General features: G+C 44.0%; 1 protein-coding gene and 2 gene segments (V, D, J or C); all 3 read left to right on the top strand.

The window, feature by feature from the left end:
- Window positions 1-81921: 81921 nt before the first annotated feature.
- LOC117058905 lies at window positions 81922-103253 on the top strand. The segment is given in 7 exon segments: window positions 81922-82100; window positions 95184-95498; window positions 95996-96373; window positions 97029-97370; window positions 98133-98465; window positions 102181-102305; window positions 102809-103253. Coding segments are annotated over 7 exon segments (1659 nt in total).
- Window positions 103254-104168: 915 nt separating this feature from the next.
- On the top strand, window positions 104169-122515 carry LOC117058903. The gene is made up of 14 exons (XM_033170311.1): window positions 104169-104298; window positions 106497-106802; window positions 108088-108423; window positions 109434-109757; window positions 110674-110994; window positions 113437-113733; window positions 114066-114392; window positions 115072-115401; window positions 116647-116982; window positions 117528-117836; window positions 118548-118871; window positions 119307-119621; window positions 120094-120263; window positions 120805-122515. The coding sequence occupies exons 1-14, from the start codon at window positions 104169-104171 to the stop codon at window positions 120811-120813; spliced, it is 3834 nt and encodes a 1277-aa protein (XP_033026202.1). The 3' UTR covers window positions 120814-122515.
- Window positions 122516-132321: 9806 nt separating this feature from the next.
- On the top strand, window positions 132322-142076 carry LOC117058901. The segment is given in 5 exon segments: window positions 132322-132352; window positions 137973-138278; window positions 139018-139341; window positions 140059-140394; window positions 141492-142076. Coding segments are annotated over 5 exon segments (1392 nt in total).
- Window positions 142077-144179: the final 2103 nt, after the last annotated feature.

Below are 144179 nucleotides of genomic sequence, written 5' to 3'. Positions count from 1 at the left end.
AAAGTGTTTGTAACCTGAGGTACCAATGTAATTACAAATTCCTAGCAGCCCCAGCAGCCACCATATTCAATGGCCAGAGATTATGGGAGCTGTTGTCCAACAATATCTGGAGGGCCACAGGTTCCTCAATCCCTAACAAACCCTCTTCATACTCCTGCTATAGTTTTTTAGTTTATAGTTTATTTTATTTCGGCTTTAAGCCCATAGACATAACAAACAAGAACAGAGAAAACACGCACATTCTGATTTACAATTACTAGCAACAGAATAGGTTAAAAGATATACAAATTAAATAAATTATAATGGAAATTAAAAATTTCAAGTTGTGTATAACAATCCATTGCATCTCTTGAGTGTCACTACTGAGGTTAAAATTTTTGCCATTTGTAGAGTTACAATCATATCAGAATCTTGCACCAAAAGAGCAAGGTGAGACTCTTCCAAATACCCCGGCAGTTTTTGAATTAGTGGAAGCAATAAATTCTTTCGGGCAGCACAATATAGAGGGCAGATAAACACTATGTCATGTAGGGTTTCAATCGAGCGGTTGTCACAGGCACATAAATCCGAGACTTGGGCCTTAGAAAATCTATGAAAAAGGATGTTTGAGGGGAAGACATTAAAACGTGCTTTGATAAAAGCAAAGCGGTGGCTAGCAATAGAGAGAGATGTTAAATAAGCTGGCACTTGCAATGAGGGAACAATGCCCAGGTGTCCCATACTCCTGCTTCCCTTTGGAAGGCTCCAGATGAACATTTTCATGCAAGGTTTATTGGAGGCTAAAGTTTTTATTTATTTACTATTTAATCAAATAATTATTTTATTTATGGCATTTATATCCCACCTTCTTCCCCACGGGCATCAAAGTAGCATAAATGGTTCTCTCCCTCCTCATTTAATCCCCACAGCAACCATATGAGGTAGATTAGGATGAGAGGCAAGTATTAGCCCAAGGTCACCCAGTGAGTTTCATAGGTGAGTTGGAATTTCAATCCTGGTCTGACACTCTAACCACTACACCACATTGAGGAGAGAGCACGGCAGGAGATACTAGGTTTGGGCTATCAGTGGGTTATCACCACCCATCCATTGTTTTAAAGCTTCCATTGCTATCCAGAAGAGCTACGACTAACTCAAAGCTGAGATTAATAGGGTGGTAAATTCTTTGCCAGACTACCAGATTCCATCCACTGGGGATGTGGATATAGGAAGCATACAGAGGACCCCGTGGTGGGCTGAATTCCATTTGAACTCACAACAAGCACCGTGTCACATGCAGTGTTCAGTTTGACTGCTCCATCAAGAAATGAATGTATTAGATTGATTTGGTTCATTGCTAATTTCAGGTTCACAGCAAATGATGGCCAAATTTGCACTGATCATAAGACTGCTGGAACCTGTATGCCCACTGCTCTGATGAAATGCAATTAAGTTCAAGCAGGCAGCAGCAGCATCCATGACTGGAGAGAACCCAGGGTGTTCCCAAGGTTCTTTTGTTGGTTCTTTGTGTTGTTCTTTGGAATGTTGCTTTAAAACACTAACTGTCATTGTCTGGGGGATACATACCATCTCTTGGGTGCACAGACTGCGTTCAGGTCTGTTTCACAAAGATGGGACTGATTTCCCTTATCAATTGCTTTTTCCCTTTGGACTGCTACTTCAACTTGTACACTGCTCTAGTCCTGGCTCTGTTCATCGGCCTCTTCCAAGTGATCCTATGTGGCTCCTTTGTGCGGTGCAAGAGAGTTGTCCAAGCACAGAGAAGTGTCTTGTCCTTTTCAGTGGAACCTGAAATCACTGAGAATCCCCACTTTTTGGAGCAACAGCTGGGCAGTTGGTTCCTCTCTGAGACTGGCACACCGATGGTGAGTTTCAGTGACACCTTTGTTCATGTCTGAAGTTGACTCACATTGGGTTTTTTCAGTTTCCAACAGCAATATTTACTTCCTCATTTATTTAAGAGATCTCCTACCCATCCTTCAGCAGAAACCTTCCCAAAGCAGGTCACAGCCATATAGCATCAAGATCCAAAATAAAACAATTACGTGAGAATACACATCAAGTTGACTCCACCCCCACTCCCACATTTGGTTTTCTCAACTTACAACAGCAAAATGTACTTACAAATTTATTTAAGAGATTTCCTACTTTTCCTTCAGCACAAAGGTTCCCAGAGCAGGTCACATCCATATAATCAAATAATATCAAAATCCAAAATAAAACAATTATATGACAATACAGATGATCTCACAGAAATCGCACACGTCTTAACTGTCAAAAGGCAAGGCTGAGAGAATGACAGAAACTACTTAATGAGCATTCATGGGGATGGGGTTCCATGTTTTAGGGGCCTTCAATGGGCAGTGTGATGCCATGGCATTTTAACAGGCCATTTGAGTCTTGCATTGACACAAACTTCCATACTGAATGAAATTCTAAGTGAGATGGGAGGGGTCAAAAATGACCTGACAGTATTGCATGCTTTGGCCACCAGGAGACAGGAATGCAGGAATGCAGGAAGTAGCCTTATACAGATCCAAACTGTTGGTCCATCCAGCTTAGTACAGTCGAAGCAGACCAGTGGCAGCTCTCCGGGGGTTCAGAATGGGATTTTTCCTGGTCTTACTTAGGGATACCCTGATGAAACTTGGAATATGCCTCACTCTGCCTGATGGATCTGTTCCCTGTTTGGTAAGGTGGCATTTCCAATTGCTTGTTCTTCCCTTTGAATAACTCCACTGCCTCCTCTCTTCCTAGAAGGATCATGTGGAACACAGAAGCCATCCGCAAGCAGCTGTTGGCCAAGAGAAAGGTAAGCCCTTGAGGCAGGAACCATCTCATCCTGCTGATTTATTATTATTTTTAAGAGACAAACTCGATGCTGACATTTGATCATTCACATGGTCTTTCATAGCATCCATGAAAGTGTACACACACACACTTGTTTGTTGGTTGCGTTTATTTAATAAGTGCAAGGTAATAAAACCCAGCTTAAAAATCTTTTTAAAAAAACCAAAAGAAAATATATTCAAAACTTAAAATTATAGGAGAGAGAATACACACAGGAGAACTAGCAGAGGATCATCTAACAAAAATACTTAGAGCTGAATTGAGTTAGTTGATGAAATGCAATCTAGAAGTTGGCTTACAATGCCCATATAACCCCTGACCATTGGACATGCTTGCTAGGGCTGATGGGCACTGCAGTCCACCTACATGTGGAAGGCCACAGATTCGCTGCTGTTCTGAAATAAAATCAATGCCTCTTAGGTACACAAATTAAATATAAATATGTCATGAGTTCTGGCAGGGACGTTTCAGGCCCCCACAGGTCAAGAAGAGGCCAGATGCTTGAAATGCAACTGGCTTTTTATTCACTGGCTTTTTATTCATGAGAAGTTGCAGGAAACTTAGCTCCGGCCCCACCTTTCCCCTCTACACTCCCCAACAGATGGTGACTGCAATGTGGGAGTTAGGTCCTACTCTTCTGGTTCTGTATGTCTCATTGCTTGGCAGCAGGCAGGACTTCCAGCAACACCCAACACAACCCTTCCCCACTGTCCCGCCACCAGGACCCAGGCTCTAAGTCCTCGTCTTCCCTGTCTTCCCTGGTGGGCTCCTCATCCAGCCAGTTCCTGACAAAATATGAGAGTCAATGGGCTAAATACCAAACTGGAGGTGGAAAAAGCTCACTAGTGCCTTCATTTGGCTTACAGGTACCAACCACCAGGAGAGAGAACCACAAAGTGGAGGCAGTCACTATGTCTCCATCCGCAGATTGCTATGTGACAACGTGGCCTGTGCCATATGTGGCAGGGCAGCCATGGAGGCTGAGGAAGTGCTGCGTCTCCATGGATTAAACCATGGGTTTCAAAGAGATGACATCATTTCCCCATGGAGCAACAGTGGACCTGCCCCAAACTGTCACCATCCAGGATTGGGCCATGAAACAACCCCTTCATCCAGAAAGGAGCAACCCCTTCCCAAAGGCAAGAGGCAGAAGGAGAAGCCACTCCATTCTGCTCAGGAAGCTGTTTCCATTTTCAGGAAGTATGACATGAGTCCTAGCCATCTCGACAACCATTCCATGTTCACTATGAATGAATGTTATGACAGCTCTGATGACAGAAGTGGGGGAATGAGCTATCCCTTTTGCCCCTCTTCTAGCACATCTTCTGTGCTATCTTTCAATGGCTGGGCAGATCACAGCCTCGCTACTGAACTGCCTGAGTTATCCAATTTCACCAAGAAGAACCACATTCCTTTGAGGCATAGGAAAAATGAAGCATCCTCTTCGTGTGAAAAGGAGAACCAACAGGGCATGAGATTCCACCCTAAAGCAGCAAGACATTTCCCCAATTCCTTACCTGTGGTCTCACAAGCAAATATCAAGTCTCCTAGGGTTGAATTTGCTACCGCAGACACTCCGTTTATGGCTAAGGCTCCAAGGACCTTGGAGCAGCATTTGGTCATGAAAAGAGCTCAACACAAACTGGGTCTTCCATCAGTCGTCCTCAGGTCATTCAGGGCCTTTTTGCCTCTTGGTATGGATTCCACTTTCCTGTGCCCCACAAAGAGGGAAGTTACTGTGTTGATGAGGCCTCGGCTTCTTCCTTTCATCAGTGTGGGAAAGAGCAGGACGCCGGAGCAACACATGAAAAAGATGATTAGCATGCGGCGTTGCGGGCTGCCAAGGCAAGTCCAAGAGGCCCTCAAGCACACAAAGCTGGCCTCTCACCTCACCACAGATATAGCATCGTCTGCACACAGGAAAAAGGGCCGAGGCATCGTCGTCAAGGGTGGGAGGGAAGGGAAGGTTCACCGGCATGTTCTACACTGGGAATCCACAACCAGGGAAACAGCCCTCAAATCTCCCCCTCCTTCCAAAGCAAACTCCCAGACTACAACTGGTAAGAAGTCATTTAAGGCCAGATACAAGATGCCACTTCAGCTAATAGTGAATTCCCAAAGAATAATTGTCCCAGAGGAGAGGAAAGCCCCCTTGCCCAAGCCGAGCCTACTGCACAGCAGTTACCCTCAGCGACTTAGCAGGCCAAGGCCAAGTCTCCAGGGGAAGGCAGATTGTGTGGATATGAATAGTAAGTATAAAGGCATTCAATTCCTATGGGCCCCCCCTACACTGTACATTGAACCCCTGAGCAATATAGTACCCAGTGCTCCTGAGTTGCTAGCTCCCCCATCTTGGTCGCATCATGCCACTGAGTTTGTCCACGCAAGGACACCTTTTCTTCCTGCCAATGAGGAGCAGTGTTTGGAATCCCATGTCATCAGAAAGAGGGCTCAACACCCATGGGGTCAGCCCATGCTGACACAAGAGTCTTTGCGAAAGTTCCACCTGCCTACACCAACAACAGCACCCCATGCTTCCTCCAAATTGTACTCAGGAGGGGAAGTGAGGGCATCCCCTGGGAGCTCCTTGCCTTTTGCCACCTTGGAGACCAAGAGGGACCTGGAGGGCCACATCAAGGGTAAAGTCATAGAGCTGGGGTGGGGCATCCCGAAGCGAGTCAAGGAGTCCCTCCACCACTTCACTCCACTAACAAAGGAGCCCAAAGGCAGCCAGGAGATGTCTGCATCCCACAAGGGGAAGAAGATTCTGGGGAACCTTCCACCGGAGAAAGCACCAAGTTTCTCTGGGATGCCAAAGCCAAAGTGCAACCAGCATCAAGTGCTGAAAAGACCTATGGACCAAGAGACTCACGAAATCTCACTGGAGCTTGTTGACCCTAAGTTTCATTTGCCTCAGTCAGCTGGCCACCAAGTCAAGGGACATGACCTTCCTAAAGTTGTCCCACTTGGTTTGAAAGCCCAGCAGCCTCAATCCCATGAGGTTCCCTTCGCAGAGCAAGACATCACCGTTCATATCAAACTCAACATTGCAAGCAAAGGTTTGGCTCACAGGCAAGGATTGTCCACGCCCTACAGAAAACCTTTATCCTATCTTTACAAGGAGGACACCCCTCAGGGGCCCTTTCCCACCTTGCCCAGAAAGGGTACCATGTTTGACTTCACCTCTGCAGAGATCCCATTCATTGAGCAGAGGACTCAGGAGGATCTGGAATGGCATGTGAGAAAGAAGAGGTTGCAGCATGCTTGGGGGTTGCCAAGCCTTGTCCAGAGATCTCTCCATTCTGTTTTCCCAGTTGTCCCCCAATCGCAGCAGCACCGGACATTGCAGCATGTGGAGGTGAATGTTCCCCTGGCTGAGCAATCCTTCCTCAGTGATGCCATCATCCAAGAACTAGAGCAGAATCTGCTGAAAAGAATCATGCTTCACCGATGGCGCTTACCCCAAAGGGTCCTTGAGTCCCTCCGGCTGCTTTCCCCAGAGATTGTAGCTGTTGCAGGGAAACAGGGTGGAACTAGGACAGTGAGGAGAACAATGCCAAGTCAGCCTTTGGTGTACCCCACACTTCCGTCTGAAACTACAGAGCATAAGATACTCCACTTAGATGAAAGACGTCTGGACATTTCCCCAACCTTGGACAGACATGCTTGGCAATGCATGCCAACTTCATGGAGTCAGCTTCTCCCCAAGACCCTCCATAGTCATGGGCTTTTGGAGCCACACAACCACATCCAGCCATCTGAGTGGACAGAAGGCATAGACCAGGTTGAATCAGCCGTGCTACATGACCGTTTGTTGTCCCTCTGGGGCATGAAGGGTCTGGGTGGAACAAAGCACATGCCGCCACTGCAGCCTTCCATTCCCAGAACAGCAACCACCTTCATGTTTTCAGAAGCAAAGACACCATTCCTCTTGGAGCAAGAAAGGCAAGCCTTAGAACTCCACATTAGAAAAAAGAAGATACAGCATGAATGGGGCTTGCCTAGTCTTGTTCAGAAATCCTTGCATGGCTTCAAATCACAGGCTCCCCCACTGCCCAGTCTCCAAAGGGCTGAAGTCCCTGTCCACATTCTGCTACAGAAACCATTGTTCCTTCCCCAAAGCACCTACAGTCAGTTGGAATTCCACATTCAAAGGATGACGCTACAGAGGCAATGGAAGCTGCCTAAGAGGGTTTTGGAATCTATCAAGCTTTTCTGCCCTGTGTCTGGGACAGGTCCCTTGGAACTACAAAATGCAGAGTACCAAAATAAAAGCTGTGACTCTCTGGGCAGATTCTCCCCTGCCATCCCATCAGCCAGAGGAGAGTTGTCCTCTTGGGAAGAGGCAAGGCAGGCGACGTTTGTGGGTGAGAACATCTTCACACATGGACCCAAGGCTTACAGGGCACAACAAATGGTCAGCCCACACCAGGAAACGGAGGCGGGAGAAGTCCCTGAAGGAGCTTTTTCTGAATCATCAGCTGCTTCTACAGATCACCATAGCCTCAGGAGAAAGTCCACAGAAACTGATCTCAAACCCATGGGAAGCTTCAGGGTCACACCTGATGGCCCTTTCCAGAAGTTTGCCCCTCTTTACAGCCAGGTGAAGCCCAGAAGCACATTTCGGCCCTTTGTGGAGGGTGAAGCAGTGGATAAGGGGGAGCTGAACATCAGGCACCAGTATCCAGAGCAGTTACCTAGTCAACAGAGTGAAATCTTGAATAAGATATATGCAAGCTATGCAGCCTGGCCACATATGGATGAAAGTTTCACAGGGATGGACTCAACGCATGTTTCCCTGGATGGAAGTGAGGCTAAAGAGAAACCAGAAATGAATGTCTACAAGGAGCATTCAGTGGCAATGGCCTCAGTGGATGACAAAATGACTGATTGTGCAGCCTCTCAAGATGAGGCTCAGGACCAACTAGAATCCTACATCAAACATAAGAAGATCGGTCACCATTGGGAATTATCACGAACTGTGCAGAAATCCATGAAAACATTTTGCCCACCTCCTCCTAAGTCCCTTCCTCCTATTTGTCCACATGCCACCAAGGAAATCACTAGTGTGGGTCCAGACACTGAAAAAGGAGAAAGTGCCACTGGTGAGAGTCTCTTTGTGGAAGATGAAAGGATTCTCTGTTGGGAAGAGCAACAGGCCATGGAGCAAGTTGTCGTTAGTACCAAGACAACACAGAGAGACAAGAAAATGAGCATTGTTGATGGAATCCCACAGGAAATTGAGAATGGAGTTCCTACTGAGATAAGACTATACTCCTCAAAGGACAACACTGGTGAGAGACCACAAATGTCAGCAGAAGATTCTGTGATAAATGAGCTGCTAGAAGTCATGAAGGAAGTTAATAACAGGCCACAGGCCACAGATGCCCTGGACATTGGGGGACCAGAGGCAGATAATGTTTATTTGGAGATTCTGCAGAGCACAGAGGAAGCAAATTATATGGGGGAGACCCCACAAAGAGTTGAGGAACTGGTATATAATACAAAGAGCCCACACATAGTTAAAGAAAAGGAATCTACCAGTGAAAGCTCACAATCCACAGAAGAAGCAAGGTTCATGGGATTGGAAGCCACAAAAGATGCTGCTAGTGAGATACCACAGGCTGCAGACACTGAATCTGGTGAGAGGAGTCCACATAACACAGAGGAAGAGGACCTCACTTATGAGAACACACAAGTAGCCACTAGCCCAGAGAGCTCAAAAGAGGATGAAGAAGTGGCCACTGCTATTGGGAGTCTGGAAGCCACCGAAGATGCAGGAGTTGTGCAACAACAGGTTTCACATGTCACAGGGGAGGGTGTGACCATTGGTTGTAAAAGCCCACAGGATCTGGAGAGTGAGAGTGTGACTTCCAGGAGCTCACAAGCATCAGAGGAAATGGATGTCGCTCCTGAGATCCGAATTGATGTTGCAGAGGATGGAGAAGAAGCAGAAGACGAAATTATTTATGAGATTCCCTGGGTCACAACTATAGGAAGCTCCCAGGAAGATGATGAAATTAGCCTTATGGGTGAAAACCCACAGAATAGAGAGAAAACGAGCATTGTTCCTGGGAGCCCACCAAGACCAGAGGAGAAAGCAGTTGCTGGTGAAAGCCAAGAGGCCACAGATGAAAGGGAAGAGAGCTCAGAGATTGCAAAAAAGCAGAGCACTCTGTCTGAGTGCCCATCATCCAAAGAGGAAGGAACTGCAGAAAGGGAAAGTCCCCAAGCAAAAGAGGGTATGCCTGGTGAGCACCCACCAGTCACAGCTACAGAGAGTCCGCAGGGAGAAGAAGGCATTAGAGTTGCCAATGAGAGGTCTCGGGTGATAGCTCCTGAGGCTGAAGAGGCTGTGTGTAGTAGGAAGCCATTTCAAGACACTAAGCAACATGGGGAAGCCCACTCCAGAAGGCAGGCTGTGACCTTCAGGTGGGGCATTCTGAAACGAATCCAAGAATCCCCACAGGCATTCTTGCTTCATCTGCAGCCCAGATATCACAGGGGCTATAAACTGACAGGAGGACTTGGAGACCAATCCCAAGCCACAACGAAATCAGGCCTGCGGAAGAAGCCACCAGTCTTCCGGACTGAACTGCGGCTTCAGGTAGAGCGTGGTGGGAAAATCAGTATTTGTGGGGCCACAAAGAAGCCCCTTCCTTTATTTTCTCCAAAAGCCCATCCCTCTGTGGTGATCCCAGAGGGGGGAGGCAAAGGAGGCAGCCAGGAGATGAAACCTGGGAAGTGCCTGGGCAGACCTTCCTATCTTAAAGGAAGGGCATTGAGGCACAAGGCGGTACTGAAATCCACTCTGCAGGTACATCTGCAGAAGACGGCACCAGAACAGGACTCAGAGATTCTTCTTGAGCCAGAGAAGCATGAACAGAAAATTCTGTTCCCTTGTGCCACCCGGCTCAGTGATTACAATGCAAGCCCTAGATCCAACCAAGTTCCTGAATCCCGGGGGCTCAGGTCTCTAGACAAAAGCAGTGAGCCAATTCCAGGTACTTGCATTGAAAGATTTCTTGGGGATAAATGCAGTATTTTGTGGCAGCTCGAATCCAGCCTCCAGGGGATGGTACAGAACAACCAGCATCCAGTAGGACTAAGGAAACCTCGGCCTCTAGATATCTCACATGCTACTGCTTCGCCCTGTGTGTGCCATACTGCAGTTCTTCAAATAGACACCAAATTTCCATGTGTAGTGGATGCAGATCAAAAGTGGCAGCCGCAACATGGGGTCCCAGTGGGTGCAAATACCTTCCAATGTGGGAGTGCAGTAAATAATGGAACTCAGGGATATTTGGATTTGTCTTCTGTGGAAGGCAAAATGGATATTGATTGCCCCAAGCAGGAAGTCTCAGGGGACAATCTCCTTAAGCCTTCTGAAGTAGCAAAAGATCACTTGCTCAGGACCCACATTGCCCAGAGAGCCTTGGGGTCTTTCATACTTCCTTGTCTTGTCATCTCCTCACACACTGCCTACGAAGATACGGTGGCGGAACTGGTCAAGAAGGCATCCAAAGAACGTCAGGAGAGACTCAGCAGCAAGTTACACAGGAGGAGGGTCAGTTTGGGGGTGCCCAAAGAGGAAAGCCAAGGGCTGCCCTTACAGACCCAGGGACATAGAGCTAGTGCAAGGGGGCAGCAAAAGACACCTGCAGCGGCATATACTCAAGAACCAAGGAGCAGGTGGGCCAGCAAATAACCTCATGAGGTATGTTCAGTCATGACATCCATCTCTCAACACCAATAATAGCTCTGGGGTTCTGCAGGACCAGGAAGACATCCAGTCTGCTGAAGAAAGTAGAAGTGCTTCAAGTGAGAGCTCTGAAGTTTCAGGAGAATCCGAGGCTTCTGGAGACTTGTGTGCTTCTTCTTCGGATGCAAACAGTGAATTGCCAGACCCTCCTTCAGATTGGATTCACTTGGAAACCGAAGGTGAGGGTGTAGAAAGAGAGTCTGGGAGCATCTCCATCTTGGTCCCTAAGGATGCTTCTCAGACACGGCCAGAGACCCCCTGCAAGCAATGCTACCCGCAAATAGAAGGCCAGTCCCAGTTCAGCAACATATGTGAGTGGCAGAGAGTAGGAGACTGGGATGTCCAAGTGGCAGCAATGTCCAAGTTGAAGAAGACAGCAGGGATCAGAACATGGGACAGAGGCCTAAAGATAGATCTTGCCTGAAGTCTGGAACCATCCTGAGATCCCAGGGAAGCCGTGCCTCTTCCAGTTCCCACAAGGATTCTGACAAGAGGGTGTCTATTATTGGCTCGGTCCTGGAGAGGATATTACACCTAAAGTATGGGATGCACATTTGGTTGCAAAGCCGTGGCATAAACGAAGCTGCCCGGAGAGAAAAGAAGAGGCAAGCATTCACCACTGCCAATTGCCCCGAGAAAGAGGACATGTTAAAAGGGGCTGAAGAGTTCAGAGGTGCTGAGCCTGCTATGGAAGGAGGTGCTGTGCCCTAGACAGGTGGGTGTACACGTATTCTGTAGCTCAAACTGATGAAGAGGCATACAGACCAGAGCCCATCTTCCAGAAACATGGTTCATTTCTGGCAGAAAGACCGGGGGGGGGGGGTTGTCCCATTACAGCCCTAGTATTTCAAGAAGCATCTTCCAGATGATATTCTGAAGCCCTCCAGAGAGGACACCATAATGGAAAGAAGAGTATGAGGTCAGAAGAGAAGTTGCCCGGGGTTGGTAATATAGGTATGTGGAAACTCCGGCCTATGGGCCCAATTAGGTCAAGAATGTGCACATGCCATTTCCCCCAATCATTTTCTCCAACCCACATATATGTGACATCAGATGTGGGGCAGGTACCAACATGTCCCCACATCTGCTTCCATAACCCTCATTTGCAGTTGGGCTGTGCCATTCTGTGGCTTCTCCCCCCCCCCCAACCTCCCAACCTACAAGAAAAGGTCCTTTTCAATGTCAGGGGAATTCCAGGGCTCGCTAACCCCTAGTGAACAGTTTGGGTTTTGTTTTGATTTTTATTTAAGGGCTTCCACGAGGTTTAAAACATATAAGTTTTAATTACCAGCAGCTCCACCCCCTCCATGGTTTCCCAATTTATCCTTAAGTCTGCTGCATAGCATTCTTGATTTGTTTTGTTTTTAATGAGCTGTAGGGGAGTTTCTTCTGTAAGGAATAATGGTGGTTGGTTTTGTTGCTTTAATAAACCTCCATTTTGTTAACATGGGATGCCTTGGCTAGAATTCTTGGGAATGAATGCTCCTGTAGTAGTAGCTCAACCTTCTCCAACCAGATGCCCTTCAGTTATTTGGACTACATGTTTTTGCTGCCTGAAGATGATGACAAATATAGTCCAAGCCATATAGCAGACACGAGGCTGTCCTCTAAGGTAGCTGTTTTCCCAACCTATCCATTCTCCTGAATTCAGATGTACTTTTTATCTATGCCAATGTTTCCCAACCTTGGTTCTCTGGCTGGTTTTGGACCACAATTCCCACCCCCATCATTCAGCCCGGACACTGAGATCCAGCGCCGAGGGCCTTCTGGCGGTTCCCTCACTGCGAGAAGCAAAGCTACAGGGAACCAGGCAGAGGGCCTTCTCGGTAGTGGTGCCTGCCCTGTGGAACTCCCTCCCTTCAGATGTCAAAGAGATAGACAACTACCAGACATTTAGAGGACATCTGAAGGCAGCCCTGTTTAGGGAAGCTTTTAAAGTATGGTATTTTAATGTTTTTATCTCTGTTGGAAGCCGCCCAGAGTGGCTGGGGAAATCCAGCCAGATGGGCGGGGTATAAATAATAAATATTATTATTATTATTATTATTATTATTATTATTATTATTATTACCCCTGACCATTTGCCCTGTTAGCTAGGGATGGTGTGAGTTGTAGTACAAAAAACAGCTGGCGACCCAAGTTTGGGAAACCTTGATCTGTGCATAGAGATATAGATATAACTAGAAATATCCCCAGCGGTAGAAGCACATAGATACAGAAAGTAACATATTTTCAGCATTTTGTTTTCTTTACTGACTCCAAACAACAAATGGGAATGAAACAGCTCAATCCTTTAAAAAGTTAAGTCTGGCATGAGGAAGATCCCGGGTTCAAGCCCCAGCATGTCTAGGTAAGGACTCCTATCTGAAATTCTGGAGAGCCACCTGCTGGTGGTTAGGGTAGGCAATACTAAGCTAGATGCACCAATGGACCCACTCAGCTTCCTATGTACCTGCCTGTGTGCCTTGGACTTATTTAAGCTGAATAAAGACATCTCTGCTGTCACCCATCCCTTCCTCTTGCTCTCAGTCGCTCAGTAGATATCACTGGCAAAGATCTAGAGCAGGGAGGTTTTTGTAAGTGTCTGTATCACTGTGGGAACTACGCACAGTGATTTTCCTCCATACCAATACCACCGTCAACCACTGAAAGCCCCGCGTTTTGCTTTTGAGATCAAGGAGGTGTCTCACAATGACAGAACATTTTGAACACAATTTGAAAAAAAAGAGCTTCTACAAAACAAAGAAAAGACTTTTTATGTAAAACGTACAATCTGTTACCAAACTGGGAAACAAAAGACGAGCTTGTCAAAGCCTCTATGACACACTGGGCAATAGATATAGGACATAATGCAGATTTTAATCTCTGGAGAAAACTTTGGGAAAGCGATTTGAAGTTGACAGTGTGTTATTCCTTGAAGGAGAACTACTTGAAAATGATTTGCAGGTGGTATTTAACTCTGAGGAGGCTTGCTAAGATGTACAAGACAGAATAAGATAAGTGCTGGAGATGCAATGAAATTGAGGGAATGTTCTTTCGTATATGGTGGACCTGTAAAAGGGTAAAATAGTTTTGGGAAATAATCCATAATGAATTGGGGGGGAAATGTTTAAAAGTACCTTTAAAAAAAAACAACCCAGAGTCTTTTTTGCTGGGGATAATTCAGATGGAAATTCCCAGGTGTCCAAAAAGGTTATTTATGTAGGCCACTACTGCAACCCATGTTTTGTTAGCCCAAAAATGGAAAACAGACAAGGTCCCAACTGAAAAAGAACGACAACTTAAACTGATGGAATATGCGCAGCTTGCAGACTTAACATACAGAATAAGAGAACAAGAAGAATGTACGTTTAGAGAAATGTTTATTGAATGTGTGGGGGGAAATTGTATACACTTGAAAGCATTGGTAGCATTAAGATAAATTCAACAGTGTAGATAACTTTTGATGGATTTAATAATGGAATAATGAATGGTTTGGTTAATGTAAAATATGCAGGGTTTTATGATATGCAAAATGAACTATAGAAAGAGAAGAAGGGAAGTCATTGATATTTAAGGCTGTTTAAATGAGTATTTTAAACTGTAAAACAGAAATTTCCCAGAATTATTTGGGGGAAAGCTAGTGGTGCTGTGGGTTAAACCACAGAGCCTAGGGCTTGCCGATCAGAAGGTCGGCGGTTCGAATCCCTATGGCGGGGTGAGCTCCCGTTGTTTGGTCCCTGCTCCTGCCCACCTACCAGTTCAAAAGCACGTCAAAGTGCAAGGAGATAAATAGGTACCACTCTGGCGGGAAGGTAAACGGCATTTCCGTGCGCTGCTCTGGTTTCGCCAGAAGCGGCTTAGTCATGCTGGTCACATGACCCGGAAGCTGTACGCTGGCTCACTCGGCCAATAAAGCGAGATGAGCGCCACAACCCCAGAGTCGTCCGCGACTGGACCTAACGGTCAGGGTTCCTTTACCTTTACCTTTACAGCTGTTTAAAGTGGCATGATATAGCTTTAAATATATAGTGCAGATGGGGCCTAAGATATAAGGTATCACTGGCTCACCTTTAAAAGGGAAATGCAATGTTGGATGGATGAGAACAGACTAGGAAAATGTGATTGACAAAAAACAAAAACAAAACAAAGCCTTGATTGCTGGGGAAAGAGATGTGACAGGGATATGAGATTCATTTGAGAGAGAGAGAGAGAGTCAGAGTCTGCACAATTCAGTAAAAACCTGAAAGGGTTTTGAGTTCACTGTAGACAAGAGTTTGTGATTTCTCCTAGAGGCTTGATCCCATTATCCAGTGCAGTGAATGACTGGAATATAAGCCAAGCATTTTATTTCTATTGGGCCTGAACAAAGTCCTGCCTTTCTTGTTATGTGCCAGCAGGTGGCAGCATTTCATATACAAAAGCAGAGTTTGTGGAAAAACAAACACCAATCAATGAATTTTAGAAAGGGGCAATATTAGACGTGCGAGCAGTGGCAGAGCAAGCCGATCGGGTGCCTGGGGCGGCGTGCGTGCCCTGCGCCCAGAGGTGGGGCCATCCGCCTGTGGGGGCGGGGCCAGCCGGGGCAGGGTGCTCCGTGGGGCATAGCTGTCAAGTATCCCTTTTTTTGCGGGAAACTCCCTTATTCCAAGCCGTTTCCCGCAGCTATTCCTTATTGTTGATATCCCTTAAATTTCCCTTATTTCTGGGAAGGAGAGTTGGAGTCCGGGGACTCCTTGGGTCCCTGCCTTTCTCAGCCCTGCCTGCCTGCCTACCTCACAGGACTGTTGTGGGGATTAAATGAGGACTAGGACCAGGGAGCTCCTTGGAGAAAAAGGTGGAATATAAATACCTAATAACAAGCAGACAGACAGATATATAAAGAAGAAGATAAAATAGACGAATGTTTCTTGGCAACAGGTGCTCAGATTAAGCATTGCTGCCCCTAACTGGAGGCAGAGCAGAGCCAACCTGGCCAGAAGCCATCAGTGGTCCTCTCCTCCTGCAGGAAATTGCCTAATCCTTTTCTAAAGCCATCCAAGTTGGTGGCCATCGCTGCTCCCTGTGGCAGGGAGTTCCAGAGGTTAACTCTGTGCTGCGTGAATAAGTGCTTTCTTTTCTCTGCCCTGATTTCTCTTTCCTGGGAGCTCTTTCCTGGTGTAAATTAATTTGTAGCCTGGGGGGGGGGGAATTACCATGGGGTGGACTGTCCCTGAGAACTGTAGACTGTCCCCAGGACAGGTGAGGGTGCTGATCCCTTATTTTCAAATCCGAAACTTGACAGCTATGCCGTGGGGCCTCTGAGGAGTCTGCCTGCCTCCTCCCACTCGGCTGCCCTACAGCTGAGGGGGAGGCAGCAGGAGGACCGTTTGGGGCAGTGAAGAGCCTGCGGGCGCCCTAGCCACTGCGTCACTCCCAGGAGAGATGCGTGGCTCGGGCACGCTGTGGGCCCCATGGTGAGTGCTGCCCGGCATTTTGTCACACCCCTCAGTGGTGACACCCGGGGTGGACTGCTCCCACCGCACCCCCTTCCTCCGCCCCTGCATGCATGCACAAAACATTTTTTTTTAGACTCCTTGTGCTCCACTCTCCTCCCCCTTTCTTCCTGCCTAGGGCAGCCTTGTATCTGCCTGTCCTTCAGAGCTTCAGATAAAATACAAAACCGTGTATATCTCTGGATAGAACTGTATTAAATATAGAACTAAACTAACAATATCGTCATACAAAAAGCATACATAGATATTTCCTCAAAGGCAAAGCCTATATATGCTTTCAAACATCAAAGTGCTTATTCAAAGTGCAATATACAAAGTGCATTATAATGTTAAAGATGGTTATGCAAAAGTCTATAAGGCATATGGGTCTATCTTCCCAATGTTGGAGAAGGTTATACAAAGTCATTCAGACGTGTGGGTATGTCCTCCCGACGGGTGGCCAGCTTCAAATCTTCCCGTTTCACCATCAGTTTCATCAAGGTCTGGACTTTATCTTTGATAACAACAATACAAACCATCAACTTTACTAGAAATATGATTTCGAATATACAATAAAAAGCTTAATAAAGATTTATGTACTCACCATCAAATCAGAACTAGGATATTAAACATAGCTAAGCTATTCAAAGTGACTCAGACTCCCATCATTCCAACATAGCTAATGCGGACTCAAACACTCTCCAGGTTAAATACTTACAGGCAGGCTAACATTTAAAGGAACAGATTACTATTATTGTTACTATGCTTGATGTGGATATTTAAGGGTATAGCTCCATTAAAAACATCAGTACATGATGACTTTCAACAACTTTTTTTATTAAAAGGTTATTAGAAATCCTATAGAGATTCTTATATAGACTGAGCCTCATTATTGCTGTCAAGAACTATATAATAGATTTGTATAAACAACAACAAATTTGTATATAAAGGTTTTCCCCCAGCTTACAAATAAGGACTAAAATCAATGTTGAGATTGAAACCTGTGGGGGCCAAGGACCCAAATCTGTATATCCTATGGGATTCCTTCTGATGTAGTTTCTTTTTTAAAAACTTCTGTATTTATCTCAGGGATGAAATGCTTGTAAATCATAAGCCAATGAAAGTCAGTGGGCTTATGGTTCGCCTCTGCATGTACTGGCATGTTTTTAAGGTTTTTTGTTCTGCGGAAACCAATGTGTGGTATTAAAGAACAACCTGGTATTTCTTTTATTAGGTGCCAGTGCTTCTTAATTATTTTGCTGATAGAATATGAAAGTGGAGTGTGATCAATGGCACATGTTATGGGCGAAATTTCTTGTCTGCGACGTTTTTCGAATAGACTATATCTAGGTCTTTGAAGGGCTCTGGTTTGTGCCGTTTTAATCACTTCATGTGGGTAACCCCTTGAAAAGAATTCTTGTGCCATGACCTTACTATCATTCTTGTAATCCTTAGGAGAAGTGGAGTTCCGTTTAATCTGTAAAAATTGACCATAAGGTAAATTATGTATTAAATTGGTAGAGTGAAAAGATTTATAATGAAGGTATGATGTTTTGTCTGTGGGCTCTTTAAAGGTTCGAAACGCTAGTTTGTTAGCAGTATCGCGATATACTATAGTGTCTAAAAACGTTACTTCTTGGCTATGGTAATGGCACGTGTATGTTATGTTGGGATGAATGTTGTTGCACCAAGAGAAAAATTCAGTTATATTTTCAGCTGTTTCAAAAATCCAGAACAGATTGTCCACGAACCTCTTGTACAGTATTATTTTATCAAAAAAAGGGTTAACTTCTCAGTTCATAATGAAATCTCCCTCAATTTTTCCCATGAACAAATTAGCAATGCACATGCGCTACCCATAGCCACTCCCTTAGTCTGTAAAAAGAAATCCTTACCAAATTTTTAAAAAATTGTCCTCAAAAATTAAATCAACCAATTCCATAAGAAAAAGTGGGTGGTTGCTGTAACTCTCTGGCCAAAAATATGTTTTCCACTATGCAGCGAACCTCATCTAAAGGTATATTTGTATATAAGGAGGTCACGTCCATGGTCACCTGAATAGCCGATGTGGGTATATGCAAACCCTCAACTTTTGCAATGAAATCTCTAGTGTCATGTAGGTAAGAGGATAATTTAGTGACACAGGGATTTAAAAAGGAATCTACATACTTTGAAAGGGGCTCCAAAAGTGAGCCAGAACCTGATACTATGGGCCTACCGGGTGGTGGGAAACCTGGTTTGTGGATTTTTGGCAGAATACGAGGATTTTGAGGTACAGATTTATCTGAGGTACAGATACCGTGACTGTCTGTTGTTGTTTCCACTGTGTCCTTCAGAGCTGGCACATCATGTGGGGCTGGGCCTCAGAGGCAGCATTTTCTACTCCTCGCCTGCTCTCCAGAAACCACTACAAGCTGTCAAAGGGAGGAGGCCAGCAGCAGCGACCATGGAGAGGCAAAGGGATGGTCCTTTGCTGCCATCACCACTCTGGACAAACAGCACTGGCAGGAAAAATAGGGACATTCTGGGGTCAAATCAGAAGCCAGGACGGCTTTCATAATTCGAGGTGGGATTGTCCCTGGAAAAGGAGTACAATTGGAAGGCATGCCGTATCAACAGGAACAGAGTGCGCACCCCATGCTTGCACTCAGTATTTCCCACAAGTTCATTGGACGGTAGGTTTTTGTCAAGGCTTCAGTGACGGTGGATCAGGTGGGAGCCACAGTGCCTCGCACCCATACAAAAACCAAAATGGGAAATCTGCAGATTTGCACAGTGGGCTGGGCCAAAGTTTAGAGGTCTCAACTCAGAGTGAATTGGTTGATGAACTTCCAACTGTCTTTGTGTTGGTTTCTGATTGCCCCTTTTGGTGCAGCCACCTGTTTCCCTTCCCTCCCCCTGTAAATCTTAAATTAACTGTTGGCTTCAAGTCTGTGTTGCTTTTGTTCCCTCCCACTTAAATCAGGGAACCTGGTCAATGTCACCAAGGTTGTATGGTCAGACAGGAGGAGCTGGAGTGTAAGGACGTTCAGTGGTTGTTCATGAAGAATCAGCCAAACGCAGAACTTCTAAGCTAAGTTCTTTATTGTGCAAACTATTTACAGTGGAGCAAAAAGTTCAATGTCCATCTCCTAACTCCACAGAGTCCAGGAATGACCCCTTCCAGTTCTTTCGCCAGCAAAAAAGGCGCGGGATTCTGAACCCCCGCCTGCCCCTTCCACGTCCTTCCTGCCTGTCCCTTAGGAGCGTGGGAACCTGACCCCGTTCCCTGCTATCCCTGTGATGCTGAGGCTCTGCGATCCTGTCAGAACCCCTGCACCACCTTCCTGCCTCTGCCTCCCCCTCCCCACTGGAGAAATGGTAGCTTCTGGATGAGGGGGAGGGGGAGGGGGAAGACAAGGACAAGCTTGTGAAATGCACGGGAGGTTCCTTATACTGTAAGCCCTCCCGCAATCCCACCGAGAGCGGGGAGGGGGGTTTCCTGACATGGAGGAAATAATGCATGAAGTGATTGTTGGTGCAAAAGTGCAAAAGATACAGAGACCCTTTCCTCTCTATATATGAGAGCGCACACTCATTTACATTTTCCTGGTGTTTTGTCTGTCTGTCTGTCTGTCCATCTCTCTGAGACATCTAGACATTGTTAAAGTACATTGTAAAAGATGCAGTACTTTTCAGCCACCAGGAGTTGAGGTCCAACATCTGAATTAATACTGGCAGATGACACTGATGGTATGCATTTGACATATCTAGTTCAATAAAATCACCTGTCATTAGCTTCAGAACACTTTCTGGTTCAGGTACCATGGTTCCATAACACCCCCTCAATTTGAAATGTTGAGTGCACTGTTTATTCTTAGCTTTTTACCATGCTGAGTGTTAGGCGATTCCCCCCCCCCCATTCCCCTCACGGAGCTACAATTGCCAGCATTCCATGAGGAAAGGGATGGATGTCAAACCACTCTAGGAATTGTAGCTCTGTGAGGGAAGAGGTGTCTCCTGACTCCTCTCAGCATCTTTAATAAACTACAGTTCCCATGATTCTTTGGGGCAAACCGTGACTGTTTAAAATTGCAAGACCCAGCTTTGAATGTACAGTGCAGAAAATGCCCTAGGTACCTTCTAGGGGGATGGTGGACATGATTTTCACCACTCAACAGCTTCAAGAAAAATGCAGAGAGCAATATGAACCCCTGTATTTGAGAGCTTGAACACAGAGGGCACTTAGCGGCACCCATAGAGGAGGTGATGAGGATGGTGACTGAGGAAGTGGGAGAGATGGGTGGGGTTGGGTTGGGTTGGAGATTCACTCATTATCCAAGAGGCTGGGTAATATAGCCTCTCCCTGTAAGCTTTGAAATAAAATAGGACTGTAAGAAATTTTTCCTTGTCTTTATACTTTCCTGGGCAACCAGCCGGGAGCCGCTGACAGCATCTTGACACCACTGTGGAAGGACTTGTGGATCCAGAATTGGCCTCCACAGTTACTTACACACTCACAGTTAAGATCATGTTCATGGAAGAAGATCTTACTCCGTTACGAATGATCGCCAAAGAAGTATAGTGCAGACAATTTCTTAGAGACAAGGGTCCACTGGGTTACAGTTAGGAGGGAAATGTCATATGGGATGGAGGAGAACAAACTAGGATGATGTGGCAAACAAAATGCATTGTTGATCATTTGATTTTGAACTTTTCTGTTCTCCTCCCAGAATGCCTGACCCTGAAAGAGGACACCTTTGGCCCTTTCCCAGAGCCCAGGTGCCAAGGTGCAGACAATATTTAGAGAAAGAGAGAGGGTGGGGGAGGGGTTTCTGCCAATGCAAACAGAAAGATGGGGGGGGTTGTCACTGGTGGTCGGGTATCGACTGGACCATCCATATCACCAGGAACAGAGTGTCGGTTCCATACTCCCACAAGCTCATAGGATGGGATGTTTTTGTCAAGGGTTTAGTCACAGTGGATGGAGTAGCAACCACAGTGCTACTCACCCATACAGAAACCTATTTAGAAGCCAGGATAGGAAAGCCACAGATTTGAACTTTTGACTTGGGCAAAAGTCTTAGTTCAAACTGAACTGGGTGACGAATTGCCATCTGTCTTTCTGTTGCGTTTCTGATTCTCCCTTTGGGTGTTGGCAGCCCCAGTTGGCCACCTGTGTTTCTCCCTTTCTTTCTCTTCCACTGAATCCAAATATAACTCTCAGCAGGAAGCCTGTGTTTCATTCTGTTTCCTCTCACTAGAAACTCACCCACACTTTCACTTGACTTGAATTTTGATTGTGTTGTGTACCAACTAATCCCCCCGGGTTCAAGAGCATTTTTTGTTGCTCCGTGGCTGTGCCTTACGGAAATCTGATCATATCCACTGAATCGAGGCTTGGTTAAGAAAAATATATCTCTGCATTTTCTACGCATCTGATACGATCCAATTCAGCAGACTATTGTGATCACTGTACTGCATGATATAACAAAAATAGTTATTCCCAAAATAACTTTTCTTCTTCTTTTTTTCCTTTTGGGAATTATAGAACTACCTAAATTGTATAGAAATTTATTTATGTATGCAAGAATGCTACTCGCCCAAATGGAAAGAAGCAGAAGTCCCAGCAAAGGAAGAATGGATACAAAATCTTATGGAATCTTATGGAATATGCAGAAACGGTGAAACTCACTGGAAGAATAAAAAATCAAGATAAACTTTTTATATATATAAAAGAATGGAAATGGTTTATTGAATATTTACAGATAAATTGCAAACAGATAAAAACATTGGCATGATTATTGTAATAACCTTTATATTTATATTTAAAGTTTGTATTTAAAGTAGATAATTAAATGAGCAAATTAAATGAATTTGGATATGCAGAAGATATTTAAAAATAAATTTAAGGAACCACAGAAGCAGGTGGGAGGACATCAAGCTTTGAAATGTTAAAATGATTGTAAAATTAATGAAATGTATAAATTTAAAAAGTATTAACAAAAACTTTTTTAAAAAAAATAGTTATTAACAGTAAAGAAAGCATATGAAAGAGTATACAACCAGACTGAACAATTCCCACATTAAATCATAATAAGATTTAAAAATAAAGATACAATAAATTACTATAAATAACAGCAACAACGTCCACTCACACAACAACAGAAAAACCCCAAACCTAACCCAAGAGTCTGTTCAGCAGCCTCAGCTTTTGTAGCTGGAGTCAGTCCGGGCCCTGCCCACCCAGGCCAGGTGGAAATATGCATGCAAGACAGAGAGCAGGTCAAAACTCACGGTCAAAATTCACAACTATATATGAGATCTTTCTCCAGTCCAGATCTAAGGGCCCCAGACATGTTCTGAAACAGCTCATATTCCACACCTAATCGCCATCTTATGTACACATGTTGTGTTTGATGCAGTTCATATTGAAGAACCCAGCAAGTCATTAAAAAAAAACAACAACCCTGAGTTGCTCATAATAATGGACAGGTCTAGGGGAAATTAAACTTTACAAAGTGCATTGAACTGAGTCTTACGATGGGGTGTGTCCCACTCAAAAACTAAAAATAACACTTGGGTGCTTTTGAAAAATCTAATTGTTTTTATATGTGTCTAGATTCCACCCAAGACTTGAGTGTTTTCGTTGCATCTGAGCTTTTTCACAGAACCTTTTGCAAACATGTTCAGTGATTGGCATGCACATTCAAGTACTGTCTTTTTTGTGATGGCTGTCCATACCCTCCAACTTCTCACAGATGAAAGCAAAAATCAGTCCCATTGTGTATGTAGATATATGTTGTGTATACACATGTGAATTTTGTCCGTGAGTTACTTACATTGTGTATATAAAAAAAATCAGAGGAGTGAGTAAATCAAGAAAAAGAAAAACATGAGATCTTTTATAATTATCCTCATTGCCCTAAGTGTCTCACCTGGTGAGTATTTATGCCAGCTGTAAAAACAAGCATCTGTGAAGCCAGGTGAGTCCTTCAAACTGACCTGCTCTGTCTCTGGTGTCCAAGTGAGTGGTGATTACTGGAGCTGGATCCGAGAAACTCTAGGGAAAGGTCTGGAATGGATGGGTAACATTCGGCCCACAGCAGGTGGAGGAACCAGCTACTACAATTCAGCTTTCAGCAGCAGAATCACCATCTCCAGGGACACCAACAAAAATGAAGTGTATCTTCAGATGAATTCCCCAACAGCTGCAGACACAGCAATGTATTATTGTGCAAGAGACACAGTGATCCAAAGCAATGACGCATCCATGCAGAAAGCTAGAAATGCATCCAGGATTAGGTCAAGCAATCAGGGTGGGTAGAGGGAAGATATATTTCTCAGAGAATCCCATGGAAGCTGCTGAAAACTTGCTTATGTGCATTGCACAGCCCCAGATCTCATTGCCCCATTAATGGTGGATGAGGCCAAAATCTCATCTCACTCAGCATTCATCTAACTGAGCGTTATATTGAATCAGGCCAATAGTCCGTCTAGTTCAGTATAGTCCACCCTGGTTGGCAGCTGCTCTCCTTTCTGTCAGACAAAACAATTTTGGACAAAAGTGTCCTCCATCCCTCTTGGACTTTGAACAGGATGCCTTCTCCCCCTATATTTGATCTCGGCCAATCTGAAATGATGTGGCTGATGTGAAGCTTGGCCAAGCGTGAGCAACAATAAAAAGGTAAAAGACCCCCAGAAAGTTAAGTCCAGTCAAAGGTTTAGAAATGAATGGGGAAGGTTTATAGAATACTTGGACAAGGTGTGCAAGACGTAAATAATGACATATAACTAAGGGCGTGTAAGATATGAGAAGATAACACAAATAAGTTTAGAAGGTGGTAAATAATGGAATAAGAGAAGACTTACAATTTGGAAATGGGATTGTAAAACTAAGAGAATTGGGAAACAAACAAAAATAGTTAATGATTGAACAGGAAATTGATGTGCGAAATATAGATGAATGATATAAGGAAGACATAATATGAAAGAAGGGAAATGAATTTAACTGTAATAAGAAATATTTGCATGACACAAATTTTATTTTATTTTATTTTATTTTATTATTATGATCTTTGTTTGTAATTTTTTTGTGAAAACTCTTGTTAGTTGTTGTTGTTGTTCAGTCGTTCAGTCGTGTCCGACTCTTCGTGACCCCATGGACCAGAGCACGCCAGGCACGCCCATCCTTCACTGCCACCCGCAGTTTGGCCAAACTCATGTTAGTAGCTTCGAGAACACTGTCCAACCATCTCATCCTCTGTCGTCCCCTTCTCCTTGTGCCCTCCATCTTTCCCAACATCAGGGTCTTTTCCAGGGAGTCTTCTCTTCTCATGAGGTGGCCAAAGTACTGGAGCCTCAACTTCAGGATCTGTCCTTCTAGTGAGCACTCAGGGCTGATTTCTTTGAGAATGGATAGGTTTGATCTTCTTGCAGTCCATGGGACTCTCAAGAGTCTCCTCCAGCACCATAATTCAAAAGCATCAATTCTTCGGCGATCAGCCTTCTTTATGGTCCAGCTCTCACTTCCGTACATTACTACTGGGAAAACCATAGCTTTAACTATACGGACCTTTGTCGGCAAGGTAACGTCTTTGCTTTTTAAGATGCTGTCTAGGTTTGTCATTGCTTTTCTCCCAAGAAGCAGGCGTCTTCTAATTTTGTGACTGCTGTCACCATCTGCAGTGATCGTGGAACCCAAAAAAGTGAAATCTCTCACTGCCTCCATTTCTTCCCCTTCTATTTGCCAGGAGGTGATGGAACCAGTGGCCATGATCTTAGTTTTTTTGATGTTGAGCTTCAGGCCATATTTTGCGCTTTCCTCTTTCACCCTCATTAAAAGGTTCTTCAATTCCTCCTCACTTTCTGCCATCAAGGTAGTGTCATCAGCATATCTGAGGTTGTTGATATTTTTCCCGGCAATCTTAATTCCGGTTTGGGATTCATCCAGTCCAGCCTTTCGCATGATGAATTCTGCATATAAGTTAAATAAGCAGGGAGACAATATACAGCCTTGTCGTACTCCTTTCCCAATTTTGAACCAATCAGTTGTTCCATATCCAGTTCTAACTGTAGCTTCTTGTCCCACATAGAGATTTCTCAGGAGACAAATGAGGTGATCCGGCACTCCCATTTCTTTAAGAACTTGCCATAGTTTGTTGTGGTCGACACAGTCAAATGCTTTTGCGTAGTCAATGAAGCAGAAGTAGATGTTTTTCTGGAACTCTCTAGCTTTCTCCATAATCCAGCGCATGTTTGCAATTTGGTCTCTGGTTCCTCTGCCCCTTCGAAATCCAGCTTGCACTTCTGGGAGTTCTCGGTCCATATACTGCTTAAGCCTGCCTTGTAGAATTTTAAGCATAACCTTGCTAGCGTGTGAAATGAGTGCAATTGTGCGGTAGTTAGAGCATTCTTTGGCACTGCCCTTCTTTGGGATTGGGATGTAGACTGATCTTCTCCAATCCTCTGGCCATTGCTGAGTTTTCCAAACTTGCTGGCATATTGAGTGTAGCACCTTAACAGCATCATCTTTTAAAATTTTAAATAGTTCAGCTGGAATATCATCACTTCCACTGGCCTTGTTGTTAGCGAGGCTTTCTAAGGCCCATTTGACTTCACTCTCCAGGATGTCTGGCTCAAGGTCAGCAACCACATTACCTGGGGTGTATGAGACCTCCATATCTTTCTGGTATAATTCCTCTGTGTATTCTTGCCACCTCTTCTTGATGTCTTCTGCTTCTGTTAGGTCCTTTCCACTTTTGTCCTTAATTGTGGTAATCTTTGTACGAAATCTTCCTTTCATATCTCCAATTTTCTTGAACAAATCTCTGGTTTTTCCCATTCTGTTATTTTCCTCTATTTCTTTGCATTGCTCATTTAGAAAGGCCCTCTTGTCTCTCCTTGCTATTTTTTGGAAATCTGCATTCAATTTCCTGTATCTTCTTTGTCCATGGAGTTTTCTTGGCAGGGATACTGGAGTGGCTTGCCAGTTCCTTCTCCAGGTGGATCACGTTTGGTCCAAACTCTCCACTATGACCTGTCCATCTTGACCTGTCCATACTCTTGTTAGTACCCAGTCAAAATCAATAAAAAATACTTACAAAAAAAAGTCCAGTCAAAGGTGACTATGGGGTGTGGCACTCATCTTGCTTTCAGGCCGAGGCGTTTGTCCACAGACAGCTTTCCAGGACATGTGGCCAGCAGGACTGAACCGCTTCTGGTGCAACAGAACACCATGACAGAAAGCAGAGTGCATGGAAACACAATTTCCCTTACTGCCACAGCAGTACCTATTTATCTACTTGCACTGGCATGCTTTTGAACTGCTAGGTTGGCAGGAGCTGGGACAGAGCAACGGGAGATCACCCCATCATGGGGATTTGAACCGCCGACCTTCTGATCGGCAAGCCCAAGAGGCTTAGTGGTTTAAACCACAGTGCCACCTGCATCCAATAGAGATAAAAACAATAGAGGGAAAGCTTAAAGGTAAATAAGAGCTATAGCTCAGTGGCAGAGCATGTGGTTTGCATGCAAAAGGTCCCAGGTTCAATCCCTGGCATCTTCAGTCAGGCTGGGAAAGTTTCTTGCCTGACATGCAGTATAGAGAGTAGACATCTAGACAGATCAATGGTCAGACTTGGGATAGGGCAGCTTCAGGTTGAATTCTCGGTGCTTGATCTTCCAGTTTGGAAACCCTAGCAGGAGTGTTTCCATTTATTATATTCACTTGATAAATGCAGCACCAAATGGCCTTCATGCAAATCTCCAAATGAAGCTTCTCTGGTTTAAATAGCATTGTCTGATTTTTTTCACCCTCAGTCTCTTTTGTTTTGTACAGAACAGAGGAGGCAGATGAGCAAATGAGGAGGAGAGATGAAATCTCTTATGTTGGTTATTTTTGGTCTCTTGGCCGTTTCACCAGGTGAGGATTTATGCATCAGATCTTTTTAAAAAGCAATTTGAACTCATTAAAAAGTGAACACCATATTCAACTCTATAATTTCTGCTCCATTTCTGCAGGTTGCTTATCCAGTACACAGCTGGCTCAGTCTGGCCCAGTTGAGCTTAAGCCTGGAGAGTCCCTGCAACTGACCTGCTCTGTCTCTGGTGTCCAAGTCAGTGGTTATTACTGGAGTTGGAACTGGCAGCCTCCGGGGAAAAGGATGGAATGGTTGGGTCACATTCAGCACTCAATAAATGGAGGAAATGCCTATTACAACCCAACTTTCCACAGTCGAACCAGCATCTCCAGGGACACCTCCATAAATAAATTCTACCTCCAGCTGAGCTCCCTGACAGTTGCAGACACTGCAATGTACTTTTGTGCAAAAGCATCACAGCTTGGCAAAACAGTGATCCAAGCAAAAACCACACTCTGACTTGAATGTCTGCAGGGACACAGTCAGCTCTCTGTTTCGACCAGAACTCCAAAGAGCTAATCTGCATAGTCTGGATAGAAGATTATTGTTCACAAACACAAGCAAAATACCCACCAACATGGCAGGGAGCGAGAATGAGTTAACAGTACTTATTTTCAGGCCAGTGCAGGGCTTGTCTGGGGCCCGGGGCAGGTGTCTTGTTAGAAGAAAGTTATATACTCAAACCAAAAAGCAGCTGGTCCCTGGAGGCTTACCCCTCTGATGAAGGGATGTGGGTGGCACTGTGGTCTAAACCACCGAGCCTCTTGGTCTTGCTGATCAGAATGTTGGCGGTTCGAATCCCCATGACGGGGTGAGCTCTCATTGCTCTGTCCCAGCTCCTGCCAACCTAGCAGTTCGAAAGCATGCCAGTGCAAGTAGATAAACAGGTACCACTGTGATGGGAAGGTAAACGGTGTTTCCGTGTCCTCTGGCTTCCATCACGTTGTTCCATTGCATCAGAAGCAGTTTAGTCATGTTGGCCACATGACCTGGAAACACCAGCTCCCTCGGCATGAAAGGGAAATGAGTGATGCAACCCCATATTGGCCACATGACCTGGAAACACCAGCTCCCTCGGCATGAAGGGGAGATGAGCGCTGCAACACCATTTTCGCCTTTGGCTGGACTTAACGGTCCAGGGCTCCTTTACTTTTTACTTTTACCTTAACCCTCTGAGGTCCAGGACAAGTGTACTTGGCTGTACCTCTTTTCTGCAGGGGCCAACTTATTTTGTCTCATAACATTCTGTGTAAGCTGTTGAACATTTTCCTTAGCATGGCACCACCCTTTCATCAACAGAGCCCTACCCCAGGATCCATTCATTACTCATGCTCAATACGCATGAGTACATATGTTCATGCTCAATACGCACGAGTACATATGTTCATGCAGACATAGAGACACAAAAATTGGCATACCAGCCAACTGTCCCCCTTTGAGTGGGACATACCGGATCTACAGAAGTCAGCCCAGCTTCTGTTTTAATTCCCCGATGTCCCTCGTCCAATGCCACAGCGAGGCCTCCTCCTCCTCAGTTAAGCCCAACACCCTTACCCACTACTCTCTTTCATACACATGTACACCCCTAACTTTTATGCTGTTGCTGACTTCCAGAGAGCACTTCCCCCCCCCCAATCGTCTGGGGCAGACACAAGAACTTTTGACAGAAAACAAGAGGGAGATCCAGGCTTCTAGCACAACAGCCACTGGGCATCAATGTGCCCCCTCCCACATATGGAGCAAAAAGCAGAAACAAGGACAGGACATCCTGTCTTTGAGCATTCAATGTGAATATGGAAATTTGGTATTCTGACAATGAGATGCATTACTCTGTAATTTTCCTTTTTCTGTGTCTTCAGTATTTTATAATTCTCGAAACTCACTAGAAACTGCTTGGATTCCTTTTAAAAAACAAACAGACATATTTTCAAGTACATCACTGTATACTTCTTATGTAAGGAGTATCCTAAAATATGTAATGACGGCTACCTTATTTTTTGGGAAGACCGTTTGTCCATGTCAACAGAATATTGCCTTAGTAAACCTCTCTACTTCTTAAATACAGGACTGGACTAGATTGATTTCTCTTTATGCAAATCTGCCAAGCGGGATGCCTCTGTTTAAATACTCCTCTCCAATGGTGAGACCTGGGTCGGCTGAGTCACTAACATTTTGTATGAAAAACAGAGTGAAGAAAGAAAACGAAAAACATGAGATCTTTGCTCATTTTCCTTAATGTCCTAAGTGTCTCACCTGGTGAGTATTTATGCAAGCTGTAAAAACAAGCATCTGGAACACAACCCAGAAAGAATCCATATTAGAGCTGTAATATTGGCTGTCTTTTGCAAGTATCTGCTCAACTCCTCAGCTGACCCAATCTGGTCCTGGAATTGTGAAGCCAGGCGAGTCCTTCAAACTGACGTGCTCTGTCTCTGGTGCCCAAGTGAGTGATTATTACTGGGGCTGGATCCGAGAAACTCTAGGGAAAGGTCTGGAATGGATGGGTAACATTCGGCCCACAGCAGGTGGAGGAACCAGCTACTACAATTCAGCTTTCAGCAGCCGAACCACCATCTCCAGGGACAACAACAAAAATGAAGTGTATCTTCAGATGAATTCCCCGACAGCTGCAGACACAGCAGCATATTATTGTGCAGGAGACACAGAGAAGCAAGACAATGAATCATCCATGCAAAAAAAACCAGTAATACATCCAGCATTAGGGCAAGCAATGAGGGTGGGTGGTTGAAAGATCTATTGCGTAGAGAATCCCATGGAAGCTATTTGAAAACTGGATTGTGTGAATTGCACAGTCCAGATCTCATTGCCCCATTAATGGTGGTTGAGGCCAAAATCTCATCTCACTGAGCATTATATTGAATCAGGCCTATAGTCTGTCTAGTTCAGTATAGTTACAGGTTGGTAGCCGTGTTGGCCTGCCATAGTCAAAACAAAATTAAAAATTAAAAAATTTATTCCAGTAGCACCTTAGAGACCAACTAAGTTTGTTCTTGGTATGAGCTTTTGTTTGCATGCACACTTCTTCGTGTGCATGCACACTGGCTGGCAGCTGCGCTCCTATATGTCAGACAAAAGAATTTGGGACAGAAGTGTCCCCTGTCCCTCTTGGACTTTTATCAGGATGTCTTCTCCCCCTGTATTTGAACTCGGCCATTCCTAAATGGTGGCTGTGTTGGTGTTGATGATACGGAGCCCGTCCTGGCGTGAGCAACAATAGAGAGAAGGCTGAAGGGTCAATAAGAGCTACAGCTCAATAGTAAAGCATGTGATTTGCATGCAAAAGTTCCCAGGATCAATCCCTGGCATCTTCAATCAGTCTGGAAAAGTTTCCTGCCTGACACCCAGTATAGAAGTACTGTAGACTTCTAGACAGATCAATGGTCAGACTTGGGATAGGGCAGCTTCAGGTTGAATTCGCAGTGCTTGATCTTCCAGTTTGGAAACCCTAGCAGGAGTGCTTCCTTTTATCATATTCACTTGCTAAATGCAGCACCCAATGGCCTTCGTGCAAATCTCCAAAGGAAGCTTCTCTGGTTTAAATAGCATTGTCTGATTTTTCACCCTCAGTCTCTTGTTTTGTACAGAACAGAGGAGGCAGAGGAGCAAGTGAGGAGGAGATATGAAATCTCTTACGTTGGTTATTCTTGGTCTCTTGGCTGTTTCACCAGGTGGGGATTTATGCATCAGATCTTTTTAAAAAAATCAAATTGAACTAATCAAAAAATCAAATTGAACCAGAGCCCCGCTCAGAACATGAGCAGAGCGCAACCTGAAGTGCTGCGTCTGCGCATGTGCACGACGCGATTCAGTGCTTCTGCGCATGCGTGAAATGCCGAAACCGGAAGTAACCCGTTCCAGTACTTCTGGGTTCGTCTCATTTGTAACCCGTGCCAAATGCAACCCGCAGCTATCGTAACCAGAGGTATGACTGTATAGTGAAGAAGCCAGACATACCTATGTCAGAAGGGAATTTGGAAGGAGAAGATAGACATCATGGCTCGTGGCCACTTCTAGCTCTTCGTTAATTCCTCTACTCTCCTTTTATAGCCATACAAATTGTTAGCCATCACTACCTCTTGAGGGAGCGAATTCAGTGTTGCTATCAAACGAAGGAATGGTGACTGCCCAACTTGGGGGTCTCCAAGAGGAGCAGAGAGGAAACAGGAGAAGATATGCAATGAAGTCACACCCTCCAACATTTCTCAGATGAAAATAGGGACATCTTATTCTACATCAGGAAACACTTGGTGACCTTTTCATTCAAAATGGGCTTTGCGTGGCCGCTTCACCGTTTCCTTCATTTGGTCCAGGGATTTTATTTTCCATCTAAACAGGGCTCCCCCTACTGGTGGTTAACCCTTCTAAGACTCCTACAGACGGGCAGTAGTCAGATATAGTTTGTGGTTTCTAATGCCTAAGCCAATACCACTGACATTCTGTAACCAATAAAGTTGTGGCCTTTTTCGCCCATTAACCTAAAATACTGTTTCATGTGTCTTTATTCCACTTCCCGGGAGGGTTGGGGACTTTGCCATGCAACTGTTGATACCTTTTTACATCAATAAATGTTAACTGGTGGTGGTTAATGGAACTGTTTTAGAGGAAGGAGATATAAGATATAAGATTTGAGAGTTTCAGAATTTTGTTGAGCTGCAGTGTGCGATTTCCTAAATGCCTACATTGTTTTTATGTTGCTTTAATAATCTCAGAGTTTAATTACCGGTACTTTTTTTACCATTATCTTTTATAAATTTTTAGCTTTTTGTATTTATTTGTTTTGTGGAAGCTGCTTTGAGTCCCAGTCTGGGGGAAAAGGCAGGATAAAAATACTACTACTACTACTACTACTACTACCACCACTACTACTACTTTTGGCATATTCATCTGGCAACCTTGTCAAGTGTGTCTCCTTTTAGCTTCTGATCCTTAAATGCACAACAGAATTGGACGGACTTCCCTTTATGCAAATAAGCCAAGTACACCCTTCTTTTTTTAAAGAGTGTAATCCAGTGATGCTTGATGACCTGGCTGAGACTCATACGCTCTGTTTCTGATTAACAAAGTGCTGAGTAATAAGGGGGGGGAATGTGAGATCTTTGTCAATTTTGCTCATTCTCCTAAGCGTCTCACCTGGTGAGCATTTATGCTTAGTGTAAAAACAAAAATCTTGAATTCAACCCAAAGTGAAGTCGTATTAGAAGTCTAATATCTGCCCTTTCTGTTTTGCAGGCATCCTTTCCAGTCCACAGCTTATCGAGTCTGGCCCAGGAGTGGTGAAGCCAGTCGAGTCCTTCAAACTGACCTGCAAGGTCTCAGGTGCCCAAGTCAGTGATAATTACTGGGTCTGGAACCGGCAGCCTCCAGGGAAAGGCCTGGAGTTTATTGGTGGTATTCGGAGCACTGGAACCACCTTTTATAACCCAGCATTCAGTAGTTGGATTTCTGTCACCAGGGACACCTCCAGAAATGAAGTGTATCTTCAGCTGAATTCCCCGACAGCTGCAGACACTTCTGTGTATTATTGTGCACGATACACAGTGAAGTAAAGCAATGAAGCATCCATCCATAAACCTACACAATATATCCATCACTATGGCAGGCAAAGAGGGTTGATGGAGGACACATTCATTGTCCCATAGAGTTCCACAAAAGCCATTGAAAACTTGCTTATTCCCATAGCATAGCCTCAGGCTTCATTACTCAGGTATGGTCCAAATTTTCATACAGTTGTGGTGGAATAATGCCTGGTTCATCATGGGTTAACCTATCACTCCCATGTTAGGTAGGTGTTCCCTGGGAGGCGGAGCTAGTTGGCATTCTAAAAGGAGGGGGAACAGCCTTGAAAGGCAGTTGGGGGTTTGGCAGTTGGGGTTGGAGGGTTAGAGAGAGAAAATGAGAGGTTAGGCTTTGGGGAATGCTAGGAAAGGTCATTACCATTGCAGGAAATATTATAACTAAGCTGAATTACATGAGAAGAAGATTTGTACCAGTAATAACCCAAGACATCCATGTTTTCAAGTTACCTAATAAAGTTAAATGTGCTTAAACGTTCGCTGACTGTGGCAGTGTATCAGTACCTTAAGCGGTGTGACTAAGAGGAGAGAACAAAGCTTTCCTGTGGAAGAGGAAACTGTTTGCTTATTCTGCTGTCATACAGAGGGCTGGACAGTGAAGCCAAGTGTGCCACTTATTTGCCTAAAGGGGAGGCAAACTGCAGTAGTTGGGAACCCTGGGAGGGAGATCCCATAGGTGGCAAGAGGTTTTCAAATGTAGAGCCCTGAGGTACCCCAGAGACAACTCCCATATGAACACTGAAGGATTCATCCTAGTTGGCAGTGAAACCTAGGGAGAGTCACTGTTGGGGAAGTATTGAAGGGGAGGGAATAGGATCCCTCACAACAGTACAGGGAGAGAACAGGAACTGGCTATTATGAGAGAAGTGTTGCAGTCAGCATCATTCTCCAATCAGAAATTGTGAGTCCTTATACTGTCTGGGGTGGGAAGACAGTTCTCTGACCCACACACAGGCCTATACACTGCTTTGCATCACTGGTACCAATGAACGGCTGTGCAGAGTAAAGGGCTTCATAACTGGTCGCAAAGTGACCATAAGTGATAGAACATCTAATGTGTGCTACTCAGAGAGAGGGAATCCTTAAGGCAGAGTTGGGAGGGAAATGGAGCTCTCCCAACTGGGTACCAGCTCAATCCAGTACCTCTGAACTTCCCAGATCTGATGAGCCTTAGTTATTGGGACTGCTATGTTTGGGTTCCAACAAAGGATGCCATACTTCTTCCCAAATACAGAAACACATTTACCTTGGAATGCTTTGAAGTCTTGCCTTCTTGGTTTTTGGAGGCAATTATACCAGAGTCCCATTAAGGCAGGGACAGGGAACCTCAGACCCAGGAGCTAAATGTGGCCCTCCAAGCCTCTCTAGGTGGCCCTCAGGACTCACCCCAGCTACTCCCCTCACCAGTCTCTCTTCCGACCTTTCTTGATTAGAAAAAGGGAAATACAAAATTGAGCCTCGCAAGGCTCATCTAGAAACCTGATAGGCTTGTGCTTACTGTGAAAGTGGAAGGGGAAAAAATGTGATTACTCTGAACAATTGGATCCTTTTATTCATCTAAAAGTATTGTGCATCCAGTTATAGACCACTAAGTGGCAGCATTTCATATGAACAGAGGGCTCAGTATAGACAGCACAGAACTAGATGGATCCTGAAAGAACATTATTAAGGAAGTGAGGTGTTCCCAGAAACAGGAAATACAAACACTGCCACTTGGAGTCCTCTCTGCAAGAGCACCCCGTTTTTATCCTCTCTGCTTCTTAACTCAATACCTCATATGCAAATTTCTCAGCCAGGCCCCTTCTATTTACACAGCATCACCTGATGTTACTCCATGGCCTGGTTGTGTCCCTTTCATTCTGTACAAAGAGGAGAAACAGGCAGACAAGTCAGACAAAAATGGGGTCCATATTGGTTTTTCTCATTCTCCTAGGCATCTTCCCTGGTGAGGATTTATGTTTAGCAGGTAACTGATAATGTTGATCCCAACACAAAGGGATAATGACTCAATTTGTTCTCCTTTTTTGCAGGTATCTTCTCAAGTCTACAGATAATCGAGTCTGGTCCAGGACTGCTGAAGCCTGGAGGGTCCTTCAAGCTGACTTGCTCTGTCTCTGGTGTTCAAGTCAGTGATTATTACTGGGAATGGTGCCGGCAGGCTCCAGGAAAAGGGCTGGAGTGGATAGGCTTCATCCGGAACACAGCAAATAAAGGAACAACTCAGCTCAATCCAGCACTCAGCAGTCGAACCAGCATCTCCAGGGATACCTCCAGAAATGAAGTGTTTCTCCAGCTGAGCTCCCTGACAGCTGCAGACACTGCCATGTATTACTGTGCAAGAGACACAGTGAACCAAAGCAATGAAGCACCCGTGCAAAAATCACCCTGCAACTCTGCCATGTGCACTGGCACTGCCAGCTCTCTGTATTCAACAGACATCCATTGCCCTAATCTGGCTGGAAGATGTGCTGGAAATCTCTCCCTACACAGTTTAAAAGTTTAGCACCCAAATCAGTATCTCCAGAGATGGTTGCAAAGATAAAATCTAACTTCAGCAGAGATCTGTCACAGCTACACAAATCTGAACTAGATGGTCAATAGTCTTGCTAGATTTCTATGCCCAGATGGCAAAGCTGACTGGAAAACTCAGAAACCAAGAGGATAATTTTTTTAAATAAAAGAATGGGTGGTGGGAATTATTTAGGAGACCATTGTAAGCAGATGGAAACAAGAGCAGGATTTTGACTCACTTCTAGTGTAAAAATATGATGGACAAAAATTTGGAGTATGGATGAAAATGCAGTTGTAGATGTTTAAAATAAGACCCCATGGAGGGAATAGGGGGAAGTATCGAGATTCAGACAAACTCTTTATATGGATTTGTTTTTTACAGTTTGTGTCCATTTATATTTTGTATCTCTAAAACCAATAAAAATAATTTCATTTAAAAAAGAAAAGAAGGTAATTTCCTTTGTTCTTAAAATAACATCATCCATAGAATCATAAAATTGTAGAGTTGGAAGGGACCTCAAGGGTCATCTGGTCCAACTCCCTGCAATGCCAGAATCTCAACTAAACCACCCATGAAAGATGGCCCTCCACCTTCTGCTTATAAACCTCCAACGAAGGTGGGAGTCCATTCCACTGTTGAAGAACTCTCCCTGATATTTAGTCATAATCTCCTTTCTTGTACTTTGAATCCATTGGTTCAGGTACAACCCTCTGGAGCAGGAGAATACTCCTTCCTTCATGTGACAGCCCTTTAGATATATGAAGATGGCTATCATATCTCCTCTCACTCTCCTCTTTACCAGGCTAGACAGACCCAATTCCCTCAACCTCATCAGGCTTGCTTTCCAGACCCTTTATCTTCTTGGTCGCCCGCCTCGGGGAGGAAAGTACAATGAACCATGAATGAATGCTGGAAGAGCAACTGAAGTGGAAGGCAGTATTTGGGGAGAGTCCCTTCTCCACTACTTGCTCGGAGTCATACCTGCAAATGGATGTCCTCTAATTCTCTTTGCTTCCAAAAAGTCAGGACCAGAAGAGACTGGACACCCTGTATGGAAATCACCCCACTAGGCTCTTTCTGAATGATGTTCCTGGCTTTATTAGCTTTTAGGGAACACACTTAACAAAATGTGTCTGTGCGTGTGGTCTTTTTTTTTTCATTATGCAAATTCTCTCAAGTTCAAATAGTAGCCTCCTCCTTCTTTCCATGTCCCTGTAGCTCAAGAGAAAAGCTACCTCTACTTTTCTTATTCTGATTAATATTTTTCTCTTCCCAGGATTAAAAAATGGCACCCCCCTTTCTCCCCTTCTTCCTCGTGGCCCTGTTCCCAGGTAGGCTATCCCTTTTCACATACTTTGAAATGAAAAACCCTAGATTTTAGGCAGGTATCTTAAGAGTACAAAACAACCCTTTCCATGTGTTTTGGATTAACTGAGCAAACCAAACCCTAACTCTGCTTCTCCTATTCTTCTCCCTGCTCCTTCAAACCCTGCAGGTGTTTTCTCCCAGGTGACGCTAAAGCAAACTGGGCCAGAGACTGTGAGGCCAGGAGAAACACTTGAGCTGACCTGTACAGTCACCGGAAGCTCTGTGACAAGCAGCTACCGCTGGGACTGGGTACGGCTGAGACCTGGGAAAGGGATCGAATGCATGGGGTACTGGGTTGGGACCACAATGTATGCTCCGTCTTTACGCAACCGAATCACCATCTCTGTCGATACTTCCCAAACCAAGTACTTTCTGAGACTGAGCTCTGTGACCGCTGCAGACAACGCTGTGTATTACTGTGCGAGATACACAGCAGGAGGAACTGAAACAGAGGCTGGCACAAAAAGGGGGAAGTGGTTAGAAAATAAACCCACTTCAAGGCCTTGGATTGGTGTTTCTATATCTCTATCTATCAATGGAGTTTGGTCTTCAGAAGACCTGTCTAGAATTGCACTAACAAGCTGCTATTCAGAATTCAGGGTGGGGTGTTTCATTCTAGCATCTGGCCTGTCGGTCCATAACAACAACAACAACAACAACAACAACAACAACAGTGCAATCAGATGCTGGGACCACCAAAGGAGTTCGGTTCTTTGCAATCATCATCTGAGACTGGCCCTCAACCAAATCCCCCTTGTCCAAAAGGTGGCGGCAGAGGCACCCACCACCCTATGCTCCTTCCTACAGTAAAACCGCAGCCTCTTAAATCACCAGACTTGCATCCACCTGCAAAGTCCCACAAGAGAGTTTGTTTGAAGCAAAGAGCCCCAAAGCTAAGACAGCAGCTGGCTTTCAGATCTTGCATGTAACCTCTCCCACAGAAGAACCAAAGTTCTTTATTGGGGGTGGGGGTGGGGAGAAATAAATTGGTTTATCTGGCCTTTATTCTTTACATGGCTGACTCATCTTCTATGCATAACTACTCTCCACTGATTAGTCCGAGGATGAGTTATCCCTCTACCGGAGCCACATCTTTCTTTTTGCATGTGATATTGCCAATACACACATTTCCCTAGTTTAATACCTTTCACAGATAAATGTATTTTTATGCACACTTTGCCGTTTCCCCCTCACCATTCTAGGGATCTGTATTTTTGCCTCCTTCCAGAGGCTATTGAAAATCACAAGCAAAGAGCATCAGCAAAAAAGACCCATTGTTCGGATTTTAAGTGCCAGGATTGCCTGGTCTGTGCCTTCTCCTTTACACCCCGGAGGGTGAATCTATCATTTCTGTATTGTTCCATTCCACTCCTTGGAGTACTATATTCTATTTATATGGATTGTATCTTTGCATTTCTTCCCCCCAACACTCTTACAGCAACATGGGAAAGAACAGATGCTAAAACCGGCTGACTCCAAATGATGCTCCTGGTTTACGGCCTTTCAGAGAGCCTATTTACCAAAGTGTGCATTTCTCTGTGTGTTTTACATTATGCAAATTTGCTCACTACTCCCAAATTCAAATAGTTGCCTCCTGAGTCTTTCATCTTCACTGCGGCTCAGAAGAAGAGCTGACTTAGTTCCAGTGATTATTTTTTTTAAAAAAACAACAACAACCTATTATTATATTTTTCAATTCTTAGAATAAAAATGGCATTGCTCTTTGCCCCCCTTTTCCTCCTCACGCTGCCCCCAGGTAGGTATCTCCCCAAATGCTCACTGCTCCTTACACCCTGGATTATAGCCCTGAATCTTAATTGTATAATGTTAACATAATCTGTGTGCTTCGGATTAACGGAGCCATGGTGCGGCTGCTTACGAAGTAGCTTTTCAAGCCTGGAGGGGGGACCCTGCTTAACTCTGGTTTTCCTTGCTTCTCCCAATCCCTTCAGGTGTTTTCTCCCAGGTCACATTGAAGGAATCTGGACAAGGAGCAGTGAGACCAGGAGAGACCCTCGAGCTGACCTGTACGGTCACTGGGCGCTCTGTGACAAGCAGCTACTGGTGGCAGTGGGTGCGACAGAGACCTGGGAAAGGGCTTGAATGGATGGGATATTGGACTGGGAGCACAAACTATGCACCATCTCTCCGCGACCGAATCACCATCTCTGTGGATTCTTCCCAAACCAAGTATTTTCTGAGACTGAGCTCTGTGACAGCTGCAGACACAGCCATGTATTACTGTGCAACAGACACAGTGGGACAGACTGAAGCAGAGGCCTGTACAAAAAGGAGGAAGTGGTTAGAAAACAGAAACCGGTGTGCTATAGATGCTCGGTTCTGATTAAAAGAAAGCACATAATTTTGGAATCACCGAAACTGTGCTCCTTCCTCTCCACTCTCAACTTCTCAGGTTGACACAAACTGATGCAAGGAAGGAGAATTAGGAGAAACGAAATAAGGGGGGAGATTCCCATGCTGTAGAATTCCATGCGTTCAACCACAAAATCAGCTGCTATGAACATGGAGACACTAAGGTTCACGAGAGCCATTTATGGGTGCAGTGCTTTTTTCTGAGGGGACGCAGGGGTACACATACCCCTAAATATTTTGTGAATCTAAGTTTGGCCTCATTGATGGGCACTCTTTCAATATGGGATGGGTTCATGAGACAAAACTCAAGGCTTAGGGGGGAAATTGCCCTTATAGGCAGTGACAACAGCCTGGAGCACAAACGGCCAACCCTGTGAGAGTGGGGGAAAGAGTAATAAAGCAAGACCATTTTCATTCATTTCATTTAGTCCAGAAAACCCGGTGAGTGATGATTGTTTGATTCAGAAAGAACTAGTTGATGCAGCAAAGTCGCTGGAAGGGCTGTGGCTGACTAGTAGAGCTTAGTGCACAGAAAGTCCCAAGTTGAATCCCTGGGAGAGACTGCAGTTTGAAACCCCGTAGAGCTCCTGCCCGTCAGTGTAAACAACACTGAACTAGATGGAGAGTAGTCTTACTAGGTTTACTAGCGTTTCCTATGCTTCTAAAAGAAGTAGGAGGCTTTCAATATTCATACAAGAACCTGCTTAAGTGAGGAACGTATGCCATGAATGAAAGTTGGAAGAGCAATTCAGTAAAAGGCAATATTAAGGGAGATGCCATTCCTGCAACTGAGTCTCCTTTTGTCCTTTTTGCTTCTTAAATACAGGAAGAGACATGACAGAACGCCCTCTATACAAATCACCCCACCAACGTCCTTCTGTTTAAATTGGATTGTCCAGTGTGGCTTCATGGCCTGGCTGAGTCCCATTCATTCCTTACTAAAGTTAAAGGGGAGAAAATGAGGCGAGAGAGAGAGAAAGAGATGAGTTTCATGTTGCTTTTCCTCGTTGGAGGAAATGTTGGAGGATATATTATATTTATGTTGTATGCTCACAAAGACAACCACTCAATGTGCTCATCTCAACACAAGAAGTAATGTTGACACCTATTGGCTCTAAATGGTGCTCCGGCCTTTATTATGTGTGGTGTTTTTTTACATTATGCAAATTCTCTCACTGCCTCCCAAATTTAAATAACAGGCTCCTTGGTAATTTAGCTTCATTGCAGCTGAGGAGAAAGGCTGCCCACATTCCAGCATTATTGTTTTTCATTCCTATTATTACTTTTCTCCTCTCTGGATAAAATAAAATATAATAAAATAAAACGATGCTGCTCTTTGTCTCTCTCTTCATCTTGGCCCTGCTCCCAGGTACGTATCTCCTAAAACATTCTCCAACTCTTCCACATGTTATCAAATGAACTATCCTGAATATTAGATAGGATACTTAACGGTATAACAATTCGCATGACCCATGTGTTTTGGATTAAATAAGCAATGATATAACTGTGCAAGAAACAGCCTTAAAGTTCTAGCTGGGCCTACTGACTAACTCTGGTTTTCCTTGTATTTCCCTCCCCCCAAATCCCTTCAGGTGCTTTCTCCCACGTCACACTGGAGGAATCTGAACCAGGAGCAGTGAGACCAGGAGAGACCCTCGAGCTGACCTGTACAGTCACTGGGCGCTCTGTGACAAGCAGCTATTGGTGGCACTGGGTACGACAGACACCCGGGAAAGGGCTCGAATGGATGGGAGGATGGACTGCAAGCTCATACTACGCAGCATCATTCCAAAACCGAATCACCATCTCTGTGGATTCTTCCCAAACCAAGTACTTTCTGAGACTGAGCTCTGTGACAGCTGCAGACACAGCCATGTATTATTGTGCAACAGGCACAGTGGGACAGACTGAAGCAGAGGCCTGTACAAAAAAGAGGAAGTGTTTCCTTCTGGTACTTCTTGAGTAACACTTTTGCCTGAGAAAAACAGATCTTGCTTCCTCCCAGACAAAATACGAACATTCCTCCTTAACATGCCCTTGAACATTGCTGTCTGACATCTGGCCAGATGATGGCCTAGCCATGCAAACTGTTAACCATCACTACCTCTTGAGGGAATGAATTCAGTGTTGCTATCAAACGATAGTGGGTGGAGGGTGGGTGGAGGGTCCGCTCCTCAGTTTGAAATCTTGGAGAACTGCTGCCAGTCAGTGGAAGCAATACTAAGCTAGGTGGACTTAATAGGCAATTTTCCGATGCTCCTAAAAGAACTCGTAGGTGACTTCCTACATTCATAAAAGAACCTGCTTAAGTGAGGAAAGTTCTACCATGAATGAATGGTGGAAGAGCAATTCGGTAAAAGGCAAAATTTGGAGGAACCCCACCCACCCAATCCATTGCTTGGAGTCATTCCTGCAACTGAGTCTCATTTTCTCCTTCTCTGCTTCTTAAATGCAGGACCAGACACAATAGAACGCCCTCTAGGCAAATCACCCCACCAGCATCCTTCTGTTTAAATTGGATTGAGTCCCAGAGAGAGAGTGAAGGCGAGAGAGAGAGAGAGAGAGAGAGAGAGAGAGAGAGAGAGAGAGAGAGATGAGTATCATGTTGCTTTTCCTCATCTCCCCTGGTGAGGATTTATTCTTTGGAATAAAAACAAAAATGTTGAACCTAATGGAAAGAGATTCCCAATTATGACACAATTTCTGCATTCTTTTGTAGGCATCCGCTGCACTCCACAGATAACTGAGTCTGGTCCAGGACTGGTGAAACCTGGAGAGTCCTTCAAACTGACCTGCAGAGTTTCTGGGGTTCAGTTTGATAATTATTACTGGCACTGGATCCGACAGCCTACAGGGAAAGGTCTAGAATGGATAGCACTAATTCGCAACACTGCAAACAGAGGAACCACTGATATCAATTCAGCACTGAGAAGTCGAGCCAGCATCTCCAGGGACATCTCCAGAAATGAAGTGTATCTCCAGCTGAGATCCCCGACAGCTGCAGACACGGCAATGTATTACTGTGCAAGAGACACAGTGAACCAAAGCAAGGAAGGAACCGTGCAAGATCCACCCTCAGACTCAACTCCTTGAACAGGCACTGGGAGATCCCTGTCATCAACAGACATCCATTCAATGAATCCAGCGAAATGTGTGCTGAAAATCTGCACCTCCTTTCAGGGCAAAATGGTGAGGGGAATGTTTAGCCACTTTCTTTGGGCAGCAGAAATTCTGAGAAGTGTTGAGGGTACGCCGTGCTTGGATTGGCTTAGGTTTCTTTTTGTCTTTTATGGAGTCAGCTCCCACTTTAAATTTTATTAAAAGTGATTGCCTCTCACTGTGCAATAGTCACATACATTTGGACAGAGTGAAGCAGAGGAATGTACAAAAAAGATGAAGTGGTTAGAGAACAGTGCTATGAAAGTGATATACTATAAATGCCTGGTTCTGCTTAAAAGAAAAGCACCTCAGTTTAAACACACATATGCCATGTTCCATTCTCCCCACCCTCCCTCTCCCAGTTGTTTCCTCCCATCCTTGGTTAAATAGTTGGGAACAGAGAATGAGAACTGCCTAAGAAAAGCGGGGCGGTGGACATGAACGGTGATATTCACGTTCATAGAATTCAATGCCTGAAGTCACAGTAATGACAGCTCAAATCAATGAGACATTGAGTTAAGTCCCATTGATGGGACTTAAGTCCCCAGCTCTAAATCCCAGCTCACATCTGGAGGAGGCCCAGTATCAGTGGAGCATTGGAGAACAGAAAAATGAGAATAAAGGGTCTTCAGTTAAAATCTGTAAGCGGTAATGTTCATCCATAGAGGGTTGAACAAATGGCTTGTATCCTCAATGCTGGTGCTGGGGATTATATATTCTGCCGAAGTTAAAAATTAATTTCAAAACTTCTCGTTGGGTTGAATGTTGCATTAAACTGGCTCAGCACTGGAAATTGGTGAACATTATTTCTATTCTTAAACAGGTTGTGATTAAAGGGAGAGTATTGACTTTGAGTTACCCATTATCTTCCCTTTCACCCAACCAACTGATCGTACAAAGTGATTCTGAGATGCATTTTCATCCTTATTTATTTTCAACTACATTTTAATCTCGAAGCCACAGATACATCCCCAAAAGTTGCGCAGCTTCATAACCATGAACAAGACAAAGAACAGCAAAGCCACCTTTAAAATTTGGATCATGGCAAAGGTCCACCTAGTTCAGCCTCTGACAGTGACCAACCAGAAGCCCTAATGGGAAGCCTGAAAAAACAACCCGAGTGCAAGGTCACTCGCCTCTCCTTGAAATCATATGTGAGCCAAACAATTTGAGGAGAAGAAAATCCTTTGATGTTTTGTGGGGGGTTGAGCTTACTGTGACTGCAGTGGAAAGGGCTGGCGCAGTGCCGTTTTTATTGTAATTATCGGCAGGTTTTAAACAGATTTCATATACAGGCAATCTCCCATTTACACGGGGCTTACGTTCCAAGGCATCGCATGCATCAGTGAAATCGTGTATCCATCGTGTGTGCGGGGGGGCATGTTGCCTATATGGACATAGTTTAAATCAGGCACCCCCAAACTTGGCCCGCCAGCTGTTTTGGGACTACAATTCCTATCATCCCTGACCACTGGTCCTGTTAGCTAGGGATGATGGGTGTTGTAGTCCCAAAAAAGCTGGCAGACAGAGTTTGGGGGTGTCTGATTTAAATTCTCTCAATGTTCAATTATATTTTAAGGTATGATTTCTCGGTGTATTGGTTCATGTTTTTATATGCAAGCTGCCTTGAGTATATATCATAATAATGAAAATGATAATAATAACTGCTATAGAGCCCTGCAGTGGAAAGTACCTCACTATTCTTACCTTGTCGCAGCAGCCATCCTGTCTGCCCATCCCCAAATGTACTGGAATGATGCTGCCATAAGGACATGGGAGGGTGAATGGCATCAATAGGAGCTCTGTCAATCAAGCCAGCAATGAAATACTGGGATAGAAGGACATTGGTCTTACAAGGTATAAGGCTGCTTCCTATGCTCCTAAAAAGAACATCATTAGGGGTGCAAGGTACAATGTACTGTGAATGAAAGCTGCAATTAGGGTAGAAGGCAAAAACTGGGGTGTGTCTCCCCCAGCCCCACTACCTCTTGATTGGAGTCATTCCCGTAAGCAGGTCTCATCTCATCCGCTCTGCTTCTTAAGTGCAGGACCAGATGCGACTGAACACCCTTTATGCAAATCACCTGACCAGGCCCTTTGTGCTTAAATAGCACCATCCAGCATTGCTCCGTGACCTGACTGAGTCCCTTTTTGTTTTGTAGAAAGAAAGAAAGAAAGAAAGAAAGAAGAAAGAAAGAAAGAAAGAAAGAAAGAAAGAAGAAAGAAAGAAGAAAGAAGAAAGAAAGAATAGAAATGAGTTTCCCATTGCTTTTCTTCATTCTCCTAAGCTTCTCTCCTGGTAAGGATTTATCCTTTGTATAAAACCAAAATGCTGAACAGAACACAAAGGGGTTCCCAATTATGACACAACTTCTGCATTCTTTTGTAGGTATGTATTCCACTCCACAGATAACCCAGTCTGGTCCAGGACTGGTGAAACCTGAAGACTCCTTCAAACTGACCTGTGCAGTTTCCGGGGTTCAGGTTGGTGATTATTATTGGCATTGGATCCGGCAGCCTCCAGGGAAGGGTCTGAAATGGATGGGGCGTATTGAAGACACAGAAGATGGTGCTGGCACCATATACAGCACAACATTTGGAAGTCGAATCAGCATCACCAGGGACACCTCCAAAAATGAAGTATATCTTCAGTTGAGGTCCCTGGAAACTGCAGACACAGCAATATACTACTGTGCGCGGCACAGTGAGCCACAGCAATCAAGCATCTGTACAAAAACCACAACCAGTCTCAACCACCTGCTCAGGAACTGCTGGCTATCTGTCTCCAAGAGACATAGATGGGGCTACCTGTCAAGTTGATTAAAGCATTTGTCTTTATGTAAATACCAGCAAAATGCCTTCATGATGGCACACAATGAAGTCAAATTCCTTTGAAGTCATTGAAGTCACACCTCCAGTCTAGATGAAGAAATATGAAGTCATGTTCCATCAGATGATTTGATAGGTCCGCTCAGCTGATTTGGTGGGCAGAATTGCGGCTGGGTCCTGGGCACCAGGCCCTGCCGATGATCCCGATGCCTTCCCCACCACTGCTTGTCCACACTGTCAGTGCTGGGCAGGGCCCTGCTCAAGGGGTGCCCCTGGTGACCAATCAGCACTGATGGGGGTGGGGCCACAGGGAATTTTAACCATGGTTCAGCGGGGAGATTGTCCTCTCTCGCCCTTCACCAGATCTCCCATCCCTTGCCTCTTTTTCTGTTTTGCTGCGCTACGACCTTACTATGGGCTAATGTTGGTCATCATATTTTTGGGAATTTTTTCCACTTGGCAGATTGGCTCCAGCCATTCGGTTTTTGCCTACCTTGAAGCTACGGTCACAAGATTGTGAGGTTAAGCATTGGGTAACACTTTGTTTGGATGGAGGGGAGGTTGTAGCCTCCACCTGCCCTTCCTCATTAAGGGTATCCTGTTAAAGGGATCCGGTGGTGTGGATTCTGTCCGATGCATCCCTCCAGATGTTTCTGGATTCCAGTTCCCATCAGCACCAGCCAGCATGGCTAGGAAATGATGGGAACTGAAATCCACCAACATCTGCCTGGGATAAAGAGCGTGTCATGGCTATAGGAACTACCACAATGACCAGGCATCCCCAAACTCGGCCCTCCAGATGTTTTGGGAGTACAACTCCCATCACCCCTAGCTAACAGGACCAGTGGTCAGGGATGATGGGAATTGTAGTCCCAAAACATCTGGATGGCCAAGTTTGGGGGTGCCTGACAATGACAATACTCAAGCCTAAAACTCCATTATTCATCCAGTAGACCAAGGAGAACTACATTCATTGATTTATCAAACACACCAATGCTGGGTTGTTGTTTTGCAACAAGAAACACTTAAAATTTGAAAGTGGCCAGATGAAAAATACCAGAAGAGATCCCATTGCATCAGAAGAGACCTCATAGCCTTCCCTAGGTTGATGGCTGACGACAAAATATAGAGCTCTGAGGAACAATGCTGTGTACCAGAGAATAACAACGTGTACAGTCCCACATCCATAGACTGCATATCGAGATCACATACTTAAATAAATTCACATTGTATTAATATGTCTATATTCTTTTGTGAGTAGAAACATCCCATAACCTCTCCTAATTTCTGAAGAGTGCTCCATCAATATTTGGAGTGGAGGCTTACATGTTATCCCTCACGATTTCAATTTCACAGTCAATTATTTTTTGTAGAGGAATACATCACTGTGGGTCCTGGGATTGGATTATAACACGCACCCTAGTAAATCATCCATGTTCACAAAAAAGACACCAATGGAGAAGGAAGCGGTAACAGTTCACATGGGGTTGGACTAGATGACCCTTGGGGTCCCTTCCAACTCTACAGTTCTATGATTCTATGACATTATAACATGCTGATTGTACATCTACAAAGCAACTGCTTGTCTGAAATCAAAGTAGGCCAAGCAAATGTTTTTCACTCTCCCGCTTCTTAAATACACACATGAACATTTTTATTTAGCTTCATGATTTTCCACATCTGGAGGGTCATGTATTGTACCGAGAAGGGGGGGGGGTGAATATTGCTGTCCAACTCTTGGGTGTAATTTGAATAAGCATATTTACATCCCATATAGGTACTTATCCCTAACACATATTTTAGAAAATCAGTAGGGAGTTGAGGGAGCAATAGTTCAGCTCATACAGGAAAATCAGTGATGGTCAGGAAGGCAGCAGGACAGTAAGGACAACTCAGCTCACCTGCTGATGGATCTGAAGTTCTCCAGGGGCAAATTAGTGTGGTTCTCTCTCGATCCAAAACCTTTTCAATCCAGGTGATTCATCAAAAAACACCAAGGTGCAGATGCCAAATTGTCTATTAAAAACAAAACAAAACAAAGCAAAGCAAAACAAAACAAAACAAAACAAAACAAAACAAAACAAAACAAAACAAAACAAAACAAAACAGTGATCTTCAAAACCAGGAGGAATTCTTGTATATTCAGATGATCAGCAATCCAAGTACACTCCTATATAACTTTCTGTTCATCTACTTATCCATCTTGACATGAGTTCCTCTTGACTCTGCAGTATTCTCTTCACTCTCTGCATCCAAATTTATTCTCAGACAGGAAGCCCATGTGATTCTGGTTTCCGCCCATACTATTAAAGGAGGAAGCTGGTAAAGACCCATGAGGATGATAGGGCAGATGGGATAAGACCAAATAAATAATTACCAGGATAACTATTTAGTAGATGGAGCAACAGGGAGACACTTTCACCCCATGATTTCTTGAAAATCAGCTCAGTTGGGCCTTGCCAAATGAAAGGAGGCCGAATGACCAGGGAGAGCCGGAATTTATCCTGGCCCTGGGCAAAGAGCCAAGTACCACCATTGGGCAGTTGTTCTCACACCCAGGGACACACCCTCACAGCCCCACCACGATTGGACGTGGCAGGCACATGATCCAGCCTGCCATTTGCCGGTTTACAGGGCCCACCCACAATGCCACCCACCGAAGAAGGCAGACTTGCCAAATAGAAATATGGAAGGGGGATTTCAATTTGTTTCAGGTGGAAAAGGAACCATGAGGTGACTTTCCTCTTCATATGAATAGAACAACAGAATTTAGGAGGAGCATCTGAACTGTCTGGGAGAACTGGAATTCTGTCTATCTCTTTTCACCATCTGCCTTTGGGTCATTTTTCTTTGTTAGCTTAGCTACATATAAATCTTTGTTATAAAGAGAGGAGGATGCAGTTCACACCAAATGCAAATTTACCGGTTTTGCATAATACTACTTCTTTCCTCTGTGGTGCAAAGCTACTGTGGGCCCTCAGACTCTGTTCTGTTGGGATATACCATTCTTCCTTTGAAAGCCACCACCATAGTTTGGCTGGCAACTTGGTCTTTGTCATGATAATTTAAAAATGACACCCGAGTATTGCTAAATCCTTACTGCAAAATTCTAGACATGCCTTGAAGTGAAGATAACTCAAAGCCCAGCATAATCATAAGCCATACAAATGAATGCATGCCTATTCCCTCAGTATGCATAATGAACTTCCGTACTGCAGAATTTGCAAAATAATCCGTATTTCCGTATTGCAGAATTTACCATATTTCTGGAGAACAGGAAGGTGTACAACCTCATAAGTAAAATGTACAAGGGGGCTCACTTAAGTATAGTACATGCAAGACTCAATCCTATTGGTGTTTTGTGAGGGGTGTTTATTATTAATTACAAAAAAACCAACCCTTATTATACTGACAATGCTCCCCTTCTCCTCATCCTCCCTCCAGCACAGCCAAGCACAAAGCATATCTAGGGCATATCTAAGACACGTGACTTCCCTCAAAGAATCCTGGGAACTGTAGTTTGCTGGAAATTGTAGCTACTACAGTTCCCATGAACCTTTGGGGGAAGGGGTATGTTTTAAATTTGTATTGCATGTGCAGTGGATGTGGGTCAACCTTTTGTGAGATTGGGAGGAGCTGTCCAGCAGCTGAAGAACAGAAGACATGAAGGAAGCCATCCTAAGGCCCAGCAAACTGTAGAGTTGGGTTGGTTGAGTGACGGTAGACAACTAGGCCCAGGCCTTCCTTGGTCTTACCTGCAGAGGAGCCATCATCAGAAAGAAGAGCACAATGAACACCACAATGCCTACGGCCAAGTCTGTGTGTTGACTTTCCTATTCACACGCAAAACTCTTCTGCAACGGAAAGTATTTAATTTATGTAGTCACCTCTTTCTGAAAGAGCAACCAGGGAAGACCAGCTCTTTCCCACCTAGGGTCAGACAGGGAGACTTCTTTGCCTAACCCAGTTATCGCTCGTTGTGATGTTGCTAAGGTAAGGAAAAAGCAGCAGCTATTGGTAGTCACAGTTTTTTATTTTGCTTGTCCAGTAGATGGCAGCCATGCCCCACAAAAATCTGTTCCAACAGTGTGCCAAACCACATGACCACATTGCCACAAGACTGTGATGCACCTTATTATAGAAAGTTGATAAATCTTGAAATGCTCTTCTTCAAATGTGTGAGCGTTCACTCCTTTCCCTTTGACGAACAAAACATGTTCCTTTTGGGAACATGATATTGTCCTACTTCACATCTGGGCACAGACTTAGACTAATTCTACTCAGAGCAAGCCCTATTGAATCCAGTGGGTCTCGCTGACAGAACTGGTGGGCAAAACATTCACACCAACATTACAGATGCTTTTGTACAGGGAAATAGCAGGGTGTTATTATAGTTATGGGAGCTATGACAAGAACATGCAGCATGCTCAGACTCCATCCATCTCCCAGAAGACATGCATTCACGGGAGAACTTGAGTCTTGAAAACCCATTGGTGCTGGTTTTCTACAATGCCATTTGAACTTCCTTCAGATTTTGCCAAGCCATGTATCATGGTGCATATTATGGCAACTACCACAGTGATTGATGCTCTGTCAAAAACTGCTGTGCCACCACAAATCTTGACTAAATCCTACCTTCTGCATACATGAAACAATCATTTTTCTGCAGGACAGATTTAAGTGAGAAAGAGTTGTGGCAATTTTTTTTTAATGACTGTTTTTCTAGCAGGCCAATCATTTCCTCCAAGTAAAACATAATGTATGCAATGAACTGATCCTTCAGTGTGACAGCACCTACTGTACACTTTTCAACTCCCTGTCTACTGAAATTAGGCAGGTGCCTTCACTTACCAAATGTTTTTTGGTTAAGCCATGTAAACCATGTACAGTGGGCACACATTTGTTTTTAACCTTTGGCTCATTTGAGAGGAAGGGCAGGGCAGGGCAGGGCAGGGCAGGGAATGAATGAATGAATGAATGAATGAATGAATACTAGCATGCCATTTTCTATTAGAAGGTATATTTTTAAATCTGCTGATTTTATTTGACATCTGAGCACTTTTAATATATTATATATTATTATATATTATGTAAACTGCTCTGAGGTTTTGATGATTAACCGGTGTATACATTCTCTTAAATAAAATAAAATTCTCAAGCACTGTCCCCTGAAATCTGTATTCCCTCCCCCCCCCCTCCCCCAGCACACACCCTGATACACTATCCACTGCTTCAGGCCACTAGCAGTTCAGGGTTGAAGCTCATATGGATGCCAAAACCAGGGAAAGTAGCTATCCAAAACCGAGCAACACAAAGATGGCAGCTAACAGACCCAAATACATGACCAGTGGATTAACTTCAGCTGGTTGGTCACCAGTTGGTCAACAATGCTCTGGGCAGATCCTTCATGAGAGCACTGCATTAGAAACAGGTGGTCCTTTCAATATCCAGTCTTGCCATGGGATTTTGCACAGCTCTGCAGCATGGTGTAGGATACTGGACTGGCAGCTACCACTGTGAAAAGAACCCTGTCAAAAAGCTTGCAAGCACAGTTTTAACCAGCAGAAAGTGCCATGCCACTAAAACTGCAGCAATCTGAAATGTGGTAATTGTTCCCCACCCCCCACCCCCCAAAAAATCAGCTGCAAATGGTTCCAAGTTTCACATCAGATGTTCAGTTGCAAGAATAAAATCAACTTCTCAAGCACTCTCCTCTGAAAACTGTCTTTCCCCACCCCACCCCCCTTACACACTATCCATTGCCTCAAACAACCAGCAGTTCAGGAACAATCCCTGGAAGATGCCAAAAGCAGGGCAAGTAGTAGAAACGTCTCCACCCCCATCGTTCTGCCTGGACACTGAGGTCCAGCGCCGAGGGCCTTCTGGCAGTTCCCTCACTGCAAGAAGTGAGGTTAAAGGGAACCGGGCAGAGGGTCTTCTCGGTAGTGGTGCCCACCCTGTGGAACACCCTCCCATCAGATGTCAAGGAAATAAACAACTATCTGGCTTTTAGAAGACATCTGAAGGCAGCCCTTTTAAGGGAATTTTTTAATGTCTGATGTTCTATTGTGTTTTTAATATTCTATTGGGAGCCGCCCAGAGTGGCTGGGGAAACCCAGCCAGATGGACGGGGTATAAATAACACTATTATTATTATTATTATTATTATTATTATTATTATTATTAAAAATATTATTATTATTAAAAATATTAGTAGTAGTAAAAATCCAAAATTGGGCAACCAAGGATAGCAGCTAACAGGCCCTAGAACATGACCTGTGGACTATTTTAAGGGGTTGACCAGCAGATGGGCTGGAATTATCCACAAAAATCCTTCATGAGATCATTACATGAGAAACAAGTGGCGCCTCCACTAATCAGCCCTTCCATAGGATTTTGTACAGCTCTGTAACATCATGTACGGTGGCGTAGCGGCTCCCAGGGTGAAATTAAGTCTATCAAAAAGCTTGTAAGAGCAATATTAACCAGCAAAAAGTGTCACGTGGCTAAAACGGTAGCAATTCGAAATGTGGTAATTCCACCTCAGCCCCCCATTTCAATCACAAATCACTGCAAGTTTCACATCAAATGTTGACTCTGAATGATATTTCAGGTTTTATACACAATACCTTTAAATCTTCATATGCCAGATGCAATGCATATACACACTGATTTTTACAAATCCCCCTAAGGCAGAGACGCAAAGCCTGTGGCCTTCCAGGGACGTTTGACTACAACTCCTATCATCCCTGAATTTTGGCCATGCTGGCCGGGATGAATTGGAGCTGGAGCCCAGCAACCTTTGGAGGGTCAAAGATTCCCTATCCCTGTCCTAAAGCCAACCGCATCCACGGTAGTGAATGTTGGCGAAGGTGAGGACAAAAGCTTTGTGAAGAGATGTGAATTAAGAATTATGCAGTAGCGGCAGCAAGGATATTAACTGCAACATACTGGAAGAGACAAGAAGTACCAAGTATCCAAGAATGGCAAGAGAAATTATATAGTTATCTGGATTTGGCTAAGCTAACAGAATTAGTAAGAGGAGGAAGTAATCAAAAACTTTATCAAAGTTGGGAGAAATTTGGGGAATACATGAAAAAACAATGCCCTACCATAAAAACTTGGATCCATTTCTAACCCTCCATATCATTTGGGGGGGGGGGAGGATAAGAGGTTATTTAATTTGTAAGGTATGTGGTCTAGTGGTAAAAGGAAGCAGTAGTGAATGATTTAGTCAAATAACCCGAGAGGATGGCAAGTGGAAGTCTTAAGATTGAGTGTTGAATGCAAGTATTACGATTTATTTTGTTGGATTAATGAGTTTTGATTTATTTCTGTTAGAATGAATGAATATGTGAGATTTGTTTTGTTATATTTTATTTATGATTTATTTGGTGTATTTGGTTACATTGTTGTTGATTATTAGTTACTTTTTGTTGTTGTTTAGCTTGTTTTGTTTTGTTTTGGGTTTTTTATTGTATGGTATGATATAATTTTCAATAAAGATTATTTTAAAATAAAAATAAAATAAAATAAAGAGGATTTGCTTGGACATCTCCCACCACGCAAATAAGTTGGGCAGAGGCCACCTTAGATGCTTCTTGACAGATCAAAGAGAGCCCTGAAGTTTCTCCTCCTCTAGGCAATAAGATTTCCATTTGTTTTGAGCTCTCAGGTTATTTATATCTTGAAGGTTATCTAAACCTGCAAGGTTGCTGTTTTAAACATGTGGATTAGGCTGACACTAGCTAAAAGCCCTTCCTCATTACTTCTCAGACAGAAACAGTCGGCAAACCTGTTACAATGGTTTTGGTTTAGAGAAATATCATGGTGTTAACTATAGTTATGGGAGCTATGACAGTTACATAAACCATGTCCAAACGCCATCTATCCAACCAGTCAACCATCTCCTAGAAGACCTACATTCACGGAAGAACTGGAGTCATGAAAGCACTTCGATGCTGGTTTCCTACAATGGAAAACGAAGGATAAATTTGAAAGTGTTGTCGAATCTTACAGATTTTTGTCAAGCCGTGTATCATGGTGTACTATTATAGCGGGAGCTACCACAGTGATGGATGCTCTGTCAAAAAGCTGCTCTATCAATCAAGAACTGGATGAAATGTGATTGCGGCTGGATCCTTTTCTCCAATTGCAAACACGAAGCGATACTTTTTTCCCGTGTGGGACAGAATTAGTTAGAAAAGAGACTTGGCAAATTGTGGTGGTGGTTGTTTTAAGTGCTACACATTCCCTAATACATCAATCAAAAAATCTATGGTGACTATTTTTATGCACTGTGATAATTTTTTTTGTTTCTGGTGGCAGTTCACTGCCCGCTCTGGATATACGGAGCCATGAGCAAAAGCCTGAGTGGATGGACGATCTCAATGAGCATTATTGTGGGATCCTCTAGATTTTGCCAAGCCACGTAGCACTGTGTGGGTAACTGGCCCTACACAATGATGGGTCTCCTGTCAAAAACCTCCTCAGATTATGTACAGACAACTGTTTCAAATGGCTGCTCCTGCTAAATCATTTATTCTGTTTCACACATGGATTGCTACTTCTCTTTGGACCCTGTTTAGGGGTAAAGGACCCTTATAGTTCATTAAAACTATTTATTTTTTTAATCTAAAATGTCAAGAAACTATATATTATGGGTGCAATCCTATGCAAGCATACTAGGGATGAACTCAGTACTCTTGAGTAAGATAAGGTAAAGATAAAGGATCCCTGGACAGTTAAGACTATGGGGTGCAGCACTCATCTCGCTTCAGGCCGAGGGAGTTGGCATTTCTCCACAGATAGATTTCCGAGACATGTGGCCAGCATGACTAAACCACAAAGCTGGCTGTATTTACGTAGGTCCCATTGGGATTAATGTGAAAAGTTAGCAGTGATTTAACGCCCATTAATTCCAGTGGGAAATCCGAGTGCAACTAGCTTCCTAGTGATGAGCCAACACTACGAGCTTGCACCTCTTCCAAGAGAAATGTTGTTTTATTTTATGGATATTTACTATTATGGTAGGGACACGGGTGGCGCTGTGGGTTAAACCACAGAGCCCTAGGGCTTGCCGATCAGAAGGTCGGCAGTTCGAATCCCTGTGACGGGATGAGCTCCCATTGCCAACCTAGCAGTTTGAAAGCACCCCCAAAAGTGCAAGTAGATAAATAGGTACCGCTCCTGTGGGAAGGTAAACGGCATTTCCATGCGCTGCTCTGGTTTGCCAGAAGCGGCTTAGTCATGCTGGCCACATGACCCGGAAGCTGTATGCCGGCTCCCTCGGCCAGTAAAGTGAGATGAGCGTCGCAACCCCAGAGTCGTCCGCAACTGGACCTAATGGTCAGGGATCCCTTTACCTTTACTATTATGGTGATTATTATAAACACACACATAATGTAGGTTCATTTTTTGCAATAGACATAGTCACCCAGGTAAATATAATTTATGGGCAGCAAATATGCAAATAGAGATTTGGTTATTTAAAAAAATAGAAAGGAAGGGGTAATTGTTCACCTTTTTCTTTCCATGCTGAACCTTCCCAACTCAGGATGAGAGAGCTAATTGCTCAAGACACAGTTTCAGTCACATGCTGAAAAGTTGGATTTTGCATAGGAAGCTGCCTCATAAATACCAAGTCAGATCATTGTTCCATCTAGCTCATTGCTGTCTGCACTGACCGGCAGCAGTTCTCTGGGGATTCAGTCTCTCTCAGCTCCACCTGGAGATGCTGAGGATCAAACCTGAGACCTTCTGCATGCAAAGTGAAGACTCTGCCACTGAGCTACAGTCCTGCCCCAGAAAGAACTCCAATCTGAACAGGTTTTGTTTTGTTTTTTTCTGAGCTTACAGAGCACGGTGTAACAGACTGGGACAGCACATCAATAAATCACATTCCAGAAGTAGCAAGCGCTTTGTGAACTTTTGTGGGGGGACCTAGCATATCTTCTCAAACTTATTAAGAGTATGCCATCAATTTCTTCAACATTTCATCTCAGGTAATTGGAATTGCCGTTGACCTTTGTAAGTCACTGTCCCTTAAGAAACCTTTTATTAGAGGAATGTGTGATCTGCTGCCTATACTTTCCCACCACGCACTCCATTTTTCTGTAAGGGAGTGAATCACTGTGATAGATACGGGGGTAGCGGCACAGTGATTAAAGCCCTTACAAAATCTTCTGTGTTCAGAATGAAAGGATACCACTGAGATAAACAGTGCTAGATGCATTGTTTCCTAACACATCAATCATGCATGTTGAACCAAAATTACAAAGGCAAATGCCTCTCTCTCTTTCAACATAAACTTAACAATGAACTCATATGTGTGTGAGCTCTTATACACACTCTTCAACCTCTTCTATATATCTGATTTTTCCTCCACACACAGTACTCAAAGGATGAGATTAGATAGATATAGATAGATATAGATAGATGATAGATAGATAGATAGATAGATAGATAGATAGATAGATAGATAGATATAGATAGATAGAAAGATAGATAGATAGATATAGATGATAGATAGATGATAGAGATACAGATAGATAGATAGATAGATAGATAGATAGATAGATAGATAGATAGATAGATATAGATGATAGAGAGATAGAGAGATAGAGAGATAGATAGATAGATAGATAGATAGATAGATAGATAGATAGATCAGTGTTTTTCAACCACTGTTCCGCGGCACACTAGTGTGCCGCGAGATGTTGCCTGGTGTGCCGTGGGAAAAATTGAAAAATTCAAGAGAATTACTTTATATATAGTCAATATAGGCACAGAGTTAAATTTTTTAACATTTTCTAATGGTGGTGTGCCTCGTGATTTTTTTCATGAAACAAGTGTGCCTTTGCCCAAAAAAGGTTGAAAAACACTGAGATAGATGATAGATAGATAGATAGATAGATAGATAGATAGATAGATAGATAGATAGATAGATGATACATAGATAGATATAGATGATAGATCTGTCCAAATCTTGTCTATGATTTGCACTAATAGTTTTGCTTCTCATCTCAGGTTTCAAAGGAAGTTGAAAGATCTTCAGGGTACCTCAAATGGAGCATCAGAGAAGTTCAAAGAGTCAAAAGGAGGACAGTAAAGGCACCTCACCTTATTATATCCTGATGATGTTCAAGCAGATGTTGTTGGCTTCTTGTCTCACACAACAAAACAGCCTTATAATCTTTGGATATACTGTATTTATATATTGTAAATAATTATCAAGATGCAGAGCTACACCGAGCTTCCATTTTGAAAAAGTCAACTGTAAAAAAGTTGCAGCATATGCGTGAAATTAGCCTCTCTCCTCAGCAACACAAAAACACGATCGCTTCTGTGCTTCTGTGTAGCCATCTACTACTCAGTTTCAACATACAAGTATATTCATGCACAAATGTATGATTTTAAAAAGAAACTCCACATGGTTCCCTATATATCTTGGGATGAATCGCTCTCTTCCCATCTGTCTTGTGTCCAGTTGATAATTCTTCACCTCAAAATTTGTCACATTTACCACAACTGCTGTTTACATCTCTGCATATTCAAAGCCAACTTTGCCACTGAAGTCACTAGCAAACAAAACTGGCATGTCTCTAACAGTACCGCAAATTAATCTTGGACAGGAAGCCTGTTTCTGTTTCCTCGCACAGTTTGAGCAGGAAGTTGGCAAAGACCTTGAAGGTGGTTAAGCAGATTAATGGGCTGAACGAAATTAAGATCTCGAGTCAATTTATACACTAATTTTTGATGTAGAAAAGTCACTGCATGATGACCTTCCCCATGATTGTTGGATGACGAAGAAACAGTGTACTTGGTCTACATGGAACACAACTAGAAACACCAAAATTCTACTTCTTGAGGGAAGGCCATATGCTACCTTCATATACAATATATTTACATTCAACAGAACTGGATATATTTCCATGGTAGAGTTTGTGATTGGTGGTTGCAGAATTCCATACATTCTCCCTTCTGCATCCGTATGCAAAAGGATGGATTTCTGTCTTGAGTGCTGGTAAGCATTTTAGTACTGGCACAAACCATTGTGTGGGGGGGATATAGCTACCACAGTGTTACTTTTCAATACAAAAACTCCTTATGGAGATACACACAGGTATGGGCGATGCTATCTTTTGGTACAGGCAGGTCCTTTCTCAAATTAGCACAGGAACCTCTGGCCCCTTGACATCTACCACAGGTTCCCATAAAACCACTCCTAAGAAAGCAGCATGGATATCGCTTTCTGTTATGCTTCCACATCTTCCTCAGCCTCCCATTGGTCACATTGCTGATTGACAGGGGAACTTGGACCATAGCTCAATGTTAAAATTGCTGGGTCTCGCAAGTTCCCAATGCACTCCAGGGGTGAGTCGCTTCTGCACATCTGGCAGGGCCCAGCTAAGATAGAGCTGCTTTACTACCATACCATAACACAGCAGGAGAGGGACTCTTCGGGTGTGCTGCTCCTCAAGACTGGCCCCAGCACCAGTTTACCAGTTACTGGAAACCACAGAAGGGGAGAGTGCTGTTGTGCTCAAAGCCTGCTTGAAGACTCCCCAAAGGCATCTAGGGAGAACAGGATGCTGGAGCAGATGGACCATTGGGCTGATCCAGCAGGCTATTCTTATGTTCTTAGCACAGGTTGTTGGGCCTATAAAGTCGCTGGCATACAGATGTCCGTATGGACTCATTTTCACTGTGTTCTCTGGTTCAGGCAGCATCACACTGCAAACCAGTTCAAAGAAACTCATTTCCATTCGATCATACTGTGTTGATCACAGCTGAGGTTGGACTTGAATCCAAAATACCATACGAAAACCTACCCATCAAAAAACATTTACTGACAATACAGTGTGTGTGTGTGTGTGCGCGCGCGCACACACACACACACACACACACACACACATTGTATGCTCTGGGAAGATGTCAAAGCCTCCAGAGGACATTTTTCTCCCTTGAATATTTGTTTTAAAACAACAACAAAAACAGCACATACCCTATTCATTTCCTATCAGACAGACTTCTCAGATCATTAAGATACCCCGTCCAGATGCCAAATGAGGTTTTCAAAAATCATTTTGTTGCTTGCCGTTTGCCACCCTGGACTCCTCTGTGAGGAAGGGTGGGGATATAAATTTAAGAATAAATTAATATTCAGCTGGGAGAGGGACCATGATATTGTTGGCCAAAAACATGGTGTATTGGCCCTGGGCAATCCTGAAAAGAGAGCAGTCATCTTAAGCAGTAGCTGACGGGCTACATTCAAACTTTGCAAGGGAGACTGCAATGACACCGAACAGACTGGGGAAAGCTACTCCATGCACCATCAGAGCTGTGCATATCTGAAGGACTGGGACCCTCATCACTTATTTGCAGGAAGCAACTCCCATAAGCTGATAGCAAATGAAGTTTTTGTCAAGACTCCCCTCACCGTGGATTTGGGCTGGGGCACAGTGATACAATCCCATACAAATAGTCGTTGAAGACAATGAGAGGGAACCAACAGAGCACACCAGGCACTCCTGTCTTCCACTGCCTCCCTTAGTTTGGTCAGACTCATGTTAGTAGCTTCGAGAACACTGTCCTCTGTCGTCCCCTTCGCCTTGTGCCCTCAATTTTTCCCAACATCAGGGTCTTTTCCAGGGATTCTTCTCTTCTCATGAGGTGGCCAAAGTATTCTCCATGTAGTTGGGCTCAATGACCCTTGGGATCCCTTCCAACTCTACAATTCATAGATTTATCTACCCCAACTGAACTCAAAGAATATATGTGGATCAGTTAAACCTGGTCCGAATAGGGATGTATAAAGGCAGCCTGCACTCAGTCGACCATGAGACACATAAGCTCCCTTTGGCTGAACCAGATTAACACTGGATTCATGGTCCCACAGCCACCCTTTCCAATATCATCTGTGAACAAAGAAATTTGGTGCCTTGTGGCAAAAGTCAGAGTGGATGACATGTCTCAGCACTTGCAGCTGAGCAGTGTTTTTGAATTCTCCAGATTTTGTCAAGTCATGTATCACGGTGCATACTCTAGTAGCTGGAGCTCCCACAGTGATGAATGCTCTATCCAAAACCTGCTTTCCAGTCATTCATGCTTAGGTGCAATTAAAGAGAGTCTGCAGGGGGGGGGGGATAATGACATTTTTATGGTATGCTAGCCAAAATATGTGCTAGAATGTTCTTAGTTGTGTATGTGTGCTTCTGCACATGCACAGAGATATCTTGTTGTCACCATTGTCCCATCCTCCCCGTCCCGTTTCAGTAGCAGTTCCTTGCATGACACTAATGGCCATTCCTGAGCCTCCCCCAAGTTTGGGGACAGCTTTCCAGGTGACACAGAGAAGGGTCTAAATAAATATGGAACAGAAGGCCAACTGAACACATACAGAGAGATTCCCAGAATAACTTTGCAGTCTTAAAAGATGCATTAACAACAGGAAGGCACAATGAATGAAATGGGCTTGGAAAGGTGCTAGATATTCAGAAGCTACCACATATATCAGATTTCCCACCAAACCTTCATCATGTCTCTCCCCACCTCCACATCCCTAAAAGCAAATAGGCAGTGGAAAAGACACCACAGGAGTTTCATGAGTAAAGCTAAGATTTTGGATTTAAGTGGGATTACATTTAAGATGTACACACCCTGAAATCATGCAGGAGGCAACTCTCTGCCAAAATCAAAATCCAGGCAATATGACCAGGGACATCTATGGTAGCCTCAAAATGTCATCTATATTAATAAGATTTTGTCCCAATGGAAGTGTTGGTTTGAGCCTGTATCACTGTGCTCTCACTGTTATACTAGCATTGCATAATAACTATGAATCCATAATGCTTCTAACAGAAAGATCTCACACAGGATCTCACAAAATATGCCTAGCCAACAACAGTATGGAAATCCATGGTCTCTCACATTCTTCTTCCCATACCCAGCCTTTCCAGGTCAGAATGGAAGAGATACTAGATCAAAGACACAGTTTAAAACAGGCATCCCCAAACTTGCCCCCCCAGCGGTTTTGGGACTACAACTCCCATCATCCCTAGCTAACAGGACCAGTGGTCAGGGATGATGGGAATTGTAGTCCCAGAACAGCTGGAGGGCCGAGTTTGGGGGTGCCTGGTTTAAAACAAAGAGGTCAATGTTTGGATGTCCAATGAATTGGAGAAAAAGAAGCCACCAAATTATTTTGAGATCGAGGCAACACCCCCTTACAAAATATAACATGTTCAGAAAATGACCCCGATGAAGCAGAGGATGACAAATGACCACACAGTGTGTCCAGCTAACATCAGTTGTGACTGTATGAAACATTTTTTTTATTTGAAGGGAAAATGTGTGGGGCAAATGCTTCTCCTCTCCCATCTTGTACTGTGCAGATGTGCCCAATGACTCAAGGCACACAGCGGTGAAGAGTTTGAGACAGACATGCAAACACAGTGGTTATGGTCAAGTCTACAAAGAAAGGGCAATAGAATATTAATGGAAATGTGAAGTCTTATACATAAAAAGTTAAGTAGATCTTTACTGGATCAGACTGAAAGCCCTGCATCTTCTCTCAGTGGCTCACCAGATGCGTCTGGGAATCCCACAAACAGGACCTGAGTGCAGCTGTCTCCCCAAGTCCTTAATCCCCACCCCCTCTAAACTTCCTATCACAGAATTTTTGTACAGGAACCTATCACTGTGGCTACTGGGAAATCAAACACCCTTGCAAAAATTTCTCACATTCAAAAATAAAGAATGTAAATGATGAAGGATAACATCACACATGTGATATTACCACCAGTGTAATGAGACTAACTCATGAATATGTGGAGCAATTTTTTGTCTGGAACTAAAACGGTTTAAGCAAATGTTTCTAGGAACTTCTTAAACATCAACACAATCAAGTAGAGGACAGAGAGATAGAGTCAACCTAACTGTATCTTGTCCATAATTTAGAAGAATACATGCCTCACATTTACATATTCCCAGCATGAAACTCTTGAGAGTCCCATGGACTGCAAAAAGATCAAACATATCCATCCTTAAAGAAATCAGCCCTGAGTGCTCACTAGAAGGGCAGATCCTGAAGTTGAGGCTCCAGTACTTTGGCCACCTTATGAAAAGAGAAGACTCCCTAGAAAAGACCCTGATGTTGGGAAAGATGGAGGGCACAGGGAGAAGGAGACGACAGAGGATGAGATGGTTGGACAGTGTTCTTGAAGCGACTAGCATGAGTTTGGCCAAACTGCGGGAGGCAGTGGAGGATAGGGGTGCCTGGCGTGCTCTGGTCCATGGGGTCACGAAGAGTCGGACATGACTGAATGACTGAACAACAAAAGCATGAAACTTAGAAGGACATTAGGGGTGTGTTAGGACTAAAGAAGCAACAGCACAACTCACTCTGAAAACGCAGTGAGGGTGAGTCAATCAGGCAACAGCAGCAATTCACTCACACAGCCATGAAGGCATGTACAGTTTTTGTACACTATCTCTCAGACTAACCTACCTCGCAGGATTGTTGTGAAGATAAAATGGATGAACAGCCTTGTATACCACCCTGAGCTCCTTGGCAGAAGGACAGGATACAAATGAAATTGATTGATCAAATGCTATTCTTGGGCTCTACCAGAGCAAAAGAATTTTCTTTTTTTAATCCAACCATGTCACTATTTTAAAAAGCCACTAAGGTACAGATCCACCACACAGAGTTTCCATTTTGATAAATAGCTGATGCCACGGTAAAACAAGTTCAAGCTTAAAGTGCATTATTTCATCTTTCTCTGCCTCTCAAGTACACACATATGTGCCACTCCTGTACCTTATTCTGTCAGTCAATCCACAGCTCAATCTCCTGTTCAATATGACTCCTCACATAACACAGCACTGAGCCCTCTCTCCCTCACCCACCCTTTCGCCCTGATTATTCTTCATCTTTCAATGTGTCGGATCTGCCTTGACTGTCACACGCCTCTCTAGATATGTGTAGTAAGCTTGCCACCAAAGAAGCCTGCAGAGAAGGCAAAGGGGAACGAAACTACCATTTTTCCCGCCCTCAGCATCCAAAATTAATTTTGGACAGGAAGCCTGTTCGATTTCTCTTTCCTCCCAACCGTTGAAGCAGGAAGCTGGCAAACACCCTGAGGTCACTTCAGGGGATGAGATGAAGGGACTAAAGAATGAAAGAAATGTATGTAGAGCAGAGCAACAAGGAAAATGGGCACCCTCCTGTCTAGTTTCTCAAAGGTGAACTTAACTGATACCAGAGCTGGCAGGATGCAGCAGGGGAGTTTTTTTGAGGTAGGCAATTGTGAGGGTCATTTTGGTAGGGAAATGACCATAAGATGAGTTTTCCCGCATCTGAGTCAAGGAAGTTAGTCTTCTAGGCTCAGAATATGAGATGACTGGGAAATCTAGACTGCAATAACTATTGATTTTTCTATCTACATTTCAGATGCCACTATTAACAGCTTTTTAGATACTGTGCTCTGTACTCTCCATTCCATTATATATATAAAGGTAAAGGGACCCCTGACTAATTAGGTCCAGTCACGGACGACTCTGGGGTTGCAGCGCTCATTTCGCTTAACTGGCCAAGGGAGCCGGCGTACAGCTTCCGGGTCATGTGGCCAGCATGACTAAGCCACTTCTGGCGAATCAGAGCAGCGCACGGAAACACCGTTTACCTTCCCGCCGGAGCGGTACCTATTTATCTACTTGCACTTTTGGGGGTGCTTTCAAACTGCTAGGTTGGCAGGAGCAGGGACTGAGCAACGGGAGCTCACCCCATCACGGAGATTCGAACTGCCAACCTTCTGATCGACAAGGCTGTGGTTTAACCCGCATCGCGCCACCCACATCTCATTGTATATATATGCCACACAAAATGTAATTTGTGCAAATTTAACAATTTTGCATAATCTATTTGGTTTCTGCTACTCATGTGGAACAGCAGGAGGTATTCTGGATATTTAAATCTAATTCAAAGCTTTCTCCATGCACAATTGCAACTCCACCCACTACTGGGGATAGTCAACCTGCAAAACTCCAGCTCCCATCACTCCTAAGTACTGGCCATGATAGCTGGGGGTGATGGGAGTTGCCGTCCAACAATATCTGGAGGGCATCCCAATGGCTATCCCTAACCTACACAGTCATAAGGGCTAGAAACTTGCCCTTAAAAAAAATGAAGTCAGTGTCCAGGATTCTCAAAAATTGCAAATCAAAAATTGCAAATCCAAGCTCTGCAATGGAAACATGAATGAAAAACAGCTCTGCTTATTGTGTAAGCCAGAGGAAGGGCTTGTAAATGAATGGATGCACAGAAGATGTGTTATGAGGAACGGAAACGATGCCTTATGAGGAATGGCTTAGGGAGCTGGGTATGTTTAGCCTGGAAAAGAGAAGGTTAAGGGGTGATATGATAGCCATGTTCAAATATACAAAAGGATGTCATATAGAGGAGGGAGAAAGGTTGTTTTCTGCTGCTTCAGAGAAGCGGACACGGAGCAATGGATTCAAACTACAAGAAAGAAGATTCCACCTAAACATTATGAAGAACTTCCTGACAGTGAGAGCTGTTCGGCAGTGGAATTTGCTGCCAAGGAGTATGGTGGAGTCTCCTTGTTTGGAGGTCTTTAAGCGGAGGCTTGACAGCCACGTGTCAGGAATGCTTTGATGGTGTTTCCTGCTTGGCAGGGGGTTGGACTGGATGTCCCTTGTGGTCTCTTCCAACTCTATGATTCGAAAAAGAAGAAGAAGAAGAAGAAGAAGAAGATCCTTCAGCTGCTGAATTTGTTATTTGTGGTTGCAACGTTTCAGGCTCCCTCCTCCAACAACCACTGTGTCGCGTGTTGATAAAGGTTTTTGCAGCAGCGGAAGTCATTGTGGATACTATAACAGCCACAGTGTTACATTCCAATACAAAAACTATTTGCAGGGATGTGAGCAAAGAAGGTGTTTTCCCTTGGCACAACCAGCTTTCTCTTTTCTGGATTGGCATACAAAATCCAGCTCTTTGTCGCCATCGCTCTGCACAATTCCTTCAAATTAAGAACACTGGAAGTCGCTTCAGCCAAACCTATCATCCATTTCACTCTATTGTTGACACACCGGCAGCAGTTCTCCAGGGTTCAGTGCGGGAATCCCTCTCAGCCATACCTGTCTTCCATGAACACGGCCTTAACAGCTCTGTATGCACCACCATCCGTATCTCCTGGTTCTCCTGAAAGCAAGCACATCCCTGCACCTTTGATCCTGCCTTTCAAGAGATTGTTGTTGTTCAGTCGTGTCCGACTCTTCGTGACCCCATGGACCAGAGCACGCCAGGCACGCCTATCCTTCACTGCCTCCCGCAGTTTGGCCAAACTCATGTTAGTAGCTTCGAGAACACTGTCCAACCATCTCATCCTCTGTCGTCCCCTTCTCCTTGTGCCCTCCATCTTTCCCAACATCAGGGTTTTTTCTAGGGAGTCTTCTCTTCTCATGAGGTGGCCAAAGTACTGGAGCCTCAACTTCAGGATCTGTCCTTCTAGTGAGCACTCAGGGCTGATTTCTTTGAGAATGGATAGGTAAGAGATAGGAGCCCAAAATATGTGTTTTGAGAAACCTGGGAGGATGATAATCTGTGAAAACACAAAACACAAAAGAAACATCCACTCCAGCTGAAGGGGAAGCAGGTTGCAACATAAGTTAGGCTGGAGGATTTTGCACAGCGCTGCAGCACTGTGCCCACATGGGGTAGCGGCACAGTGAAATGAAGCCTATCAAAAACCTGGCATGGCTGGCAACACCAATCCCTTGCAGACAACCACAGTGCTTGGAGACAGTCAGGTCATGCACCCATAGCAGTGACCAGAGGAAGAATGACCCCTGGGAGGAGAGCAAACAGAATAAATGCTATGGTTTATCTGCAGCAGCACAACTAGATGGCTTCATCTGTCCCAGCTGCAACAAAACCTGTCTCTCCCATATAGGTCTCAGCCTCGCAAAAGTGTTTTGTACATAAAACATTTTATACATAAAATCAGTAAAACCTGAGAGCTGCAGGAGGTAATTTTCTGTCAAAATCAGAGCATTATTATCAGATACATCTGGGGTTGTTGTTGTTTTTTTAACAAGGAAGATATTTTCCCCCAGTGGTTTTGGTTTGGGCATGTATCACTGTGGTCTTCTAGCATTCTTTGACAGTGACAAACTCATTCACTCTCACTGGAGAGTCTCCTCTCTAAGTTCCAGGGCCAGCCGAAACAATGGAAAACTTTAATAGTTTTTCATTTCATTTTGTTCAGTTTATACACCTCTTTACCAAAATGGACTGTGCCTAGGGTAAATCACAAAAAATCACCTTATTATCGAATTTTATTTCTTTAATTAACATATCTCTATACCACTTTTCAAGAACAATATTCTTCTCAAATAAGATAGAAGGGGGCGAGGAATATGTTACAAAACACATTTTTAAAAAAAATCAAGACAGATGTAATCAGGAGGACAACCATAAATTTAAAGAAGAAGCAGAGAACCTGTGGCTTTCACGATGTTGCTGGACTACAACTCCCATCATCGCTGACCATCATCCCTGACCACATGCTGGCTGTGGCTGAAGAGAGTTGGAATCAAACAACATCTGACAGGTTATAGGTTGTCCGCTCCTGACCTAAATAGAGGTTCTGGTGGTTTCCCTCCTTATCTTGCTTTATTTAAGAAAACTGTCAACTCCCCTTCTGTCCTATCCCTCCCTGCACCAGAAAGAACCCAAGTCTGAGCGAGCTTTTAAGGTTTTGTGAGGGCATAGACCACTGCCGGACAATTGTATATATCTGCAAAAAAAATGCAGCAACTCTACAGCCACAATTGACATAGTGAAGCTGCAGTGATGGCTCTGTGTTCTGCTGTGAGCACTAGGAGGAAACGTAATATGCCATTTCAAAACTGACCTAAAGCGCACCATCAATTTCTTCAGATCTCTTATCTCCAGACAATAAAATATTCACGGAAATGTGAAACCACAGTTCCCTCCAAACCAGTGTTCTTCATGGACCATGGTCCTTGATGCTTTCCCACTCGTTTCCTATCACACAATTTTTGTATGGGAGCCCATCACAGTGGCAACTGGGACGGCACTGTGATAAACATCCTTACAAAAATCCCCCACGTTCAGAAAGGGAGGATGCCTGTGAAATATGGGTAGACCAACAGACCGCAGACTTTGACAGAGCTAAGGCATCAATCTTGAACGAATAAATCTTAGTCCATAACTATAATGGCCCAAGTACCTGCTACTCTCTCTGTCTTCTTGAACACAAACGTAAGCATGAGGTCCAATGTTTTTTACATAAATCTCCAGAACTTTCCACATAAAACAATCTGGGGCTCGTGTAATGGAGAAAGAGGCAGGAAATGCTCCCCAAGCCCTGTCCGTTATCTAAATACATCCTTAAACTTTCCCAGCACATTCAGAACATAGGCAAATAGCTCACACAGAATAGGATCAAACAGGGGAAAAAACAGAACACAGCTGAGGCACCTCACCTGCTGATAGATCTGATGTTCTTATCAGTCTCTCCTCTCATGAAGCAAAACAGCTTTTTAATTCAGTCATTGCATTATTATTTTAAGCCATCAAGCAGCTGGTCTGCACTGAGTTGACATTTGTAAGGGGGGAGCTGCATGTGTACATTATTATTCCCTATTTTCCACTCAAGCACACGTGCGCACTCTCTATCACACACAAGTACACAACACAAATACCAAGTCTACCTCTATTATCCACTCATAAATATCTAGTGCTCTGTTTGACTACCAACGTTACTCAGCATCAAACTTTCTCTTCCTTAATTTCCTCACTGCCTTATCATTTTTTTGTCTTAAAAAAGATGTCAGGTCTGCCTGGATTTTTGTATGCAGCTCTAAATGCATGAAGCATGCTCTGCCACAAAAAATAAAACTGCCACCTCTCTTTCCTGCCCCCACCTCAGCATCCAAAATTAATACTTAGTCAGGAAGCCTGTTTTCATTCTCTTTCCTCCCACCGTTGAAGCAGGAAGCTGATAAAGACCCAGAGGTGATTTGAGCAGAGAAGTTGAAGGAAGTAAAGAATGGAATTTGAGGGAAGGGGGCGGGCAAGAGACAGGGAGGTCTTTTGTTTGCTTAATGAAGATTTAAACCATTTTCTAAGATAACTCACCCTCCCAAGGACTGTTAAAGATTCTCAGCAAAGCAAAACAATTAGATGAGATGAAAATCGCTAAAACTATAAAATGGCAGTAGTGAATAAATAAATCAGATGCAAAAAAAGCAGATAAAAGCATTAGCAGCAGATTAAGCACAGCATCGTGAATTATATTAGATTTATTATCCACCCTTCTTCCCGAATGAGTCCAGGGAGGCAAAGACACAAACAATAAAAGAGATTAAGACATCTAAACACAATGCCAGCACAGATGCAGACTGGGAAGGTGTCTGTTTAAAAGGCTTATTTAAAGAAGGCTTCAGTAGGTATCTAAAAGCACAGGTGGACAAAGGTGGGGGCAGGGGGAGCAAACAGTTCCAGGTGCCATCCTGGGGGGGGTGACATTGTGGCCGCCCCCGCCCCTCAGGATGCTCGGCGCTCGGCACGCACCCCCAGGATGCTTGGTGCTCACCGCGCACCCCCGGGACACTCGGCATTCGCCATGCCCCCCCCCCAATGTGCACCACACCCCCACAGGTGGCGCACCATGCTCCCTGAGATGCACGCCAGCCATGCCCCCGGATGTACACCACTCCTGGTGCTGGAGCAGGTAGCTTCACCACTGCCTAAAAGACAACAGAGATGGTACCTGACTTAATAGGAGGAATCCCAACAGGTCCCATTCCAATCCTGATAAGATGCTATCTGCAGGAGGCCCTCACTCGTAGAGAGTGGTGATTGATCAAGTATATATGGGGTGAGACAATATGTTAAGTACAATTGTTTAATTGACACTGAAATGGAGAATGCCTATGTGTACAGTGATACCTCTGGTTACAAACTTAATTCGTTCTGGAGGTCCGTTATTAACCTGAAACCGTTCTTAACCTGAGGTACCACTTCAGCTAATGGGGCCTCCCATTGCTGCCACCGCACCACCACCGCATGATTTCTGTTCTCATCCTGAGACTCCCTGGGTCTGCACTGAGTTGACATTTGTAAGGGGGGAGCTGCATGTGTACATTATTATTCCCTATTTTCCACTCAAGCACACGTGCGCACTCTCTATCACACACAAGTACACAACACAAATACCAAGTCTACCTCTATTATCCACTCATAAATATCTAGTGCTCTGTTTGACTACCAACGTTACTCAGCATCAAACTTTCTCTTCCTTAATTTCCTCACTGCCTTATCATTTTTTTGTCTTAAAAAAGATGTCAGGTCTGCCTGGATTTTTGTATGCAGCTCTAAATGCATGAAGCATGCTCTGCCACAAAAAATAAAACTGCCACCTCTCTTTCCTGCCGCACCTCCCCCACCTCAGCATCCAAAATTAATACTTAGTCAGGAAGCCTGTTTTCATTCTCTTTCCTCCCACCGTTGAAGCAGGAAGCTGATAAAGACCCAGAGGTGATTTGAGCAGAGAAGTTGAAGGAAGTAAAGAATGGAATTTGAGGGAAGGGGGCGGGCAAGAGACAGGGAGGTCTTTTGTTTGCTTAATGAAGATTTAAACCATTTTCTAAGATAACTCACCCTCCCAAGGACTGTTAAAGATTCTCAGCAAAGCAAAACAATTAGATGAGATGAAAATCGCTAAAACTATAAAATGGCAGTAGTGAATAAATAAATCAGATGCAAAAAAAGCAGATAAAAGCATTAGCAGCAGATTAAGCACAGCATCGTGAATTATATTAGATTTATTATCCACCCTTCTTCCCGAATGAGTCCAGGGAGGCAAAGACACAAACAATAAAAGAGATTAAGACATCTAAACACAATGCCAGCACAGATGCAGACTGGGAAGGTGTCTGTTTAAAAGGCTTATTTAAAGAAGGCTTCAGTAGGTATCTAAAAGCACAGGTGGACAAAGGTGGGGGCAGGGGGAGCAAACAGTTCCAGGTGCCATCCTGGGGGGGGGTGACATTGTGGCCGCCCCCGCCCCTCAGGATGCTCGGCGCTCGGCACGCACCCCCAGGATGCTTGGTGCTCACCGCGCACCCCCGGGACACTCGGCATTCGCCATGCCCCCCCCCAATGTGCACCACACCCCCACAGGTGGCGCACCATGCTCCCTGAGATGCACGCCAGCCATGCCCCCGGATGTACACCACTCCTGGTGCTGGAGCAGGTAGCTTCACCACTGCCTAAAAGACAACAGAGATGGTACCTGACTTAATAGGAGGAATCCCAACAGGTCCCATTCCAATCCTGATAAGATGCTATCTGCAGGAGGCCCTCACTCGTAGAGAGTGGTGATTGATCAAGTATATGGGGTGAGACAATATGTTAAGTACAATTGTTTAATTGACACTGAAATGGAGAATGCCTATGTGTACAGTGATACCTCTGGTTACAAACTTAATTCGTTCTGGAGGTCCGTTATTAACCTGAAACCGTTCTTAACCTGAGGTACCACTTCAGCTAATGGGGCCTCCCATTGCTGCCACCGCACCACCACCGCATGATTTCTGTTCTCATCCTGAGGTAAAGTTCTTAACCCGAGGTACTACTTCCAGGTTAGCGGAGTCTGTAACACGAAGTGTTTGTAACCCACTGTATTGCTGGAAGGGTTTAACTGGAAGATTCCATTGAAGCTATGAAAAAACAATAAGAGCTTTCTGAGCTCTTAGATGGGTTGATAATTGCTGTTATTCTCTGCTAGTTAATACATGAGCGATTAACCTTAGATCACATGAGAGCTTGTTGTTGTTGTTCAGTCGTGTCCGACTCTTCGTGACCCCATGGACCAGAGCACACCAGGCACGCCTATCCTTCACTGCCTCTCGCAGTTTGGCCAAACTCATGTTAGTAGCTTCAAGAACACTGTCCAACCATCTCATCCTCTGTCGTCCCCTTCTCCTTGTGCCCTCCATCTTTCCCAACATCAGGGTCTTTTCCAGGGAGTCTTCCCTTCTCATGAGGTGGCCAAAGTACTGGAGCCTCAACTTCAGGATCTGTTGAGAGCTATTGAATTGCAAATTGCCATTTTGAAATGGAGTTGCCTTTGGGTCCTTTGTTCCCAGGCTCTGTGGGAGTTAAGATGTGTCAACGAGTCTCCTGAAGGGACAGAACGCAGCTCCAGGAGAAATGGAGGCTGTTGTTGATGTTGTTGTTGTTGTTGGTATGCCACCCATCTCACTGGTTTGCTCCAGGCACTCGGGAGGCTCCCAAGAGAGTTTCAAAAACATGATAAAACATCAAACATTAAAAACTTCCCTTCAGATGTTTTCTAAAAGTCAGGTAGTTGCTTATTTCCTTGACATCTGACGGGAGGGCGTTCCACAGGGCGGGTGCCAGCACCAAGAAGGTCCTTTGCCTGGTTCCCTCCCAGCAAGAAGTGAAGCTACAGGGAACCAGGCAGAAGGCAGTGTTGGTAGGGGCGGGGTATTATTATTATTATTATTATTATTATTATTATTATTATTATTATTATTATTTAGGACACTCAGCTCCCGCTACAAATTTTGTCCAAGATTGTCCTCAGATTTCTGAGCCTACTAAGTGTATGTACACTGTACTCTATGCATTTTTCTTTCCCACACCTTTTTCTGTTTTATCACTTTATTTCTTTATAAATGAAATTATTCTAGTCAAATATTAATATAAAAACGTTAAGAATGTAAGGGTTTTTTAAAAAATCTAATTAAAAAAGATTTTTGAGCCTACAACCATATTGATGAAAAGCTAGAAACTTGTCCTTTAAAAAGAAAATATAAAACTAATACACTCTGGATGCTAAGTTCTCTACTTCCAAATGCACTGCTTGCATGAAAATGTGGACAACAAACATACCCCTGCTAATATTCTAAAACAGAACAACACAAGGAAGAGAGATGAAGGTTTGCCCATTTCACTTTCAGACACAATTTATTTCCATTGCAGAATTTGCCGTATGTGGTTGCTGAAATCCTGACACCTTCCCCCAGCATCCACAATGATGTTTCTCCAACTCAAGTGCTGACAGAGGTTTTCGCACTTGAAGATGTCATTGTGGGATGCTTCAGAGCTGGTTAGACGATTTTTCACTTGAAGATGCCTTTGAGTGGGACGGCAGCTACCACAGTGAAACATCTCTGTACAAAAATTGCTTGGACTGCCAACTAGCAAAGCAGCTGCTCCTTCTTATACAGCAAGGTTGGCATGTTATATTCAGCTATTCATTGCCATAGTCCTTTGAAATCTATCAGATGAGAACGCATTCTACTGTGACTTAGAAAAGTAAGATGATTGCCTTTATAAGGAGTCGATTCAATGGTCCATCTAGCCAAGATCTGGTAGCAGTTCTCCAAGGAAACAAGAAAGGCTTTTCCTCCTCAGGTCTGCCACATGAGAGCATTGAATTAGTTGGGAACTGGGGGTTTAACCATGCAAAGTCCTGAACTATTTTCTTTCCTTTATTATGCATTCATCTGATACAGGGGTCAGCAACCTTTTTCAGCCATGGGCCAGTCCGCTGTCCCTCAGACTATGTGGTGGGCCAGACTATATTTTGGGGGGGGGAAATATGAACGAATTCCTATGTCCCACAAATAACCCGGAGATGCATTTTAAATAAAAACACACATTCTACTCATGTAAAAATACGCTGATTCCCGGCTGGATTGAGAAGGTGATTGGGCCGCATCCGGACCCTAGGCCTTAGGTTGCCTACCCCTGAACTGATATTTTGTAAAAGCAATCCAGCAAGTTCCAGATGGCTGGTGAAGCCAGATGGGAAGCTCAGCAGAGAGGAGAACCCTGTTACGGCTAGGCAAACCATGGGTTTAAGCCACCTGGGTCAGGTTGTCATCTCAGTCTGGGGGTGGGCAGAGGAGGTAGCAGGACATGATCCAGGGGAAGGGGCCAGTCATTTGTGGGGTTCTGTGGCACCCATGAGGTAGGAGCTGGGGTTGGTGAAAGAAGGGAGTCAAGAGGAAAAGTCCAGGCAACCAGAGATGGGAGAGAGGAGGTGGAAGAAGAGTTGCAGGAAGGCTCAGGGGAAGACGAGACCATCCCAAAAAGAGTTATGCTATTCGAGTCTCCATGGACAAGGAGGGGCTTAAAGCGGCAGGAGCAGCTGGAGCTGGTGTGCAGGAGAAGTTGGTAGTTTCCTGCTCACACCACATTAGGCAGCAGGTGTGTGTGTGTGTGTGTGTGTGTGTGTGTGTGTGTGTAATTTTCAAATTTTATAATCACAATATTTTATAAATTCAATACTTTTCCAAAAATACAATATAACCCCCCCTCCCCGATTTCTTACATCTTATTATATTTCTCCAGACTATTTGTTTCCCCTCTTATTTATCCTAATTTTCCATTATACTTTTTCATAAATGTTATATCAAGCCTGCTAACGTTTTAATATATTTACAGTGGTCTTTTAAATAGTCTGTAAATTTCTTCGATTCCTGGTCAAACTTTTTCTCATCTTGATCTCCGATCTTCACGGTCATCTTTGCCATTTCAGCATAGTCCCTTCTTTTTAGTAATCCATTCTTCTTTTGTTGGTACCTTCTCCTCCTTCCACTTCTGGGCAAACAATATTCTTGCAGCTGTTGTCATGTACATAAATAATATTTTTAAGTCCTTTGGAATTTCTTCCCATTAATCCAAGTAAAAAGGCTTCTGGTTTAAGTGAGCAGGGTTTAACTGAGCTAGAAGATGCATGGTCACACTGTGGCTCCAGCTATCTCGGTTGGAGCACAACTACAGTGATAGCTTTGGTTACGTACTTAATTCATTCCGGACGCCCGTTCTTAACCTGAAACTGTTCTTAACCTGAAGCACCACTTTAGCTAATGGGACCTCCTGCTGCTGCTGTGCCGCCAGAGCACAATTTCTGTTCTTATCCTGAAGCAAAGTTCTTAACCTGAAGCGTTATTTCTGGGTTAGCAGAGTTTGTAACCTGTAGCGTATGTAACCCGAGGTACCTCTTTACTGAAGAAGCAGTTGCCTAGTCTGCTAATTAGCATGAGTGGTGTGTATATCACTTGCACCTTAGGAGTTGGTGTAACTAAGTGCTTTGCCAACAAAGAACTAAATTTCCAATCCCTTGTCCTTATTGGGCTGGGTGTGCTTGAGGCACCTCACCATCTAGAGCGTAAGTGGGGTACCTGTAGCCCTCCAAAAATGCCATCATATCTCCAAACAGGGAACCTGTGGAAGCCAACAGGATGTCTCTTTGTGGAGGCTTGGAAGGAGTTGTCTTATCAACATGACAAAGACATACAAGCAAAATGGTTCTCTCTACATTACTAAATCCTGGTTTCCTGGTTGTCCATAGGGCATGATAATACAGTACAAGGTATGGCCTGCTAGGTTCGATCAAAGGCCCATCTAGCCAAGCATTCTTTGCATATCAGTGGCCTGCCAGATGTCTACTCAGACTCTGTGATCAACATCTGAAGCTCTTCTTCATGTGCTCCCTCTATGGGAGGTCCGATTGTGGCAACACAAGAACGGGACTTTTCAGTGGTGGCCCCCCCACTTCTGGAATGTTCTCCCCTGGGAGGCTCACCTGGCACCATCATTACATATCCTTAGGAACCAGGTAATAACATTTCTTTTTCTTCGGGCCTTTGGGTTTTAATTATACACTGTCTTTTTCCATGGGTAGGATGTTTTAAACTAGTTTTTTTTTTAAGTAGAATCGTCTTTTAGAATTTTTTGATGCTAGTTTTAATTGCTTAAAATATTGTGGGTTGCCGTGGCAAAAAAGGAACCAGTAAATCTAATTGGTAATAAACATGTCTCCAAGGAGTCCACCATATTTGGTCTATTGTACCATCTCAGCACTTGTACCATTTCATTTTTCCTTCCATAAAAGACTGAACAGCAGAAGCTCCTATGCAGAAATATCACACACCTATGTTTCTGGCATTGTCTTGGATCACTGTACACACTACAATATTGTACATGAAAAGCTTACAACCTGTAGGCTAGGCCTGTACACTGTGTGATGCAATCATTTGCTCCTATGGTCTCAATAAACCTTCAGTTTTTCCTAATGGATCACCTGGACATCATAGAAACCAAAATTAAACATGGGGGAATGGGAAACCACCTACAGTTTTATGAATTACATATTTCTATGTAGGTTACAGTAATGGATGCTACTGTTTATGAAAAACAGCAGGAGAAAAAAAAAGAAGATCAAACGAAAGGAGTCACCCAACGCTTAGCAACGCTCTCACAAAGAACATTTTGACATTTTTCTAAAAGCCATGATTGAGCATCTGGAAATCTATACATGGGAATAGACAGATCTTCTAAATCAACACGCACATTTGTCTGCCTGCGAGTTTATCCTGTTAAGAAAGCAAAAAAAAGGTAAAGGTTAAGGACACCTGGATGGTTAAGTCTAGTCAAAGGCGACTATGGAGTTGCGGCACTCATCTCGCTTTCAGGCTGAGGGAGCCAGCATTTGTCCACAGACAGCTTTCTGCTGTCCCATCACTTCAACTTAGGGTCTCCATGGATATTACAGGCTGTGGTCCAGAGCAGAAGGGGAGTTTTTAGTCAGGGTTTGTATCATTGTGAGCCCCGGGCAGCACAGTGATTTCTACTCATACAAATACCAAGAGGAAACCACAATATGTTATCTAGAAAATGCATAGTTGGATGCAGCGTGATCATGCATCTTCTAGCTCACTTAAACCCTGCCGCCTGATGTGGTGTGATTGTTAGTGCTAAAAGAATAAACTATGCTAAATGGCTACATTCACATCATTGCATTTAGTTCAGGGGTTTGTTTGTTTTTCCTGGTAAAAAGAAATAAACCAGTGTATAAAGCAGTTAAGAAGAATACTGTAGCTGAAATGAAGGTGGCAAAATTGAGAGGCTTGGTTAGTGTTTCTGCTTTCGCTAGTTACGATGTTTTGGTCACATGAAAGCTCAGGGGAACGTTACTTGGTAGTAGTTCTTCCACCTCAAAAATGGCTGGATGACTTGTCCCGGAGTCCCATTCTGAAAACTCCACTTTCTTTTTAGCTAATTTCAAGAAAGCAGAGCAGATGTTCTCCCTTTCTGTTGCCCCATCCCCCAACATTCATTACATCCCCCCCCCTTTTATCTCATCTCCAAAATCAACTTCAGGGTCTTTTCTGGCTTCCTGTTTCAAATGTGGGAGGAAGCCGAAACAGGCTTCCTGTTTAGGATTAATTTTAGACCCTGAGAAAGGGGATGGGGGAGAAAGAAATGGCTGTTTAATTCCCTAGTGCCTTCTCTGCGGGTTTCTTTGGTGGCAAAGTGAGCTTCATATATCCAGAGAAGCTATGACTATCAAGGTAGAATGTAGAGATAAATAATGATAAGACAGAGAAAGAAGGGAGCAAGGAAAAGACTGATGTTGCATTAGGTGGTAAGTTGTGTTATATACAGTAGATTTTAAAGGAAGGATATATAGGGAAGAGGTGGAGAGGTGGCTGAGTAGACATAAAGGATGTGTGTTTACATGTGATTTATGTTGTCACTGAGAGGAAAGAGAGGGCATACTTTTAAGGCTCTGTTGGAGAGCAGGTCATTTTTCAAAATGGCAGCACTGGCATTCTGTTATGGAGAGCCCTTAGTTAGTGAGGCTGAGTGACTTAATGGATAGAGCAATGGGGATTGTCTTGGGAAAGCTCAGGCCCCTGCTAACCTACCTCACAAAGTTGTTGTGAGGATAAAATGAGGGATCTTCTTCCATCTTCCTTGTTGGAAGTGGGATACCAACATGATCAGTAAATGCATTGTTGCATTTCAGAAGGCCCAGGGAGAGGGCAATCATCAGCCACTGATCAACATCCCCACTCTTAAAATCCCATTACAGCTAATTCTGATCTTTACCTATGCACTGTCCTTAATAAACTTTCAATTGCAAGGGTTAGAAACATTGTTGTTGTCGTTGGTTGGTTGGTTGTTTTATCTAAAGTTCGCAAGATGATAACAATTTGAGTCGACTGATAAAATCGCCACCCGTGTAGGATTGTGGATGATGAAGAGACTGACTTATTCTATAAGCCAGGTGAAGAGACCTGTGTAAAGAATAGAAACATTTCCCATCACATGCTGTGTTTATTTCCATGGCAGAATTCATCACTTAGGGCTGAAATATTACAAACACACCCAAAACGATGATACTCTGCCTCACTCACCGATAAAGGATTTAGTTCTAGTACGAACCATTGTGGGAGGATATAGCGGCCACAGTGCTACATCTCAGTACAAAAACTGCTTGCTGGGATGTGTGCAAGGGCAAAGAGGGTGTTCTCTCTAGAAGGTACCAAATGCTCCTCCCTCAAATGGGCAGGCTGAAGTCTGGATTTTCAGTGCCATCATCCTGAAATCCATCATAGAGCATCAAAAGACAATCCCCAAAAACGAATAATAATACACATAAATCATTATGATGCAAGTCTGTCACTGAATTGTGGCCTTCTCTTTCATTGCTCCTTTGGAAAGTGCAGTATGCTAACTGCCAAACTTTGTGGCAGCCTCCCTATTCAAACCAGCATTTTATTAAAATATTTGCTCCATTTAAAGGTAATGTGTAGGAAAGCCATAAGCTTTACAGGGCAGTTTTTATTTAAAAGGTTACTCAGCCTGAGTCCGTTTTGAACGTAAAGATCCATAAGCTGGGAGATCAGTTACCCATCTAAATTCAGCACCTGGACAGCAGACGGCACACATGTGAAAATTGCCAAAGGTCCCCCCACCACCACCACCAAACAGGTTTTTGCTCTGTTATGGATCACAGTGAGACACCAGCTGAAGGGCACCATGATGAGGGGATATAGGAAAACATTGCTTGTGAGCAACGAAAAATCTTCAGAGAGCAAACAGTTATTACGAGCCATTGCTGGTGAACTGCACTCACACTTTACAACGAAGACTGCAGTGAAATTGAGCATATTAGTTTGGAACGACTGAGCTGGTGCGTCCTGAGAGCTGGCTAAGTATTAGTGTCCACAAACATCACATTCAAGAATGCACTAGGAGAACAATGGTTTTTGTCAAGGCTTGACTCATTGTGGATGGGGCACAGTGGTGCATTCCCCTACAAAAACCTCTTTGGACATAAAGAGAGGAAGCCTCTAGATTCACCCCGTTAAGTGCATCTGTACTGCGACAAAGGACAAAGAACGGCGCCTATTGCTGTTTGTCTCCAGGGTAAATGCGGGTGATCAAAAGAGCTGGAGAACTGCTGGGTCAAGCAAAGGTCCAACCGTTCCTGCGTTCTGTTTGCATCATCAGCTGAGCAGATGAACTCTGGAAGCTCAGAGGCAGAGTGAGAGGAGGGGAGGGGCGCATTGGATAATAATAATAATAATAATAATAATAATAATAATAATAATAATAATAATAATAATAAATTTGGGACTCCAATGAGTGCTGCCTGTGAACAAGTTCCATTTAGCTACCTTTAACATGGGGCCTCTGGATGAATAGTGGCTTTTAATTAAAATGTCGATGAGCATAAGAAATGCCTCAACAAATCAGGGTACTCAGCTACCTTGTCTACCCAAGGCCACATTCACACCATACATTTCAAGTACTATGACACCACTTTAAACGGCCATGTCTTCTCCCAAAGAATCCTGGGAAGTTTAGTCTGTTAAAGGCGCTGAAAGTTGTTAGGTGTTCCCTATTCCCCTCCCAGAATTATAGTTCCCAGAGTGATTTAACAACCAATCCCTCTTCACATGGAACTCTTGGAATTATAGCTCTGTGGGGAAAATAGGGGTCTTCAGACAATTATCAGCATCCTTAACAAACTTCAGCTCCCAGAATTCCTTGGAGGAAGCCAGGGCTTTTTTTCAGTCGGAATTTACCGGAACTCTCCGGAACCCAGTTCCAGCACCTCTCAGGTGGGTGCCATTGCCATTATAAAAGAACAAAGGAGACATTCGTGGTGAGTTCCGGCACCTCTTTTTCTAGAAGAATAGCGCTATGACTTTTTAAAGTAGTTTTATATTGTTTTAAATGTATGTTGTGATTGTGACAGTAGTCTAGCATTTTGCTTTGAGTAGTGGCAAACCAGATGCCTTTGGGATTTCACAAGCAGCCCATAAAAGCAGGAAGCATTCAGTTTACTACCCGCTTGACAGAGTGTACTGCCGTCAAACATGGAGATTCTGTTTAGGCTTTTTTTTCCTTCAAGAATTTGTCTAATAAATTAAACTATTGCCAATCACTACTGCCAGTTGACCAAAGACCTCTGGTCCAATGCCTCTCTTCAATTGGGTGATGATAGTTGTCTGAGGAATTTCAGATTTCTCAAACATTGGGGTCAGAAATCTGAAACATGAAAAATATAAAAAAATGTAAAGGGGGGACATTATTATAGCAACACAAAAGCACCTTTTTTACCATATTGTTTGAAGGAACTAAAGATAATTCCAAAAGTTGTAGTAACACTTTCATTAGCGCAATTTATATGTGATGCAACCAGCCAATTATCAATGTAATTGTTGTACTTTTGAACCACCTCTCAGAATAATGCATATATTGGGATTCAGATGCAAATACGAATCTCCCAACTCAAAACAATACAAAACTATCAAAACTGGGCTGTTATCTAATGAAAAGGAGAATGACCGTTCCCCACATCAAACGGGGTGCGCATTTTGTGTGGTCGTGCGCAGCCGCCTGGATCTCAGAGCAGCTCCTGGTAGTTTGGGCTGGCTTCACCTTCCTGGGCTGGATACCTGTGGTCTCCGCCTACCCAGTCAGCCGCCCAATCCCGCCTGGGGGAGGTGTTGCCAGGGGGATTGGCCAGGTAGTGGAAGGGAACACAGAATAGAAGGTGTTACATACCTGGGAAGCACCAGCCGGGCTCCAGAGCTTCCAATGAAAAGGAGAAATCATTTCCTTCCTATTGGAAAGGAACAGAACAAATTATCTGTGGTGAGTGGAGGGCATATTGGAGCCCTCTTTTTAAAAAAAATACAAAGGAAGCATGATAGATTCTAGATAAAGTCTGTGGTCAGGCTCTTTTGAGCCTTACATCTATTTCAGACTATGCCCAGATGTTTCTTAGAGATGTTGGATTTAAAAAAAAAAAAAAAGTTTGTGGTTAATGGCAGGAAACCTTTTACTGTACCATGCAATGGTGTTCTCTTCTGCTTTCTAAAGTAACTCCACAATGATCATTTATTGATCAAAGGTGGTTTCATTGATCCTCTCATTACAAAGTCATGGCCTGTGCTACCACAATTATTGGCTCAGTGATGCCTGCAGCTCTCATCTCCCCCCCCCCCCGGATCCTTACCTATCTGCCAACATCTGACACACAATCATTTCCCCTTTCTCTCTGCCACACTTTCCAAGAATTTCTTAGAGATTATTACCTAGAATTTTTGCGAAATGCCATTTCAATGCAAGCAAGCCGTGTTTTTTTACAAACGGCTGTATTAAGGAAATGCTGTTTGTTACAGGATTCCTTTTTACAACTGGGGCCAAGGGTCATCAACTAACGTTACTGCAGGTAAATCAATCTACGTATAATTCTCTAACCACTGTTGCCAAGTACATGGTTAATTATATTTATCGACTCAAACCGGACTATCATGATATTGTGATTGAGGCAGCAAAGACTTCCAATATATTTTGACCAGCCAAGGAAGTCAGCTAACTAGGATTGGAGGGCTGAGGGAACTGGAGGCATGAAGGGAGTCAATCTGTGTTTTTCAAGAGATGGAATTTTTTTGTGTCCAAATGTGTCTGAAACAGGTGGTCAAAGTTTTCATTTTCAGAGCAAATGGCAGCTTGGGGAAGAGGGTATTTTCATCAGAAAAAGAGTAGGGCCACCAGAGAGAGGTGGGAAAACCATGGGAAGATCCGATCATGGATCTCCTGTTAGATTTAGCTGATGTGCAACTTACAGAAAATTGTAGTAACTGGTTGAATACTCTGGTCAGCAATCTGAAAGGCTGGGCATCCTTACAACAACAGACATCGGTTTGGCAAGATGCAATATGTAGAATGCAATCCTGTGCACTTCTATTCAGAAGTAAGTCAGCAAGGCTTATTCTTGGCATGGTGTATATAGGATTTCAGCCTTGTTTTGGAGCTTTAAAGTTCCATCAAGATAAGCACATTATCTTCTCAAAGTAACTCTGCCTTCAGGGCAAGCTTCACCCATGAATTCAAACTAAGAAAACAGTATTTGCAGACACCCAGTTAGGAGTGGTACAACTGTGCTACTATAATGCTTTTGCTTACTGGGGCCAAGGAACAGCAGTCACCGTTACTTCTGGTAAGACAAATATCTTCCTTTTACTCATTGCAACTTCATAGATTCACGTAGGCTGCTTTTTTGCACACACAAACACAAAATTAGTCACAACATTGCAGAATGTGATATACTGTAGCATATTCCTAGGTCCTAAATTAGTCCCTATTTGCTGCTTTCATTATTGTCATGTGTTTGTGCAATATGGATTAGATGCCACAGAACCCATATTTGGACAAGGGGCATTGATAAATAACTGTCGGAAAAGTTACCGCCTGTTCCTCATGTGTCGGGACACAGCTAGATCTGGCCAAGGTCTTGAACAAGAAGCAGCCACTTGCACCTGTCGGTGCATTTTTGCACATATTCCGGGGGGGGGGGAGATTTACTGTGTGGTGGGGTGCTTTTGACAGCTGGGGACAGGGCACCCTGCTAACCGTCACGTCAGGTAAGCCACTATCATCAATTCCACAGAATGTCTATTATTTTTTTGAGAAGGCTTTGTATGAGTTTTCAGTTGCATGAATTTCACTGCAATTATCGCTGACTGCCACTGGCTTTAAAACTGCATGCCTTTAAGTCACTAAACAAAGGTTGAAATGCCAGAAACTCTGCTAAAGGTTGTAATGTTATTTACTTGTGTAGTTCTTGAGGTCTACGTTGTTTTCCCAGGTTAGGGACGTTCATGTTGATCATCAGCTTAACTTTCTGTGTTTCATTACATTGTAATATAGAGAGAAGCTCAAACAGTCAAATGCAGCCCAGGTTAATATTAAAAATCTGGACGTCTTTAGATAGAAAAGGGAGCAACGATCCAAGCCATTTTGGAATAATTAACGCTGTGCCAATTATTAGGGAAAGCCTTCATAATGTTCCCCACTTCTGCCATATATAGACTGAGATCGTAGTTTATGAGTAATAAATTCTGCATTATAGTGAGAGGCACATTGCCCAATATATTGGTGATGCCAATATATAGACCATATTGTAATGGTCAAGAAAGGCTTTAAAATATCCCAGCCAGCTGGAAAATCTTTCAGTGAATTCATTCCTGAAATTTCTTACTTGGTGGCAGTCTTCCTGAAGTTTTTGGAAGCACTCTGCAGACAAGTTTCAGCCCAAATTACTTCCATCTATAGTGAAATAAAATATAAAAATAAAAGAGAGATTATTGCAAAGGTATGTCGGTACTAAGTGGTTTTTGTAGAGAGGAAGTACAAAACCACCCTTATGTGCAACCCGTTTGATAAATGGGGCCAAGGAACCATGGTGACCGTAACATCAGGTAAAAGGCTTTTCCTAATCTTATTCATTAATCTTGTAACCTTTTTTTTTTTCATTATCTCAGTATATCTGTGTCATATGAAATGCAATTGTTTTGAGACAGTGACGACTAAGGGCTTCTTCCAATGTTCCTTTGTGCAGAACTTCACCCCAGACCCATATCCCAAAATTTGTTCAAATATTCCTTAAAACGTATGTCTGTTTCACTGCTGAGACCTCTGTTTGGCTAACCATCTTTATGACATTTCTTTGAATACTTTTATCACCAGTGAATTGCACAAACATCTGATCATTTGTAAATGCCTAAGTCTCAGTTAATGCTCAGTTAATTCTGGGGGGGAAATAAGTGGCAGGGTCAGAGGACTTTTTATGTTGTCTAATCTTTTTGTAATTGTGAAAAACACTGTTGGTCTTCTATGTAGCTTAGTTTGAAATTAACCATGGGAAAGGTTGAAAACAGATCTAGAAAATTGCTTTGAAGCCAAAATGTGTGGCTGGGGCATTTCTTCATTAGACCAAAATAGTGTTGCCAAAAGGTCCAAGCAGAATGAAGTTTCTGTACCAAGTTGCTGGTTAGAACGATCTGTGTGCAACTGGTACTTCGATGCTTGGGGACCTGGAACTCAGCTGACTGTCACTTCAGGTAATATTTTTATTATCTCTCAAATGTTTGAGTCAGATCACTGCAGAAAATATGATGCTTTTTGTCCGTTCTCTTAAATTCTGGAGAAATAGATCACCGTCCACCCCAATTTACTGTCAAAGGTTCATAAGGAACAGGAGTCAATTGTTTCATTTGTTTTCTTTCGAGAGCTTACAATGCTAAATACAGTTCTTCTTTTTAAGGAATAGAATTCTTTGTGAGATTCCATAGATAAATTCTGCAGTTCACAACCTATTCAGTGCAAGCTAGAGTATCTGATTCTTGTCAGTAGGGCTGTGGCAGAATAGTTTGGAGTCTGGATTACAGTCTATCCTGGGCAAAATCTGAGAATTTCCATTTATTTATTAGGAGTGCCAATGAATTAAATTATTATAAGCATGTATAATTCATAGTTTTTTATTTATTTAAAAGATGGAAGCCTAAGCCTCACATCTAAACATTCATCCTTACGGGTAAATTCTCCAAAAGTCATTAGGACTTGTTCACAAATCAGTATATTGAGGGCCGCAACCGCTGAGTGTGGGAATAAATTTAATCTTGAAAGCCCCCTAATTCCCTGCATAAACCGGGTGGTTCAACTTCTTGTGGATCTTAAGGAAGAGATGTAACCAGTGTGATGACTTGAGAAACTGGGGGACAGGGACCCAAGTCACTGTAACTACAGGTAAGAACAAAAAGCCCTTGTTATTTCTGTCTTTAGAAAAGCTGCTTGGATTTTTTTTTATTCTTCCATTACCAGGGCTGGTTAATTCGTTTGTTGCTGTTTTCTGGGTTCTCTAAGCTCTAGGGAAAATATGTCTCATTCCCGTGGAAAGTCTCACTTCTCTAGTGCCACAGCTTAATTCTACCTACAGCGCAAGCAAAGTATTTGATCTTGATTTTTTTTTGTACTCAAGAAGAAATGAAATATAAGCATGACCCTTGTCTTAGCTTGATGAAAAAAATCCTATAGATTGTTAGTATGCGGATCAGACTGAACTTTGACCACTTAGTGGATAGATAATATTCAATGAAAATATTAGTTATTTTGACACTTGGGGCCCAGGAACCCTTGTCACAGTCTCAGCAGGTAAAGGAGGGTGGGAATATACTTCAGCAATTTCTATTTAGGATTTTGCACACCTCTCAGTAGAGAATTAAGTGCTGTGTTACTATGACTACTTCAGTCATTGGGGCCCAGGGACCCCAGTGACCGTCACTTCAGGTAAATCATACATATTCTTACTTATTTCCATCTGTTTGATTGCAATGTTCATTCTTTAAAAGTTTAGGTTGGTCCCCAAAGCCATAGATCCTCATACTGGATTATGCTTTGGATCAAACCTAACTATATTTGTTTAGCTGTAACTAAAAAATGCTCCATAGATTCCAGGAATACAAGATATTTTTTTAAGAAATAAATAAATCATAGTCCCATTATACTGAGCATTCAGTGGTGTATTTCAGTACAAACTTGACAAATATTTAAATGGGCCAATAAATCTAGATACAGAGATGTCGGAGAGAATGTCAAATACTATTCCAATTAAAGGAAAGTATTATTTAGTTTTTGTTCGCACAACACTGGCAGGTTAATCAATGTGATTACTATGGTGCTTTTGATTATTGGGGTCCAGGGACCATGGTGACAGTATCTCCAGGTAAGGGTTTTCTATTCCATGTTTCCCTTTGACTTAAGTAGCTATTATATTTTACAATAAGATCTTTACTAGGGTTTCTTTTTTTTAAAAAAAAAAAATGTCCTAAATGCAAGGGAGGGTTTAAGTGTTTTCTGTCTCTTTATGGCAAGAGAAAATCCAGTTTCAATTAAAACAGAAGGAAAATATAGTTGTGTAAATAAATATAATGTATAATGGGAGGACCACATAGGAGATGTGACCTCTGGCATCTTGAGCTTTGAGACCAGTAGGTTTTTAGTCACTCAAGGCAGGAATTAGTATCACTGTGACTACTATGCTTTTGACGTATGGGGACAAGGAACGCAGGTTACAGTGAGCAGTGGTAAGTTAAATTTAATGTTTTCCTTCTGTCTAGTTGTGTGTGATTTTTCTGCCTTTTTTCCCCAAGTGACTGTTGGGTAGAAAAAACTACCTGGTACCTCAAACTGACTGCCTTTCTCAACCTAGTTATGCCGGAATAATCTCTTTAAACTAAAACAGATATCTTAATTATGCATCAGTCAAGCCCATGATGCAAAATAAGTTAATAACAAAACAGGGGCTTCAGAGAAATGCCTTCTAAAACTTAGAAATGTATGTGTTTAAATTCCACAACCTTTTCTTTAAAACATCTTGTGTTATGATAGTTTCGCATTAAAAAAAAAAAACATCAGAGAGTCCTAGGCAGGCTTAGAAATGAAAATTTATGGTGGCAAAAGCCACAAAGTCTAAAAAAGGCTTTTGTGGCTACAAAGCTTTCCTCTCTTTACAATGCCAAAAAGCTCTTTGTTGTTTTTCTTAAAGTATTCAGTTGTCTCGAACAATCCAGATTTAATTACGTTCTGCATCTTAGGCCAATTAAAACCCCCCCATATTTATATTGTGTGTGTGTTAAAACTATCATTTAAGGGATAGTTTTGCGGGTTGCAAAGGACAGAAGCATTCCACATTAGGTTTTTGTGCATGGGATAGAAAGAGTTGGTGCATTGTGACTACTTTGACTATTGGGGACAAGGGACCATGGTCCACGTCACTTCAGGTATGGTTTTAATTCATTTTCTCACCAGTATACTTTAAATGCAGAGTTTATTTCTATTTTTTTAAGCGATGTCTTTGAAATGTTAGCCATTCCCGTTTTTTATGTTTTTGAAACTCAAGTGTTCCTGTTGGGGGGGGGGCATGTTCTGGGAACTGACGGAGGCTTACAGGTATTACTCCAGGGAAGTCCAATTCAGTTTAATGAGACTGTTCCAGAGAAATAAGAATGTCTGGTCAAGTTCTGGAACGGATGGACCCATAGTCCGGTCTGGAAAGATAATTCTTCTGTTCCTATAAACTGCTATCTCAAACTCGCTTACTTAGAAAATATACCTTCCATTTAAATGTGTGGACTTTACTTCCAATATGTGTATTTAGGATTGAGATTTAAAGTAGGTTTAGACTTTTTTTCCCCCCTACTCATGTTCTGAAAAAAATCTTAAACCGCAAAGTAAATCTAACAGGCTTGTCCTATGCATGTTTACTTGGATGTAAGTACCACAGAATTCTATGTGTCTTACTACCAAGTAAGTGTACATAGAGGTGCAGCCTTAAAAACCCATTTGGGGAGTAATTGAGTAGACAAGATTATTCAGCAATTCAAAAATAGTCTATCGATCAGTGAAAGTTTTTGCAGCATCTCCCCATAAACATATTCCAGTGTGATAACTGGTTTGACTACTGGGGACAAGGCACCTTCGTCACTGTTACAACAGGTAAAAAAAATTATTTCTCTCATGTACCTCTTTGCAGTGATCTTCCTAGTAAATACTGATTGTCTAAGGCAACTTTCTTTGGATTTACTGAGGTCTATTTCAGTGAGAATTTAATACTTCGTCTCCCATATAGCTTGTAAACCAGAGACCAAAATTACTCTGCCACCGTCTTTTCTCCATCCCTACAATTATATGTTTACCCTTTCCCTGAAAATGTTTTACTATGTTCTCTACAAAATTGCAATAGTCTAGAAAGGTTGCACTTGCAGAAAGACTGGGTAACATAGGGGAATATATGAGAAGAAATTTTGTTAGAATCAGAATCTGTTAGACTCCTTCTAAGAGATTACCGAAGAACTGAGCTTAGGGGACAGTTTGTTAAATACAGTATCTCCAGACAATTGTGTTAGTGTGTCTACTATGGATTGGACTACTGGGGACCGGGGACCTTGGTCACCGTTAGTTCAGGTAAATCAATATTTTTTTTCTAATTCAGAACTAATTTCCTTCATAACTGAAGATTTCTCTTTGGTTTGCTTGGTTTTGTCAATCTCCAGTGCATTTTGAAAGTCTTAAAGGAACTTAAAAGCTGCAATTATATGTGCCATATAGATTTAAGATGGGGGGAAAGAAATATTTGTGCTTTGGAAGCATCTAATTAGAAATAGAACTGCATTTTTAATATAACAAATGCATAATTTAGTAATCTGTCAATCCACTGTTTCTCTGTAGTTCTTTTCCCACATTTGTTTATTCTTTAATTTGTTCATTTTTTTCTGTCTACCCTTCATTCGGTCAGGATTCATCCCATCTTATTACTCTGTCTTTCAATCAAGCATAATACTAGGTGGCAATTAGAGTAGTGACAAAGTCCTGCGACACTTTAAAGAGTAAGTAAGTGTTGCGGAATGAATTTCAGAGGGAAAATCCTACTTTGCCAGATCAATAAAGTCCTTGTGTGCATCAGGTGAAGTAGTTTCTCTCCTAAAATTCACTTCACAACAAACTTAAGACATCTTTAATTTGCCACTGAGTTATTTCTTTATCTGCCTCCCTTTATACTCTCTAAATTAGACTTTCCAACCTATGGATTATGCTTAGGTTTCCGCAGTGTTGAAGGGAAGGTACTTTTAACATGCTTAGAGACTTACTAGTCTTTTTTGTTTGTTTGTTTAACTAATTCTGAGGTTGAATTCTGCAATTGAATGTATGTTTCTTTGGCTCCCGGATCAGATTAAGCCTTTGAGCAAACTGCATCTTACTCCTGATGCTCATGCACTGTGCAATTAATGGGAGTGCTAATTAATATGCATCAGAATCTAAAATAATTAGCACAATCAAGAAAAGATTTTGAAGGGTTGGATCTATTTCTTTCTTTTTTTGTGAAAAGAAAATGGCCGATTACTAAACAGGAACGATGGGAGGGAGGGGGAATTAAGACAACAGGTGGCCAAAGATTCGTTTCTCAGTTTTGATTTATTTTAAGACCTTGTGTTCCATTTCATGGAGTTTCTAGCGCCTACAGTGGTTTCGCATGGTTGAAAATAGCCCTGAATGTTTCGAAAACAACAGAATGACACCTGTCTTTGAAAGATCTCTGTTTTCCCCACAAAAAAATAACCCAGATTTAGCATTTTTTGGTTTAAAGAAGAAAAAAAACTAATGTCTGTTCCGTAAGCAATTGGTTCTGGACTCTAGAAGTTTGTGAATCTTTTTCGTGTAGAAATCATACATTTAAATGGTAAGGAAAAAATACTTTATTCCTCTTTTTCAACATTTTATTTGATTATTATTATTATTATTTTACTGCAATTTAGTATATGTCAATTATTATTTGTATCTACTTTGAAAAAAATTAACATTTATTAACAATTTACATGAAAATATATTGGGATATTTTAATAGTGTTCTCTTCTGTTGCTTATTTTAAGAGTGAATGAATTTGTGGCAGGGAATTATAATTTACTGTTGGTTTTTGTTTGGTTTTTCTGAGTAACTTTTATGGATTTTTCTGTTTTAACTGGATTTGTTTTGTCCTATGCGGTCAGGGTTTTAAGATAGTTTATCTCTGTAGAGTATATTTCTGCTTTTGATTGAAACTTCCACCTCTCTTTGTAGTAGTTTTAATTTGATTGATTGATTCAGATAAGTGATAGACTTAACTGGAATTTTGACCAAAAAATGGAATTATTTTTAATTATCAGAATTTATATCAAGTTAACTCAGGAAAGCTTAAAGTAACAAACCACTGCTAGACTATTAATTATTTAACAGCGAATAATCCTGTAGGGATTTCCCCACATCTTTAACTGGCATGATTTCTAAATTTGCAATATGAGGATTAATACAAGGCTTTACTGCGGTGTATTTAACAGTAGTTTCCCCAACGGATAGGGATGTTCGGCATCCCATGGTCAATGAGGTGATATCCAACCCTTTACCCAACTGACTACTAGTTCTGGAGTGCCTGGGTGGTCAAATAGACCCACCCAGCATTCCCAAAGCTTGTAAAGAAGCAAGCCTTATTCTTTAGCATTTTGAGAGCATAGCGTGGAGCATCCTTGATTACTGATGCTCAGCAGGGACTGGGAGCCATGTCTTCCATGCCTCTAGCAGGTTTAGATCTAGATCTACAGGCGCCATAGCCAGAGCAAGGAGAACAACAGGAACATCTCTGAAGGCCAATGCTCAACGGTGGTGGGGAGAGCCGATTGGCTTCCTGCTCAGTTGAGACTTTGAGAGTAATAGGGGGCAGCAGGTGGCCACCCCCAAGCTTTTCCGAAGCCTGCTGCTCAGTCAGCAGGCACCAAATCTTTCAGATCCATAGCGGCCCTGGCTGGGGCATGGCAGCAATGAGTATCTCTTTGAGGCTCAGTACTTAGCTAGGGAAGAGTTTCAGACTCGCAGCTTTGGGAGCGATGGAGGGGATGGCTCCGGAGATCCCTTAGTTTATCCAAGTTGGTATGCTGAGCTGGAATGCATGCAAGCCTTTCAGATCTCTAGCAGCTATAGCCGGAGGCTGAGGAGCAACCTGAACCTCGCTGAAGCCAAGAGCTCAGCGAGGCAAAGCTGGAGGGCTCTCTGCTGAGCTGTGGCTTTGGTAACAAGGCATGGGGGGTGTTATGGCACCCTCCTAGCTTCTCCAAAGCCCATCACTGAACTGGGAAGCGCACGAGCCTCGCAGAGCTCCAACAGTTTTGATCCCTATAGTAGCTACAGCTAGGGAAGGGAGGGCAACCTAAACCCGAGAACTTAGCTAGGGAAGAGCTGGGTAGCTCTGTGACCAGGGGCAGCTGGGAACACATCAGGCAGCCCCCTAGCTTCTTTGAAGCCCACCGCTCAGCTAGGAGCTATGAAATGTTTTCAGAGCTATAGCAGCTACAGCTGGGGCAGGGCAACAGCTTGATGGCTTGGTGCTCAGCTGTGTCTCTGAGAACACTGCAGAAAGCATCAGCAGCCCCCTAGCTTATCAGAAGCCCACCGAGTGAGTAGGAGCTAGGAAGCCTTTTCAGAGTTATAGCAGCTAAAGCTAGGGCTGGGACGGCAGCCTTGAGCCCAGCGCACAACCAGGGAAGAGCTGGGCAGTACCTCTGAGAGTGGTGGGAACATTCCAGCAAAACAGCTAGCTTCTCTGAAGCCCACCACTCGGCTAGGAGCTGGAAAATGTTTTCAGAGCTATGGCAGCTGCAGCTGAGGCTGGGAGGGCAACCTAAAGCCCACTGCTTATGTGGGGAAGAGCTGGATGGCTCAGTGTTCAGCTGTGTCTCTCGGAATAGTGAGGAAACCACCAGCAGCCCCCTAGCTTCTCTGAAGCCCATCGCTTGGTTGAAGCTAGGAAATCTTTTCAGAGCTACGGCAGCTGCAGTTGAGGCTGGGAGGGCAGGATAGCTCTGTGCTGAGCTGTAGATCTTGAGAATGATGGGAAAGGTTCCTGCAGCTCCCTAGCTTCTCTGAGGAGCTTGGAACCTTTCAGGGCTATAGCAGCTACTGCCGGGGCAGAGAGGGCAACCTAAAGCCCACTGCTTAGCCGGGGCAGGGCAGGATAGCTCTGTGCTGAGCTGTAGCTCTTGAGAATGATGGGAAGGGTTCCAGCAGCTCCCTGGCTTCTCTGAAGCCCATGGTTTAGCTAGGAGCTTGGAACCTTTCAGGGCTATAGCAGCTACTGCCGGAGCAGAGAGGGCAACCTAAAGCCCACTGCTTAGCCGGGGCAGGGCAGAATAGCTCTGTGCTGAGCTGTAGCTCTTGAGAATGATGGGAAGGGTTCCAGCAGCTCCCTCGGACATCCACAGCTCAGCTAGGAACTAGGGAACCTTTTCAGAGCTGTAGCAGCTAAAGCTAGGGCTGGGACAGGAGCCTTGAGTCCAGTGCATGGCCAGGGAAGAGCTGGACAGCTCGTGCTGAGCTGTGCCTCTGAGAATGGTGTGAATGTTCCAGTGAAGCCCCTAGCTTCTCTGAAGCCCACCACTTGGCTAGGAGCTAGAAAATGTTTTCAGAGCTATGGCAGCTACAGCTAGGGCAGGGAGGGCAACCTAAAGCCCACTGCTTAGCCGGGGCAGGGCAGGATAGCTCTGTGCAGAGCTGTAACTCTTTAGAATGATAGGGAAGGTTCCTGCAGCTCCCTCAGACATCCACAGCTCAGCTAGGAACTAGGGAACCTTTTCAGAGCTATAGTAGCTAAAACTAGGGCTGGGACCCAGTGCACAGCCAGGGAAGAGCTGGGTAGCTCGGAACATTCAAGCAACCCCCCTAGCTTATCTGAAGCACACTGCTCGGCTAGGAGCTGGTTGAGATCTTCAGAGCTATAGCAGCTCCGGCGGTGGCAGGGAGGGCAACCTGAAGCCCAGCACTCGGTTGAGGAACAGCTCAATGGCTCTGTGCTCAGCTACAGCTTCCAAAATGACAGGGAAAGCACCGGCAGTCCCACAGCTTATCTGAAGCTGACCGCTTGGCTAGGAGCTAGGAAATCTTTTTGGAGCTGTAGCTGAGGCTAAAAGGGCAAAATATAGCCCAGTACTCAGTTGCGGAAGAGCTGGATGGCTTGGTGTGCAACTGTGTCCCTGGGAATGGTAAGGAAAGCAGCAGCAGCAGTCCCCTAGTTTTTCTGAAGCCCACTGCCCAGCTAGGAGCTAGGAAATTTTAACAGAGCTACAGCAGTGACATCTGGGGCCACCACTTAGCCAGGACAGGGCTGGGTGGCTCAGGACTCTGCTGGGACTCTTGAGAATGATAGGGAAGGTTCCAGCAACTCCCTAGGTCATCCAAAGCTGTAGCTGGGTTGGGGATGTCTCTGTAGCCCAGTGCTTTGCTGGGTAATAGCTGGGCAGTTTTGCCCCTCAGCTCTGGCTTTGGAAATGATGGGGGAAGCTCCTGGTAGCCCACTAATGTCTCTGAAGCCTGAGATGAATGTAAGCCTCTCCTGCCTCTGGCAGCTGTAGCTAAGCTGGAGCAGCAACAGCCAGATTCTCTCTGTAGCCAAATGCTCAGCTAGGAGAAAGCTCCTTTGTTCCCCATAGATTTCTGACCTTGGGAACTATGTGGGAAACCCTCGAGACCCACTGGCTTGCATTGAAGCCCAGCACTGAGCTGGGATCCATGCAAACTGTGTCTCAAATCCATTTCAGTTTCAAACTGATTGCAGCTAAACCTAGGGCAGGGAGACCAGCCAGCAAAAGCCTGAAGCCCAGTGTTCTGCTGAGAAAGAGCTGGATGACTCCCATCTTGGCTGCAGCTTTCAAAATGATTGCGGCAAGGGATATGGCAACCGGCTAGCTCCCTTGGCTGCTCCTCTGGGGGACTTGCAAACTTTTCAGATCAATGGCAGCTAGGATCAAGGAGAAAACCAAGGTCTCTCTGAAGCCCAGCACTGAGCTGAGAGAGAGCTGTGCATTTTCCTGCTGACGTACAGCTTTGGAAATAGTGTCAAAAAGCCCCTAGCTTTTTCTTATGCAAGTTTTTCCAATCCATAGCAGCAATAGGAAGAGCAGAGGGGGAAATGAGAGTCTTTCTGAAGCCGAGGGCTCAACTGGGGAACAGCTTGGGGGGCTTGCTGCTCAACGCTGGCTCTGAGAATGATGGAGGAAGCTTTTGGAAGCCCCTTAGGTTGTTGGAAAGAGAACACTGTGCTAGGATATACATGCAAGCATGGAGATCTATAGCAGTTCTAGCTGAGTTGGAGGAGCACCCCAGAGTCTTTCTGAAGCTGAGTGCTCAGCTGAAGAAAAACTGGATGGCTGATGGGCTTTCTGAAGCTCACTGCTCAGCCCTGAGATAAGAAATATTTTCCGTCCTATAGAAGCTGGAGTTGGGACAGAGAGGCAACTGGGCTCTCTCTGAAGCCCAGGGCTTAGCTAGGCAAGAGCTGAGTGGGTTCGCCTTCATTTCTGGCTTTTGTGATGGGGGCAATTTTTGGCATCCCCTAATTTCATGGAAGCCCAGCGTTGAGCTGTGATGCAGGCAAGCTTCTCAGATTTCCAGCAGCTATAGCTATGGTGCAGGAAGCACCCAGGATCTCTCTGAAGCCAAGTGTTCAGCTACAGCGAGGGCTCTGTGTTCAAAATGATGGGGAAAGCACACCACCAGCTCCTTCACCCTGTCCTCCCTGAGTGCATATACTCAGCTGAAAGAATTGCATGGTTCCCTGTTGAGAGCTGTGTGGTGCAAGCTTTGAGAAGGCTGGAAAAAGCAACTGTGTTCCCCGCCTAGTCTCTCTGAAGCTTAACACTTAACCAGGAGGCAGAAAGCTTGCTAACTCGCAAGCAGATTTGAGACAAGTTGAGGGGAGCAATCCATTTCTCCCAGCTGTTTTAAGAGCCTAGTCCACAAGCTGTAGCTCAAGGGAGGGTGCAAATCCTGGAGAGCTGCTGCCAGGCAATGCGGGCAGTGCTGTGCTAGATGGACCCAATGGTCTGACTCGATATAATTCAGCCTCCTATGTTCCTATGTTCAATAGTGGCTGTGAACTTCAGTCCAGGTTTTAGAAAGGCTTTGAGCTAAGCAATTTGTCTCCACCTCACCCACCTCTGCCTGCCTCCCTAAAACCTGGCACTCCGTTTGAAGGTATTCGATCCACACAGCTCAGTAGTGTCTTTGAGAAACCTGGAAGGAGCCGCTCAGCTTCATCCCCAAGTGATTGCAAGCATCAGGAGCCGGGTGGGGAACATTTGAGAGGCCTATCTCAGCACTATTTGCGGGGAGGATAGTGGCTCAGCCAGCTTCCTCCTGGCTCTCCCATGCCCAGCTCTGGGTAGGCAGGCATGCAAGTCTCCCCTGTCTCTACTGCTTAGGATGACCCAGGGGGGAGGGAAAGGTGCTTCCTTTCCAGTGTCCGCAAATCTCCCAGCCCAGCATAGTTTCTGCTACTCCTTTGGCTTGCCAGTTACTAGCGCAAGACCAGCTGGAAAATTATATCCTTCATAATGCGCAGTCAAGATGGCTACTGAACAAGGCATGGACAACCCATGTTGCCTCCTGGGCAGCTTCGGACTTGAGATTGCATTAGATATAGCTGTTGTTTGGGGATGGGCTTCGGTTCTCTCTCATTCTCATGCACCCTTTAACAGCATTCTGATATGCTGGCATCCGCGCGCTGTGACAAAGGTCACCTGCTGATTTCTGCGCATCACGTTGCTCCTAAAGGCACAGGAGAAGAGCAGAGCAGTTTTCCTGGTCAGTTGGCAACCATAACTATGTATGTGTTTTAGTCTCGCAGATTCTAGCTGGCGAATGGAGAAGCAGGTCAGGGAGGGTGCCTATGGCTGCTGCTCTGCCCTTCGTTGGTGCAGAGCAAAAAGCTACAACAACAATAGTTCCGGGTTTAGCCAGGGAATACTCACTGTTTAATCGTTGCTTTGTGCTTTATGTGGGGGGTGGGGGGTGGAAGGATGCTCATTGGCGTCAGAAATATTAACTTGCAACACAGCAAAGATTCCATTTGATGGTTTAAAAGGGGTCAAGGATTTACTCCATTAGATATAGCTAAGGAGATTCATGGTGTCAATAAGTGTAGTACAATGAAAGATGTCAGATTTCTGCCTGTAAGTATTGTATTAGCTTTCTTTGAGGTGATTGTGTTCCCTTTTACAAAATCATGTTGATTCTTTTGCTGGTTATGCTGTTCTGGTATGGAAGGGTACTGTATAACATAGCAGTGTTGAACAGTAATTGGAATATGAAATGGCTCGTGATTTTGCAAGAAAGTGTGTGTGCTCCTCGAAATCTTCATTCCATTTTACCGCGCCTGACATTGCCCACTTTTTAAAAAATGTGACCATTTCAGAGGGTGCAGCTGACTCTCTAGAAGTGTTGTAATGAAGCAAATACTGTACAACAGAATAAGCCAGATGTGAACACCACAGAAAGCAAAACAAACAGCCTCACAATATTTCTACTCCCGTTGCTTTCTCCTCGCTGCCAGCTTATTTCTGCTTAGATTTTATATGCACTTATATGCCCCATTATATTCAGTGGGGCTTACCTTTGAGTAGACAGGGGTAGGGTTGTGCTTAAGGGTATGTCCTGGTATGTCCCGGGTAGGACCTTAAAGCCCTCAAATAATAACTTTTTGGAGGTTCCGAGCCACAAGGATGCTAGGTTGGCTTCAACTAGGCCCAGGGCCTTCTCAGTACTGGTCCCAACTTGGTGGAACAGTCTGTCCACAAGAGACCAGGGCATCTTTCCGCAGGGCCTGCAAGACGGAGCTGTTCCACCTGGCCGTTGGGTTGGTTTCAGTATAACCTTGAGGTTTTGTTCTTCTGGTGTGATAGTGGGCTGCTTAGAATTGAGGCTGCAGTCTAGATTAAATTTTAAATTGTATTTTAATCTGTATTTTAATGAATTGTTTTATGTTTTTGTTGTGATTTTATTGGTGTTAGCCGCCCTGAGCCTGGTTTGGCGGGGAAGGGTGGGGTATAAATAATTTTTATTATTATTATTATTATTATTATTATTATTATGGTTGATATAAAAATCGTTCCTAACATGGACCTCTGGATAACGGACATGATGAAACATCTTTTTTCTGGTGGTTCTTGCTCCTTCACTGAGAGTAAATAGCCTTTCTGAAGTTTATTATAAGGAAGCATGACCAACATTTCTTTCCAGAGCTTTGGCCAGTTGTTATTCATCAATGATGAAAGGGGAATATTAGGCAGTGTGTTTCTCCAGCTTATGCTATTCAGTAATAATGCTGTACATATTTCTACACTTCCCCCAGGTGCTGTATGTTCATTAACTGTGCAATTCTTACAACAATATCATTTCAGAAGTGGTCCAGAGCGATGAGGCTAAGGTCACGTGTGTCAGGACTGACTAGACTCCAAGTTCATAGCTCAGGTTCCTAAACACCCTACACTAGCTACAAGTTATGGCTGAGAACTAGGAGGAGGGGAATTCTACTTACAGAGGGAGAGAAGACGACTGCATCTCATGCAGAATGGGGTTAAACACAAATACATCCAAAATATCGATTTTGTGGTGAAAAACACCTCAACAATACAACAATCCATCTAATAACACATATATACTCATGTCTGATACCCTTGTCTCTCTTTCCCAACAATGCAATGGTTCGCTTCCTTTCAGTTAGTTAACCCCAGCTGAACTTTTAACACCTTCCAAAAACCCTCCATCCTTCTGCTTTTCTTCTCCCTCAGCTTCCCCAGCTGCCCCAACTCTTTTCCCTCTCATTGCTCCTCCTGGGAGCGAGGACAGTGCAACGTCCACCATCGGGTGCTTGGCCAAGAATTTCCTTCCTGACTCGATCACTTTCTCCTGGAACAATAAGAACAATGTCAGCGACAGTAAAATCACGACCAAGAACTTTCCTTCAGCACTCCTCACCGGTGGGACTTACATCGCAAGTTCCCAGGCGCTCGTCCCATCTGCTGACTGGATGAACTTTGATCCATTTTACTGCAAGGCTGACCACCCTTCTGGAAATGCAGTGGTACGAGTGGTCCGTAGCAGTGGTAAGTGAATGTATTTGTCTTGTCTTGTTCAACATCCCCAACATAACAACACAGGCCATCTTCAAAAGATTAGACACAAGTAGTCAGAGGCTGTCTATTGTGGCACATACTTTCAGGGGTGCTGATTTGTTTCCGAAAGAGGAAATCAAAGCTGCATCCTCTGTCCTAGCTGTGTAGGATATGCCTCCAATGCCCAGCAGTGCACACCCCTTCCATTTGCTCCATGGCTGAGCTGTGGCTCTGAAGGCTCAGCCCAGCTTAGGCTTCACTCAGATGAAGCCCTGCTTCCCATTGAGCCAAAAGAACGCAAACATGTTTCTCCAGTATGCATCACAATACAACTAGAAGACAACCATGCGAGTTGGGTGAACATGTTTTCCTAAATACACACACATGTGTAACTCCAGTCCTTACACATTTACATTTTTCTGTTAAGAGTGTTGTACCCACCTGGCATAATTCATTCTTTCTTTCAATTCCCCCTCTTTCTCAAAAAGAAACACCAGTCGAACGGCCTAAACCTGAGATGTCTGTACATGCACCGCCCATTCAAGCCTTTTTTGGCAGTTACCTGAATGCCACCATCACCTGCAGTGTAGTTAACCTTCCCTCCAGCAAGTACACACTTCAGTGGCTGAAGAAGGAACAGGTACTTGACTCTGGCTTCACCACCACCCAGCCAAACCGAGAGGGCAGTGGTTACAGCATAAAGAGTAAACTCATAGTCACCAAGAAAGACTGGCTCAGCGACATTTCCTTCTCTTGTGCGGTGAATGGCAAGGACTTCAATGACACACTGAAGATCAACAGGCACTCTTTTTGTCAAGGTGAGCTTCAATGTTCTTTTATGAGAAATCTGACCATTCAGAATGAGAGTAATCTATCTCCAGTCTCAGTTCAACTGCTCAATGCAACCCTATTTTTTTAAAATAAAAAACTGTATCCTTCAGCATATACCCAGAATGATTAGGGGGGAGAGAAAAACAATAATTTCAATGTTGGGTGAGATCTCAGTCCATCCATATTCTGATACCAATGTATGAAATATTCTCCTCTATACTAAAGACCCATGTTGATATTGTTCTACAAATGTAAAATCTCCTAGCTCAAATTTGCTACTTAAAAGGGTTGTGCCATAATTCTGAAAGCCCTACCATAGTAGCTTTCAAAAACTAGGCCAAACAGAAAATCTGTAGCTTTTCTCAAAAGATTCTCAGCTATGGTGGACCCCCAAAGTAATGGACTTCCATACTTGTGGAACACACAAGAGCTCATTTCTACAAGTTCTTTCCTGCAGAATATAGTACACAGGTAGTGAGAGGAAATTCTCAGTTGATCTTAGGGTCAAGCCGCACATTATATATAGCAACGGTTAAGAGAATTTGATTTGGGCATAAGGAAGGAGACTCTTAAGTAAATTGCGTGTTTAAAGCATTGATTGTCAACAGTGTATGGAACATTGGTGTGTTCTGTTGTTTTAATTACTGTGGAACCAAACCTTGTTCTCACTTATCTCGTGTCATTCTTCAGGTGACGTGCCTTGTGATGAGGGTGTCCGTGTGGAAACGATCCCACCATCCTACGCTGACATCTTCCAGACCAAGTCAGCCAAGCTGACCTGCAGAATTTCGAACGTACCTTATGAACAGGATCTTTCAGCACTGAATGTTACCTGGACAAAAGTATCTGACAAAACACTACTGAAGACCGTACTTGGAAAGCGAGAAGATCAGGCTAACGGGCTTACTTACATTGACGCTACAGCCACCGTGTGCGCCACAGAATGGGACAGCCATCAAACGTTCACGTGCAAAGTTAATTTCCCGGGCTTACTTCCTGAACCTGTCGACAAAACTTTGGAAAAGTTTCATGGTAGGTACCTTTTTTACATCATCCCATGGAAGGATTACGCATTAGCGTTGTTTGTTTTCACAGATCCCTAGATCTGTCAGGCTCCTCATCCGCCCTCAGAATAGTTGCCACCTGAAGTGAAAGCATTTGGTAGAAAATCAGCGGCCTTCAAAAAAAACTCCTTCAGCGTATTCAATGATGCCCTTACTTCAGTAGCTGCTGGAGCCTATGAGCTCCTATTAGGACATCCCTGTGAGCACTTTCCTTACTTATTATTTTGACAGCTGCTTTTGGAACTCTTACCATTATGAACCATTGAACTAGGCCAACCTGAGTGACTACGACTTGATGAAGGCCAAGTAGCGAACTTCAGTCCACACTCCTCTGCTGTTGGACAAGACCTGCTCTAGTGCAGGGAGTCCTACTCTAGTATCAGCAGTGTCAATCTTCTTAGCATCACCTCCTATACTTTAGGGAGAACCATCTGATCCAGTGGTTCAGTACAAACTAGGTCCCTTTCTGGTCCATAGACAGCTCTTGCATCAAAACTAGGACTTGATCCAATTTGCTGCCTCGCCAATCTGACTTGCCCAGTTCCCTTTTTGAAAGGCTTCACTCTGCTACTTAAAGTGCCGTGTCTCTCTCAAAACAGCCAAGCCTATATATCCGAGAGGTCAAAGGTTAAGTCAGGTCTCACAAAACAAAAGGAATCCTGGGTAAAAATTATAAGGAATGCACATTTGATTGCCTCTTCATTACTTTTCTTCTTTTTTCACCTTCCAGGTGGCACCCCATATAGCCCAGCCATCTACGTCCTTCCCCCTACCCCAGAAGAACTAGCTCTGCGAGAAACAGCCACCATCGCTTGCCTAGTGAAAAATTTCTACCCCGAAGATATCTTTGTGCAGTGGCTCCACAATGATCAGCCAGTGAATCCTGCAAATTCCTACACCAGTGAACCCAAAGAAGAGCCCAAGATGCAAGGAAGGTTCTTCGTCTATAGCATATTGTCCATCAGTGAAAGCGACTGGAGTCATGGAGACAAATACACTTGTGTCGTGGGACATGAGGCACTGCCCCTGAACAGCACTCAGAAGACCGTGGACAAGAACACGGGTAAACCAACTGTTGTCAACGTCTCCTTAGTGCTCTCCGATACGGCCACAACTTGCAACTAAACACCACGATAGTATCTCTCATGCATCCTCCATGCTCTCATTACCACCAGAATCTGTTTCCTCCTTGTGTCTCTTCCTGCTTCATTATTGATTCTTCAGCTGAAAATTGGGGTTTGATTCTAAGGAAAGATGTGTCTCAAATGTTAAAGCGTTAACTGACCACATCTTTTGGAAGAAATAAATAGTTTGCAATAAAGTATTGTTTGTTTGTTTCAAACAATGAAAGAAAACCTGGCTTCTTGTGAGAAATGTTGATATGACAGTTAATATTAACTTTCAGTTGCGCAAGCATGGAATGAGACACCCAACTCCCATTTGAATACAATGGGAAATAAAGCTTCCCTGGAAATTCCACCCACAGCAACCCCTTTAGCTATTATATGGATGATGTAAGCATGAGATTGTCAGAAGTTGAATGAAATGTGAGAGTTTGCACTGCAAGTACTGACTTATTGCAGTCGTACTTCCCCTCCCAAACCCCTGCCACTGCCTTGGTCTTTGATCTCCTAGCTCTTTATCCCACTTCTTAATCTCCCTATTAAAATACACATCCCAACAGTGTGGTGTAGTGGTTAAGAGCGGTAGACTCGTAATCTGGGGAACCGGGTTCGTGTCTCCACTCCTCCACATGCAGCTGCTGGGTGACCTTGGGCTAGTCACACTTCTCTGAAGTCTCTCAGCCCCACTCACCTCACAGAGTGTTTGTTGTGGGGGAGGAAGGGAAAGGAGAATGTTAGCCGCTTTGAGACTCCTTCGGGTAGTGAAAAGCGGGATATCAAATCCAAACTCTTCTTCTTCTTCAACAACTCCCTCTTCTTAATTGTTCTATCCCTACATCTGGGATGGAAAACAGCAGGTTAAAAAAGTGAGGTGCCACCTATTCTTATATCTAATGACATTGATTTTCCAGCTCCAACATTGTGTAGAGTCATTCTCAACTCAACCCCGCCCACCCCCCCACCCCGGCATCTTAAGAACAGAAGGAAAACACTCTGTACATGCAGGGATTGCCCTGTACAACTTAAAAAAAATAATGATATGAGCAAGGGGGTGTATCATTCATTAGGTGTTCACAAGCAACCACCTATATCCACACTTGATACATGGTGAAGAAGTCTCTTAATGACTTCTTGAGATTTCAGAGAGCATTTGAAACACACTAAAAATGGCGCACAAGGTATTTGATGAGATCAGTCATTTTAATATTGACATACTGGTGCAAAATATATAAATATCTGAGGCTACACATATAATGCACAACATGTTGTGGTCTTAAGTTCAGTCGGGTTGCGGAAGCTGATTCAGTTTAAGAGAGAATTTAAAAGAGAAGGCTGAAGGCAATGGCAAAACATGCGTACATATAAATAATCATGTGACAGGGTGGTAGCAAAGTTTATCAAGTAGCAAATGGCCAATACCTTACATCAATGATGATAATGATCACACCACCACCAAGGTAGTCTCCCACATGTCAATGGATGACATTGAGGGGTTCTCTTGAAGACACTCGGGTGCATATCTAGCTACAAAGTTCCACAGTTAATCTATAACTTTAGAAACAGAGCATTTAAAAAAAGTTCATAAATCACTTAATTCATCAGGACTCATGCTAATGAAATAATCTAATAATCTCAGGTGACATAAATAGTAATCTCGTCCATTACTACAAAGTAGTAACATTTTTGTAATTATTAGTTTTTGAGGGAGAAAGCTACATTGAAACTATTGACACAGATACGCATCTGTGGACTACAATCTCTTTGGCCAGTTCAAATCTTCCGCCACCAATATGGAGAGCAGCAATCACTTACAGGATGAAATAAATGATGGGAGGGACACAGAAGTGCTGCTTCTCTTGAACCTCTGCATCCCATTCTAAAAGCATCCCTCCCATACTGATGGCCATTGGGTTAGGGTTACGCCTCATTCAGATTAAGGACCCTGGAAGCATCCTCTGCCGTTGATTTTCAGCTAGGGGGAGAATGAGGACAGAAACAAGTTGCCCATTTGAAGGAATAAGTCATCCTTACACTATACAGTCTTCCTTCTCTCTCAACCCCACGGGGAGGAATGCTTGGCTATGACAAAGACAAGCACGTCTTCAGTTGCCTCGTTCATGTTCAATTAAATGGAGACCAACAGGCACCAGGATGCAGAAGTCATCCTTTATCGCCCATACTGTTTCCCATTCCTTCCTGGCAATGGCAAGCTGTGGAATAAGGTTGAGCCAAAATCCCGCTCTTGAGCCATTCCACAGCATGGTAGAGGGTTTTCCACATTTTGTATTGTTGAGTTGCAACTCAGTTACCACATTGGGAAGGCTCAATGAATGGGTTATGTTTATACTCAATTTCCTTTCGTATTTGGTATGCGTGGCCACCACTCTCTGATTAAACAAGATTTAAATGACATATAATCAACCACTGTTTGCATTACATCATATGTTTGTAACCAGGGGTGAATCCAAAGGAAATCCACAAAAGGAAATAATCTTGGTGCGCTCTCTTACTCCCTCTCTCTCTCTCTCTCTCTCGCACACACACACACACACACACACACACACACGTGGACATTCATGTGTGAATACACATAAAATATGATAAGCTGGTATGGTGGGATGATAGAGTGCTATACAGTACTTTGAGCCCAGAAAATCTAAGTTTAGTCCTCAGCCCCAATCTCATTGGGCATGTTTGGGCAAACCACTTTATCTCACATCCTGACTGACCCAGGGTTGTGATAATAAATGAGATACTAATTGTAAAGTCCTTTGTAGGCTTAGAACTACTACATAAAATGCTAAAATACTGCTGCTGGGGTGGGGCCTCGGGCTAAGCTGTGTGCCCAGAGTGTGAAAAATAAAATAAAATGCTAAAATAACTCACAATAATTGTAGAAAACAATCATCTAATGAGTGACACATAAAACTAATGAATGAGACATAAAAGAAACTCCCACACAGGGACATCCCCAAAATGAGACACCTTCTCTTCCCTTCATTGCAGAGTGGATTTTGCAAAATCAATTTCAAAAAGTATATCACATCATATTATGGCTCTATAATAAATAGCTGTGTTGTAACAGGCGGTTTTTGCAAGTTGGAATTTCAGTCCTTTCAAGGACTTCACACAAAAACATCAGAGCCAGGAGGAAAATTATTATCAAATTCATGAGGGCTTAACAGGGTTAGTTTACGACATCTATTCCCCATTCATTAAGTAGGTATTGCTATGCAGATCTCATTAAAAAAAAATCTATGGCTCCATGAAGCATGAATTCTACTCTTTGGGCATGAGCTCACTTTAGTTGCTTTGCCATTTTGCCCCTCATAGCAGCATGTAATCGCCTGCAACCTTCATTCCCGTGAATTTACATAGATAGATATGTAGGTAGATCTTTAATTTGCACCCCTCATTCATACCACAAGTGCAAAATTCTGGTGTGCCTGAGGCACCACTGAGCAATAATTTGTCACTTGCTTGAAAATCATTACTTAAAAACAGAACTCTGCTGCCTCCCAAATCATCTCCCATTTCCCCCCCATCTCCTCAGCTCTCACCTTGTTTGTGCAACATTCTTTTGCTCTCTGTGTCATTTAGCTGCATTAAGAAATCACCATCCAGAATGTGCTGACCTCCGTGTATTGTCCAAAGTTTACCTAGATGGGATCGTGGACACCGACGATGAGGAATTCCAAAACATCTCGTCCATCCTTTCCACTTTCATCATCCTTTTTCTCGTGAGCCTGTTCTACAGTGCCACTGTGACCGTCATAAAGGTAAAAAAAAAAAATGGAAGGCAGTGTACTAAAGTGAAATGGGCTATAGCCGTCCTCTTTTACTAAGTGGAACCGGGAGGTCAAGAGGGCCAGTGGGCTTGACAAGAGTAGGCCAGAACAAGCTCCAAGGACAGGCGCCATTTTGTGAAACCATTCTGGAATTCAGTAGCTGGTGCTCACTTGTTCTCTACTTTGTTGCCTGTCCACTTCCCTCTCTGTTCTCTTCTCCCATGGCTTCTCTCCTCTGCTGTGAGTCCCAACCTTCATTCCTCAGCTGCTCTTCTCCACTGCATCTCAGCTTCTTCCCCATCCATTCCTCTACCAACTCCTACTATTGCTCTTTCCTCTCACCCTTTATTTCATGAGCCCAGCATTCTCTGACATCGTTGGGGTTGGGGTTGGGGTTGGGGATAGTCCACACAGGATGAGAGGCTGCAAAAGGGTAGGTCTTTGCATGATGCGCTTCTTCAGTAGCGAAATGAGTTCTTCTTTCCCAATTCCAGGTGAAATAGCAGCGTGAAGGGTCTTCTGGCAACAGACAGTGACTTCTGTATTCACCAGCAACATAATAAAGGACTTCTTCGTCCACTTTTGGAGGAAAAAGAAGGATGCATTGGGGCAGGGTTGCCTTTCCATCTTGCTTTGAATCATGACCTCAGGATACACATTGGCTTTAACTAGATTTAGACCCACTGTTTACATTTTTGAGCTATGATGCAATTTTGCTTCACTTTTCTGAGTGCATATGTGTGTTTCCCCAGCATCTCTTTGGTAGTCATGTTTCATTTCAGCTATAGTTGTATACCTGGTCGAAAGCCTTAATGTGAATATTGCACTTTTAACTTTCAACAAACAGAGAATCATTGCACAATATGTACCGACTAGAATGTTTCTCATTTATATCATGATTGCTATATAATACTGCAATAAAGATATATTCTTCACTGACACCGCGTCTTGCTTGTGAATTATTACTGTTGCTCTAGTTGCTACCTATAATTATGTAATCATGACTGAATGCCAAGACACTATTTCAACCAGAGGAAGTAAGGGATAGTTTATTGTTGAAATTACTTTGAAAGAGCTAACTAAATTTCAAGGCGGCAGGCGTGCTTCCCACATTAGATATTGGAAGGTTGTTAGTACTTTACTTGAGAGGGAGTCTCCTTAGTCACTACAAAACTATGTTTAGGGTGGAAAGCAATAGAATGTGGAGATGCTGTTGAAAGGCAAAGGAAATGAGAAATGGTAGACCTTGCAGGGTGGGAATCCAAAGGACCTTTTTGTCCTCTTAGCCACTCTTGGGGGTGGCTTTCTTTTTTGATTTGGTGAGGGTTCCATTTTGAATAGAGGAGCCATGAAAGTGAAGGTGTGGGTCTGTGCGGTGAGCCTGTCAGTCATGGGCTGACAAGTTATGTTGACCCAGTCTCCATCTTGCAGTGTGCAAGCAGCCGACTCCTAGAGGTGGTTACTATAGCTCATCATTCTAAATCAGCCTTCCTGCTTAGAAGTGCCACGGGAAGAAAACGATCAAAGCTTTCTCAACTCATGAAGCCAAGGTGGCAAGGATGCCCATTTACAAAGACCTAGATACATGGAATTATTGGTTGGCATTTATATACAGCAAAGGCCTCTGGGCAGTTCACAAAAAGTTGGATGATTTGAATTCATCACAGGATGTAACTGTAAACAAAATGCTGGCTGTTCACAGAGGTGTAGCGTGGGAGGGCCTCCATGGTGCCTGCCCTGGTTGCATATTTTTGAGGGGGTGGATCCTGGCACCCCTCATGACAGGCTCCCTCACCAAGGCAATGTGGCTGAACTCCAGGCTCCTGACTTCTGGAGCCGGGGAAAAGGTGAGCGATGCCCGGGCCTGGCCTTCAGGACTGTGGCAGCACCACCTTCTCCTCATGGCTGGCAAAGGGACACCTCCTGTGCGACACCTGCAACAATTCCTCCACGCCTGCGCCAGCAAGATGTCCCAAGAAGAAGAGTTAGATTCATCTCGCCCACTCTCTTTCCTCTTCTCTTCTCTTCTCTTCTCTTCTCTTCTCTTCTCTTCTCTTCTCTTCCCTTCCCTTCCCTTCCTTTCCTCTGTCTCTCCCTTCCTACCTCTGGCTCCAACATTATCTCTTTCTTGTTTCCCTTTGATCACTGCCTTCCTGACCGCAATCGCCTCTCAACCAAGCAAAGCGAGCCTCTGCCTCCCTCTTTCTCCCTCCACCCTTCTCACAAGACCCAGGTAAAGCAAAGAGTGGGGCAGGGAGAGAGAAGGAACTTTGAAAAACCAGACATTCCTAGGAATGTAAGAGAAATCTTTTAATAGGCCACTGACGCTGTGAGAATTCTAATAGCGACTAATTGTAAAAGTGATAAAACCCCTTCCAGGTCAGAATGGGTACAGAAATAAGTTGAATATGCAGAGCTAGCTAAATTAGCCGAAAATATGAAAGACAATTCAAAACAAGTATTTATTGCAAAATGGGAAGTTTTCAAAGTTTATCTTAAGAACAATTGTGGTAGTATGAACTCGGTCGCTGCCTTTGAATAACGTCTGTAGCTGTATTAAGAAACAAGGACACAGGAGAAATAATACTTTATTATGAAATGATCGGACAGGTTTGTGCAACAAGTTAGTAAATACGAAATTAAGTATGGAGGGGACAGGAAGTTAGATGTACTTTAGGAAGATTTATTGTCAAAATATATGAGTTTATTTTCTTTTTGTTAATTTTGTATCTTTGTAACAAATGACGTAAATGTATAGCTTTTTGTGTTCTGTTGGTGCCAAAGCATGATGATGATGATGATGATGATGATGATAACAATACAACCCTAGGTCCTGTATTGGAAATGTCTTGTAGTCTTCAATGCACTAGAGTTCTGTAGCATTAGGGCATGGCTTTCTGGTGAACTGATGTAGATATAACTTCTGGAGGATCATAGAGCTCACCTGATTAATCCCATTTCTGTCATGAACTGAGTGGGAAGAGGAGCAATGAAACTTACTGATGAAGTTTTTGATGTGCTGCGTGCCACATGAATTGTTGTTCCACCAGGTAATATTCTGTGTGACCTCTGTAACACTTAGCTGAAATTCAGGTTAAATCAAGCCATGTGCTGGACAAAAGAAAATATAGTGATACAGTAATACCTCAGGTTACGGCTGCTTCAGGTTGCGCGATTTCGGGTTGTGCACTGCACCGGACCCGGAAGTACTGGAACGGGTTACTTCCGGGTTTCAGCACTCACGCATGTGCAGAAGCGCTAAATTGCGCTTTGTGCATGTGCAGAAGTGCTGAATTGCGACCCGTGCGTGCACTGATGCGGTGCTGCGGGTTGCGAAGGCTGCAGGTTGCGAACGTGCCTCCCACACGGATCACGTTCGCAACCTGAGTGTCCACTGTATAGATGAGGATCGAGGAGCATTACAAGGATGGAACCGGCATCACATGATGACTGAGAAACATTGTCTAAATGGGGCAAAATGATATTTGTTGCTAGTGTCAGGAATGCTGTCAGCAGCTCCTGGCTGGCTGCCCAAGAAAGAATAAAGACAAGGGAAAGTTTCTTACCGTCCTTTTCTATTTCAATCATTATAGAGAGAGGCTATAGAACCCAGCCTCTTGGAATAATGGCGTTGTCCCAAGTGAATCTGCACCCCAACCCCCATCTCTCCCACTTCCTCATTCGTCACTTCAACAGGTGCTACTATGTGCCCTCTGTCTTCAAGCTCTTTGCTCTCCTACTTTTAAGGCTTGCTGGGTTCCGGGAGATGGAGTGTCTGGGATGCTTTCTAATGACAACGTGTCAGCCAGGTGTTGCTATGCCTCTGACTGCTCATTCTCTCCCATTATTTCCCAACTTTTCCCCTCATCTGCCTCTGAGCTGTGACTTCCTGCAAACCCCTGTTGTAAATTTATACTGTCTTCCTCTTCCTCCTCCCTGGAAGGGTCAGGATGGGGAGGCGGTCCCCACCATTCCTCCTCTGCTCAGTCCCTGACAGCTGGACTGCTTTGAAAACTAAGAATGTGAAAACTTTCTCTATGACTACTAGCAACAGCAACATTGGGGGGGGGGACCTATAGGAGACTGTGGGATTTGTAAAAGCTACTGTAGTGTAAACATAGATTTATTTCTGTCTTTTCGAATTCCCCATTACCTGCCCTCTCTTTTTGCTTTCCTATACAGCAGATCAAAAAGAAATTCCTTCGGTGTTCCCGCTGATGTCTTGCTGTGATGAAAACAAGGCAGATGTAACCTTCGCCTGCCTCCTTGCTGCAAATATTGTAAACGTTGCAACTATTGAGTGGCAACCCAGCAACAGTCATGCAAAAACGTTCCCAGCAACAGAGCGAGCAATAGGCACCAAATACTACAGTGCCAGTCAGCTGACAGTCCGTTCTGAAGAATTTAAAACAACACCTTATAAGTGCCTTGTGAACAAGAAGACAGGAGGAGGTGGGGAACAACCATCAGCAACCATCCAGTACAATGGTAAGATGCTTAGAGTGGGGTGGCAGCGGGGGGTGGGGGGCAAAAGCAGTCAGTCAGTTATTCTTTTGAGCCAATTGTCCCCATGTTTTTAATTCACTTCAGCATTAAAAAAAAACAAAACTGACCACCACAATAAAAGAGCCAAAAATTTAAAATCTGAATCTAATACAGATTATAAAACAAAGTTGGAAATGTGCAGTCAACAAAAACTGAAAGCTGCAGAAATAGAATGCACTAATTAGGGAAGGCATGGGAGAAACAGCTTCAAAATATATTGAAAGCATAACAGCGGAAGAGCACTCCAGGGAACTGGTGCCACAAGGCTAAAAGCACATCCTTGAGTCACAACATGCTTTATCACATTCTGCCCTGTTGGCAACCATGATATGACAGAGAGCAGCCACCATTAAGGTGACATTCCACCCTCCCCAATACATTTCCAGTCAACTTTATAAAATGCTCATGTGAAGTATACAATTGCCATTATTAGCATGGGCATTTGAAAGATGAACCTGTCCCCTGTGAGAGCCGGAGGATGTTTGACATTAAATACAGGGATTTGTGCATCCTTTTAAAAAACGATATTAAAAATCAGCTACTTCCTCCTGCACTGTGATCCAGATGAAAATTGTGCCGCCCTCCCTTCTTCAGCTGCTATTTGGCATGAATTGGAAGCTACCACTGACGTCAGTCTTATGTTCTCTCCCATACGCAGTAGCAGCTTCAGGATGGGGTGATTTTGTCAGGATCACATTCTGGAGGGAAATGATTAATCTCCTCTCTGTGTACACACCACATGCAAATCTTATTAGCCCACTTTCCCGTGCTCCAGCAGCTGCTATTTAATATTTTTTAAAAGATGAACACAATATGAAAGAATGCACTTAATGTCGCACATAGTTTCTCCCCAGATTTCCTCTTTTTCTCATGCAGTTTTTGAAGGGAAGGACACTTTTAGAATAGAAACCTAAACCCCAACTCTTGAGGTATGGAGGGCATTGTGTGTTCTGATGTTGTTTTAAAGCACAGGTGGGAACCAGTGTTCCTCCAGAGGTTGCTGAATCTTACCCCCATCATCCTGACCACTGGGCCAGACTGACTGGTGCAGAGTGGAGTCCAACAGCATCTGAAGAACCACTGGTTTTCCACCCCTGTGTTAATACTTTAGGTTATGTTTCACTTGTTAGCGTTTTTCTATCTTGCCTAATCTGATATAGGTTTTCTGTAGGCTTTCTTATATCAATTAATCCAGCAAACATAACAAAAATCTGTTCTTTGCTCTCAGATTGCATTCCGCAAGCTCCAAAGCCAATCCAAGTTAACATCTTAACCCCCAGCTGTGGTGAGCAGGACGCAGAGACCAGACTGGAGCTGGTATGCTTCCTCCGGAGCGTTGGCCCTGGGAAAGTCTATGTGGAATGGCTGAGGAATGGAGGAGTGGATCAGGGCCGTGTGCAGGTGTCACTGGCAGCGGACCAAGGGAAAAGCAGTAGCTACTCCAGATTTGTCCAAAGGAATATCACCAAAGAGAGCTGGGACAGAGGGGACATCTACACATGCAAAGTGACTCGATCAGTTGGCAGCCCAGACATCATAATGTACAACACCAGCAAGTGCCAGGGTAAGAACTACCAGCTCTTAAGGATAAGGAAATGGTGGGTGGGTGGGAGGAGGTTATGTATTATTATCAGGGGCTTGCCAGGATGTATGCAACAGCTTAAGACCAGGTCACCTAAAAGGGAGATATATTTATTATTTATTTATTTACTTACTTACTTACTTACTTACTTACTTACTTACTTATTTGTTTATTTATTTATACCCCACCCATCTGGCTGGGTTTCCCCAGCCACTCAGAATGGCTCCCAACAGAATATTAAAAACACAATAAAACATCAAACATTTAAAAAAATCCCTTTAAAGGGCTGCCTTCAGTTGTCTTCTAAAAATCAGATAGTTGTTTATTTCCTTGACATCTGATGGGAGGACATTACACAGGGCGGGTGCCACCACCGAGAAGTCCCTCTGCCTGATTCCCTGAGGCTTCACTTCTCACAGTGAGGGAACTGCCAGAAGGCCCTCAGCGCTGGACCTCAGTGTCCGGGCTGAATGATGGGGGTGGAGATGCTCCTTCAGGTATACAGGGCCAAGGCCATTTAGGGCTCTAAAGTTCAGCACCAACACTTTGAACTGTGCTCAGAAATGTACTGGGAGTTAATGTAGGTCTTTCAGGACTGGTGTTATATGGTCTCAGCGGCCATATTGGGGGGGGAGGTGATGGATTGAATTGACAAAGTAGACAGAGAGAATACAGATAAGTTTCTCTCTACAGTCAAATCATTCCCAATAAAATTATGCCTAGATTTTACAAATGAAAAAAGTAAAACTGGGAAAACTTTATTTTATCCACATTTTCTTACCTCAGAAAAGGGACATACATCCAATATTTGTATATGCAACAGCCCTTTCATATCTATTGATAAGCAAGACCCTCTGCATTTAATGGAGTTCATTTCCAAGTAATTATGGGCAGGTAGTGTTCGTCCGCATCTTGGGTGTATGTGTTTTTTGCACATTCAAGGATTTTAAAGGATCTTTCTCTGTATCTCTGTATCTTACCCTCCTCTCCAGCCTGCTACCCTTCACTGCTAAAACCTACTGTCTCCATCATCAAGCCATCCTACAGAGACCTACTTGAAGGGGCAGCCAATGTAACTTGTGCTGTGGTTGGTTTTGGCCTTGAAAACATTGAAGTTACTTGGGATGTGGATGGCAAGCCCAGTACTATGGGTCAGAAGACAACGGGGGGAAAGGACGGCAGTGGAGTTCAGGAGATTAAAAACACCCACACGGTATATTTGGAACAATGGAGAAAGGGCACCAGATTCACCTGCAAAGTGGCTGGAGGTTGCTATGAAGAAGTCATCAAACAATTAACAATCAAGGGAGACACACGTAAGTATGGATGTCTAGGTCTGGCTGCTCGGAGTAAACTGAGCTAGCAAGTTCTCCTTCTGCTCTGATTACAAACTTCCTACATTATTACCTTTAAGGGCCAATAATTGGCTGGGATTCTCATTGGTGTTTGTGGCCTAACCAGATAGTTCTGGTGCCTGAGGTGAGAAATCAGTGAAGCACCCAGCTGATGATGATGAGGAGGAGGATAATAATAATAATAATAATAATAATAATAATAATAATAATAATAATAATTCTTATACCAACAAACAAACAAACAATGCCACAAACATTAAAAGCTTCCTGAAACGGACTTCAGGTGCCTACGAAAAGTCATATAGTTATTTAACTCCTTGACATCTGATGGGAGGACGTTCCACATTACCTGCCTGGTTCCCTGTAATTATAGTTCTAGCAATGAGGGAACCACCAGAAGGCCCTCAAAGCTGGACCTCAGTGTCCGGGCTGAATGATGGGGTGGAGAGAATTGCAGTTCAAAAGCATACCAGTCAAGTAGATAAATAGGTACCGCTGGGGTGGGAAGGTAAACGGCATTTCCTTGCGCTCTGGTTTTCGTCACGGTGTTCCGTTGCCCCAGAAGCAGTTTAGTCATGCTGGCCACATAACCCGTAAAGCTATCTGTGGGCCTGAAACGTGAGGTGAACGTCTTACCCCATAGTCAAATTCAACTGGACTTAACCATCCAGGGGGTCCTTTGCCTTTACTCCTTCAGGTATACAGGGCCAAATCCATTTACGAGCCAATGCAGATATTTTAGAACCAGTGTTATATGGTCCCAGTGGCCACTCCCAGTCACGAGAGAGAGAGAGAGAGAGAAATTGTCCTGAGCAAGTCTCCTAGCACAAATCTAGGCACTTCATTAATAATGACAGTCTCCCTCTTTTGAATTCAGAAACCATGGAGCCCTCCATCACCATTTCGAAAGCCAACCTTGACGTCTCGCTCCAGAGTACCGTGGCCCTGATTCTTGTCTGCAATGTGAATGGGTTTTCCCCAGAGGAAATCAGCATCTCGTGGAAGAAGGACCGCAATATCCTGAATGAAACATTGTATGACAACGGACCAGTGACCCCAGCTGGGAAGGGGTACACCACTTACAGCATCCTTAAAATTGGCAGAGACGAAGAAGGGGGGAAGGGTGGCAGCTACAGCTGTGTGGTCCACCATTCCTCGTCCAACCAGCCACTCACTAAGAGTGAAAAGGTACCCATTGGTAAGTGAATCTCCCAAGGTGGGGGCTGAGGTTGTAAAGATCAGTCAGGTTCTTTGTATGAATGATAATCTTCTAACACTTTCCTCTCTAGAGAAGGTTGCGTTTTTTAGTAGGTCACATCATTCTTGGTGGGTGGGGGACACATGGTCATTGCTAGGAGATAGATGCACCAAAGCTAAGAAAGGCCTGTTCACAGGAAAAGGTCTTGCTCCTTTCCATTATCTCTAAATATTGTAAGTTTCTATATTCATTTAAAAAGCCCTAACAAGTGACCTGCTGGGAGCCAGAAGGGCCCTGCCCTGCTTCTCCCTACCTGGCTTGGATCGGGGCCCGACAGCCTCAATAAGGGAGTGATGCTGCTGATGCTGCTCCTGCTGGGCAGAGAGGGTGCCGTTTTTGTTTGGTTGGTTTTTTAAAAAAAAATGCTTTTATTTTTTTATCTATGTCATTTTAAATTGTGATTGATATGAATGCTGCATAATTAGTTTTAGATTTTATGATTCATGTGGAAATTGCTTTCCATTTGGTTGTGTACTTTATGATGTGTTTTATTTATTATTTATGACTTTTGTTATGTTGGTAATTGTGTCAATCTTGTCGTGTTGTACGCCGCCTTGGGCATTGTTTTAACTATGGAAAGGCGGGGTACATAAACAATGATGAATGAAGGAATGAAAAAGTAGGGTATGGTAAAAAAAAGTTTGGGTTTCGGTACAAAGGTTCTTCTGCCCATGCAGTGTTCCACACTGTACACTAGTGCAACCAGTGCTATATCAGTGTTACACCAGCGCAACACTACAGTTGGGATGTGGTCACCTATTCAGCAATATAGGAAGAGGCAACTGTGCCTTGATTCAGAGAAGAGTAGACGGAGAACACTGAAGACATTGGATAGAGGAGAATCAACCCTGAGCCACTGTGTTCCCTTCAACAGGACCAAGACAGCTTGCATGCCCCTAATTTGCAGTGGTTGCAACTACAAATAATAGAATCATAGATTAGAGTTGGAAGGGACCCTGAGGATCATTTAATCCAACCCCCTGTATGCAGGAACATGCAGCTGTCTCTTACGGGATCAAACCTGTGACCTTAGTGTTATTAGCACCACGTTCTAACCAACTGAGCTATCTGAATAATCAATATTTCTGTGAGGAGGGGGCAGTGGCGGAGGAAGCCTCTCCAACACCCAGGGAGGGACAGGGCGGGGCATGTGGCACCCATTCCCACTCCCCTCCATTTTTGCTCGCCTGCCTGCTTCCCATCCTCTCCCTGCCTGCCTGCCTGCCTCCTCCAGGCAGGAGCATGGGGTAACAGCGCGCCATCCCCCATGACTCCTGACCCAGGGTGCCAGGTGATCATGCCCGGATGGAAGGTGCAATCCGGCCCAGAGGCCAGGTCAGGGGGTGCACTCCGCCACGGCGGCCAGGCCATGGGGCGCTATTCGGCGCAGTTGTCCGGCCAGGGGGCGTGATCCGGCCCAGCCGGGATTTTGTCACCCCCCTCAGGGATGGCAACCAGGGTGCACTGCCCCCACCTTGGGAGGTGGTGCATGAGTAACAAGGACTAGACTAACAGTGGGATGGTAATCCACTTGGACCAGGGCAAAGGATCGCATACCAAGAGTACACACTCACAGGATGCAACCTAATATACAACGAACTTGAAGTCAGGGTGCAACTTAGCCTCAGTAAGATATCTCCTGAAATCTCATTCATGTGTGAAGCTTAACCCTAAAGCCCATGCAAGCAGATGTGGTGTGCAGCACTCTCAGCAAAACCTCACAGCATGTTTCCATGCATATTCATTGTACAAATGTTTCTGGTGATGACTTACATGTGCAATATGGCTATTAAAAAACACCACAGGCAGAGCATTCTTACCACCTCGCCTCACTTCTCTGCTTTTCAATGAGGAGAAGTCCACACATTCACGTGAGAAACACTGGGCGCATCTGTGGATCAGAGTTCAGGCTTTGGTGAGTCTATCCAAACTGTTGGTACCAGAGAGAATTGTCTTGTCCTCTGAACTCAGCACATGGACAGGACAACCTTTAGGTGTAAGCAGTTGTGAAGACAATATATCCTCATTCAACACAACTCTTAACTTCATTGACCTAAGGACCTCTGCTCTGCACCTAGCAGTTCACCCAATTGATTCTTGACCCCCCTGAGACACTTTCTGCGCATGCTCAAAATTCAATTCTGTCAACTTCTCCCACCTATCGCACAGCAACACTTCTACTGCTGTGCCAGGAAGACACACAAGGTCCTGTTTCCTGTTCCACTTTGCTTCACTCATGAAGAATTTCTTCATTTCTTTTGCTTACGCTCCCGAGGAATTCCTTTTTCTTAATACAGGTAATTTGATGTCTTCCTAACCCACCCTGCAATGCTACTCTTTCCCATTTTACGATGGCTACTTATAACAGAAGTTTCTTCACAGACCAGCTTCAAGCACCTACTGTTGAACTCCTGCAGTCAGTAGACCAAGAAAAGAAAACCATCACGCTGAAGTGCATCGCATCTAGCTACAGACCCCCAAATGTGAGCATTGAGTGGAAGGCTGGTCCACAAAACAAGAAGGTAACATTTGTGGAACGAAAGATGGCAGACGGGACATACAGTTCCAGCAACCAGTTGGAAATGCCCATCTCTCAATGGCAAGAAGTGGAGATCAACACATGTGAGGTGGTGCATAAGGCAACCAATACAAAGGTGGTCAGGAACATCTCGAGAAAAGGTAATGTTGAACAATAAACCACACAACAAATGGCCAAACAAATTCTGGGCTGAATCTCTCAGTTAGACAATGAAAATTGAGCAAGCCACTTAAGTCAGGCCTAGTTAGTCACCCGTCATCAGAGAAGCCAATGAGTTTTGTGGAGTTGGATAGAAATTAAGAGAGAAAGTTGTTTGGTTTGGGACAGCTGGTCTGATGGCTGAACCATAGACAGAAGCAATAGTGGGAAAAATTGATGGTTTTATTCCAACGTCACTAGTGTTATTTTGAAGAATCCAACGCTCACCACAGTCTTACAAAATAGATTTGCCTTTCCCTCTCTTTCTCTTCAGACTGGATTGTGCCGACAGCTCTCTTATTGACTCTCAGCACTGACCCACTCTGTCCCAGCACAGGACTGGGGAACAGTGGTAACATCACTTTAGTCTGCTCCATCTATGGCAACTCCCTAGAGAACATCCAAGTCACCTGGGAGGCCAGTGGGAAGGCTCAAGTGGCCCCCAAGCCTGCAAACCTTCTGAAGAATGCTGGCCAGTTTTATACCAGGAGCAACTTGGTTGTGCCCCTGAAGGAATGGAACACACTACAGAAGTATACCTGCAAGGCAACACAACCTGATACAAGTAACACCCAGACAAGCAGCATCAGCAAGTGCACAGGTGATCTTCCAAGCCCACTGCAGAATCTCTCTCTCTCTCTCTCTCTCTCTCTCTCTCTCTCTCTCTCTCTCTTTCTCCCTCTCTTGCACTCCTTAGTCCATTTCACTCCCCAGAGAGATAATTCATGCTTTTGCTCTACTGTCCTAGCTCTCCTACATTTTTCCTGGTTCCTGTCAGATCTAAGGCAAACAGACTGCCAGGGAATCGGGTGTCATCCGTAGACAATCCCAGCCTGCACTACAATAGTGTATTGGGCACAGAATGTGCAAATCACATTTCTGAGGACTTGACTAATATAGGCCATCTGAAGGGGAATTGATTGGCTTCGCCACATAGGGCTGCCATATTTCAAAAAGTGAAAATCCGGATACAAAAATTGTTGAGGTTTATTTTTACTTTTGCCCAAAGTTGTTGAGCATTTTTGCCAAAAACGACACTATCAACATGGGGCACTGTTTCCAACTGCAGTATTCCAGCTGTGTCCGGGAAATTGCAGGCGTATGGCAACCCTGCACCATGGGGAATTTGGTGCAGTTTCCAACTGTGTTGTTGAAAAAGTTGGGACCTCCATCCCTCAGGTCCTCTTCTCTTCATAGTGCCCCATTCCTCTATATCTTCCTGCCAAGTGCTTCACTCTGACCACCATAAAAATCCATCTTTGTCTTTTGTTCCCCTCTAGCATGCAAAGGGAGCATCCCACCTCCTAGTCTCTACCTCCTGAAGCCACCTCTTGAGAAACTACTAATCCAAAGTAAAGCTCTCTTGATTTGCCATGTTGTGGGATACGAACTGGATCATGCCAGGCTCACCTGGATGGTGAATGGCATAAACTACACCAAGAATGCCAAAAAAGCAAACATCACAAGCCACACAAACCTCACCCAGAGCTTACAAAGCCAGTTGACCATCACCAGAGAAGCCTGGGATTCTGGAAATGCAATCCAGTGCCTGATTTCTCATCCCTGCTCATTCTTCCCAGACGTGAAGCAGAGCATCCAAAAAAACAAAGGTGAGGGAAGAAATGTGTGATAAGTGAACAACTACTGGTTATGAAAATAGCATCTGATAACTCCAAAGGAAATAGTATTCTGCATGCCAACAAATGGATAGAGAAAAATGTATGTGGTGCCTGTCCCTCATCACTCAACCATCAGAGACTAGGCCTCGAATTTATGAAAAAGTAATGGGGCTTCAGATGGACATAGATCTCAAAGTTTAGCACGAAAAGTAAATACAGTCTTCAGTATATCAATACAGTGGTACCTTGGTTCTCAAACTTAATCCGTTCCGGAAGTCCGTTCCAAAACCAAAACGTTCCAAAACCAAGGCGTGCTTTCCCATAGAAAGTAATGCAAAGCGGATTAATCCATTCCAGGCTTTTAAAAACAACCCCTAAAACAGCAATCTAACATGAATTTTACTATGTAATGAGACCACTGATCCATAAAATGAAAGCAATAATCAATGTACTGTACTATAAAATAAATAAAAATGTAGATGATAAAAATTGTAATTATTATTTTCTTACATACCTGCACTGATGATAGTCATTGTCTGGTTGGGGGATGGGGGTGGGTTTTTATCCATTTCTGCAGTCACACAATCAATCGTGTAGCTGAGCTGGGTTTCACATAGTCACAAAAACAAATTAACCGAAAAAGCCTCAAAAACAAAAATGCAAAATAAATAGCAAAAACAAAATCGCCAAATATAAGCTCCAAATATCACCTCAGAACACTGCAATTACAATGGGGGGACACAAATTATCAGCGCAACAGGAAAACGGAAAGGGAAGACTTTAGGACTCAAAACAGAGCGCATTCAGCTTCCGAAGCAAAGTTCACAAACCGGAACACCTATTTATGGGTTTGCAGCATTCGATTTCCAAGTTGTTTGTTGTTGCAATTACAACGGGGGAACACAAATTAGCAGCGCAACAGGAAAACGGAAAGGGAAGACTTGAATTACCCGGGGGTGTGCAAATTAGCAACACAACAGTAAAAATGGAAGCTCGGGACTCAAAACGGAGCACGTTCGGCTTCCAAAGCAAAGATCGCAAACCAGAACACCTATTTCCGGGTTTTCAGCATTCAATTTCCAAGTTGTTCATGAACTAAGCTGTTCGAAAACCGAGGTACCACTGTAGTGTGATTGACTATTCCCCACCACGACCAACATAGTGCTCTCTCTTCGTGTTTCTTCTAATTTAATATCAACCTTGTCAGCATTTCTATTTTCATCCCCTTCCATATAGATTCCAACCATGTTAAAGATCCGTCTTTCAACTTGGTCATTCTATCACCAAGACAATTCATACAACCTACATCCCAAGCTGTAGCTTGGTTGGCTTGTGAGGTCTTTGGATTCTCCCCAGCTGAAATATTCATCAGGTGGAAGAAGAATGACACAGACATTGATGGCTCTGAATATATCACAGGGCCTCCAACAGCCAAAGCTGGAAGCCCCACTTTTACCGTCCAAAGCATTCTGAAAGTCCCAGCATCTGAGTGGAGAAGCAGAACCCTCTATTCCTGCATTGTGGGGCATGAGTCCTTAACTCTTATGAAGAATGCCAGTGTGCATTTGTATGGTAAGTCTGGGTGCTGGAAAATGCTCCACTAGCCAATGAAAGAAGAAGGCTCAATCTTGCACAAAAGAAATTGTTGTGTGGGTCACCGCCACTAAAAAAAAAGAGAGTTGAAGAATTGCTCAGCAGCAATTCTAACCACAATGAAGGTTAGTTCATACATGCATGAACTCAATGGTCACAACTCAACATTCAGATGAACACAAAACTTCCTCCATCAAAAAGCAGCACTTCTGTGCTGACTTCAGAGGTAAGATAGCTCTGCCTGTGGTGTTATGGCAGGAATGTGGTGTTTGCAGCAGTCATCAGGTGCTGAACATGTATGTGTATGTTCATCACTTGGAAACAAGCCTCCATAAGTTGCTTCCACTGAAATCATTGGGAAGAGGAGCTTTACTTCTAAGGAAATGTGCGTACTTCTTGGTGTTCAAACTTTGGATTATTTGCCAGCTCTGTTCATTAACTAGGCACTTGAACTGACAGGGAACTCTGCTCTCTATCCATGCATGTTCTGTTTTGCAACCAAAAGGTCGACCCTTTCATTTCAGATTTTCTGCAACCAGCTCCCCCGCAGGTGACAGCATTCCACACCTCGGAAGATGGGGGACTTCAGAAACTTGTTTGCTTTGCTACTGACTTCTACCCCAAAAATATAAACATTGAATGGGCCACCAAAGGACACAGGCTCAGCTGCAGTATGAACTCCTCAGCTCTGGTCCCACTTGGTAATGGGAAGTTCCAGAAGACCTGCAGTTGGGTACTCAGCGGAGAAGAATGGAGAGAGCCAGAAATCTTTACATGCACTGTGAATCACAGCTCAACCAACACCATGATTAAGAAGGACTTGCATTATTCTGGTAAGTCATAATATTTAGGTAAACTACATTGAAAACAGAAGGAACCCAATCCTAATGGGAAACAGAGTGGCTCTGCAGAGTGCTTAGTCCTTACCACTAAGTAGCCACAGTTATCATTATTCATACAAGCTCCTAAGATGTCATAGGGAATCGGAGGGCAGAAGGCAAGTTTAAGATACCCCTTTTTTATTCTGTGCCTATAACAACGGCATACTAGCTAGAGATAAATGGAGAGAGCAGCAGATTGCTAATAGTTGTGGCAATTGATTTGATGATCTGTGCACAGAATAGGGGGTAGTGATTGGTTGATTGGGGGATGAAGTAGATGTTTTAGGAATGTGGTAACCACATGCTCTGAGCACTTGACTATATTTCTGAATGTCAAGTCCCTGTCTTCCATGCAAAGGTGGGAGAATCAGTTGGACATAATGCTAGGCCACATCTTTTCCTCTTTCTCTTTTGAGCTGGTTTCACAAACACACACTTTGTCTTTCCCATCTCAAACTGGAAGATTCTTCCATTTTCTATAGAACTGGTTACAGCATCCAAATCATAAACTTCTTTTGCTTAAGACTCATGGACTAGTCCAACACAGGGTTTTCTTGTGGTTGGATTAGTCATTACAATACGACACCTTAAACCAACGGGTAAGGTAATTTCTGGAGAGCACACCTCAAACCCATTCAATCTGATGATGATTTGTTTTTGAAGGAATTGGCCCACTTCTTAACAAGACAGCTATCAAAATGCAGCCACCGTCCTTCGAAGATCTCTTTATAAACAAAAGTGCCATTCTGACATGCATGATGCCCCTTGCAAATGCAACCATCAACTCAACAGTCAGTTGGACAATGGATGGAGAACCTGCTGACACAAAAGCTGTGGCTACCAAATTCTTGAACGAAACCAACAGCACTTCTTGGATCTACGGACAACTGCGCGTGAATCTGACCGAATGGAAAACCACTGTGAAGTTCACCTGTAGCATCCAAAATGGCCTAGGCGAAACCAAGCGACACTTTGAGCGAAGGAATGGTGAGGACTTATAAAAAGGGTGGGCGGGAGCATATGAGACACTGAGAGCAAAACAGAGCGATTCAGGAACACACCAAAGTTACTGGGGATTGAGTCAAAGTACTAACCCATTTTACTCAATATGCTAATTCAGACTGCAGCCAACACAAAATAATATAGAGCAAACACAGCCGTCCATCACCTACATTTAAAGCCACCTGAGCACAGGATTGAAGCTACTAATCTTAATGATTTGTGTACGCAATGAACTTTTACCTGTTTTATGCCAGTTTCAGTTTCATGATTTCCACAAAGAATTATGGGTGTTGTACCTTTCAGGATGCTGAAAATACTATGATAGAGCCACCCCAGTTCTAACAACAACAGGGTAAATTTCAAATATGTCCTTAGTAGTTTCCTCCAACATTTTTTGTTTCCCCCCCTTTTTTAACACAGGCACAATGAAGCCCCCCAAAGTCTACCTCCAGCAGCAGTCCTCCAATGATGACTTAAATGTAACCTTATTCTGCGTGGTCAGAGACTTCTACCCAGGAGAGATCTTTGTGAAGTGGGAGGAGGAGAAGAAAGGAATGCCACTGAAGGGTTATGATGCTCATGGTCTGAAATGTGACCATGAAAAACAAAGATGTTCCTTAGTGAGCATACTTGAAGTTCCCACAAGCAAATGGCTGGCAGGAATCTCTTATGCATGCCTTGTAGCACACGTCTCCTCTGAAAACATCACAATCAGAAGAACCAATTCCCTTTCTGGTAAAATACATCTTTGCTGCACCGTTTGTGCTTACCACCAGATAAATTCACTTCATTACGAAGACAATGCAATTTCCTTGACATCTTGATTTGGCCTGCCTGCTGTCTTCACATTCCACTAGATGGGATGTCCATTCTGTTATATCACACAATGTTAATGTATCCTGCAGTTCTATATTAAAGTAATAATCAATGAGGTGTTTCTTTCTTTCTTCTTCAGTTGTATCTTGTGCCCTGATCCAATAACCAGGTATAGCTTTTGCACAAAATCCACACTGTATGCTGATCCTCTAAAAATGCCCTAGGAACACTGTTGGTCTTTGTGGGGTCTATATTTAACAAAGAGAAACCAACATGCCTTCAACGCACCCTTGTCTCTTATTTGTTTCATCGTATATTTGCTGTTGTACTTTGTATTTCTCCTCCATCTGTTCTCCATGGAGTAACCATATCATCTCACCTCATCCTGCAGATTCCTGGGACTGTGCCATTATGGGTACTGCTCTGTGCGATATCCGCAATGAAAACGAAGAGGAGTACAGTGAACTCGAGGAGGCCAACAGCGTCTGGAACAAAGTTTCCACTTTCATGGTCCTCTTCACTGTTGCAATCTTCTATGGGGGACTTGTCACTTTCATCAAGGTAAAAAGGGAAGGGGCTAGAGCATGGTTTCCCAAACTTGAGTGCCCAGCTGTTGTTGGACTACAACTCCCACCATCCCTAGCTAGCAGGACCAGTGGTCAGGAATGATGGGAATTGTAGTCCAAAATCAGCTGGATACTCAAGTTTGGGAAACCCTGGGCTACAGCCAAACCTTGGAAGCACCACACAAATGTAGAAGGCACTGGATTCCTTGCTTCTCACCCAACAATTCATTGTGGACACCATCTCTCACGGTCCTAAATTGCTTTGTGTGTGTACATTTGACAAATGTTAATAAGTGTGAGCAAGTGAGGACAAACTTGCATTTGCAGTCCTATGTTAATATGGATATGCACACCTACCTACTTTTTTGACTACCTAGGACTGATAGAATGTCATCTGCCTGTCACAAAATGGGCATGAGATCAATTGGCTTCTAACTCGCTGTTCTCATCCTAGGTGTCCTGTTCCCATCCCCAAATAATTCAGATAAACATGCATGGATAGTTTAATCTTCTCCCCACCTCTTCTGTTTCCACAGGTGAAGTAACCTTCCTCCTTATCTCACGGTGAAGAATATGCAGAATAAGACCCTGCTTCTTCTCTCCATTATATAGTTCTCTCAGTCTTTTTTCATTATAATTTTTGTCTGCTACGATACAACAAAGTATTAATGTCAGAAAGCATCATATTCAGTGTTACTTGGTTTGCTTTGGCATCTTTTGCAATAATTGACACAGCCAACTTTGCTTCAAAAAGACGGTTAACAGGTCACTGAAGAAAGCAACCTCAACTTTACATGAACATTATCACAAATAGTAAACAACTTTCTGTATCGATATTGAAAGTGCATGGAAACTGAGCAACAAACAGCAATATTGCCAGTGCCGACAATATGGAGCGCAACAATCGTGAAAGAAATCAACAACAAAGAATAGCACATCAACCATCCACGAGTAAACAAAATGAACAATTTATCTTTTCCTTCCAACTCTAGCAACTGACGGGTTGCAGAAAACTGGATCTGAGCAGGAGCCATCCAAATTGATGAAAAGCTCCAAAGTGATTTCATTGCTCTATGCTTTGTACAAATTTCCTCCAAATGCTGAACCGTTATTTCCACAGCGGCAGTTCCTAGAAGAGCATTGCCATATTGATATGTTGCCAATTTGCAGCCCAAAGAGCAAGCGTTTAGTCTTAAGTGTACTTATAAAGTAGATGATGAGTAGCTGTTTTTGCTTTCCAAATTTAAGTCCTTTTGTCCACACTTCCCCCTTACTTGCAATAAAGGACTCCATTATTTGCCCTCCTATGGACAAACAGAAAAATGTGTACAAAATGACTGTGATCAAAAGGGGTCAGAGCCGGTACAGCCAATAAAGGCCCCTTCCTTTATTGCCATGTTTAAAGAGAGGCCCCTGATAAGCAAAGAGTTTTTCATAGATGGCAGCAAGCACACGCCCTTTCCAAGGCTATTGATTTCTACTGGAGAGAGTTTTGGGCGTGTTGAAATCTCCAGCAGTCAAATCAATGAAGATTAAAAGTTCTCAGCTTTTTGTCATTCCCACTTGGCTTGCATAGTGCAAAATATAGGCCAAAGTTTCCCTGTGCTGTGTTGAATTACTTTTCATGCGTGCATTCGTTTTATGTTTGAGAAGTGTTGGAACTTTATCCTATCACCTTTGCATTACATTGTCCTCTGCTCCTGGACCACAGAGCAGCAACAATTATAACTTGAGTTTCCCTAGGATCACAGTCCAGCTAAAAAAGAGATTTGCCGCTGCTGTTGATCAGCCGTTTGGTGCTAATCAGCTGCTTAGCGTGGTCATAGCTAACTGTATGAACCACTTTGCATTAGCAAACTGATGGGGGCAGAGAATTAATAATAATAATAATCTGGCTCGAGTTTTCAGTGCTATTCAGCTGTTAAAGCTCATAGCACTAAATGGTTGCTTTCTTGAATTATGATTGTTCAATGGGTAGATGCTGTCTCTTATTAACCAAGGTGTATATCTGGTGTATATTTTATCAGAGTTGTAGTACACAGCCATGTTTGACTGTGGTTTACTAAACTGCTAGCACTGTGCAGCCATCACTTTATCAGACTGCCACCCTCCCCCATCGTTTGCCATAATGTGTTACTATAATCTGTATAAAAGCAATGCATTGTATTATATTCCATTGCACTGTACCAATTTGCATTGATTTATAGAATGAACCTAAGCATGCACAGTATAAACATTATAATATAACATCTTTGTGTTTGGTGCTGAGTTTGTCTATATTAATTTCTGTCCTCATATTGCTTCTGATTGTAAAAAAAATTGCCTTGTATGCTATTGCCCTCCATTGTATAAGTCTTCGTTCAAATTAGACATATCAAACCTCAGCTGCCACATAAACTTCTATTAACCATGCATTTTTGTCAATCTCAATCTTCTTCGAAGCACTGGATGGGAGGGCACCCATTGGGACACAAATGCCTCTTTTCAGGGATTCTCCTAAAACAGGGATGGGGAATCTTTTTCACGCTGAGGGCCACATTCCATTCCGGGCAACCTTTCAAGGGCCACATGTTAGTGGCGGGCAGGGCCAGAGGCAAAAGAGCAACAAATGAAAATGTCACCTTTGTACAGTGGACTGGCTTCTATGCATACTCACACGCCTGCCTTGATTCTCCATCTGAGCAACCAAGAGATCAAGGCACAATCAAGGTGGGCAAAAACAGCCCAGGACAGTGCAAAGCAGTGAGGGGTGTGGCCTGGGGAGGGGGTGGTGCTTGGGAGGGAGTGTGGTGTAGGGAGAGTTCAGAGGGCCAGCCTAAAATGTGTCTACTGTATGTAACTCACCATGGACTAGTGGTTAAATTTTAACATACCAGAGCTGCATGCCACTCCAATCTTTGAGCGGTGCAAGATTTCAGGGGTTCATCTTTCCTTTCAGGAATGAGGAAGAGTGGAGACTGTGGTGTTTTTACAATATATGGTTTACTACCACTACTAATAATTAATTAATTAATTAATTGTACCCTGGCCATCTGATTGGGTTTCTCCAGCCACTCTGGGCAGCTTCCAGCATATATATATATATATATATATATATATATATATATATATATATATATATATATATACAATAAAACATTAAACCTTTAAAAAGCATCGCTATACAGAGCTGCCTTCATATGTTTCCAAAATGTTATATAATTACTCCCTTATATAAATGTTATATAATAATCTCCTTAACATCTGATGGGAGGGCATTCCACAGGGTGGGTGCCGCTGCCAAGAAGGCCCTTACACACATATACAACCTGAGCCTACAATGGAAGAGTACACAGCATTGGCACTTCAAGGGGGTCTTGCTTCTCCCATAACCACAATTGTAGATTCCAAAAAGAAGCCAACCATCGCATTCTAAGCCTCTCTCCAACTTGCCGCTTTTACCAGACTGCAACCATTTTTCTCTATTTCCCCAGCCAAACTCTAAATACTCTACCTCAGGGCAACAAAAAAATCAATATAAAAACCACAAAAGCCATAATAAAAATAAGAACAAAAACTAACACAATTAAATGGGCATCACATGTCAATCAGCCAAAGGCCTGGGTGAAGAGGAACATTTTTGCCTGGTACCAAAATGTGTATAATGAAGGCACCTCATGTTGCCACCCTCCAAGCCTCTTGTGAAGGAAGTACACAAAACAAGGCCTCAGAGGATGACCTCAGGGTCTGGTTAGGTTCATATGGAGAGAGGCAGTCCTTGAGGTATTGCAGTCCTGAGCCCTAGGCTTGTGCCTAGGGACCAACTGAATCTACCTCATTTATCCTTCAGAGTACCACGTACAGCCCTTTCCAAGGCTTATCCAGTTTCAGGCTCCTGTCCCTTTTTCCTTTTGGGTTGTAAAACTTTACAAGGTTTCACAAAGTTTAACTCAAAGCAGCACAAGGTCAGGGTCATTGTGAGAAATGAAACGTATGGTGAGATTCAGCAACCTAATGCTGCTTAGAGTGCTGGTCTAGAATACATACATAAACATATGTATATGTATATGTATATGTATATGTATATGTATATGTATATATAAGGTAAAGGGACATCTGACCATTAGGTCCAGTCGCGTATGACTCTGGGGTTGCGGCACTCATGTATATGTTCGTATATGTATATGTGAGGAGTGAGCTGGGGTCAGTAGAGGTGCCAGATGAAAAGTAGGAAGGACTCCTGCATGCACAACAAGAGGAAAGGATTTCAACAGGTACAACCTGCATGAAATTTCCACAACTATCCTCTCTCCTACACAACCTTTAGTGGTTCAGGTTCCCTGCACTTTTTCTTGCCTGGCCACCCTATTCATGAGACATCCTTACAGGACCTTGCAGCTGCCTCAGGATACCAGATACCAGATAACTGACACCAAGAGAAATCTGCATGGTGTCTTCCAAATGTTGTTGGGCTACAATTCCCACCATCTCCTGGTCAGGGCCGGCGCGTCCATTTAGGCGAACTAGGCAATTGCCTAGGGCGTCAAAATGGAGGGGGCGCTGGCCAGGCTTGGGCGGGACGGGCGAGCAGCAGCTTCTCCGCTACAGCGGAGAAACTGCTGCTTGCCTCTCCACCCCCCCACCTCCCGCTAAAGCAGGCTTTGGCGGGGGGGCGCCAGAAGGTGGTTCGCCTACGGCGCAAGAAGCCCTAGCACCGGTCATGCTCCTGTTCATTGATTGATGCTGTGTGGGGCTGATGGGAGTCAATGACAGAGCTACCCTTGCTGTAGATGTGGCTAACACTGGAGCGGCCTAAGAACTTGCCTCCAACCCTGGTTTACACTCTCATTACTGAAGATTGGGGGGTGGGGGGCAGTGGCTGGCTCTGTCAGTCTACACACTGTAGGCAAAGGCATGACATTCTGCCCCATCCCAGTTTGAGCTGTGTCTCGGTTTCCTCTGGTAGATGTGCTCACTTCATAGAGCGTGTGACTCATACAAAATCAGCAAAACATGGCTGTTGCTTTCTCAGGCACTGAGAAACCCACCATTTGGTATCTGAAGTTGACTCAGAACACATCAATGTGAGTTTGAATAGACATCATATCTGTCCATCCCCTTCTGACCGCCAGAACTCGCCTTTGACTCAAAGTGGAAACAACCAGATCATAGCTGTTGGTGAAAACAGGGTGCATCTGTTTTCAGGATGACTCATCAAAATGTCAGTGGGGGCCTTTCAGTCTTACCTACATTGCGATCAGCAACAAACCACCGGGGGCACATTCATGCCATGGTTTTCAGCCTCACTGCACTTCATCCACTCAGTCGTACACTGAAAAACAATGTGCAATAGATTAAAGCTGGAAGGAATCTATTGAACATAACATTAATCAAATGTGGGAGGGATATTTAAGTGCTTTCCAGAAAGAAAAATAGTAACCTCTCATCAGCACAATGACCATATGGTTAAGGTGCCATCCCCAGGCCCCATAAATTGTACGTGTGTCTTGTTTTCCCCAAGCAGTACTCCTGCAACTCACATGGCAGCCCAAGGCAGGAAAGTTCAGCAAATGAAGCTCCTTCCACCATTTTTTATCCATGCGAGGTCAAGCTTCACCTGCTAAATTTCTGCATATCATGCAGCTATGAAAGAAGTCCCAATACAGCTGAAATCTTGGAATTAGGCCTGGTCTCACCTCCACCAGGATCATATATTATTTCTCTCACCGTGAATATGGCTATAGCAGCCTGCCTAGCACCACAATCTAGGAGGCAGGGCCATATGCACACCTAGCAAACACACCTGCCAAAAGCCACCAAAAGTCTTAAGAGAGCTGAAGAAGGCCTAATGTCCATACATACCAACTGTCCTTAGTTGCCAAGGGCTAACCCCAATTTCTGGTCACTCTCCCTGGAAAGTTGCTATACCTATTTGGTATGTTGAAGAGGCCATTTTGAAATGCGGCACACTACAGAGCAGAGACATCACCTTGCCGACAAAGGTCCATATAGTTAAAGGTATGGTTTTCCCAGTAGTGATGTGCGGAAGTAAGAGCTGGACCATAAAGAAGGCTGATCGCCGAAGAATTGATGCTTTTGAATTATGGTGCTGGAGGAGACTCTTGAGAGTCCCATGGACTGCAAGTAGATCTAACCTATCCATTCTTAAGGAAATCAGCCCTGAGTGCTCACTGGAAGGACAGACCCTGAAGCTGAGGCTCCATTACTTTGGCCACCTCATGAGAAGAGAAGACTCCCCAGAAAAGACCCTGATGTTGGGAAAGATTGAGGGCACAAGGAGAAGGGGACGACAGAGGATGAGATGGTTGGACAGTGTTCTTGAAGCTACTAACTTGAGTTTGACCAAACTGCAGGAGGCAGTGGAAAATAGGAGTGCCTGGCGTGCTCTGGTCCATGGGGTCACGAAGAGTTGGACACGACTAAACAACTAAACAACAACAACAACAACAACAACAACAACAACAACAACAACAACAGTGTTTGTCAGGTCTGTAGCAGTTCAGTGCTAAGAGCCAAACTTTGTGTAGTAGGGGCAGCTATGCTGCGGCCACACGATATCGGTTGAAACCGTCATGGTTTCTGTAACGGACCAACCCTGTGCCTGGGTGTGAGCAGGTGCCCAGCACTCGAAGAGTTAACACCCACTCTAGATGACTGGCAGCTCAATCGCAGAGGCGGGTCTTTTCTACCTTTTAAAAGGGAGAGAATGGCAGTTGGGCGGTTGTTGTGGGTCAGGGATTGAGGGTGAGAGGGTGAGCGGGTTGGAGGTTAGGCTTAGGTTAGGAAAGGAAAGCTTTTATCCTGTTTAATGTTGTAACCAAGCTTACGTACCTAATTGAAGAACATTGTAACCGCATTCTACCTTTACATCCATGATATATAAGTTACCTCAATAAACATATTTTGTTTTTCATCGTTCGTGGACTCTGGCAGTGCGTCAGTACCTCTAGAGGTGTGGTTGAGGGGAAAAGCACTAAAGGTTTCCTGAGGAAGAGGGGACGGGTGGCTTATTTTCCTAACACACAGAGGACTGGGCAGTGAAGCCAAAGGTGCCACGCAGTTGCCAGAAGGAAAGGCAAGCTGCAGTAGTTTGGGAACCCAGGGCGGGAGATCCCAGGGTGGCAGGAGTTTCATTTTAAGAACGTGGAGCACTGAGGTACCCCAAGGACATCTCTCATAACATCATTTTGGGATTCATTTCAGTCGTCGGTGAACCCTAGGGAGAGACACAGTCAGGGGAAACGTTTTACAGTGTGAGGGCTCTTGGTGGGAAACGAAGGAACTCTCACAGTTTCCCACTAAGATTCCTGTGGATTGTTGTTTATTAAGGGTGTTGAAAGTTGTTAGGAGACACCCCCCCCCCCGTTGCAATTTGCAGAGTGGTTTAGCAATCAAACCCTCTTCCTGAGGAACTCTGGAATCTTTTTGCCATACCTCCCAAACGACAATGAGAGATGCACAGCTAGGACAAAACTCGGCCAATTGTTTCATACATGCTCAGTGAAAGTGCAACCGTTGTCCTTCTCACTCAGAACCATTTCCCGCTCCTTGGAAATGGTAAATTCTAGAGGGCAGAGAAGTAACGGATCAGCACCTCAGCCCACATCAGAATGTAGAGGCTATGAAGGCCACGTTGATTATTTCAATATTGTTTGGCATTGAGTTGCAACCAAATACAGTGGTGCCTCGGGTTAAGAACTTAATTCGTTCTGGAGGTCCGTTCTTAACCTAGAACTTTTCTTTTTTAAAACAAAAAAAAATTATTTGTTGAATATAAGAACAACATATAATCAAATACAAGCAATAAAATACAGTGTTCCCCTAACACCACCAGCAGCCCCAAAAAACAGCCCCAACTACATCCAGGTAATTACTTTAGTACTATAATCAACAACAAAAAAATTATTTCTACAGTTGCTGGTTTAAAAAATATCATTCCACATGTTCCTATGTGTTATAGGTGGTTTAAACTGTTCTTAACCAAAGGTACCACTTTAGTTAATGGGGACTCCCACTGCCGCCGCACCACCATCATGAGATTTCTGTTCTCATCCTGAAGCAAAGTTCTTAACCCGTGTGGCGTTCACCCAAACTTCGGATTGGCATAGAAGGTGTTAAAAGGGAATAACCAGTAAGAACCTTGAGGGGGCGGAGTTATGTGGGCTATATAAACCCCTCCCGGGGAAGGAAGGGGGTTCTTTGTTCTTTGGTCTGGGGATCGTTGGTTCTTTAGGTCTTGGGTTCTTTGTTCTTTGGTCTGGGGTTCGTTGGTTCTTTAGTCTTGAGTCTTTTGGGGGCTTGTTGTGGATATTGAGAGGTGGGAAGAAGGGTGGCAAGGGAAGGAGTAGGAACAGGGTTGGGAGAAATTGTTGGGCACTGTTGTTAACAAGAACACAACCAAGAAAGTACTGTTTATTCAGAAACCACATGCTTATGTACCAAACTTCGAATAAAACAGTTTTGTTCCAATATTCTCCCTGACTGAACTGAGTGAAGTAAATACCAGACAGACTGGATGGTGGCAGCGGTTAATTAATAAAGTGGTGAGTGCAGGTATCAACGGACCGTTAAACGTCTGGGGGACCTGTGCAGGTTGAGCGAACCGCCACAACCCGAGGTACTATTTCTGGGTTAGCAGAGTCTGTAACCTGAAGCATCTGTAACTCAAGGTACCACTGTACATTTTATTTTACGGAGACTGAGTGGTCAGGTTCTAGTGAGTCTCAGCTTCCTTTCATATCTGGAGTCAGGTTCAATTGGATAGCACTCCTGGAGTGGGAGCTGCCTTCTCTTTAGTATGTGGTTTGAGTCACTTATCCTAGCTACTGACACCTTACTGCACATACTCAGGATCAGGAGTGAGACCCTATCAACATATACTGTAGTGTTTCTGCTCAGAGATCTTCACTACTTCCCCATCTGCTGCCAGATCCAGGTTCACGGTGTTAGTAGTCATATATAAAGCCCTTAACAGCTTGGGACTAGTTTGTCTACAGGATCACTTTGCCCCATATATGCCCAATAACCACCTGAATCTGCAGAAATGGCACTGTAGTTGGTGCCACATAACACTTGTTCCACAGCTGTAATAAATCTTTTAGTGTGGCAGCACCTACAGAAACCAGGACAGCTTCTCTAAATCAGGGACGTCCCTGGAAAATAGGTACACTTGGAGGGTCTGACATTACACACACACTTCCAACTCTAAACTCTGGCTTTTGTCCTCACTATGGCCCCACCCATTTGCTGTCTCACACAGAGCCCCTTCTCCTTTGCTTTCTTAATGGCCCATCACCCGGGTGATTGCCTCAACACAGTTAGATAGCCTGGCTTATATTTTAACACACGGGTGTCAAACACAAGGGCTGCGGGCCTAATCCGGCCTGCCAGACCTCGTCATGTGGCCCGTGTAGCCGCCACCGGCCGCCAGCCTTCAACTTTTATTCTCGCTTTTTTTTTTTAACAGCTTCAGCCGGTAGCGATTTTTAGGCCGTTCTAGGACTCCCCTTCTCTATAGACCGTCCCTTCCTCTTTCCCCCAAGTGCCGACCCCCTTTCTTCCTCGTCTCTATGATCCGCGCGACCTTTCGGAGGCGATTGGCTGAGGGCGGCTTGGCGGAGCTCTCGCGAGAGGCGCGGCCTTCGAGAGGCCGGCAGCGGGGGTGTGGGGGGAGCGAGAGCGGCGCTGGGAGGAGGGGGGCAGAGCAGGTGACGGGGCCTGGCGTTGAAGGCCTGGCGTAGGAGGAGGCGGCGAGCTCGGTCGGTGAGTAAAATGGCGGCGCCGGTGGGGGAGAGAGGGTCACCTGTGGGTGGAGAGAAAGGCGGCGGCAATCCGTGAGGGGCATGGGGGCCTTCTCCGTGGCGGGATGCGGCGGCGGCTGAGGGGGAAGCAGCCATTTTGGGGCGACGTGAGGTCTGCCTGGTGGCGCCGAGGGGTCCACCCCAGCCTGGGCCTGCTCTCGGCGGGCGAGAGGAAGGAAGCCCCGAGACGCGGCCGGGAGGAGTGGTGGGCAGGCAGCTCATGTCGCGGGAGACTCTGCCGACGCGGCCGCTTCTTCCTCTTCTTCCTGGGTTTTTTTCCCTTCTTCTCTCCCCCTCCCCCCCCCCAATTGACACGACGCAGCCTCATCTTCGCGCCTGTTTCGGAGGCCAAGCTTTCGGGGTTTCGTTTCTTTTATTGTTGTTATTTATACACTGCTCCCCCGACACGCTCGTTTTTATTTCAAAGAAATGCAAGCTTTCGTGGAGCACTTCTTTTTTTAAAAAAAGGGGGGGAGGAAAGGGAGAAACTGGATCCGATTCCTCCCTTGCGCGAAACGGATTGTGGCGCCTCTTCTTCGCAAGCTTTTTTTCAATAAAATCATTTTTCAATAAATTGTACAATAATTGTACATTTGAATATCTACTTGCCATTATTCTGACTATGTTTCTGCTTTCAGTGCTAGTTATTACTTACATTATTACAAAAAACAGTAATAATTGAATGCAGTGACAATAATTTATGATAATAAAGAGTGGACACATAGTCCTACAGATACAACCGGCCCTTTGAGGGTGACCAAACTGCTGATGTGGCCCCCGATGAATTTGAGTTTGACACCCCTGTTTTAACACATACTAAGATTAAAGGTGCCTGGCACCTGAAAACTCAAAATGATTTAAATTGGCCCTCTGCAAGGCGGTGAAGCACTTCCAAGAGTTTGCTAAAAGTGAAGCTACTGTTTGTGTGAGCAACTTGGCCCCAAAGCAACCTTGGAGGAAATTGCCCCCTCCCAGTTCTATGAATGCCAGTGGCGCTGTGGTCTAAACCACAGAGCCCAGGGCTTGCCAATCAGAAGGTTGGTGGTTTGAATCCCCGTGATGGGGTGAGCTCCCGTTGTTCGGTCCCAGCTCCTGCCCACCTAGCAGTTCGAAAGCACGTCAAAGTGCAAGTAAATAAATAGGTACCACTCCGGTGGGAAGGTAAACGACGTTTCCGTGTGCTGCTCTGGTTTCGCCAGAAGCGGCTTAGTCAGGCTGGCCACATGACCCAGAAGCTGTCTGCAGACAAACGCCGGCTCCCTCGACATATAGAGCAAGATGAACATCGCAACCCCAGAGTCGTCCATGACTGGACTTAACTGTAAGGGGTCCCTTTACCTTTACCTAGTTCTATGAAACAAAAATTGGGTGCTATTAGGTGGCACTGAGAGTGATATGGAAATGGTCAATAACCAATAAATTCCAGACTTTTCTCAGGGTGAGGCCTAATCCCACATTCAGCCCAGAATTATCTGCTGTGGAATACAGACCCTCCAAGTGTCTCTATTTTCCAGGGATGTCCCTGGTTTAGAGAAGCCATCTCAGTTTCTGATTTGATCCCAGAATGTCCCACTTTTCCTTAGGGTGTCCCTATTTTCATTGAAAGCTAGGGAGTTATCTAACCCTGAGCCGTCTGAAGGCAATCCTGCATAGGGTTTTTTTTTTAAAATTGTTTTATTATGTTTTTTATATATGTTGGAAGCTGCCCAGAGTGGCTGGGGCAACCCAGTAAGATGTGTGGGGTATAGATAGTAAAATTATCATTATGGAATGGGATGCCCCTATTTTCATCGGAGAAATGTTGGCGGGTTTGGGAATAGTTGGTTTATCATTTACTGTATATTTTTCTTATAAGGCCGTTGGCCGAAAGGGATAAATTATTATTTCTTTCTGAAATAAATAAATATTAGGGGGCAATATCTCTCTCTCTTTGTGTGGAGGGGGGGCTGTTTTGCCAGATTAACCCTAACTCTTAAAATTTGGTTAGTGAGAAACCCCAAAGTTTGAAAACAAGAAAACAAGGCAAGACAAATAAACTAGAAAAAGGGGAAGTTCTGCCTCGGCAACAGTTTCACGTGGCCACTTTTGGTTGCAAATTATAGCCCCCACCCCAGACATCACTCCACCACAATATGTTGTTTGTCTGTTTTCAGACCTTCATGTCAGCACCAAGGACATTACCATCACTTTCCTTTTTTGGAGACGGTTTCCAAGAACATTAGGAGAAAACACTGAAAACTTCATACAACTAAGATGACTTTCCAGGAGAAATGGACCATTCAAGGTCAGCCTTTGATATGGTGAGTGAAAGGGGCTTTGGGAAGATAGAAACATAAAAAAGACTCTTTCTAGGATCAGTCAACTATCATGGAAAGGATGTAGGTTGTAATAGGCTTGGGCATAAGTATTAGTATTTCCAACTAATGCAGGTTTTAACACTTGGTTACTGCCACTTCCCTGCTGAGCATAAGAGAAACTGAAACATAACAAAAACTCCCCAATAGCCACCTTAGGACTATGTTCAGCTTGGAGCTGCTGCATGTGATCTTTGCAGCACACTGGAAGGTAGCCTACCTACAGCCCATCAACCCAACACTTAGGCCAACTTTTCAGCTGACAGCTTAAGGGGGGAAGAGTAAGGAGCAACTGGGCTGCCTGCAAGGTGCTCAGATGAGCAGCTTGCTTCTCTGGGATATTTAATGTGAAATGTCGATTGATTTTAATTCTCACAATTTGGTATATATCCCTGGTATCAGTAACCTTTCTCCTCACCCCCTCTGCTTTGACGTGCACAGCAATGGGGATGCCCCCGGGGAGCCAGCATTCTATGGGGAGATGTGCATTTAGGCCCCAACTGAATTATAGGTCTTGTGGCTGGAATATTGCATGTCCTCCACCATCCCTAAATTGAAGGAAGTCTCCCTAGTCAGCAGCACCCCTACACTGCAGAAGCTCAGGTGGAAGACATGCAAGTCTTCTACATCCATTGCCTATTGAGGTATCTATGGCCTCTAGGCAGGGCAAGAAAAGCTATTGGAACCTCTCTTGACGTCCAGTGCTCAGTTGGGGGTGGAGTATGCAAGAGCTGGGTGGCACCCGGATCCTTTGCAGCTTTGGAAATGTTAGGGAAAGCACCCAGCAATCCCCTAGCTCAAGCATAGGCAAACTCGGCCCTCTAGATGTTTTGAGACCACAATTCGCATCATCCCTGACCACTGGTCCTGTTCACTAGGGATGCTGGGAGTTGTAGTCCCAAAACATCTGGAGGGCTGAGTTTGCCTATGCCTGCCCTAGCTTCTCCGAAACTCACCAATCAGCTAGAAAAGCATCAAGCCTTTCAGATAAGCAGCAATAATCAGGAGTGCTCAGCTAGGGAAAAGAGGAGTTCTGCTCCTTCAGCTACAGCTTTGGAAATAACAGGAGGGGGGCCTCCTAGAACCCACCTAGCTTCTCTGAAGCACACCACCTACTCATGAGATGCTAACTCTTTCAGATCCATAGCAGCTAAAGCTAGGCCAGGGAAGCAACAGGGCTGGATGGCTCTTCTCTGAGCTGATGGAAGATGTTACTGGCATCCTCATAGCTTTTCCGTAGCTAACCTCTGAGCTGGGATAAATGCAAGCTACTTAGACTAGTGCAGAGGTTGAGGGAGCAGCCAGTGCCTTTCTGAAGCTCAGTGCTGAGCTCAGGAAGAGTGGGATGGCTTCTGCTCAGCTATGCCATGGGGAACAATCATGGGGTAAGCTCCTAGGATCTCAGAAGCTCAGTGCTCAGCTGAGAAGCACGCAAGCCATTCAGATCTACAGCAGCTATACCTGAAGCAGGGGAGCAACTCTCTCCAATGGCCAGTGTTCAGCCGGGGGGGGGGGGAGTTTGGCATCCTGTTGGGCTGCAGATTTGCAAAGGCTAGGAGTAACTTCTGGGAGCCTTCCGCTCTCCTCCCTCTTTTTCTCCAAAGCTGGGATAAGGAAGCTTTCAAGTGTTGTGCTCCAACCAACACACCACTAGGAAGATAGGAGGAATGTTGGGGATCAAAACCTTCCTTAAAATCAAGCACTCAGCTTGGAGAGCTGTGTTGCTCCGGGCATCAGTAAAGACAGAGATTGCAGAGAGAGCACCTGGACCTCCCTACAGCCTGCCACTTTACTGGCAGGTGTGCAAGATCTGAGCTCAGTGGTAGCTTTCAGTAAACTTCTAAGGTAGCAACCAGTTTCTGCTCCTCCCCACCATTAGTGTAAGCAGGAATATGTGCCGTCCTTTCCATTCAGCCCAGTGAAGAGCACTAGGCTCTCTTGTTTCTCTGAAGCAGTGTGCTTCACCCCTAGACTCCAGACAGTGGTTCTCTGGGGTTTCAGCCCAGGAGTATATTCCAACCCTACCTTGAGGTTCTCTGGGCTGAACATGGGATTTCCTGTGTGCAGAGCAAATGTCCCATCACTGACCTGTGCTCTACCACTGAGCTACCCCTGTCCCACAACTGTTGCTGGGTTTCTTAGGAGCTTTTCTGCTGAGAAACTTGTAAGCCCCCTGGCTAATTGGGAGTCCTGGGGGCGGGGGGGGAATATAGGAAGATGCTTCATCACTGAGCTATGGGCCTTCCTGAAAGGGCTGGGAGAGCAATGTGATTCTCTGGAAAGCCAGTGCTCCCCTTGAAGACTGGTGTAATAGTCACCCAAATACAGATCAGGTTCAGGAATGGTAGGGGCTTCAAATTAACTCTGCCAGCTAAGGAGAAGCTTTAGGAAAACCTAGGGGCAAGCCACTGCCTTCCTTTACCCTTGTGGAAGCCCAGCATACTGCAAGTAGAATTGTAGAGTTTGAAGGGTCATCGAGTCATTTATACGCTTGCCTTATGCCCAGTTTTCAAGAGGTCTTAGCTTAGCTTCCCCAAACACTCCATTCAGCTGAGAAGTATGAAAATTCTGGGGAGCAACCAACACTCATTTAAAGGGTTTTTAGGTTCTAACTACCCTTGCTTTCTGCAAACCTCTGGGTAGTTGGGTTTCCACAACAGCACCCGAGCCTTCCTCATGTGAGTGTTATCTTTTGGAAGACTGGTGGGAGCCACAGGTCTCAGCCGACTCCTTTCTGGTGTTGTAGACTTACTGTAGGTGTAAGTGATGCAGTTCTCAGAAAGCTACCGAGATCTCTCTAGTGTTTCTAAAAGCAGCTGCTCAACACAATGAGGGCTCGATGGTGGGGGGAGATTTGCAGGAGCAGGTTCAAATCAGCAGGGTTCACTAATAATAATAATAATAATAATAATAATAATAATAATAATACAGTTTGGGCCTCTGAAATACTGTGTCCTAAGCTGCTTAGGGCTTTGCATGCTAGTAAGGCAACTTTAAGGGGAAAGATGGAGGGCACAAGGAGAAGGGGACGACAGAGGATGAGATGGTTGGACAGTGTTCTCGAAGCTACTAACATGAGTTTGGCCAAACTGCGAGAGGCAGTGAAGGATAGGTGTGCCTGGTGTGCTCTGGTCCATGGGGTCATGAAGAGTCGGACACGACTGAACGACTGAACAACAACAACAACAACAACAAGGCAACTTTATGGGTGCCTCAATCAGTATCGACCATTTGTGGTCTATGATCAGCAGGGGAGGCCTGTTAGTGGCACCACTGTAGGTGCTGCCAAGTTGGTAATGGCAGGGCCTTCTCGATGGTGGTTCCCTATTTGTAGAATGCCCTCCCTGAGGAAGTGCATCTGTCTCCCTCATTCAGGAGGGATTTAGAAACACTGTTGTTCATCCAGACATTTGATGGCTGAAAGACATTGTCTTTGGCAACCCTGAAATTATTAGCTCTGAGGATTATGCATATCTACTGTACATCATACAGTTAAAGCATATGACTTCCCTTCCCTTCACCTGCAAAACCCTGAGAACTGCAGTTTACCACTCACAGGACTACAGCTCTCAGCTGGAATTGTAGTTCTGCATGTGGTAAACAAAGGTTTCCAACGTTATTTGAGGGAAGCCCTGTGCTTTAAATATATGGTGTTGCAGTGACTCATGTTCAAATGTTTTTATATGTTCTTAGTGTTTTAACTAATTTATATCTTTTTGCTACTGTTGTTCCATTGGGATGAAAGGGGTGAGGTAGAAATTTAACATATAAGTAAATGAATACTCACTAAGCAGTTCTCCAACTGACAACCCACCACAGAGAAATCTAATGGGGAGCAGGGCATTTTCTGGTACCTGACACCCATCTGTGAGGGAGATTAATAGCTTCAGGAAGGCCTCCCTGAAGCTTGGCATACTCAGCCAAGAGACACAGAAGCCTTCAGCACCAATTCTGGAAAAGCTGTGAGGCATCTGAGCTTTCCTCACTCAGTACCCTTGCGGAATCAGCACTTAGCTAGGAGGTGAACCAGTCTCAAGTCCCCTCTTTGTGAAGGCTCCCGCAGAAGTGCTGTAAATCTCTTTGTGTATATATGTGTTTTGAATGGGAAAATATCATGCAACTTCTGTGACTGCCAGAGTTCAAGGCCTTGTATTGTTATTAGTATGGCCACATTCACAGCATACAGTTGAAGCGTTCCAATACCACTCTAAACAGTCATGGCTTCCCCCAAATAATTTTGGGGGGCTGTAGTTTGTTGTTAAGGGTGCTGAGAGTCAAAAGGAGGCCCCCATTCACCTCAAAGTGTTATCGCTGACAAAGTTCCCTTTCGAGAGGGACTGTTTGTTAAACCACTCCATAAATTATACTCCTGAGAGGGGGCTAGGGGTCTCCCAACATCTCTCCGCACCATTGACAAACTACACCTCCCAGGATTCTTTAGGGGAAACCATGACTGGCATGGTGTAAGAATACGGTACATATTTCAAATAGCAATAGACGCTTGGTGATTGGTTGTGGGGTGTGTGAGAGGGAGTTTCTTTGATAATTTGTTAGGTGGGACCTGGGTTAGGTAAATTTATTCTGATTGGGCTGTGTGATAGCAGATGCTGATTGGCTGGAGGTTATAGAGTGGTGAGTTAATTGTCAGGAAAGATCAGGCATAGGCAAACTCGGCCCTCCAGATGTTTTTGGCCTACATCTCCCATGATCCCTAGCTGACAAGACCAGTGGTCAGGGATGATGGGAATTGTAGTCCCAAAACATCTGGATGGCTGAGTTTGCCTATGCCTGGGAAAGATGTTGGGATGTGACAGCTGAGATGGGGGAAACGTGAGGAAGAGACGAAAGTACAGCTGAGGCTTGAATATTAACAACCACTGTTTTATTAACTCTCGTCTGGTGAAGATCAGTAGAATGGATCCAATGGTTGAGGTGGGGTTTGTCCTGTGTCTAGAAATAATAAGCTCTACTTCTCCCATCCTTGCTGAGAATGGTTCCTAGCGTTTATCCCCACCACTTCTCCCAAGAAAACTCGCTGTTCGCCACTGAATCAGAACAACCCACAGAAAAAACGATTGATGTTTGTTCTAATTCAGTGATAAACAACTGTCCCCCCCCCCCCCCGGAGATAGTGACAGGACAAGTGGAAGTGTCGGCGAAGAAGCCATCCTGTGTAAAAAGTCTTACCAAAATAAGGTTGAAGAAGTGGGTGTTTTTTTTTTTAAGTTGGCTAAACTGTCCAACCTGTCAGAAATGCAACCACAGAATCTCGGACAGTCAGAGGTAGAGTGCACCCAAGGACCTGGCCTGGATTTATGTGTTTTATTTTATTTTATTTAACAATAAATAAATAAATTGTAGGAAAACCTCAAAGCAGCTTACCATAAATATTAAAGTTATAAATAAAAGCATTTAAAAACAATTTTAAACATTGAGAGATAATTAAAATAGCTCAGATAAGCAATCCCAGCTAAAAATGAAGCACCTTCCAAAAAAAACCCAAAACCCTTCTTTTTTATTATTACTTTTTATTTATTTTTGTTTCCTCAGCTTGCCAGTCTGCCCCACATGTCTTTCCTCTCATTCCATCTACTGGGACTATCTCCAACAATGGAAACATCACTATTGGCTGCTTGGCCCAGGATTTCCTGCCTGGCTCAGTCGCTTTCTCTTGGGATAATGATGAAAACGAGGCAATTGAGTTTACGGAATTTCCTTCTTTGTTCAACTCCAATGGGACTTTCACTGCAAGCTCCCTGGCAGTTGTCCCTGCTGCAGCTTGGAAGCATTTTAACCCATTCTACTGCAAGGCTGCTCACTCTCTTGGGAGCAGAACAGAAGAAATTGTCCGTTCGAGTAAGTGAATTTATATGACTTGTTGTCTACAAAAAAAAAATGATTTCCCAGCAGCCAACGGCAGCTCAAACCAAGAGATTAGCAGAAAGGAGTCAGAAAGTGCTAGGGAACTCTTAAAAGACCAAATGCTTGATTTCTGCATGGTCTTTTATGGGAAGGACCAGCTACCCATATCTTCCATCCAATAACTAGCTAAGGTTGCCATATGTCTGGATTTTCCAGTTGCATCACACATGTGTGTGTATGTGCTCTTTTTTGCCCTTCCAAATATGGCAACCCTATAACTAGCTAGTTCCCAAAGGACCACATAACTGTCTGTATTCCTAACACAATGAATAATTACCTAAGTTCAGAACTAATGTTTTTTTCTGCATAGGGTGAAGATTAATTTATGTAAAAGAGGGAAAGCGTTTCAAATCCATTTGAAACTTGGCCCCTAATCCGAGATATAGGTGAATAGGATACGATTGCCTTGTAGCACGGGAAATGAGCTAGTCATGTGCTCAACAATGCTCTTACACTGTCATTCATTCTGAGAGTGAGCTTTCACTCTGTGGGATGAACGCAGTTGAAATGGATGGGAAAATGCTTGTCTAGACACACAACCTTCTAGAAGACAATCTCATGAGTCTTGTGAATGAGGGTTCCTTGATAGACCTGGATCTGCAGTTCTCCTTGAGTTCCTGGATTCATCTGCAATACATTTGTTTACTTTCTGCCATTTTTCTTCCTTCTGCAGTAGTGCGCCCAGACTCTCCGCCTAACATTGTCATCAGTGCACCACTCCTAAAGGATTTTGCGGGATCCCCCTTGAATGCCACCATCACCTGCACTGCTGTAAATCTGCACACTCAGAAGACCACCATCCAGTGGCTGAGGGATGGGAAAGTTATTGAATCTGATGACCCCACCACCATACGAATCTCAAAGTGCAGCTACAGTGTGAGGAGTGAGATACGAATCACCAAGAACGACTGGGACAATGGCAAGAAGTTCTCCTGCAAAGTGTCCAACGAGAGATTCAGTGGGATAAAGAACGTCAGCAGACCCCTCATTTGTGGTGGTAAGTTATTATATTCCATCAGAGCACCGGAAAGCCAGTTGGAACATTCAAGACAACAGGGGCATCTTTCATTTCTGTCATAAGGAAGAAGCACTCAGTATATATGGTTGCATTCTGAACACGGGAGAAATATTAGCTTTGGGCTAAAACTGAGGTAAGATTTCATGAAAATCTACATATGCCAAAATGCTCAAGGTCTAAAGGCACTTAAGCACCATAGTCCAGCAATGTTATCCTTCAGCAAATGCTAGGATACTGCTGAGATACGTAGATCCAATCTTGGCTTCAGTGTTATGTGAGACATCAGTCTTTGTTATGGTACTCATAGTCCCCATACTTTCTGCTGATCCAATTCTGGCATTATTTTTAGTCAGGGAGGAATCAAATTTCATTGTGATTCTTAATATTCTTACAAAGGAATGCCTTGTGAATTTGGGGTTCTACCAAGAGCACAGTGTAGAATCACTGACTCTGGCAAATCAGTGGATCACCAAGGAAAGGAACTTGTGCAGCAACTAGCAAGGTCTCCCATCTACAAGCCCTCACACACAAACCCCTTGAATATGGCAATATCGTGGGAAAGGGAAATTCTCTATTCTGAATTGGACATAAGCAATGGAACTCTTTGAGGACATTGGATGTTTGAATCAGATATACAGTATGTTGGAGTTGTTGTAAGTGTTGTCCTACTATGGATCTCAATGTTGTTCTTCTTAGGTCTTTCCATCCCTGTCACGGTTGAGACCATCCAGCCTTCCTATGCTGATATTTACCAGACCAAGTCAGCCAAGCTGACCTGCAGAATTTACAACATACCAGATGAGCAAGACCTTAAGGAGCTGAACGTCACCTGGACAAGAGCATCCGATGACAAACCCCTGGACACTGCACTGGAAACGTACAACGATGAAGAAAACAGCGATCTGATATACGCAGATGCAGTAGCTACTGTGTGTGTGGATGAGTGGGAAAAAGGAGAAACTTTCAACTGCAAAATTATTCACCCAGATTTATTTCCTTCGATGGAAGTCAGGTCCCTGCGCAAGCCTCAAGGTAGATGCCTATTTTACATCAGCTGAAAGAAAGAAAAAGATAAAATGACCCTTGGTGTCATTGATTTCAGCAGTTTCGTTCTGTCTTCACAATCATTTAACACAAACTATCCTAACAAGGTGGTCTCCCCAGATGTTCTGGACTATAACTTCCAAAATCACTGATTATGGGGCATAGTGGCTAGGGCTGATGAGCTTTGTGATCCAAAACATCTGGAGTGCACCAGTTTGCGGAAGGGGGATTTAACACCCATCTGAATCTAAGCAATCGTTGTTGGAATTAATAAGCTATTCTTCCAATGCCTTCCCAATGGGCATGTACAGTATGGGCTTCCATGTGCCTAAGGGTCTCAGATAGGCAACAAAAAGAAAACATCAACTTAGCCCCTAGCATGCTGTCAAAAATCCTTAGTATTGTCCATATGACTTAATGGGTCATGAGTTATATGTGGCTGCTCTTAGAGTGGATGAAGCCCCTATTCCAGGGGTCGGCAAGGTTTACCTTGCCTGGGCCAGTTCACTCCCACAGAGATCACTCTGTGGGCCGGATTGCGTCTGTGCAGATGGGTTTTTTGGCGCGGCGCGGAAACAAGTCCCTGCTCCACGCTGCACCAGTTTAGCACAGTGCACGAGGGCTCACCGAGTGGGAGGCTTAGTATGGGGGCAGCTCGTGGGCCATGGGCTGCAGGTTGCCAACCCCTGCCCTATTCTCAGCCCACCTTAGCAATGAAGAGATGAGTTTGTCCCCACTTGCTTCATGGGACCGTCTCTATAAGCCATAGTCTCTCTGTCTCTCTTATGCGCTTCCACTCTTTTTACAAACAGAGAGCAGTAGACCATTTCATCACAGTCTTTAATAAAAATCCAGATTTATAAAGCCATTGCATCAAAACTCTGATCTGGTCATTTTTGGTCATTGTCCATTTCACCTCCTAGAAGGCTTCTACCATTCTTCTCACAAGTTTTTCTGACTCTCTCAAACCATACAAATGAGGTCATGGTTAAGAAAAGGAAAGGGGGGGAATGGTTAGCAATGTAGTTAAAAAACAAAACCATGCATTTGATATTCTCTTAATCCCCCCTCCTTTAACCTTCCAGATGGCAACCCCTCTGCTCCACATATCTACATTCTTCCTCCTCCTCCGGATCAGCTGGCTCTGCAGGAAACAGCCACCGTCACTTGTTTGCTGAAAGATTTCTCCCCTAGTGACTTCTTTGTCAAATGGCTGCGGAATGATGAGCCCGTGGATGCTTCCGAATACTTCACCAGCACAGCCACCCAGGAGTCCAAGGCACCCAACCGGTATCACGCTTATAGCATGCTGAACATCAACGCAGATGAGTGGAATTCTGGAACTGCTTACACTTGCATGGTGGGGCATGAGAGGTTGCCCCTCCAGACGTCTCAGAAGACCATAGACAAGAATACGGGTAAACCAACCATTGTCAACGTCTCCCTCGTGCTCTCCGACACCGCCAGCACTTGCCAATAATCATTCTTGTCAAGCCTCCTGCACATCTTTCACATCTCCCTAATTCTACCAGCATCTGTTTTCCTTCCTTTTGTCTCCATTTGTTTAATTATTGGCCCTTTTTTGTGGGAAAGAGGGGTGATGTGCCCTAAATGATGTAGAATTAACCGGCCACATCTTTCTGAAATAAAATAATAGTTTGAAATAAAGAAAGTTTATCGTAATGCAAGGAGACAAATCTGGATTGTTGTTGGAAACTCTGATAAAAGGATAAAAAAATATTTTTCAGTCATAAAAGCATTGTGATAGGATATAAAGTTTCCACTCTCAGCCTCTTCTCGACTATGATCTGGAATTTTCAAGGGATGATAAAATCATTAGACATTAGACACCCAATTAGACACCCATCCTTCCCTTGTGTATTGCATTGCAAGTATCAGATTTGTCAGCCTCACCATACCTTTCCCTTGCTACCTCTTTGGCCTTTACTCTTATAGCTTTGTCTCCCATTAGTTTCTCTTCTCCAGAAACACTAACATCACAGTAGTCTTGCTTCTAAATGATTAATTCCTCCATGTGGGATGGAGAATATCTGTTTTAGGTGTAAACAAAATAAAATAAAAAAATTCCTTCCAGTAGCACCTTAGAGACCAACTAAGTTTGTTCTTGGTATGAGCTTTCGTGTGCATGCACACTTTGACGTGCTTTCAAACTGCTAGGTGGGCAAAAGCTGGGACCGAACAACGGGAGCTCACCCCATCGCGGAGATTCGAACCGGCAACCTTCTGATCGGCAAGCCCTAGGCTCTGTGGTTTAAACCACAGTGCCACCCGTGTCTAGGACCACACATTTATTATTTCACTCCTAAGGATATAATGGTGCCGGCATGGTGGTTTGGTTTAGAGCAATCCAAGGATGTTTCAGTGTAAAATTCCCCTAAAGAACCAAAAGAAGCTGCTTTGGACCATGCAGAGAGTGTTTCATGACATGTCTTGCATGTCGCTTTTAAAAGTGTGGTTGTAGAAGCAAATTGAAAGCTTTAATGGCTCTTCCTATGGAACCCTATGTCTACACACTGCAGGTGCTTTGAAAAAGGGGCTTAACACCAACACAAAAATACCAATTTTGGCAACACCTTTTCAACTTAGTGGGGTTTCCCACCCCACCCCCAAAAAAGTTAAAGGTAAATCGATTTTAACGGAGGGAGGGATTAGGGTAGCATTTTAATGCGATGACATCGTGTGGAAGTAGCCAACAAATTGCACAGACAACAATCAGCCTTCCCACTAGAACAGCTGGAAGTGCCCCAGTCTTTCTCACATAGCAATGACATTGCGAAAACCTTTCCATAAAAAATTTAAAACAATGTGACCGCAGAGTTCTTCTAATATCAACACACTGGCGCATAAATAAATATTTATATATATCATGCATAAAAAGCAGTGATTTTCAGTTTCTGCAAGCACACACGGGTTTATCATCCTGCAACCCTGATCCATCTTATCTTTATATTTGTATTGCATCTCAAAGCAAAGACTAAAGAAAGTAATAAAACGTGTGTGCATAAACAATCACAATTTAGGTGGACCAAATGCACAATATTATAATGGTGGCATTGATGCCATCAGAGATGTTTCCCTTGTGTCAGTGAATTGCATATTTGAGGTTCCTTTGCAAAAGCTAGACTATATATCGGGGGGAAAGAATCATCACTTTGTCCGTGATCATCTAAAACTTGAAAAATGTAGCTTTGCAATTTCCAAAAAATCATCTAAAACTTGAAAAATGTAGCTTTGCAATTTCCAAAAAATTGCCCATTGTGTTGAAAAGATCTAGAGCTTCATGAACACAGGGAGTAATCTAAACTTCTAGTACAAAGAGGGGGGGGGGAATGTGATGGTTGCATTTGTTATGACTGTCAATGGCTACTACCCACAATGGTTATGTAGCCACAGCAAGAGATACACATAGGACAAAAATAAGCCAGTTGCTTCATTTCAGTTTGACAAAAGTGCAGCCATTGTCCTTCCCACTCAGAACCATTTCCCACTCCTTCTTGGAAATGGTGGATGTAGAGAGCAGAGGAGTAATTGAGCAGCATCTCAGTCCACAGCAGAATGTAGAGGCTATGAAGAACACCTTGATTACTTCAGAAATTGTTGCTTGGTAATGAGTTGCAGCCCAGTGCAATTTCTTTTGGGAACAGCCAGCAGATGGGTTCTATTGATGCTCAGCTTACTTTCATACTTGGAGACAGGTTAAATTGGATAGTTAGTGCTCCTGGAGTAGGAACTGCCTTCTCCTGTAGCATGTG

The sequence above is a fragment of the Lacerta agilis genome, chromosome 14 (assembly GCF_009819535.1).
Source record: "Lacerta agilis isolate rLacAgi1 chromosome 14, rLacAgi1.pri, whole genome shotgun sequence".
Classification (NCBI taxonomy): domain Eukaryota; kingdom Metazoa; phylum Chordata; class Lepidosauria; order Squamata; family Lacertidae; genus Lacerta; species Lacerta agilis.
Note: the sequence above shows the minus strand (reverse complement) of the source record. Positions and strands in the feature narration are given on the sequence as shown.

Coding starts and splice junctions, on each gene's coding strand:
- LOC117058903 (XM_033170311.1), top strand. CDS start 104,169: ATGCCCGGGCCTGGCCTTCAGGACTGTGGCAGCACCACCTTCTCCTCA. Junction 110,995..113,436: donor GAGTGAAAAGGTACCCATTG/GTAAGTGAATCT, acceptor GTTTCTTCACAG/ACCAGCTTCAAGCACCTACT. Junction 113,734..114,065: donor CAGGAACATCTCGAGAAAAG/GTAATGTTGAAC, acceptor CTTTCTCTTCAG/ACTGGATTGTGCCGACAGCT.